This window comes from Ochlerotatus camptorhynchus, unplaced genomic scaffold (genome assembly GCF_037179485.1).
Source record: "Ochlerotatus camptorhynchus isolate MF236.1 unplaced genomic scaffold, CSIRO-AGI_Acam_v1.1 ptg000025l, whole genome shotgun sequence".
In the NCBI taxonomy this organism is placed as follows: Eukaryota; Metazoa; Arthropoda; class Insecta; order Diptera; family Culicidae; genus Ochlerotatus; species Ochlerotatus camptorhynchus.
In genome coordinates this window covers 522,153-666,331 of record NW_027040517.1, presented here as the reverse complement: position 1 = coordinate 666,331, position 144,179 = coordinate 522,153, and the positions used below count along the sequence as shown (strand labels likewise).

Below are 144,179 nucleotides of genomic sequence, written 5' to 3'. Positions count from 1 at the left end.
GAGCGTAAAATAATTGACAGGCGAACCGCTGTTTTACCACATTTTTTCAATTTGCACTTGATAATTGCCCAAAACTTTTCAATGGGACGAAAATCTGGACAATTTGGTGGATTGATACTTTTCTCAATAAAATCGACATTATTCTGCTTATACAATTCTTTGACATCGCGGCTGTAATTGCAGCTGGCTAAGTCAGGCCAGAACTTTACGGGACCTTCATGTGATTGAATGAACGGCAAAATTATGTTCTGGAGACACTTATCCTTGTAAAGTTGCCCATTCGTAGTCGCTCCAATGATGAAAACCTTTGTTTTCTTTCCACAACTGCAGATGCCTTACCAAATCATCAACTTGCGAGCGAATTTATCTGCAAAGACAAATTTGAATTTATCCGGAGCATCCCCCTTACGGTTAGCAAAGTAAAATTTTTGGCCCGGGATTTGTCCAAAGTCCATTTTTTATGTAAGTTTCATCGTCCATCAAAATGTGAGTGTGCAAAATTTTTTCACGTCTGTCACGTTCCATCTTCGATAACTTTTGAACAAGTATATGAATCCTGATGAAATTTTCACTACTAAATAAACTGTCCTTGCGGATCAAAACGCTGTCAATAGTTTCTTGCTACGATAACGAGGCGCTATGTAGAGGCGCTACAGTAATTAAATAGAAGCGGCCAAATACTAACTGGAACAGACTTTATTAGTAGTTTTTCATTTCCTGGAAATTTCAAGAAAATCCGATAATCGGTTTAATTTTGGTGAGAAAATATGTGTGTGCCATTTTTATCGAATACACCCTTTAATACTGGTCTAAGCCGTTTAAAACACTAAACCTAATTTATGACCTTGCTTTCCTTTGGTTGCTGTGGTTTAACTGTCTAGCGCAAAACTAGAAAACGCCCCCACGAAAAACATAGACGAACGACAAAATGTGCAAAGATATAATTGGCTGCCAGCTGCAAGTTGACCAGTTTTATGGAATTGTTGAAAACCGGTGACATTGAGTGCAAATCATGGTGCAAATTGCATTCCGCTATGAAGCCTTCGTTTTATTTAGCTTTGTTTCAACTTAACACATTTAGTTTTGAGGGCTGCAAAACACTTCTCTTAGAAGCTTTTTCTTTATAATCTTATCCTAAACGCTTGCGCGTTGCTAGCAGCATTTTTCCAAGGTTTATGGAGCATTTAATAGTTTTAATGTTACAACGACCAATTTCTTTATTTTAACTCTGAAGGGACCATTTAAATATCGAGTTAGAAAGTGTTGACTGAAATAGAGTTTGCCGTTGCATTACAACGGAAAGTAGGTACACTACGATTGTATTGCCAAAGGCAGTCACATTATTCAAAATATTATCGAAATCGTCAAACCGACATTGTGAATCTGGAATTGCTCACCACCGTTTCAGTGCATTTAAATGGCCCTAACCCATACGAGGCCATGCAAAGATGCTGCAAAGCGATTGAAACCCGTTCGAACAAATGGCAAAAAATAACAAAAGTAGCAACAACAACAATCAACGAACGGAACAGGGTTATGCGAATACAAACACAGCCTATTCCTATAATGGGTAGCCTAGGCCTTGCGCGGCGCGACTCGACTGGCAAGGTGAAAGTGAAAACGCTGCGCGCAATAAGTCGTTGATTTCTTCTCATGGACTTGATTTATTTATCTGGTTTTGGGTGTAGTTGGTGCGGAATGACGAAATCATCCAACCCAAGAGCCGGGAGGTTGACTTGCTGCTGTGTGCCGTTCGTGTTTATGCCGCTGAGATAAAAGTTCAAGTGCCTTGGGCAGGTTTCCATTGGGTTGGGACAAAGTGGAATATTACATATTGAGAAAGTTTTGAAACCTTTCGGTCAGACTGTTGATGATGATGACGAGATGTACCAGGCAAAGTGGCATTAATCACGTTTTTTTTTCTCGCTTCTTTTTCAGGATTATGCCATACGTGATGGATCATTCGGTGATAAATTGAAGGTAAATTGAGAAAAGCTAAATTAGTTAACTGTCAACTGATCATATAGAGGTTTCTATAAAGCAAACAATAAATGCTATGGACACATGTGTAAGTGCATGCTCATACATATAGTATCTAAAAAACTAACAAAAATATCCCGTGCGGTGGGTGGTGCTGTCTATCTACCGTTAAGGTTGCCACTGATTTACAAAAACAAATCAGCTCAATTGGTTGGAGGACAACCGACGAATTGCGGACGGTGGAAGGCACCAGCAACCACAATTTTTAGTGGATTTCTGTATTGTCAAACACCCCCACCAGCCATCATGCACTTTTCCTACACCTACATGGTGTGTAACGCTAAGTCAGGCTACCACATCCCCTTTTATGTTAAGCAATGTTTGAAAGGGCCCTTATGCCTTGTTCAGTTATATGTATATTTTTTTTTACTTAAAAAATGTTATCAAGATAGCCTTATATTCCATATCACAGCATGACGATTCAATGATGAATTAAATTGTTTAAGCTATTCCGCCAGTTGTTTATTTTCATAATATTTAAGATAAAGATACTGATAAAAACTTGAATAATTGAAAGCTTATCAAAAATGCTAAGTTCATTGCAATTTAAAAAAAAACTTAGTTTTTCGAACATAAGTTTAAAAATCATAAAAATTGTGTTTTTTTTTATTATTTAAGTTTTTAACAGTTTCAGTACCTTAAATATTCTGAAAATAAACAACTAAACATCCACTGAATATAAATTCAAAAATCATAAAATGTACTATTTTTGTTTTGTTTTTGCCAAAATTTGTAATTTTTTTCAGCGAGCATATTTTTTGAAAAGGCAATCCAGTTTACCACAACTTTGTCTCAGAAGCAGTGTTGTGAAAATATCAAAAGATCTAATCTCACCAATGTGCATAATCTCATTTGAGTATCGTAGACCAAAAAGTCAACACGCAAACAACAGCAGATGATATTACAAGCTGTGATACGGTTGCTATGATATCATGCTAACAAAACTCCCCGGCTACAATTCTCACCAAACTGTGCTGAGTTTGAGCTTCAAGATTTTTGCTGTACATCCGAACACGAAACGAAACTTCCATCACTGCTGGCAGCAGTAACTTCGTGTCTGCCATCTGTGAAGCGTAAAGAAAGATAGCAAACTATGCTTTCTCTTTCTAAGAAAACGATGTGCAAAGGAATCTTTTTTGTGGTAAGTCGACTCGTGGCTGCAATTTTACATGTTCTGAATAGTCTCGCAATATCAAAGGAGCTTGTAAAAACAATATCATGCTTGATATTTTATTCCAATATCATGTGTGATATTGGGAGCCCTTGAGAGCGAAACAAAATCATTTGAGTGAGAATTATGCCATCACTGCTCAGAAGTCATTTCGATTTGATGAGTTGTTTTCGTGCTATGATTTATTGAAAATATCGGATACGCTATTATGAGAAATTAGATATGAGACGCTTGGTTTATTGCCTCCTAGTAAACAATTATGCGAAGGTGTATGGAATTCCGAGAGGGAATAGTATAATTTATGCTCAACCAACAAATGAAAGGTAGTGTAAAGGTGGGGTAAAAAGTACGACCATAGTTGAAAAATTAAAATATCTCAAAACTCCAATCATTTGGAATCAAACTAATTCCTTACAAATGATCCTTAATTCAAGGTTTTCAACTTCTTCTTACAAAGCTTTGTTACATTTTCAGTTTATTTGTAGCTGGATCGATTTTTCCGGAAGAGAGCAATAAGCTAATATGCGATAAGCAATAAGCTTAAAGTTCGAAGAATAAGAAGAATAAGAAGAAGAATAAGGGCTTCGAAAACCTCAAATCGAACTTTTGCCCCATTTTCTCTACTATGGTCCCATATAACACTATTGAATATTTTTGGAATCGGTCAACTGGTTTCGGAGCTGTGGCCGGAATATGTTCTGGTGAGTTTAGGTTACGATAGTGGAGGTCACACTCATCATGCGACACCACAACTCCCATGAAAAATCAACAACAAGTTCATTGGAGCACATTGGTCACTTCCGAGTACACCCGAGGAAGTGGCCAGTTCCTGGCTAGGACCAAATCCCACCAAGTAACACAGTAAATTTCATGAAAATTCAAAGGCAAGATTCTGACCAAAAAGGGACATATCGAGTCACCAGGACTACATTGGTCACATCTGGATCCTTGAGTGACCAGTTTCAATCTAGAGCTAAAATCCATCATGAGACATATACAATTATATAAGATCTCTAGATTAAGCTCATTGCTGGTCACAACACACTTAGAAATGATTGCCGACTTCGGTTGTTTATTACTGAACTGTTTCGTAATATTAAGTAATTTCAATTTATGGTCATCCATAACAGACGTAGCAGATTTTTGACCAATTTTAGATCGAAAAGGGCGTATTTTGCAATACTTAATACATAGTGGGTCACAACTTCTGAAACCCACCTCTTCCGCTTAAATTTAATTATAAACATTTAAGATAATTGTGTTACCTAAAACTTCTTTTCAGACGTGATTTTTATTAAATGAACCATATTCAAGTTAGGATTTTTGAAATAATAAATCCCTTTATTTACATACGTCTTTATCATAAAACTCAAACTCTTGAAAAATTATGAAAGGGTATGGGCAAAAGCGGCATTATTTTTGCAGTTTTGAGCTGGAAATGCTCTATACCAATCGTCAATCACTTCTCTAAACCTCTTTGACTCGTTTCCACATTATGTATATTGGGTACCCATAGAACCCTATTGAATTTTCTGCAAATCAGACATCTGGGAAGTGTACCTCTAATTGGACACACGGCATAAGCCCTCAAAATTGTAATGTAATTTAAAATTTCTTCCACAGGATGAAAGTCTCAGTCGAACAGCATGCTTGAGTTGAAAGTGAAAGCTTGCTACAAAACAGCGTTTTTTCTTCTGTTAGGGGCATAAATACAGTGAATTACTATTGACCTATTGTAGTATATCCCGTGTCCATAGTTTAGTGCATATCGTATTACCATAAAGGTAACTCTAAGACTAGAAGGTCCCGAAGAAACGTGCTCAAGTTTTTGGCTCAGCTCTGGTACTATCTTCGGTCCCAAGCTAATCGATGCACCCCTCGAAACATAGGAAAATCCACGAACCCCTCAACTTTCATAGCGAATCAAAACAAACATAGTGAAGTACTAGAATTTCGACTAGAATGGAGTACGCTTATAGATGTACTTGGGACCAATAGGCTAGTCAAGTAGTGAGCCAATTTAAAATCGTTAGCTTCCATCGATTGGTATTACTCCCTCACTATTGAGAAGAGATGAAATATTCGGTTTTGATACAGTTGTCTTTCTTGCCTTTATCGCGCAAGGAACTAATTCTAATTGTTAGGTCCCGCTATTTATACCCTTCGAAGAGTGAGAGGAGGGTCGAGGGTGCATAGGTGCATTCTTTTATCAATCGATTCCTGGGAGACAAAATCAACCAAAGATACCGATATTGACCATGCATCAGAACCCTAGTCATAGCCGGCGCCGGTGGTGTAGTGGTAAGCGTGACTGCTTTCTAACACCCCGATGGGTCTGGGTTCAATCCCAGCCGAGGTCGGTGAGATTTTTCTGAGGCATAAAAATCTCTGGTCACGTCTTCCTTCGGAAGGGAAGTAAAGCCGTTGGTCCCGGCCCATGTGTGTTGAATGGGTGCGATATCCTACGCAGGTGTGGAAGCTGCCTTCCTGCACATTCGATTGCCGTCAATAGATGGCAATCGATGTCCGTCGGTGATTGGCACTAGATTGCGGAACAGAGACCGACGTTAAATAAAGGAAAGAAGAAGAACCCTAGTCTTACCCACTACAAAGTACATCATGAAAAATAAAAACTTACTGACTTAGAAACTCACGGGCAATTGAAAATGTTTCTTGAAACTTATTACCCATGTCATAACTAATACTGTTGCGTGCACCCTTCGTGCGACGCCACACCTACTAATATATCTCATGGATGCAGCGGCGCCGCGTTGGAGCTGACAGAGGCATAATGGCCATACGGAGCTGTCAATTCGGCGGTGAAAGAAGAAAGTGCAGATCATTGTGGAAGAAAGCTGACAATAGTGTAACACGCGTCTTTAAAAACTACAATTTACTGTTTAATTTACCTAAAATAGCGCATACAATTACCTTAAAACTACTTAAACTAGTGGCTTAGCGTACGGTAGGCAGTTTACTCACACAATAATGAAATAATGAAAATAACTAACATTGAAACGAAACATTGCTATACGCAGGAGGATTTAATTGTTATACGTACAACTGCACATTGAGTCCGCTCTATAATTCGATAATCATCGAGGAAGTTGAGGTAAAAATAATTGAATTAACCTAGCTTAAACCTAATTTTCCTAATTCACTAAAAATATACAGAAAGATTACGTCTCTGAATACCGTTACGAAGATCCGGCTTACAAATCGGAAACCCTCACAAACGTAAGAAAACATTATATTTCTAAATTATTGTTCCTCACAATTTTGTATACTTATAGGGAAATTTTAACCGTTTCAAATATACGAGTTAAAATTACGGAAAAGTGTTTCCCTTTCGTTGCATACGCAACAAATACACTTAGTTTTTTTCTACCTACACACTTAATCTAGCTCGGTAAAATCTCCAACAGCCGATTACCTCGGCATTTACTTTTAATGATATCTCTGCAAAATATCTGTTTGTTAGCTGATATCTCAGCAAAGTGTTATTTGTTAGCTGAGTCTCGGCAAAACAAATTGCAGAAATAATCGGCTGTTGGCATCTCGGCAAAAAATTTAAGTGTGTAAGCTCGGCTGTGAAAATCTCGGCAAAAATAAGTTTCACTGAAATCTCAGCAAAAGTGACATTTGATTGCTGAGTCTCAGATAATTCTTAGCTGAATCTCAGAAAACAAATGAAATGTTTGCTGAGATCTCAGTAAAAAAATGCCGAGATTTGCACAGCCGAGCTCGGTAGGAAAAAAAAACTAACTTTTGTTATTTATTCAGTGTTGAGCTTGAAAAATTGTTGTTCTATAAGTTTTAACTTTTACCATTGAATTTTTTTCAGTGTTTATTTTGCATACATTTTTTCCTACAACTTTGTCTCAGACGTTATTTTGATTGAAATTGAAGTTTTCGAGCTACGATTTGTTCAAAAATATCGAAAACCTCATTCAATGGCCAAATTTTAGGAGAAAAAAAAAAAAAACAATTACGCAAACTTTCATGCAAATCAGATCGATTCGTAATTTGGCGTGGAACTACTCAGTTGTTAATTGAGAGCATGCTAACCCTGTACCATGTTTGCATTCGTATTATTATGTGGCAAGTACAATCATACTCTACGGGAAGCCGAGAAAAAATTTCCAACCCGAAAAATTCCTAGACCAGAACGGGAATCGAACCCAGCCGCCTCCAGCATGATCTTGCTTTATAGCTTCGTGTTTAACGACTGAGCTAAGGGAGGCCCCAGGGCTCAGTGGTAGGTCTACAACCGTAAGGAATCACGAAGAGGTGATCCATCTGTGTTGCGGTGCATAAAACAGTGTTACTCATTGACTTTTCATGGAAAAAAACTGGGCTTCTCCTTATAATCCCAATTGAATTCTTCTCATTATAACTATGTACATTTACTATTCATGATTAACATGCACTATTACTCAAGCCCTTGAAATTCTATAAAAACAATATTCAAAAAAGGCAAAGCCCTTTGAATCACCTTGAAATTCTTCACGGGCGTATTTAAGAATACTTTCCAGAATTCTCTGCAGAATTCCCTTCAAATTACAATCTAATCAAAATGAATACATTTATTCCTTTAAAATATAATCAATTTTGTCAAGCACAATTCAAGAATTGTGGTGTTCTTATTTCAACCGCGATTTCTAGTATTATTTATATCTATGAAAGTCACTTTCTCATTCAATTCGATCACACAAATATCGAGGCAGCAAACCGTTAAATACTTTAAAAATGAATACCATAGTCAAATATACAATTCTTTGCTTCACCGACAACCATTATAACATAGAGGTAACTCTAAGACTAGTAGGTCCCGAAGAAACGTGCTCTAATTTTTCGCTCAGCTCTGGTACTATCTTCGGTCCCAAGCTAATCGATGCACCCCTCGAAACATAGGAAAATCTACGAACCCCTCATTTTATCTGTCAAACTTTCATAGGAAATCAAAAAAAACATTGTGTAGTACTAGGATTTCGACTAGAATGGGGTACGTTAATCTATTTGCTTGGGACCTTTAGGCTAGTCAAGTAGTGAGCCAATTTTAAAGTGAATCTATTACAACTCGAAATCAAACGAATTATTTTATTCTGCAAGCGCTCTAATGTCGATATTTGTGTTTCATTTGTATAGCTGTATTTTACTGGCAATAGTAAAATCGTTTTTCAGTCGAAATAGAATTCCATACTTCTTGGCAATTTTCTAGATGACATTTTCAATGTGAGAGTTGAACTTATGTTTCTCATCAATAATCACGCCAAGATATTTAATCTCCCGAACGCGATCAATAGTCTCATCATCAATTACAACAGAGACGTTCTCATTGACTCGATTCTGCAAAATTATCATACATTTAGTTTTACTTGTATTCAATTTCAACTGCTTATACTTCAACCATCTACTAAGAGAAAGCAAATCTTCATTCAAGTGTAAAACGTCATCATCTAAATCCTTAGCTGCAAAGAATAGCAAAGTGTCATCTGCAAAAAAAAAATAATGTCGCAAAATAGTAAAACACGTCGCAAGTCATTAATATACATAATAAATAACATGGGCCCTTATACACTTCCCTGGGGCACTCCAAGGTTATTCCCCGCGGGATTGGAAACAGAATCATTACAAACAGACCGTTGAGTTCCGTCAGACAAGCGCTTGATTGATCTTAACAATAAGGGTCTAGAATTTTTTTCAAAAGCGCGTTTTACATAAAAAACAGCAACAATCTTATCTTTATTGATTAATCAATGAAACACTTTCTACGAAATAATAATTAAACTTAGCTGCAATTACTTGTTCTGACTGTTCTAATGTGCCATTAAAAGTTATGGACCGCGGTTTGCAATTACTAGGTTGCAATAGTTGAAGACGCTAATTTCAAATAACAGACTGTAGTGGTAATTTTTATACGATAGATGGAGTAGATGAAAGCATAGAGTTGATAGTTCCGTTAGAGTACGGCAGTGTGAAGATTGTATATAGATATTAGAATAGCGAGCTAGGACAACTTTTAAGGAAGGTACAAATCGGTTTTTTCATCTCTCTTTACCAAACTCCCCCTTTGGAGAGGGATGGTGAGGGGTGTTGTTTTGATGCTGATCAATCTTCCTTTGAACATATTCACAACGAGTTTTCTTTATCGATTGTGAATACTTATTACGCGCGATTCCAATTATTGTTATTATTTGAGCTACAAAATGTTTTGTACCATTTGTCCGTTTTCCTTTCCGTTATCGTTTTTTAGTTATGACTCCACCGTGTAACATCTAGTGGAAAACTTTTATCATATTTTTTATTGATTCCTGAGAAATTACTTACCATTTTTCACAAAAAACAATGTTTTTACGATACTTGGTTCATGGGTTATGAATTTTCAAAGTACGTGATGTCCGTGAGAATCAGAAAACCTTCAACTCAAATTTCCCGAAAAATTAGTGTGGTTGGTTTTCTTTTTATAAATTTCCATAAGTTCTATCTTTGGGCGAAATTTCATAACATTCTGAGACCCTTGGCCTATTTTGCCTAGGTGCTTCAGATAGATTGGATGGGGTGGGGATCGATTGCCGGTCTGGTCTAGAAAATCTGCTTGCTACACAATAAAGGGTGATACGGTCAAAATTTGGTCAAGGGAAAACGCGTGTAAATCGGTGAAATCGTTTATTTAAAAAATCAAATTAAATTTCTTTTTCAAGTTCAATTAGTATAAAATTCAGGAAAAATATTCAGTTAGGCTTCCGCTTTTCCAAATCCGAATTGCCGGGCCTTACGCTTGACCACTGCCATCAGATTTTGTACAGCCACCTTTTCCACCTTCTTCGCCGCAGAAAGCCAGTTTGCCTTGAACTGCTGCTCGCCCTTAGCAGTTTTTTTGGTCTTCTTTAGGTTCCGCTTGACAATAGCCCAGTATTTCTCAATTGGGCGGAGCTCTGGCGTGTTGGGAGGGTTCTTGTCCTTGGGAACCACCTGCACGTTGTTGGCGGCGTACCACTCCATGGCCTTTTTACCGTAATGGCAAGATGTCAAATCCGGCCAAAACAGTACGGAACAACCGTGTTTCTTCAGGAAAGGCAGCAGACGTTTATTCATTGACAGTATTGACAGTATTGGTTGACAGTCCCGGAAGCTATGAAAATGCTGCTTTTCAAGCCACAGGTACAGATGGCTTGCCAAACCAGATATTTCTTTGCGAACTTTGACAGTTTCATGTGCTTGAAAACATCTGCTACCTTTCCCCTTCCTTTTGCCGTATAAAACTCCTGTCCCGGAAGCTGCTTGTAGTCGGCTTTGACGTAGGTTTCGTCGTCCATTACCACGCAGTCAAACCAACAATCAATACGAAACTAACGATTTTAAATTGGCTCACCACTTTAGTAGCCTATTGGTCCCAAGCAAACGATTAACGTACCCTATTCTAGTTGAAATTCTATTACTACACTATGTTTGTTTTGATTCGCTATGAAAGTTTGGCAGATAACATCAGGGGTGTGTGGATTCATGCAAAACATGCAGGGGTGAGTGAAATAGCTTGGGACTGCTTGGGACCGTTGTTCTGGTACTGAGTGAGCCAAAAATAATAATGATTTTCTTCGGGACCCAGTGGTCTTAGAGTTACCTCTATGGTCAAACTTCGTCAGCATCGTCGTGTACAGCCTCCGGGATCGCGCTTTGGCCGTCGTATTTTGTTTATCATCGCGATTTGGAGTCACTACCTTCTTGTAAGTCGATAGTCCGGCTCGTTTTTTGGCTCGATGCACAGTTGTAGACGATACACCCAGCTTATTTGCGGCATCTCGGAGAGAGAGGTTAGGGTTTCGCTTGAAACTACCGGCAACTCTCTTTGTCGTCTCAGCGGCTTCCGGTTTTCGATTTCCCCCCGATCCAGACTTCCTGGCTGTCGACAAACGTTCCCCAAACACTTTAATTACATTTGTAACGGTTGATTTGGCAACTTTTAGCGATTTTGCCAACTTTGCGTGCGAGTAGCTCGGATTTTCGCGATGCGCGAGCAAAATTTTGATACGCTGCTCTTCTTGCTTGGACGGCATTTTGACAACTGAAGAGTGAATTCCAAAATCAAAATAGGAGCAACATCCTACACACACACACCTTCAAAATGAGGGGTGTTCAGGTTTTTTAAATGCAAAATTGAAAGAAATACGTCAAGTTGATATTGACCAAATTTTGACCGTATCACCCTTTATACAAATTCAAGCATTGGTTGGCATAGAAAGCTTTCAATTCATAACTGAGTTGTTTGTCTTTTTGTTAATCAAGATACACTCATACATGAGGACAAAAAAAAAGTAAATCAAGTAAAAACAGGATTGAGTGTACTTAATTTCATGGCATACCCTATTTTGAATATGTTATCAATTACTTCACACATTTCTGCAGTTTTGAGATTAATGTGGTTCAGAAATAAATATTGTTTTTCTTTGTTTTGTTTTCCGTCGATCTTGTTTTCCGTACTAAGTACATCAGAGCTACCGACGCCAGGGTGGCAGCACCAACAAACCGACATGACACTTAATTCTGACTTATGCCCGAAAATCGTAAACGGCCGATTTAAATGTGCAGTGATCCGAACTGACAACACCATAGGATTTTTTTTTATCTAGATAAAAATAATTTGTCCAGAATAGATCAGACACGAACCAATTCATAACTTTTGCATGCGGGTTCATGGATTAGCTAAATATTTCCCGCGAACTCGGAGCCAGATCCAGATGTCAGTAGTGTGCTTTGGTCAGAAATTTTATTGTTTTCACTATGGTCATTCATGTCGGTTTGTCGGTGGTGGCAGCTCCGTGATCAGAGATTTTATACCTCAGAAAATCCCGACGGCGCTGACTGGGATTGAACCCAGACCTTTTGGAGGGAGAGCCAGTCAGCACTACTAGTTCAGAAATAATTAACAATAATGATAATAATAAAATAAGTTCAATAAATTACTCAACTATTATCATATATATCAGAAACAACAATATTTACTGGCTAACTCGCTTTAAAAAATATATCTATAAACTATTTTATAAATTGCAACTATAAGCTTGAAAAAACAAAGCTTGGCATTACTTGCCTACCTCAAGGTCTCTCATAAAAAAGAGTTCATGGATGAACTTGCAGACCCAGTGTGATGATTTGTTTGGTTTTCCTATGTACTTCGTGAGAAATTTCCCGTTCAATTGTAGATACAGCTCATTAAACAATTTTCTTCTCCACATCCCAGTCAGTCTCCCGCTGGCGCGGTACACGTTCGCTTTCGTTTGCTTCCCTACACAGTTGCTGAAAAAAAAATGGAATTCAAGATTTCGACTATCTATCTCACTGGTTAGCAGCGCTGTGCTATTGTTTTCGAGAGCTTCCATCAACTTTTGCTTTTGAAGATGCTTGTTTCAATAATTGCTGCAATTGATGCCCTAACTATAGCTTACCGAAATCAGTTTTGTAAACTTTCAGCGTTATTGTTTTTAGCGTGGTGCCTTCCTCATAACATTATGAAAGGTGTCCGCACGAATCGCCAGCTTAGTTTCACAGACCGAAACACATGTATTTGCTTCGTTTTATATTATGCTTGCGATAGCCAACAATTGCTCGTTATCCATGGTGATACTGGTATAAAAACATACATCTAAACACACAGTGGCAGGGCGTAATGCGTTATAAGCATGGGTGTACAACTCAATAAACTATCAACTAATGGCGAGCTTAACGCAAAATCAGAGCAGAAAATTTGCTTTCTTTCATTTATGTTTACAGTTGAACAGTAAACGATCACTGGTAGGCGACGTGTTATATAACCATAACGTACTCAATGAGTGTGTTTCATGCTTCTTTGGCCGTTATGTCTACCGTCTGAGGCGGCCTTCCACATCTACGCCTCTGAAAACGTTACCATAATGTTCGATTTGTGCTTCGTCTACTCAGTCTAAGGTTTCTTCTAGTTGCGGGAATAATCAAACCATATCACGCACATCAGCACGATGATCATTGATCCGCATGGTTCACCGTGGAGCGATCGATTGATCGTATTGCAAACGAGCATATGTTTTTCTTCGCTAGATTTCCATCAAACACAGTTGGAGCGGGCTATGGGATTTCCCGTATACTATATAGAGTAAGGTGGGGCAAAAGTTCGATCTTAGCTGAAAAAATTTAAAATTCTCAAAACTCAAATTAATTCTATCCTCAGGATCCCTTATTCAAGGTTTACAACTTTCTCTTGCAGAACTTTGATGAGATTTCAGTCCATTCGTAGCAAGAACGATGTTTTCGGGAGGTTGTTCAAAACGAACATTTGCCCCTCCGGTGAATGCGTTTTAGACATTTGTGAATGATTACATGGGTTTGGGACATGACTCGAATTTTTTCCCCGCTGACTGCCCCACTATAGGCAATTCCAGCTTCCTGATGACATATCAAAAGTCTGATACTCCTAAAATCATCTTCAACAAAATTTAAATCATGCCCTGGAATAAAGTTACCCCTTCCCTATTGAATTTGTCTTGTTATATGCCCCACAAAGTTGGTACAAATGTTAAAAATGTATCATCCCGAAACACACTTTTGCCTATAATTCTTTAAAAACATGACCATTTTTTGTGATTTTTTGGGGTAAACCTCTAAACTAACTTTTGCCCCAACTTACTCTAACAACGTCCGGTGCATGCGAAAGAAAGGAAAGGCAGCTGGTTTGGGTTTTGGCAACGAAAATGCAATTACAAGTTGGCGAAGTCGAAATTGGTATAAAATCCGGCTATCGGTTCTGATAGTTTTTTTCTGGCTCTGGTATGCGTGTTATGTATCCGATGAATTATAGGTAGGTACTGGAACAAAAGCAGCATTCGAAACACAGAAGAAGAGTTTATCGAATATCGCGATGTTTACCAACAGAGAGAAAAAAAAACTAGGTGAAAGGAACATTGAAGAGAAATATTTCATAACGGGTAGAGTTTCGCGATTGATGGGCGAAAAAGCCGATCGTTTGTTAATTGAAAAATCAAATTAGTTCTGCATTTTTTTTAGCTTTCTTGTAGACTCACTGTGTGGTAACTGATAAGTGTTTATATTTCACCTTGCGATCAGCACTAGCACACTAAAAATTTCATTTTACATGTGTCAAACCGGATGTCAAGCGCACTGACCTTCCCGATATCTCAATTGTTTTGCTATCTACAAAATATTACAAACTTCCCTGAACTTCAGCAGAACTTTCCTGAACTTCGGAAGAACTTCTCTGAACTTCATAAAAAACTTCCCTGAACTTCGGCAGAAGCTCTCTGAACTTCGGCAGAAGCTTCCTGAACTTTGGCAGAATATTTCTGAACTTCGGCAGGTTTTCCCTGAACTTGAGCAGGACCTTCCTGATTTTCAAGATTTTAAATGACAGGACTTTCCTGAACTTCGGCAAAACTTCCCTGAATTTTGGAAGAACTTCTCTGAACTTCGGCAAAACTTCCCTTTTTTAATCTTTATTTTAGAGATTTTTAGCCTTAGGCTAATGCATCTCTTTAAACAAAACTTCCCTGAATTTCGGCAGGATTTTGCAGAACTTCAGCAGGCCTTCCCTGAACTACGGCAGAACTTCCCTGAACTTCGTCAGGACTTTCCCGAAGTTCGGCAGGCCTTCCCTGAGCATTGGTAAGACTACCCTGAAGGTTGGCAAAACTTCCCTGAACTTCGGCAAAACTTCCCTGAATTTCGGAAGAACTTGTCTGAACTTCGGCAGGATTTTGCAGAACTTCAGCAGACCTTCCCTGAACTACGGTAGAACTTCCCTGAACTTCAGCAGGACTTTCCCGAAGTTTGGCAGGCCTTCTCTGAGCATTGGCAAGACTTCCCTGAAGGTTCGCAAAACTTCCCTGAACTGCGGTAGACCTTCCGAACTTTGGGAGAACTTTTCTGAACTTCCGCAGGACTTCCCTGAACTTCAGCAGGACTTCCCTGAATTTCGGCAGGTCTTCCCTGAACTTTGGAAGGACTTTCTTGAACTTCGGCAGGACTTCCCTGAAATTCGGCAGGGCTTCCCTGAACTTCATCAGGACTTCCCTGAAGTTCGACAGGCCTTCCCTGAACTACGGTACGACTTCCCTGAACTTCAGTAGGACTTCTCTGTCCTTCGGCAGGCCTTCCCTGAATTTGGAATCTTGGAATTGAAGTTGTCATTTTAGTAGTAGAATTATTATAATTATACAATAATATTGTATTTATGGATATGGTTAAAATTTCAATACTTCCCATTTTGCTAACTTTCAATGCTTGTTGGTATTGGTGCATTTTGAATTTGGGTGTGGTTCGAACGGTATCAACAGAAAAGCAATAACTTTCACCTTAAGGGGAAGTTCACCGCTCCGAAATAAAATAAATACATTATGATTTTTATAAAAATATTGAAAAAAGGTATCAACAATCTAAAAAAATCACATTTTTATAATTTTTCAAAGAAAATTCACGTGCAAAAGAATTTTTTATAACTCATTATGGCGTAAAGTTGGACTTAAAAAACCACAAAACATCGACTGTTCGGTTTGCTGAGAGTCCAATTGGTTTTTTTCATGATGAGATAGAAAAAATATTTTTACATGTAGTTTTTGAGAAAAATCTATGGAAGAAACTGATTTTCTTGGATTTTTGATAATTTTTCCCGATATTTTTAGAAAAAAAAACGCACTTAAAATATTTATTTTTTTATTTTCGGGCCGGTAAACTCCAACAGCAATAAGTTTTAAATTTGTTTAGAAACTCTTCGGCCTTTATCGTTCCAGCAACTTTTTTGAATAGGAACAACTAAAGATTCCTTCCAGACCAGTGGCAAGTTAGCAATGATTGATGAATAAGGTCCAGCAAGATTTGACCATGAAAGCAATATAACTCTAGCGTTAACAATCATCTACTCCAGCCGTTTTTCCTAACGAATAGCAAATATTTATAAGTTCATCAGTTCAAGGTGAAAACCTTCAAATCTACAATTGCTATTATCCGGCTGTTTTATTTCGTCAGGTTCATCAATCAACTCAATACAGTATATCAGTGCTAACATTTGAAAACGGCACAAAAGCCATTTGTAAACAAATGGTTTGTGGGCCCTTTACTCACTACTTGAAGTACACCCACGCGACACAACAGCAACATCGGGTAGGGGAAATTTTCCCCTTCCTGACGATGCTGTTGGTTTGCGTGGGCGTTCTTCGAGTAGCGAGTAAAGGGCCCACAAACCATTTGTTTACAAATGGCTTTTGCGCCGTTTTCAAATGTTAGCACTGATATGTTCGCTAGCTGGGCTGGTTTTTAACTGGGTGTTCGTTAGCTAGACAGTTAAAAATAAATTATTCGTCAAAAATAGGCGTCACATTTAGTTTTACATTTCGTTGTCCTAACTACTGAGGGGCATTCGAATGGAATATTAAGTGTTATTAGAAAAAAAAAATATTTTCTCATGTGATTTGAATAATGTTTTTGATTAGAACAAGTTTATAATATTTATTTAAAAAATACAAACAACAAAACGTAACAAAAAATTGCACTGTTCCAATTTTTGTTTAGCTTCGGTCAAACAACGCATTGAAGCAGAGATGCCAGATTTACAGACATGTCTGTGAATTTACAGACTTTTATTTTTTTCACATACATTTTTTTTTTTCGTTACAGGCATTTACAGACTGTTTAGTTTTTTTTCACAAATATTTACAGACTTTTGTAATCAAGGGAAAATTAAAAAAAAAAAAATTGATTACACTGTTTTACACCTTTAATCAAATTACACGTGCGGTGCATTTTGCAACATGCATTAGAAAATCGTGCGTTTTCAAATCCACCACGCGAACGAGCTGTCACTGTTTTAGGCTCTGAACCATTTGGCGAATTTTTTTAACTTTTAGTTAAAATTTGACAGATGAAAAGTTATCGATTAACCCGAGGGGGGCGACACATCTAAATCTCAAGTTTAGATGGTCAACAAATCTCACACTAGCGAATCAATCTTGGAACAATCTTTTTTCATTTGTCGCATCTACTTGCATCGCTCATCAATTTTTTGCAGGAAATCTTCAGAATCATCATCAATCTTCTTTCTATCTACTCAGCGTGCGCGCAGCTAGCCACAGCAAAACACAATCTTTTTTGCATCGTAGATAGAGTCGTCCCCCTCGGATTAACCCTGCTATCCGAGCATGGTTATTTCTGACAGACAAGAAGTTAAATTTTGACGACCATGGCTCGAAAACCGGTCGATCGACAGCACGGGGATTTTCGAACATAAGAAATAACTTTCGAAATGTCACTTTTAACCACGAGTTAAATTTAACTCGGCAAATGGTTCACAGCCTTAGAGCGGTGCCAGATGTACAGAAAGGTCAGTATTTATCGAGAGGGACGACTCTATCTACGATGCAGTAAATATTGTGTTTTGCTGTGGCTAGCTGCACGTACGCTGAGTAGATAGAAAGAAGATTTATCACGATTTTGAAGATTTCCTGCAAAAAGATGATGCGCGATGCAAGTAGATGAATGAAAGAAGATTTTTTGAAGATTTATTCGCTAGTGTGAGATTTTTGGAGCATCTAGAATTGAGATTTAGATGTGTGGGCGACCCTCGGTATTTATACAGATTTTTGAGGTCTCGTACAGACCCAATACGCCTTTTTAATGCACCACCAACGTAGAGTGCGCCACGCGAGTTCGAGAAGAAACGTCAACCAAACCGTTTGTTTACATCAGAATAAGTATTTTCCCCAACGCCAAAAACAGCATTTTTCATTCAAAATCTTAACAATTTCCATCGGTAATTGTCGTATTGTACGATTTTCCACAAATCTAAACTGATTTGCACCTTAACTATTCACACACAAGAAATCCGGAAGATCATAACCACTAAGGCACTTTTCTAATTTTCCATTTTTGTCAACATAAAATATTTCTGAACACCAGCAGGATCTTTTCAAAAACGCTACAAGATTAAATTTTTCAACTGTAGATTAAGTTTTGCAGCATCTCAGATGAATCAATTTATCAGGAAAAGTAAAAAAGTGTTCCGCTTCCTATGTCTCAAGGCAAAACTTTATGCTCACAACACTATTTTTGACGTTCTCCTATTCACCACCAGAGGTTGAATCGATCGTTTAGTTTCTATTAAAAAGGCCTATACAGAATACAGACATTATATATTTGAAACTTAATACAGATTTTGTACAGATTTTTACAAATTGGTTCCTGAAATTTAACACAAAATAAACAAAATTATTTTCGATTGTGTGCATCTTGTTATGATTATGAACATCTTTTTGACTATTTTAAAGCAACATGTATGATAAAACTAAATAATAACATCTGTTCGGTAAGTTCTGATCGTTTATCATTTTTGTTTTTATTTGAAATAATGGACTTTCCCTTTTTCTAGCTTTACCCACTTGTTACTTTTTTACGTTTTTACTTTATTTCGATGGTTCGGTACATGGACCTTGAATGGGATATTTATCGTTTTAAATCTCGTGATATTCAACAGCAAAATGCTTTTTATGTTTTGACTTCGTATTTTTGTATTAGGTATAAAAAAAAAAAACATAAACGCACTTTTTTAAGTATAAGTATTTTTGTACTTATTCAGTTTAGTGTGTGACGAGCAATTTTATAGCCAAAATACATGTTGGAAATATGTAATCAGCAATGCAGCGATTTTTTTCTAGTGTACAGATAAATATAGACATATTTTTTGACACTCATACAGACTTTTGAAAAAATCATCTGGCATCCCTGTATAGACCTGTCAATGTGCTGCCATGTTGTATCCAAAACGAACATTCTGGATCAACAATAGAAAAGCGAGGGGGGTGACACATCTAAATCTCAATTCTAGATGCTCAAAAAATCTCACACTAGCGAATCAATCTTCGAAAAATCATCTCTCATTTCTCGCATCTACTTGCATCGTGCTTCATCTTTTTGCAGGAAATCTTCAAAATCGACATAAATCTTCCTTATATCTACTCAGCGTGCGTGCAGCTAGCCACAGCAAAACAAAATCTTTTCTGCATCGTAGATAGAGTCGTCCCCCTCGTAGAAAAGGGCCCATCAGCATTTGTAAACAAACCGTTCTAAAGCCCTTTCCTCACAAAGCGAAGGCCTCCCACGTAAACCAACACTATCATCGGATAGGGGAAAGTTTCCCCTACACGATGATGGTGTTCGTTTGCGTGGGCGACCTTTGCTTTATGCGGAAAGGGCTTTCGAACGGTTTGTTTACAAATGCTGATGGGCCCTTTTCTATTGTTGATCCAGATTTTCAATACGATTTGACGGTTTGTTTGGATATGTCAACTCACGTTAGCTGCTCTATAACTTGACTATCAATGTCACTGCAAAAGTGAATGAAACGTACAGTGTGTTTCCATAAAATTCCATCTTTTTATTCGAGGTGTGTCACTATTTTGCAAAATACAATGAATATGTAGCTTGATAGGGGAAATTGATGTAATGTCGGCCTAAATGCCCCTCATTTGGGCCCGTACAAAAATTCAGCAATCGACTAAATTTTCAAAAGCGACCAAAAATATCAATTATTACCGTCCCAATGACGCATTCATCTAGATAAAATTGATAAATAGCAGATTTTTAGCGATGGGCCCAATCTTAGATCCATAGGCCAACATTAGAGCCATTTCCCCTTAATCTTATTTTAAAACTGTATTTCTAGATAAAGATTTCAAAAGGTCCTATCTACATTGATCGTTTCTCTTCATCGATTTTCTCTTTCGTCAATAACTCAGCTGCAAAACCTTTCCCTGTTGTATTTGACGTTTTGGACGCTAGATAAGAACCTCCTTCATCAAACTATGTGGTAGAATTAGCGTGAAATCTGTTTGCATAGCCGTGGTTATAAAAAGAGAAAGTCGATGAAGAAAATCGATCAAAGCAGATAGGACAATTTGAAATTTTCACCGAGATTTGTAAAATCGTTGCAACAGTGTTTTAGTATTTAGCACCAATTCATCGTACTTGGCTTCGTTGTACAGTACTCTCCATTTATCGATGATCTTTATTTCGATATTCCTACCTATCTGAATCGTTTCAGCAACCCTGATTCATCAACACTTTTTGAGCACGAAGTGTTAAGAATCTATGAATTATGAAAATTGCTCTTTTGATTGTCGATTTCTCCATATTTAGGTGGTGCAAAGTTGAATCTCTCACTAAGATGTGCTCGTTCCCCCGCTGCTGGCGTGCAAAAGGACCAATACTAAGTAACTAACGGATTTCCATACTACATGACATATAAGATCGACTCAAATTTAAAACGTAGTTTACTTGTAGACTGAGTAAAATTTTCTCGAGCCTCATAAATCGTTTCGAATATGACAAAAGTCGACGAAAAATTTACTTATTCTAGAAGTACATTAATTTAATATGTTCATCGAGATGTTGCTCATATTAGAAAACAAATTCCTGTAAAAGCTCGGAAAGTTTTACTCAGTCTATGAGTTAACTACGTTTTCAAGAATATGAGTGAACTAATCTTAACTTTGAGTCAACCTCATTTGTCGTGTAATCGTAATTAATTGCTTTTAACGTATACGGCGTAAATAGATACATTCCCAACTCCAATTAGGTTCATTTCGTTAAAAGGAAGGTCTTTTTTCCGACATTTCAAATTTTGCATCTTTTCTCGTCGAGCTGAGTCGAATGGTATATGACACTCGGCCCTCCGGGCCTCGGATCGATAGTCGGTTTTTCAAGTGATATCTATACCCTTCTTTGTAAGAAGGGTAAGAACTAGATTGAATTAATAAAGACTGTGTAGCCATAGAGGTAACTCTAAGACTAGTAGGTCCCGAAGAAACGTGCACAACTTTTTGGCTCAGCTCTGGTACTATCTTCGGTCCCAAGTTAATCGATTCACCCCTCGAAACATAGGAAAACTCACTAATCCCTCATTTTATCTGTCAAACTTTCATAGTGAATCAAAACAAACATTGCGTAGTACTAGATTTTCGACTAGAATGGGGTTCGTTTATTGTTGCTTGGGACCAATAGGCTAGTCAAGTAGTGAGCCAATTTAAAATCGTTAGTTTCGTATTGATTGTTGGTAAAACTGCACAGGTCTAAAAATAAACCTAGTTGACTGTAAAAATGCTTCCAAAGTAGGGCTAACATAGATGTACTTCTTTAAGCTAGTACCACAAATTGTACTTTTTGGGGCACTAGATTAAAGGAGTACAACCAACAATCAATACGAAACTAACGATTTTAAATTGGCTCACTACCTGACTAGCCTATTGGTCCCAAGCAAACGATTAACGTACCCCATTCTAGTCGAAATTCTAGTACTACGCACTGTTTGTTTTGATTCGCTATGAAAGTTTGACAGATAAAATGAGGGGTTATTGGTTTTTCCTATGTTTCGAGGGGTGAATCGATTAGCTTGGGACCGAAGAGAGTACCAGAGCTGAGCCAAAAAGATGAGCACGTTATTTCGGGACCTTCTAGTCTTATACCCCGTTCACATTACAGCCTATATCACGTAATATAGGCTGTCTTGCAATGAGCACTCATACATAGGATTTCCAGTGAAAACTAGATGTATGAGTGCTCATTGCAAGACAGCGTATATCACGTGATATACGCTGTAATGTGAACGGGGTATTAGAGTTACCTCTATGGTATTACACGGCGGTGCACCCGCTACCCGAGCAAAGTCCGTTAACAAAATGAAAGCAAATCGATATTAAAGTTTGCAGTTCCTATCATCATGAAAACTCATTTTGATTTCAATTGTCGCGACATAAGTCTGATATCATATTGTGCTTTCATTATGCAGTCAAAACTTTTTAAATGAAAGCAACTTAACTTCAAGTTTTGCTGTTAACGTTTTGTTTAAAATTTAATTTAAGTTCATATGTCGTTTATGTCTAATGATTATTGTTTATTTGTTTTGTTTAACACATTTTAGGTCATTCATGACTTGCCCGCGGTGAGATTTGAGCTCAACTCTTTCAGCGTGAGAAGCATGTATACTAAACATTTACGCCATGTCCGTATTCAGTTAAATATTATGAATGCAAAATCAGTAATCAAATTGATTTCATTGAAAGCAAGATTAGTTTTCCGTTTGATTCAACAGTGTAAAATTTTGCTCTCATTTTTGCTGTGTTAACCGTTAAGTCAACCAAAATGAGATCAACTGGAGTATTCAAAATAAGTTACATCATAACAGCAACTTTTGATTTCAATTTGATCTCCAGCTTTGCTCGGGTAGTGTGCGTGCGTTGATGATGATGATGATGATGGTCCCACCTCTTACCCCTACAAAGGTTTGAGCTGGACGAGTTATCTTTAAGATAATTAAATATAAACATTTTAACCAGGTTTGCAAACAAAATCGAGCTGGTTACAATTACAGATATAAATGTCCTGTTAAATATGCTATAGGCATCAACCAAAAACATTCAAAGGTGTAACTAGTTATCAAAAGTCCAAGTATAGTCCTCGACAATACTTCCATTTACACGTGACCTGGGATTTACACGTTTAAGCTTCCGCAGTGCCAGGACTATATCCAAGGAAACGACTTCCAGCCAACCCTTTACTAATTCAAGGCTTTTGCCACAATTTCCACGTATTAGTCATTTATACCTGTATTCCGCGCGCGAGGCTCAAACCATCGTAGACTACTCAAAGCTATTTTTACTATTACTACTACAAAATCAAAAAACTAAAAATCCATCATCACCATCGAGGCAAACAATGTAGTTTTTTGTATATGCTACACCAATTACTAAAATGTCTATATGACAGTCTCCATACAAAATAATCCGTTAGAGATAACTTTGTCAAGATACATGATTTATCCATTCATAAAAATTTAACTGCTCAATAAACAGCTTTTACATGTGAAATGCAGCGTCTCTTGAATTCTGTAAGTGTAGTTGCATGCTTGATGTGTCTAGCCATCTAATTGAAAACATTTATACCTTTGAAAAATAAACGTCACTAATCTCTATTGGTATTTTTTCTGACGTGAAAAATAAACGTCACTAATCTCTATTGGTATTTTTTCTGACGTGAAAAATGTCCAGCTATCAAATTTAAGTGAAAGTTTTCCATTAAGAGAATGTCCACTAAAATTGACGCTTCGAAAATAAATTACAATGTTTGATAACCCGTCTGTTGATGATCGACTGATTTTTGTATGCAGAAAGTGTTTGTCAAAATTGATTCATTGTCTGTCAGAAATAAGTTTGCTATAATAGCAGGATTTTTTGAAAAATTTTCATCATTCAACTTTAAGTGAAAATTCTCCAAATGGAGCACAGCTCACAGCACTTCCACTCTATGTCAGAGAAAACAAGTATGGGGCTGTTCATAAACTACGTAGACAGTTTTTTGGGATTCTTGACCCCTCCCCGCTCCCATGCGTAGACAATTGTCCATACAAACATTTTAAAATTTGTATGGTCCGTGGATAATTGACACCCCCCCCCCCCTAAACTGTCTACGTAGTTTATGAACAGCCCCTATCATAGTGAGAATTTGTTGTGAAATGTGTTTTCTGTCTTACAGTACCCTTATGGTATGTGATGAGGGCATGAGGGAAAGGGGTACGCAAAAATTAGATTTCGTGACCTAATAAAAAATCCTGAGAACGGATCAGTTCTTTAATTATTGATGCTGTCGAACCTATAAAATCGACTTATTAATTTATGCTGGTGGTATGAATAGAGCCGATCACTTTCACCAATCCATTGACGAATGGGATACTAAGTGGTTAAGCGGATGCAAATGAATGCCCTTAGACAATTCAAATGCGATGGCATCGTGCTTTACCGCATTCACGTTCTGTAATATTTATTGGTGCTCTATTATGTAACGAATAATGTCTTGAATAACAACTACTGCAACGGTGGCCGATGTCGAACAAAAGCAAATGAAGAGAATACAACGTCATAAGTAAGCTAAAAATTATGATAAATATTTACGTCGGCCACGGCCTCAACCGCCAGCGGAGGGACACGAAAAAGACTTGAAAGCCGCGGCAGACAGCACGTTGGAAAATCTGTAGATACACATCAGGTCAAAAGCTGAAAAACTGGAACGAATAGTGAGGTGCCAGCGGAGTGTGGAAACATACATGCTGGATGGAAAACGAAAACAACCATTCAACGGAGCATCGCTTGATATACATGAGAGAAACGCCGAAGAAAAGCGCCACTCATCAACAATACTCTAGCCGTTGGAACACAGAAGAAATTGACGATACCTACTCGATAGATGAAGGCGGTTAATTTCCAACTGATAATGGAATATTATGAAATCTGTACCTGAGAAATGTGGAGCAATCCACGCATTGATAGTGAAATCAGCTGCAGTTCATTGTATTGTATAATTTTAAAAGGATGGCAATCTGAATCAGAATTCGATGTGTGGGTTCGATATCAAAATAATGTTTTACTATTGTAGTTTTAGAATAAAAATTAACGAAATGTCGGCAGGAAGCGTCGGTTGTCGTTTGTTTCTGCCTCGAACAATCGATACATGTTCGTCGTAGAACTGTAACGGAAATACCACTATAATTAACTTTATCTCGTATGATTTTATAGATGTATCGATCTGTGGGAACAGCAAAACGGGAAATCGAATTGAGTCGGAGAATTTGACGACCTTGTCTCACAGCTATAGGACAAGTAATCTCCACTCCACCAGACTACTCTCAGCTTTCGATTTCAAAATTTGTGCTGCAGTTTTTGAGCATAGCTTGCTGAGAAGAATGAGCCATAAAAAAAAAAAAAATATTTATTAGAAGCACAAATCAAATCAAACGCTATTTGTAGCACTGCGGTCGACCTTGCCGGCGATATGGAGTACTCACTGCAAGCGAAAACTGCTCGTGGTAAGGACGTTGATTTTTTTTCTTTTTGTCCATACGCACGTTTTCCGTCCGGTAAACATTGCACGGTACAATTTCCAGCTAGATGTATAGTTTCTCGTGATATGCTCGTTTTCTTTTACTGAGAGGTACAACAACGGCAGCAACAGAACTCCAACGTCCGTTAAGTAGGTTAATGAAATGCAGTTATTTATCATAACTTCCAGTGAACATTTGATGGGTATATATGCTCTGTGTTTACACAGAGCGATGATGGCTCGGCATCAGAAAATAATGCATGGTCAAATAGATAAGCAGTGGAAATTCATGATCAACTAGTTGGCGAATCAGTGGCAAACGTGTTTACAAACTTTTGTTTTGTTTTTTTTCAACGTTAATTTTCTTTTTACCAACAAACCCTGTAATTGTACGCCAATCGACCCTTTTTCCAATATAAGATCAATAAAGGACTTCACTAAGTGCACGCGTGAAAAAAACAAACTATCGAAACATAATTTTTTTTTAAGAATTTCCTTGGATACATCACTAGAAAGCGGAAGATATGACCTTGAAATATAATTAAAACCCGAACCAATTGGATTCGATTACTGAATTACAGAATCATAAATAGGCCATTCGGTTGAATTCAATAAGCAGAAACACTGAACTTTGAAACTGTTCTAGAAATGTTTAACTTGAATTAATGAAGATCTGAAACCATTTCTTGAGATATTGAATTAAGGTACCCCGGAGCAATTTTAAATGCGGTGTAAATGGAAACGGAAGCCGTAACTACGTGCGGAAGTGAGTTATCACTGTGATTATTTTTTACAGTGTAATATTAACTTAAACGCAAACTAGGGGCTGTTCATTAACTACGTAGACAACTTTTTTCGGATTATTGACCCCCCCTCCCACTGCGTAGACACTTGTCCATACTTTTTTTTTTTAAATTTGTATGGGCCGTGGATAATTGTCACCCCCTCCCCGAAACTGTCTACGTAGTTCAATATAAATCCTATGACAGTTAGACAAAGTATGCTCAACATTTCAAGCATTTCAACTTGGGGCAAATCGAAATGAGTACAATGGGGCAAGTTGAAATGGTAGATATGCCATTCTCAGTACAAGAAATCACTTCAATATGTTGAGGCATAGCCAAAATAAGCTTGTTTTTAACAGTATACAGTAATATTTAGCTGTAAAAGCAGTTGAACAGCAAAACAAAATCTTGTTTATAGGCTCTGTTCGATGTAATAAAGTGTTGAAAACTCACAGATGGTATTTGGTAAACCAATTGAGGTAATTGTACGATGATTTGGCCAATTCAATTTATTTATAATTGGGTTAACTGTCAACAATAGAATGTATGATAACTTCATTATCATTGCATGGTTATATTTCTGTATGGACTGAACTACCCACCATCGTAAAACAGATGTAATATGTGTGTTTCAACTTACCCCACTGTTTGGGGAAAGATAAAACAACACACTCCATATTTGTATCCTCATAAAAATATAAGTTTTTTTTTTTAATCTAAACTATAGTTTAAATGGTTGGAAATGCTATCTAACATGAAGCTTTAGTGTGATAATTTATTAGTTAGAGAATGATCGTAGAAGAGGGTAGGTGGATAGTTTCGTTAGAGTACGGTAGTATGAAAATTCAATAGAAGTTGAAAATGAGCGAATGGCCATTAATGCGACAGTACAAAGTCAAACGCACACCTTTTGCCTAACCGGTACGATGTACGCGGAGATTTGAAGTATGTCTTCAAATTTACAGGCAAAAAGTGTGCGCCCGCCTTTGCTCATTACTGTCTGCGGCTATGGAATAGTTCTAGCGACGTTTCATCACTACCTATCAATAAGAAACTAACGATTTTAAATTGGCTCACTACTTGACTATCCTATTGGTCCCAAGCAAACGATTAACGTATCTCATTCTAGTCGAAATTCTAGTACTACACAATGTTTGTTTTGATTCGCTATGAAAATTTGACAGATAAAATGAGGGGTTAGTGGATTTTCCTATGTTTCAAGGGGTGAATCGATTAGCTTGGGACAGAAGAGAGTACCAGTGCTGAGCCAAAAAGTTGAGCATATTTATTCGGGATCTTCTAGTCTTAGACACAGACAAACAGACATAACACTCACAATCACATTCATCGCAAATAATCTTTTAGTTGGGAATGTGCTTGCATTTGTCATGGTGGAGCCACTGAATCATTGAGCAAGCCACCACATTTCGAGCTTATCAGTGATGCCAGTTCTTTTTCACGTCTAGCTAGTAGATGTTAGCTCTTGAAAATGATAAGTGGTCAAGGCATCCCACTGGAGAAACATACCACAACTGGCGAAAACAGAAATAAAGTTGTTTAATACTACATCAAAACTGCTGCACATTAATCAATCCGTTCCTAATATTACGTTGTACGATCCCGACCAACCATTCGTGAAACTTCTTCAAAGTTCTTTACATAAAAATAAAGATTAATGTCGGTAATTCTTTACTTTCAAGTTTCTTTGATTTCGATGAATATATTTAAAAACCTTTATTGATCGATGCTTACGTTTAAGATAATTTCTTTATCGGTCGCATGATAGTAATCTATAAAGATGCCATACTAAATTTCTTCTAATCTCGATGTGTCACAAGGACTATAGTTTTCTTTATAAATATTCATCTAAAAATATTAGAATGCTGATACCATCGTAACGTTGAACTTTGGCAAAGAACAATAGAGATTGCCATCGATGCACATTTATAATCTCCTTGTTATCGATTTGCATCGCTGGGTAAAGAGAGCTTGATACACACTAGATGACAGATGGCAATGTTTATATGTAGCACATGGTGTCGACTACCTGGAAAAACCTGGAAAGTCAGGGAATGTCAGGGAATTATATTTATGATCTGGAAAGTCAGGGAATGTCAGGGAATTTTAGTGTAGGTCAGGGAAAAAAAATTATGTTGATCACATTGCAAAAAATCATGTGTGGAACTCATAAAAACAATCTTTGAAATTTTATCACTGCATGACGTCAATGTTTTTTTCCCGGGCATCAGATCTACTCGCTGCGTTTATAGACGCCCTTGCCGGTTGCTGCAAGTATCCATGGATGGGCCCAATGTGAATTGAAGCTAGAGGTAAAAAAAGGTGGCGAGAAGCTGATAGATCTGGGAAGCTGTGGTCTGTTTATTTTGCATAATGCATTCAAGGATAGTGTTCGCAGTATCAGTTGGGATGTTGTCCAATATTTGCGTGGTATCTACACTATCTTCAAAGATGTACCAGTAAGACGAGCGTTTATCACGATGTAATCTGGATCTACCATATTCCCGTTAAAGTTTTGCGGTCACCGATGGTTGGAAAATAGTGCTGCTGTTCAGAGGCAGGGCTGGTAGCCGAACATCCGGAAAACGTGAGAATATTTTAAGGGTGTTATATCATGGAGATTTCAAGAACTTAAAAAATGTGAAAATTTAGCTTAGTTGGCTAGAGAACATAAACGAAGTTCCATTAATAAAAAAGCGAGAACTTTTAGCAAGCAGTGATATATTCTAGAAATTCCAGAGAACTAAATTTAGATATTTCTAGATAGTTAAATGATATTCAGTGAAGTTCCGAGTACTTCGAGGATGATCAGATAGCTTCAGAATAATCCCATTAACTTCAGCAAATTTGCAGCAACTTACAAGGAGTTCCGTGGAATTATAGGGTATTCCAAGAATTCTATGATTGATCCTAAAACGTCAGAAGCGTCAGGGAATTATGAATATGTATCAGAAAATTTGCTGGATCATTAAACAAATTTAGAGAACTTCAGGTAAGCATAGATAAGTTCAGGGAAAAGCGAGTGTTAATAATGGTTATAATACTTAAGGAACATTGTCGAAACTACAAGGCACGTCAATTAATTTCAGTAAAGTTGCGGATTCTTAAAAAAAATACTGATAAATTCAGGGTAGTCTAGATAACTTTAAAGAAATTCAGTAATCGTTTAGACACCAAGAAAGTCTAGACTATTGAAGAAGTTTTAAATTAGTGCCGATAATTCAAGGGAAGTTTTATGAACTTCAGAAAAATCTTGAGAACTTCAGTGAAAATCATAGATATAAATTAATTATTTCGTTCTTATTCCATGAAAATTTCGGGAGCACAAAAGTTCCATAAATTTAGAAAAATTTCGGAAACGTTACAGAAAGACAGTGGTCTTCAGAATCCAAAAAAAAATATTTATTTTTTTAATTTTATTTCTTATTGAAGATTAATCCACTGTGAATCTTAAAAGTTCAAAGTGTGAATGAAAATATCGAGAAAAAATAAATGGTTGTATTTTAAAATTTATTATTTTCTTTAAATTTTCCTTAGTAAGAAATTTTTTAAATTCTTTGAGACTTGTAGGTATTTTAGGGAAACAAAAAATGCCTTGAAGATTCCTGGTTTTCCAGATTTTTTAAATTAATAGACACCGTGACTAATACTGTGGGTTTGGTTACAAAGTTTCTATTGAATATGTCGCTTTAAAGGTTCATATCGTACATAAGTGTTTATGAAATAATAATTTAATAAGTCTAAAACATCAAACATTTATTTGATGTACCTTCTCTTAAGTCACTTTTTAGTCACTATTTTTACAAATTTAAGTCACTATTTGGTCACTTATTTATTCAACATGGTCACTAAAATCACTATTTCTGACAGCAGTGATCGCTACCAGCCCTGCAGAGGGCAATCAAAATTACTCCACAAATACGAAAATTTATTCAAGGCGTCCAGAAAGACAAAACGTCAGCTCCTACCAAGATGTTAAAAACGGTTTGAATGACTCGCTGCTGATGGCTTATGGTAAGTTCAGATTACAGATTTATAACATGTTATAGCACTATCTTGATGGTGGTTTCTGTGTTGCAATTATTTGACAACCGTTATAACATGTTATAACTCTGTAGTTGTCTGAACGTGGTATTAAGCTAGGTTTCTTCAAATCAGTTGGTGTCGAAGTTGAGCCATTTCAATGCGAATTTCAGACGAACAACCCTATGGTGTCTTTTTTGTGCAACGCGATGTCTCAAATGGTTAGAGGCATTATGGAAACGTTCATTAATATTGATCATCTGAACAATATTGCACAGGTAAATGCACATTTGATCAATAAGATCGCAAAATGGAACGACTGGACGTTTTTTGGCACAGGTTATTGGTCGGCGTATTCAGAACTATTGTTGGTTGTGAAAATGATTTGCTGCTTATCGCATGGCAACGCCAATGCAGAGAGAGGTTTTTCGGTAAATGCAGAATATATTTTTGAAAACATGAGGGAAGAGTCAAGGCCCAAGCGCAATCCTATCCTAAGCCTATTTGTCGGATTGAAAACTAGTTAGAATCAAATCGAATGCGGTTAGGCAACTTGATGTCATTTGTGACAATTGTCAAACTTTCCGTTCCGCTTCCGCCCACATTGCGTTTGGGCCTTCAGTCGTAGCGCGACGTCAGATCTATGATGGTGTTACTCATGCAGGCGGGTTGGAAAACTTACAAATTTTGAATAAACTTATTAAGCGAGTTCGAAAAATCGCATTCGCTTTCCATGTAGACAAGGATCGTCGTATGAAAGAAGCTCTCGATTCCAAAAACTCAAGATGCTCAAAAAAAGCCGAAAATTTGCAGGAGAAAATTGTTCTGCTCAAATGATAAACATTTTTAAAAGTAATCCGAAAATGAAAATCAACACATATTCAACTTGTAATTTCTCGTTGTAATGTGAACTCACTGAGAGAATAAAATGTTAATGATAATTAAACTTAAATTATTTAGCCATGTCTGTGGTTGTCATATGGAGTTCCAGTTCCAGAGAGTACGAAACTGACTAATGCATGATCAGTGCATCCTCAGGTTCGGTTGCCAAAGCAAGAATAATCACTGCTCTGCTATTTTACAATAATTTATAAGTTAAGAGAAAGGATCGTCTACGGGTTGATTTTTATTTGGCTGTGAAATTATGAACACAAATTGAGAGCTTGGTGACATTGATTAAATATTCCTATTTTTAGTTAGTAATGAATAGTGAGCCTAGTTGTGAGCAGTAGTTATTCATTATTATATAAGAATATGTATTTATAGCCCTAGGCCTATTCACATCCTTCGTAGGTAGTCGATCATATGTTCTGTAAAAATTGTATTAGTATCATGTTCTGTAGTACGTGCCATGAGTATGCTATTCTTGATATCTTCGAAAACTTACCCTGCTGCTCATTTTAAACTAACCTTAATTTACACTACGGTATAATAAAGCACATCACGTTGTAGCTTCTTAGGTTAAAATAACGAAGTTTTGATGACTGGAATATTTCTGAAAACCGACTGGAAAGTCAGGGAAAGTCAGTGAATTTTATTTTCGACTTTGAGTCGACACCCTGTAGCATATTTTGGACCAATTTTAGACCACCTTACCCTCGTAGAGTAGTTTTACTATATACCTAATTGGACAGTTTGTTTGAGACAATTTGACTATTTGGTATTATTTTTCAGTTTTCCTGAACAAACCACCTTTCCTGAACAAACCACCTTTCCTGAACAAATCACCTTTTTTTTAATAGCACAGCTAAAAACATGTTACGCCAACGACACCCTCATCGTCACCGCCGGACCTACGCCAGTACGTACAAGGATGAAAGGCCAAGCGGAAGTCTCCGCCGTCGCCAGGTGGACCCACTCAGTAGGCTTTGAATTATCAGCCTCTAAAAGCATCAGCCCTTCTCGACACAGAATTAGCGGACCACCGATCAAAATCGACAACCAGTCCATACCGCTGAAGAAGACAGTCCGAGTTCTGGGAGTTCTCGTTGACCGATTCCTCAACTTTGAACAGCATTTCAGTGCAGTCAAGAAAAATTGCCGCAGCCGAGTGAATCTCATCCGGACCATTTCCCGACAATAAAGATCGAACAACCGCAGCATCCGTTTTCACGTGGCGAGAGCATTATCGACAGTCGCCTTCTATACGGGTTGGAGATGACCTGCATCGCAACAGATAAGGTTTTAGCTACGTTAGCACCAGTGTACAACACCTACGTCCGAATTGTCTCTGGCCTGCTGCCATCCACGCCCGCTTACGCTGCATGCATCGACGCAGGCATCCTGCCTTTCTTCTTCCGTATAACCGCAACTATCGCAACCAAAGCCGCTGCTTTCATCTCGAAGGCATCTGGAAATCAAGGGATCTTCCTCCTCGACGAGGAGAATAGACTCCTCCGCACGGCTGCCAACGAAGATCTCTCCCAAGTGGCCAGAATCCACTGGCATGGAGGCAAATGCTGGCAAACACCATTACCGAAAATCGAATTAAGCCGGAGACAATTCCGTGGCCATGAAAAGGACTGTAGCTGAAATTATAGGAGAAAAATACCCTACGCACACTCACCGATACACGGACGGATTTCGCTTTCGGGCCGGGGTCGGTATCGGTCTAGCAGGAAACATCACACCAACCAGCTGCAGCTTACCACCGCAATGTTCTGTCTTCTCTGCTGAAGCTGCTGCCATCTTCATCGCTGCTACAACATCAACCGACCGATCCTGGTCCTCACGGATTCGCACAGCGTCATACAAGCCCTGACATCCGAGACCCCGACTCATCCCTGGGTACAGGCGACGATGAAGTCCGCGCCACTAAACACGGTATTCTGCTGGGTTCCGGGGCCCTGCGGAATACCAGGCAACTCTGAAGCTGAATTTCTGGCTGGGGCAGGACCATCTGCCCCTCGCTATACCAACGAAGTACCGTTACACGATGTCAAGCGCTGGATCGTGAGCATAATATGGGAAGCTTGGGGCACGGAGTGTATTTTGTATTTTAAAGTTTAGTCTTTTTAAATTCCTTTCAGCTGTTGGGACATCTGTGCCTGGTGGGGGCCCTCCCGGTTCCTCCGGTGTGGAGCTATGTCTTATTCAGATTTTAATGTTGTGTCTTTAATATGGTGTGTAAATGTACGATCGAGCCAGGAACCAATTTTAGGTTGAAGTAAACACTGTAAAAAACTACTCTGTTGGGGGTCCTCCTTCTGAGGCCCCACCTTTCATGGACGAGATCAACTAGCCTACGGCTAAAAATCTCAAAAATAAAGTTTAAAAAAAAGCTAAAAACATAAAATGATTTATAACTGCATAACAATGCTAACTCAAAATTGATAAAAATGCAACTGAGACTGACTTGCGACCACCGAAAAGGTCAATAACAATCATATCTTTATATCATTAATTTGGCGTTTATTGATACATTAAAATTACAAAATCAAACCCAATTATCATTACTATTAATTCCCTAACCATACGCTGATTTATATATTATGTTTCCATCCAAAACAACCACATAAGAAAATTAGGCCAAATTATTCAATTATCACTCACGCTGAAGAAGACGCTTTGTATCGGAAATAATAGCTCCAAACTGCAATTCTGCGATGGTCTATTATTTGTCTCTGTCGAAACGCACATAAAACCCATAATAAACCGTTACTGATTATTGTTTTCTTCCCCTCGGGTTTTTTACAGAAAAACAAAACGCACATACGGTGCCGCGCTCGTAGCCATCCCCACTGATTACATCTTCCTACACCTAACGAGATGAGATGATCGTGTGTGGCAACGGACAGTCTCCGCAGTCATTTCACAGTCCAGGAACGCAACGTAATTAACGGACGGCCATTCGGAACCATGACTTCCTCCTATGAAAGAATCAAGGCGGAATGCAAGCAGAAAAATGTCCTCTGGGAAGACGAAGACTTTCCGGCGACTCAGTCATCGGTATTTTATCATCAAACCCCGCCTTTCACATTCCAATGGAAACGACCTCACGAAATCACCCAGAATCCGGTGTTCGTCAACGACTCCACGGCGCAGTTCGATATTGTGCCGGGCAAAATGGGCGATCGATGGCTCGTTAGTTGTCTAGGTGTGCTCTATCTATCCAAAGGACTGTTCTATCGGGTTGTGCCAGCGGATCAGAACTTTGACAAGCCATACTATGGAATGTTTCGCTTCCGACTGTGGTGGTGTGGTGAGTGGTTGGAAGTTCTAGTCGACGATAGATTACCAACAATCAATGGGAAGCTGGCTTTTCTGCAAGCTCAGAACTCGAACTCGTTCTGGCCGGGTCTGCTGGAAAAAGCCTATGCCAAGTACATACGTTGAAAATCAGCATATGTTGATATCCTTAATTGAAAACGATAATGTATTGCAGATTACACGGGTCCTACGAAGCTTTAAAGTACGGTACACTGCTAGACGGTCTAGCGGATCTCACCGGAGGCATCACCGAATCGATATCGATCAAAACTGAGGGTAACATCTTGATTCGGCCCCCTCTACTTCACTCCCTACTAGATACTACTAGCATTGTGACATGTACGGTTAACAATGGGACTACAACGCAGATTCGGAATCAAACCGAAGCACTTCCCAACGGGATACACGTTGGAATTAACTATCGGTTATGTTCACTGGATAAGGTAGTTCCGATTCATATGTGTAGGTATATCATAGAGATGATAACTTATTTCCATGTTTCTAGGCTGAAACCAGCATGGGCGATACGGTTCAATTGGTACGACTTCGAAATCCCGTGGCTCAAACTCTCAATAAATCCGCCACGTTCAACGGAGATTGGTCGTCCTTTTCGAGCTCGTGGGAACGCGTAACCATGAACGAACGGAACCGTCTCATAGAACAACTGGACGTTGGCGAGTTCTGGATGTCGTTCTTCGATATGACACAAACATTCAGCCACCTGGAATGCGTACATCTGGACTCGGACACAGCGAGAGACGAACCTCAACTGGCGGATAAAAACCGACGCTGGCTGATGCGTCTCTACCAGGGTGCATGGAAGCGAGGCGTCACCGCAGGCGGTTGCCGTAATAATCCTGACTCGTTCCACATAAACCCGCAGCTACAGCTCTTCCTAAGCGAAAAAGAGGATGTGATAATCTCGGTCAACCAGCACAGCGTGTTGGAACCGAAAGTGATCGGATTTACCGTATACAACCTCAACAACGGTAAGGATCCGCTTTGATTATTAAAAAAAAACTTGTCCATAATCAACGTTTTTTTCAGTTCAAAACATCAACGGTTGTCTCTCGAAGAACTTCTTTAAGAAACATAAAAGTTTAGTCAATTCACAGTATACCAATTCACGCCAGATAAGTCACCGATGTTCGATAGATCCCGGACGCTACCTGATTATGGCTACCACGTTCGAACCCGCCGAAGAAGCATCGTTTAGCGTGCGTGTCTTGGGATCTACGATTCGGTTATCACTGCTGGAAACGCAGACCATGCTTCTGTTGGATCCATTTCCGCTTCTCAATTCGAACGCGAAAATATCAATGGACTCGGCTAATAATAATAACGTGGCTGCGGCAACCAGCACTGCTCAGTACGAACCAGTATTTATGCAGTTGGCAGACGATCAGAGGTTTGTTGGTTTCTATCAATTAGTCTTTTTACAAACTCTTCATATCACGTACTTTCAGGACACTGAATTGCTTCGATCTTCAAGAATTGCTAGAAGCTTGTCTTCCCAACGATTACATTCGAAGCTGTGCCAGTTTGGAAGTTTGCCGACAAGTCGTCTGTCTGATGGATGTAAGTTTTACTCTTGGCCAAGAACAGTGCACAAGAGTTACTACACACATCTATCATATTTCAGAAAACTAACCGAGGACGAATCAATTTCAACGATTTCAATAAATTCATGGTCAATTTGAAGACCTGGTGGGGCGTGTTCAAAATGCATACCAAGGAGAAGTCAGGAATTCTTCGAGCGGAACGATTCCGCGATGCTTTGTACGATGTTGGCTTCCAACTGAGTACCGATATTTTGTCCATTCTTATACTAAGGTGAATTGATTAGTATCAAATGTGACACATACGGGAACTGTTATAAAATAGAAAATCTATCTTTCAGATACATGAGGAGAGATGGTACACTGCGACTCTCGGACTTTATATCAGCCATTCTCCACCTTACGATGGCTTTTGAACTGTTCAAAGCTAAAGACACGAACCAAGATGGCGTAATCAGCATGGGCATGACTGAGGTTTGTGAATGTGTTCTATGAATAAAGCGATTAATATTAACATCTTCATCATATCTCTTCCTCTTTTACCATTTTTTTACAGTTTATAAAATCAGTCTTCATGTGTTAAGCAGCTAAACACCGCGTGTAGAAATACTCTATACATTAGAAACGATGAACCTCCAATGAACAGAATGCAGCAGTATTGCAGTTGACAACGCAGCAAACATCGAATACCGTTTTTAGCAGTAAGCCCTTATACATATTTGTGTAAAAAATCAAGTTTAATTTGTTTTAATCGAGACGAAATGAACAATTAGCTCAGTAAGTGTTCCCAGCTTGTGCAAACCGATTTAGAAACAAATTTGCTCATTAACATACGGATAGTTGTTATGTACACAATTGAAATGACAAAATAAAAAATATTTTTTTTTTCAATCACTGCCGTGTTGCGTTTGCAAAAAAATCGTTCAATTCGGTATTTTTTCAAAGATTTTGAACCTGAAAAGGGAAATTTTAATCTTTCGTTTTCGTTTTCAAGCACAGCGTCCTAGGGCCAGGTCTCCAGTGAAAAATCACTGTCCATACTGCACCAGGGTAGAGATATTGATTTGACATCACAGAATAATAACCACAGGGGTCAAATGAATCCTACTTTAAAATGCCGTTAGTAAGGACAGTTGTTGAATATAGGGGATAGTCAAAGTAACAGTGATAATAGTTAAAAGGTTGTAAAATAAAGAGGTAGAGATGGTTTATTTACTATACCTATCGACCCTGTTCCATGACCTACAGAATCTTGATTTAGACGCTATGTTTATTTTATTATTGTCCTTGTTATTCCCATTTTAACGATTGCTGAAAAGAAGAAAATGATGAAAATGCCAAATTGGCTCTCCATCTCTAACATATTACAAGATTTGCATTCAACAAAATAAGCTTGGCATTCACTATAGTGCATTTTATCGAATCGCTGGTTCTATCAATGATCACTGTTACTATCACTTAACAATTCGACAGTAAGCGTTCATAATGGCCTAATTGCAATGATTGATTCTCTTCGTCGATTTTTTTCTTTTGTTAATAACCCGCTTGCATTAACATTTCTTGGTGCGTTTGTTGTTGCTTTTGATAGCCAATACAACCTGTTACAGCACTGTATTGGGCAATTTCAGAAAATTTCTTCCCTTAGCTGCAGCAATTCAAATAGAAAATCGATGGAGAGAATCTATCATCGCAGTTAGGCATACATAAACTCACTGTCGAATTGCTCTGAATGATTGTACTGATATTGCATTTTCTCGTGGTAATGAAGTCATTTTTATCGAGCGTTTTCCCTAGGTGCGGAATGGGTATACCCTACCTGGTACATTACGAGCAGTTTTTTTTTTCTGAACATAACCTCAGCTGATATGGATTCTAGCATTTGGCCAACGGTTTAAAAACGTTGGGTAGGCCTGCCTTAAACGATCAAAAACAATGCGCACGTGAATTATATGCTCTTCTAGTTGATGTCATCGATAAAAACTACTACGAAGTCCAGGTCACCGAAGATTTTATTCGTAGACCATTGGAACGACTGGCTTGCACTGCACAAGCCAAATTACATTCGGGGGAACTAAACAACACGAACGATGTAATCACAGCTGTTTTGGGGATGTCAGTTGTTTCAACAGGGATCTGGTGATAAGCTCTTTCCAAACCTATGGTAGTGTATATGCTCTAGCCTTTAAGTGAATTGAGAAGATCGTGCACGTGACGTATCGAGGACAGTGATCCGGAACGGTGACCTTGTTCAGCAGTGGATAGTCTCCAACGAAGCTCCACTGTCCGTTCTATTATTGGGATGCAGTGGAGCGGGCTAGCCCAGCTGCTGCTAGACGATCTGCAGATACCCAGGTTCGACATCAGCGCGAATTTCTCCTTTGCTGCCTTAAACTAGTCCGGGAGCATTTTCCTCATTTTTTATGCAATCGGTGGGCCCTTTGTGGTGCGTGCCATAATGTTGACTAACCGCATGCATACACAGCAAAAAAAAAATGTAATATCGATCAACGTAATTCAAGCTGATGTATGAAATAATGATGTAATAGCAAAAAGCAGATACAATATTACAACAATGGATGTAATTTTGTTCGCAAAATCGATGTACATCGTACAATGTGATATTACACAACCGATGGATTGACCTGGTTGCATCAGTTTCGATGTAATATTCAACAACTTTTTTTGCTGTGTATGAGCTGAAATAAACTTCGAAGAATGTTTTTTTTTATATCTGAAACATTGGCAGCGTGAAGCACGAACGGAATTGGACCAACAATCAATACGAAACTAACGATTTTAAATTGGCTCACTACTTGACTAGCCTATTGGTCCCAAGCAAACGATTAACGTATCCGTATCCCATTCTAGTCGAAATTCTAGTACTATGCAATGTTTGTTTTGATTCGCTATGAAAGTTTGACAGATAAAATGAGGGGTTATTGGTTTTTACTATGTTTCGAGGGGTGAATCGATTAGCTTGGGACCGAAGAGAGTACCAGAGCTGAGCCAAAAAGTTGAGCACGTTATTTCGGGACCTTCTAGTCTTAGAGTTACCTCTATGATTGGACCGCACTGTTTTTCTTTTCTCGTCGCTGGTACTATCAACAATCAATACGAAACTAACGATTTTAAATTGGCTCACCACTTTAGTAGCCTATTGGTCCCAAGCAAACGATTAACGTACCCTATTCTAGTTGAAATTCTATTACTACACTATGTTTGTTTTGATTCGCTATGAAAGTTTGACAGATAACATCAGGGGTGTGTGGATTCATGCAGAACATGCAGGGGTGAGTGAAATAGCTTGGGACTGCTTGGGACCGTTGTTCTGGTACTGAGTGAGCCAAAAATAATAATGATTTTCTTCGGGACCTACTAGTCTTAGAGTTACCTCTATGGTACTATCATCACGTCGGAACCCGTATCGATTTGAAAGCAAAGCTCACTCGTTTTGCCAAAATTGAAAACTAACGATTTTAAATTGGCTCACTACTTGACTAACCTATTGGTCCCAAGCAAATCGATTAACGTACCCCATTCTAGTCGAAATTCTAGTACTACACTATGTTTGTTTTGATTCGCTATGAAAGTTTGACAGATGAAATGAGGGGTTTGTAGATTATGTTTCGAGGGGTGCATCGATTAGCTTGGGACCGAAGAGAGTACCAAAGCTGAGCCAAAAAGTTGAGCACGTTTCTTCGGGACCTTCTGGTCTTAGAGTTAGTCAAGTAGTGAGCCAATTTAAAATCGTTAGTTTCGTATTGATTGTTAGTTTTATAGTACGTTCAGACTACAGAGTTATAAAATGTTATAGCGCTATCTTGATGGTGGTTTCTGTGTTGCAATTAGTTGACAACCGTTATAACATGTTATAACTCTCCAGTCTGGACAGCGTTTAAGACTAGAAGGTTCTGAAATAACTTGCTCAACATTTTGGCTCAGCTCTGGTACTTTCTTCGGTGCCAAGCTAATCGATTCACCCCTCGAAACATAGGAAAAACCAATAACCCCTCATTTTATCTGTCAAACTTTCATAGCGAATCAATACAAACATTGCATAGTACTAGAATTTCGACTAGAATGGGGTACGTTAATCGTTTGCTTGGGACCAATAGGCTAGTCAAGTAGTGAGCCAATTTAAAATCGTTAGCTTCGTATTGATTGTTGTTATAACTCTCCAGTCTGGACAGCGTTTTACCAACAATCAATACGAAACTAACGATTTTAAATTACTTGACTAGCCTATTGGTCCCAAGCAAACGATTAAAGTAAAACGTGCAACCCCCCATACAACGCCTTATGTCTCTCTTTGAGTTTGAGGGTACTGTTGCTCCGTTGGAGTTAGCGCCTTAGAAGCACAAGCTATTATGCGGGGCTCGTTATCCATGTTATATTGAACAAGAACCGCATCGCCCAGAATTTTTCTATTGGGTGAAGTTCTGGCGAGTTTGGCGGATTTGCCTCCTTCGGCACAAAAACATCGTTGGCTTCGTACCACATCATCACCGGTTTCGCGTAATGGCACGATGCCAGATCCGGCCAAAACAGAGTGTCACTTTCGTGGGAACGGAGGAAGGACAGCAGGCGCTTCTGGAGGCATTCTTCTTTATATATTTGGTCGTTGAGGGTGCCGGTCGTTATGTACGGCTTGCTGAATTTGCGCACCCACAGATCGCCAGCCACACTAAGCACTTCATGGCAAATTTGTCAAACCTTCTTCTTCCGGAACATCCAGGCGGGACTTGCCGATGAAAAAGTCCAGGCCACGGATCTGCTTGGCATCCACTTTAATGTACGTCTCGTAGTCCATTATGATGCATTTCGGCTGCACCAAACTCGTGGTGCAGCTTCCTGGTGCGGGATTTGACCACCGTATTCTGTTTATCAGTTCGGTTAGGCGCCTTCCTTACCTTGAAGGCATGAAGTCCGACCAGCTTCATTGTCTGCTGGATGAACCAGACGGAAGAATTGACCTTCTTGGCCACGTCCCGAATCGAAAGGTTCGCATTGATTGCGCTTGAAGTAATTCCTCACCTTCCTTGCGTTCACGGGGTCGGTCGTCTTCGCTTTTCTTCCGCTGCCAGCTCGCCGCTGAACGGCGCCGGTGGTGTAGTGGTAAGCGTGATTACCTCTCACCCCAGCAGGCCTCGGTTCAATCCCAGTCGGCGCCACCGGGATGTTCCGAGGCATAACGTCTCTGATCACGCCTTCCTTCGGATGGGAAGTAAAGTCGTTGGTCCCCGGTTCATGAGTTGATGGGTCGATAGGTAGGGTCCAGGTGTGGGAGCTGCCTTCCTGGCACGTCGGTAGCATTGGTGCTCAGCACGGAAAACAAGATCGACGGAAAAAAACAAACCAAAGGAAAAAAAAAAGCTCGCCGCTGGGTCATCTGGGTCTTCTTGAACGATTTTACCACAAGGGACACGGTCGAATTGTCGATTCCAAACTTTTCGCGATCCACCCGTGGGACTGGCTTGAATTTTCCGAAGCACTTCTTGCTTGGAAGCCATCTCGATAACCACTTGACAAATTGTGACGAGATTTTGCACATGTAAACATTACACTCTAAACTAGTTTTACTCAAAATTTTATCAATTTTTACCCATACAATAAAAAGTTATACACAAAAGAAAGTGTTGCTTTTTTTTCGAGTACAATCTTTAATCACGAACTTTAAACGCCTTGTCCTGTAGGAAGATAAAGTCATTTTCTTCTCTTTCCGTCCAATAAAAATTTTCAACGTTTCCGAGCGCGAGCGCTGGTAGCTGTTCCGTGAAGTCAGCTCTTCGTTGGATAAACCGGTTTACGAACGTCACCAACCCGTAAAAAAAGACTCTTATACCCCGTACAGACTATGGCTTATATAATGTAATATAGGCTGTCTTGCAATGAGCACTCATACATAGGATTTCCAGTGACAACTAGATGTATGAGTGCTCATTGCAAGACAGCATATATTACATGATATAAACCATAGTATGTACGGGGTATTAGCAACAATCAATACGAAACTAACGACTTTAAATTGGCTCACCACTTTAGAAGCCTATTGGTCCCAAGCAAACGATTAACGTACCCTATTCTAGTTGAAATTCTATTACTACACTATGTTTGTTTTGATTCGCTATGAAAGTTTGACAGATAACATCAGGGGTGTGTGGATTCATGCAGAACATGCAGGGGTGAGTGAAATAGCTTGGGACTGCTTGGGACGGTTGTTCTGGTACTGAGTGAGCCAAAAATAATAATGATTTTCTTCGGGACCCAGCGGTCTTAGAGTTACCTCTATGGTATTAGGCTGTGAACCATTTGCCGAGTTAAGTTCGAAAGTTATTTTCTATGTTCGAAAATCCCCGTGCTGTCGATCGACCAGTTTTCGACCCACGGTTGTCAAAATTTAACTTCTTGTCTGTCAGAAATAACCATGCTTGAATAGCAGGGTCCATCGATAACTTTCCATCTGTCAAATTTTAACCAAAAGTTAAAAAAATTCGCCAAATGGTTCAGAGCCTTAACTTCCGCACAGGATGTTGGTGTATACGAAAGCTCTTGATGGTGCTCATCTTCTCATCAGTTTCACTCTATCCTTGAATTCCAGAATTCTTACAGAGCGGCTACCGAAGACACATTTAAATGTGTTCAATTTCACATTATGCTGCTGGAGTCTGCTGAACACTTCGGATAAGTTGTCATTGGCATCATGGTCTTCTATGCTGCGCCCATGGACGAGGATGTCCCTAATAAAAAAATTACCAAAAACGAACGATAACCCAAATAGTAGAACTACTCTACAAATGGTTTGGATGATACCCCGAACACGTGAATATTGCGTGTTTTAGGAATGAAATCCTGTTTAAGTGGTGAATAAAAAAATCAATTGATTTTCACGTAAATTTTACCCGACCAACAGATGATATTCGAGAAGGCATCACTTAAGTTACGTGTATTTTAATGTAACTTTCACATGATTTTATAGTGCCCCTCATCCCGGGTGGAACTGCTTCTATAGGGCCTCACGTTTTTTAAGGTGAACCGCTGTGGAAGCTTTATTTCTGATAAATCTCATTTTCACCTCGAAATTTCAAGAACACCAATATCAGCTCTCACTTATTTATTTATTTATTTATGACTAAACATCAACAGGCGTCATTGGCGCCAATGATGCAACCTAAACTAAACATGAAAAGTACTAAGGCTCTGAACCATTTGGTGGATTATTTTAACTTTTGGTTAAAATTTGACAGATGAAAAGTTATCGATTAACCCTGCTATCCGAGCATGGTTATTTCTGACAGACAAGAAGTTAAATTTTGACAACCGTGGCTCGAAAACCGGTCGATCGACAGCACGGGGATTTTCGAACATAGAAAATAACTTTCGAAATGTCACTTTTAACCACGAGTTAAATTTAACTCGGCAAATGGTTCACAGCCTAAAGCTAAACATAAGGCTGTGAACCATTTGCCGAGTTAAATTTAACTCGTGGTTAAAAGTGACATTTCCAAAGTTATTTTCTATGTTCGAAAATCCCCGTGCTGTCGATCGACCGGTTTTCAACCCACGGTTGTCAAAATTTAACTTCTTGTCTGTCAGAAATAACCATGCTCGGATAGCAGGGTTAATCGATAACTTTCCATCTGTCAAATTTTAACCAAAAGTTAAAATAATCCACCAAATGGTTCAGAGCCTAAATAAGTCAATAGTCATCTCGTAAAAAAAAGGAACATTGCTACACTGAACCAATAACAAACTTTAATTTTACCTGAAAATTCAGGTGACTTTTTAAAAACAAGATTCTAATAAAATTTACAAGCTACAAATTAAATTCAACGACATGTTAATGAAATATACTGGATTTACTGGTCGTCATGTGTCATGCTGGTGAAGGTTATGTGAAATTCAAGTAAATTTTCCGTGATCTCATGGCGTGAAAATGTTGTTCGGTAAGGATAGCAAAGGAGTTAAAACAAGCTGTCCCGAGCTTTGTTTAATCACGCGAAGGTTTACTTACCACGCCGAACGGTTTAAATGGTACGCCGTTGCCCTGCCGGGACGATTCTATCAAAAAACTGTTCAAGACGCTAAGACAGTTAATCTACTAAATTAAGAGACTGTTACAATAGCGTGGTTCAGATTTTGATAGAAAGAAAAGGAGTGACTTTAGCATCAGGTGTTTGGTCTTTGATTGTAGACTGAGGACTGAACTTCTCACTAAATTAGAGATTCTGGTCTCATCAGTAATCTTAGTTTAAAACCTGATGAAGGTAATGGCTGGAATGAATTCGGATCTTAACAGATCGACAGACGTTTTAAGACTTACGAAAACATTCGATTTATTAAGTACAAAATTTGCCTTATATAGGGGTTTGAGTCTAGAAAGATTTGTCTCCTGCTAAGATCTTCCTAACGTAATGTTGATTATAACGAAAGAGACAGAAAGTATTCCTAATCTAAACTTATCCATCGTTCTTCTTCAAGATCATGTGAGGCATTTCGGGACCAACGCAATCCTTCCAGAATAAATACGTCTAGGGTGCACTTGACTCCTAAACTAAGCAGAAGGGATGATAAACAGAACAGCTGTTTATATTTGACTTTGAACTTTTACTTCTTTGCATCGTCTTGGGTGATTCGAGAACGTTCTTCAATTATTGCTAATTTATCGCATTCACAACAAATGTTCTGTGCGTAACCTCGTAAGTTCAAGATGGTGACAGAAGAAAGTATTGGCATTCCCCATTGTTGGATGATTTAGGATTGCCAGACAGCCCAGTTTTTAACATTCATTGGAATCCAGAAAATAATCTTAAGTTTTATTAATCTAGAAATGAAAAAAAAAAAAAAAAGACGAATGCAGGATCAGATTATTTGGGCAACTCATAATTTCAAATTGCGAGCCACAAGATTTCTCCAGTAAACAGGGGATTTTTTAAAGCTTTCAGATTATCAGTTCCTGGCTAAAATAAATGGTGAGAATCAAATATTTACATTGAAAGAAAAAAATAGAACGAAGATCAATTTTCGCTTCCTATTCTCTTATACAGAAATCAGCGATCTTAAAGAAAATACCGACCTCCCAGAAACTGAAACCCTTTCCTAAAGTAAAAAATGTGAGTCTTTCTAGAAGCAGTTCCACAACAGGATGAGGAAAAAACAGGCATTAGATCTAGTGAAATCATGAAATAGGTGGTGCATCAATTAAAGACAAATTTTATTTTAATAAAACACTTTGAAAATAAATGTGTTACCAAAATAAATGGCTTCATACACTTCATGAAAAAATAAATCGAAATTTACAACAAATTCACTTAAAACTAACTATAAAACCCTGTGAAAATTACTTGAAAATTCGCGTAACTTTAAAGTGTTGCCAATTTGAATACCATCTGTTGATCCGGTAAAATTTACGTGAAAATCACATGATTTTTATGTGCATCATTTGAACGGAATGTCAATCCCAAAACACGTAATATTCACCTGAAAGGTAGGAAAATATCTACGTACCTTTTCAGGTAAATATTACGTGAATGTTATTTGCAGTGTAGACAAACTAAACTGATCTAGAAAAAAAAGTAAACCCCTGGCGAAGCAGCTGGCGAGTCAGGTCAAAGTCAAATAGTGCGGAGACCCTATTGAAGAGTCTCTGTAAACCACCGATTGCGCTGAACATGCTATAATTAGTTCGCTGTATGGGCAAGCGCAGAATTATTCCGTAGGGCTCTGGGTTGAACATTGATGTCAATTTGCTCAAGGAGAACAGGGCAATCGGTGCGTCCTTGTAAAATATCTGCCATTACCAATGCCCCGGCTGTATCTCTTCGGACCTACAGGGGCTCCAGATGGATCTGTTGCAAACGACTTTCGTAGCTAGGCAATCGGAAGGGATCCGTCCACGGCAGTTTACGTAGCGCATATCTCAGGAACCGTCGCTGAACAGACTCAACTCTTTCGACATCGTTGTTGTAATGAGGAGTCCAGACAACCGAGCAGTATTCTAATATGGAGCGAGATAAGGAGCAGTACAACGATTTAAGGCAGTAGATAACACTTAAAAGTAGACTTAACATATAACAAGTAAACTGGAACTTCACGGGGAGTTCCAATTTCTTGAGATATATAATCAAACGGAGGCACTGTTCAATGGTGCTTAGTGCTTCCGTATTGCAGGAAATATTAGGATTTTCTTTTTGATTGACATTCAACTATGGATTTTTAAATGTTAAGCTATAAATTGTTCAAAATGTTTAAATTGCAACCCTTAAAACTATAAGGCACATAGATTTTTTTGGTAGCGTTTCCATTGCTTTTGTAAAATTTGCTTAATTTCAATGTTATGATTTTATCTCAGTTTGCACTCGCCATGTTATAATTAATTAGTTCGATGCATGCCCTGGCAGTTATGACACTCGTCTGATGTGCTTGGACCGATGCTAAAGCTCGTTCCTCCGATTAGTAACGCTCAGTTCATGCTCGTCTCTGGTAATAGTGGAGTCCATTAATGATTTACTGCTCAATTGCTCTTTGTCGCCTTTTTTCTCTGCAGAACTCTCCGAGGTATCGTTGTTGACTTTGCTAAAATTATCAATCCGAGCCGAATCTTCGGTATCCGAAATGTACCCTTCGTCACCCGTATAGTGAGTTGGATAAAGAAGCAACGGCGCTGCACTCCAGGCAACCAAATTCCTATTTTTAAACTGGCTCACCCATGACTCGTTTGGATGATTGTTGAACATGATCGGTATGTATTCGTCTACAGGAACCAGTTTTTCGAGAGGTTTTTCAGCCAAAAGTTTTCGTGCCCCTTGCAACGATATTAGGTAGCCTAAGGTCCAGTAGGAATAGCCAGCCACAACTAGATTATCAGATCCCGATACCCATTTTTCGTCATCCTCTTCCAATCGTTTGCGCCCAAAATAAATCAGGTCCCATCCACCGATACGGCGAGCGTCTTCCAACACTTGATCGACACGTCTCTTGAAATAAGGCTCGAAACGGATGTCGTCTTCCAGGATGAGAACTTCCTGTTGATTCAACGTGACCATCTTTTCCCAAATGTAGTAATGACTAAGAAAGCATCCTATTTCACCCATGGTCATCGGTCTGAAAAATACGTGGTAGGTAAATATGATATTACTGTTACAGTACGTATACAGAATACTACGAAACAAACCTGTTATGGTACGGATCTGCATAACCGGAAAGGAATTTGATTCCTATTTTTTGCAGTTTTTCATCGTTCAACTGCCGACCGTCGACTGCTGGGAAAAAGTCTACATCTAGGCCCAGCTCATTGAAGTTATTGAACATTTTATTCCGACGCTCAGGTCGCCTCTCCAAATTGATCATATAGATATGCGATACGTCCATTTTGTCCCTGAAATACGGTAGAAGTAAGTGAAGCATACTCTTACAGAACCCTTCAGGCAGTGTCTTACTTGGGAATACCCTTGACAAATTGCTTCAGATCTTTTTTGAGATTCACGGAACCATATTCGTTAATAACGTAAACTTTGGTGTTGGTAAGTTGCTCCAAATCCTTCTCCGGTGGTTCGCCTTGCTCTAATGGCACCAAGATATAGCCATAAAGTGCTGAATTGGAAATGTACATCGGAATAGAGCTGTAGTTAGCGGACATGGCAAAAATGATTATGTCATCCTGAGGTCCATTGTAAAGCCCAGCTGGGAACCGTTTCATGTTGAAAGTAAGTTGCAGTGATTGATGAACATTGATGTTGACCATGACCGCACTGTGTACCATTGGGACGCTAAATTGACCGGTTTTATCGTTGTTGAGGATTTCTTTATACTCGTCTGTTCGCTGGTAGTAGTAATCCGCGGTCATTCCACACCAAAAATTGGAATACAAACCATCTGATAGGAGCATGGGTGCAACGATTGGTAGGTTTAAGCTGACCAATTTGGAAAGCGTTTGAGGATTCGTGAGTAGAACATCTGCGTCTAAAAACTGAAAAAAACAAGGGTTTTAAGATTGTTGGAATAATTGAATATCGTTGTTGACTTTGCTAAAATTATCAATCCGAGCCGAATCTTCGGTATCCGAAATGTACCCTTCGTCACCCGTATAGTGAGTTGGATAAAGAAGCAACGGCGCTGCACTCCAGGCAACCAAATTCCTATTTTTAAACTGGCTCACCCATGACTCGTTTGGATGATTGTTGAACATGATCGGTATGTATTCGTCTACAGGAACCAGTTTTTCGAGAGGTTTTTCAGCCAAAAGTTTTCGTGCCCCTTGCAACGATATTAGGTAGCCTAAGGTCCAGTAGGAATAGCCAGCCACAACTAGATTATCAGATCCCGATACCCATTTTTCGTCATCCTCTTCCAATCGTTTGCGCCCAAAATAAATCAGGTCCCATCCACCGATACGGCGAGCGTCTTCCAACACTTGATCGACACGTCTCTTGAAATAAGGCTCGAAACGGATGTCGTCAATTTTCTCTTAATCTATGACAGGATAGCTTTGGTCTTTCGGATAAAAAATGTTATTGCATCAATGACTTGAACAATCTTGGACACACATACATCCATTTTGTACTTATTTTAACTTAAACGATAAGATTTTTAATCAGTTAGTCATTGGTATTTTTATTACGTTTACGTTTATAGGTCAATATGTACATATTTCAGTCGTTTGTTGATTATCTCTAATGGTTTTACTGGTCGTCTTTATGCTGAAAACAACATGAAAAACTTATTAGCAAATTAGATCAAATCCAATGTCAGCAGCGAATATTTACCGCCCTAAAACTATGCCTCTTAACATGCATCGAAAGATGGTCACTCCGCATGAACGCCTGCTGGCAAATGTGGCAAACAAATTTCTTTTCCCCCGTGTGTTGCCTCCTGTGCCGCGACAACTCGAACGATCGGGCAAAGGAACGTCCGCAATCCTCCCAAGGGCATCGAAAAGGAAGAACTTCGCCGTGTAAAATCTCATGGGCCTTCAAATGACTGGCTCTTGTGTAGCTTTTCTTACAGTCAGGGTACGTACAAACGTGATTCCGGGTCGAAGCTGCAGCAGGTGTCGATGGCTTTCGTTTTCGCTTGGGCTTACAAGCTTGTCTGGATGAAATGGCTGAGAGCTTCAGTGATGTAGGCGGTTTCGATTTCTCAGGGCTTTTGATCACTTTTTCAATCACGAAACGATCGATATTGTGTCGTTTCATATGGCCACGTAGGTGATCTTTACGCAAAAATGATGCATTGCAAACAGGACAAACGAAATTGCGCTCTCCTGAGTGCTTCCGAAAGTGTCTGGTGAGAGTTTCCGCTCGAGCAAACCGACCATCACAGCCTTCCCAAGTGCAAACAAATGGCAACTCACCGGTATGAACTCGGAGGTGGGCGGTTACATGCGAAGATTTTGTATACGATTTCCCACATCCCTCCCATGGGCAGTTATACTTGCGAGCCTTGGTTGACGTGGTTCGCATAGGCTGATCTTGATTTGTGTTTATTTGCACGTACTCATCAGGGTCTTCTTCCAGGATTATGAAGTTCTCTTCTAAATTGATATCCGTGTCAAATACATGTATCACGTGTTTTTCTCCTTCATCAGTGCTTTGCTGATATTGGTCGTTAGCATCCGACATTTCGGCTTCATCGTCTGTAGGAATTTCTGGCAGACATTCCATCTCTTCTATTTCATCGTTGGATCCAGAGTACCGATCGGATTCATCCAATTGTTGATCATCGTTTTCTGATTCTGTTTCATCGTGCTCGTATACTAATTCTAGGTTTTCATTTTGCAACAGAAATTTCAGTCCACTTCCTCCGGCAATCTCTTGTTTATGTTCCTCAGGATATTGTTCCCATTTGCACACCAAATCACCCGAATGGATTTTTTCATGTGCCTTGAGATGTTCCAATTGCAAGTAGTGTTTGTCACAACCGGTCTTACGGCATTCATAAACCGTAATGGGTTCTGGATCCGGCTGTTTACTTCCGTTTTCTGTCCGATCCGCCGGAACATTGAGCTCTTTTGCATTCGAACCAACGCCCGTGGTTTTCGCAGTTGTCTCATTTTCCAACAAGTATTGCAAAATTGTTACGTTCGCAGGAAAAGAATCACCATCTCCATTCGATGCCATAATCGATACTAGTTATTTTTGATAAAACTATCCGTGTTATTGAGAAGAACTGTCTTAATAATAAATATAAAATAGAACATTCAAAACTTTACGGAACAGATCCACTGGAATTATAAAAAAAAAACACTTTTTTCACGTACACGAACTGTCAAATTATGCAGCCTATTGTAAACATGATGCCCTGTGGCTGAGCTTGTGCATGTAGAAACAGAAAACAGTGAAAGAGCGATTTCACCACTTCAAATAAATTCAATGAGTGGATAGTCCTAATAATAATACCATAAACGAACGATAACCCAAATAATAGAACTATTCCATAAATGGTTTGGATAATACCCCGAACACGTCGTTAAACAAAATAACCACAACAATTTTATTAGAGAGAAAAGTTGGTGTGACCCTAATAAAAAATTACCATGAACGAACGATAACTCAAATCATTGAACTATTCCACAAATGGTTTGGATGATACCTTGAACACGTCGTTAAGCAAATTAACCATAACATTTTTATAAGGGGAGGTTACACTCAAATTTAAATGAAATCAAAAAGTTTAAAACATATCCCGAAAAAAATAACAACAAAAATACATTAAAAAACAATGTAACAATAAGACGAAAATTATTGGCTTAACAATGATTTATATTGTTACGTCTACAATAAATTTACCTTGATTTATGTCGTACTAAACAGTAAATTTCATGGTAAATTTACAATAAAAACGGGGGTTTGTTAAGTATCTTAATAATGAAATTTTCTAGATTTCCCCATATATTTTTTTTCAATAACATTATATAGGGGAAAAGTTGGCTTCGGCAAAACCTTAACCTATTATCGTCAGGGGGTAAACAAAGTCCTAGCACAAACGAAGTGACAGACGGAGCGGCTCGAAAACTTTGGTGACTAACCTGCTATTTCAATTTTTCAGTGTACCACATGGCAACACCATTACTACTAGATTGTACCACATGGCAACACTACTACTGGATTGTACTAGCATTTTCACCAAATGTATTAGAATGTTTTGCTTCTATCTCTTTCACTCTACTCAAAACTGAAATGCATAAAAAAAATGATACACTCTTTGCACACTGTCAAAGAATCATTGTACACAAAATCAACTTTGTTCAAATCAAAACAAAAAAACTAACCCATCTGGTGGATGATGGCACAAGCTTCCAAGAAAATTCTATTACAGTGAACCACATTATTTTAATGGATTTCTTCGCCAGTTAGTCGTCTGTCACTTCGTTTGTGGTCCTAGAGCACTCAAATTTGGCCAATAGTTGCTCTGAAACACAATGTATCCACATGCCAAAATTGAGATCTCAAGGACGTTGTTTACCCCCTGACGATAATAGGTTAAGGTATTGCCGAAGCCAACTTTTCCCCTATTATTGTTATTTTACTGTTGGTTGGCGAATTTATTGATTAAAAAAAATAACAGTGTGCTTTTAAGTGTATGTGTTGACTTGACAGATCTACTTTACCGACTTCAAAAAGAAATCGAAAAAATAAAACATCGCCCGGGATGGGAAGGGGGTGGATTTATTATTATTGTATGATTATTGATTGCACGGAAAAGGTCTGCATTAAGCGGGATTTAGATGAGGCAGGTGAGTTGAATTCAACTCAAACCGATATGGTCGTAGGCGTTCAATTGACTTGGCAACGAATAGAGCAAGTCCGATATCGGTCAGATTTCTGGACGTTCATTTCGCAGTTCAAGCGTTCAAGTGAGTTGAACGCTGAATTGAACCATCTTAACCCAGCTTTAGAGAGGGTCTAGGATAAGAGTGGAGCAGACGCGGACTGGCTGGTTTTGAGCCAAACGAACTGTCAAAGCCAGAGCCATACGAGCAGCGCCTATCTTGATTACATTGGCAGTGTTGCTGATCCTCTTATAGTCTGCATGCTTCATCAGATTTATTTTTATTGTTCGTGAGGTAACCCACAATGAAAACACACCAATATTTAATGTAACAACAATTTTTATTGTAATAAAGTTGTTCATTAATGTCCATGACCGAATCATGTTAACAATAAAATAAATGAAAAATACGATAAAAATCATTGTAAAAACATTTTATTATGTACAATCATTGTACATCTAGGTAGCAGTTTTGCGTTTTCGGAAGGGTGCAACATCATAACAATCATTTTTATTGTCGACAATAAATATTAATGTTAGAGCATTGTTTCCACTGAAAATTTCACTGTAATTTTTTTTTTCGGGATACAAATTCCCCCTTCACGTTATTGATTTCTGCATGATGCCATGCATGATTGCTTCAGCGGTAGTCATGCATGATTAAATTCGAAATAATCACTTGTGATAAAAATTTATCTTTTCAGTATTAAATTTTATTATTTTAGTATATTAATAAATAATCAAAAAAATATTAAAAATCAAACAAAAAAGATTAAAATTCAATCAAAAATGATTAAAATAGAATCAAAATTGGGTTGCCTCGTTGGATACTTGAAAAGCATTCACGGCTGATTTGCTGGTACATGTGATTCAGCCTTACATAATGAAGTTTCAGAGGAAGCGTGCAATACTTCGTAAATCTTCTCAATTCTGCTCTCATGATTGACTTCAACCAACGTAGCTCTCTCGTCTGCCAGGGAGGGTGAGACACTTTGTGGTGAGTTCTTTTCGGGACGTGTCTGTCAATGAAATCTGGATCAAGGATGTTCTCCCATACCATGCTAGACAATACATCTATGATGCTACGGTGGTCAGCTTTACGGAAGTCATAAGAAACCGTAGCAGGATAATCGTCGAAATCACGCACGAGTTTGTCCTCAACAGTGACAAATAGAGGAGGGTGGCAGAGGTTCAAACCCGGGACGGGACTTGACAATCGAGCTTCTCATTCTTCTTAATGTTTTTGAAGAATACCCTTCGGAAACTTGTGCGTGGTGTTTGACGGAGTTGACCAAGGATGCCAGGAATGTAAAATATTTATTCTATATTAATTTGGATTTTATGCGGAGTTCCTTCCGCAGCTTAGCAACATGTGCATCATTTTTGCTCAACACAATAAAAACAACCATAAACAAACAACAATATCCAACGCTTAAAACACGCAATGCACTCAATTTTTCAACTTTCCTTTCGCAAATATAAAAAAATTAACAATGCCATTCACGTCAACATCGATTCCGGCATCACTGCTAGCCAGATTGATGCGATCCCTCTGTCCTTTTTATTCCACGATTGCTACTGTCAAATCGACCAATCAGAAACTGGCTCGGATTTGACAGCAAATTGGCTCGAAATCGCTACCCGATTGTCAAGTCCCGTCCCAGGTTCAAACTACGATCATTTTCGTTAACTACAAGTTTTTAGCAAAAACTATTTTGTTCGCCACGTTGGTGATGATGGATTTTTGATATTTTATTTAATAGTAGTAGCTTAACAAAAGTAATTTTGAGTAGTCTACAAAGGTTTGACCCTCTCGCGCGCATATTACGGATATAGATGATTGATTTTAACATTTGATTAAATAAAAGCAACTTTGAAGCTTAGCCTGGAGTTAGCAGTTAGTTTTCTAGCTGACGTTGGGGGGTTCGTGTGCATTCCTGACATTGCTGAAAATTATGATAGCGAGGTTGCTAGTGTATTAGGATGCTTTGTTGATTGTTAATGAACTCTTGATCGCTAGCTTATGAATATTTTAGGTGGACAAAATCGCGAACTAAGACGTGGACGCCTAAGCTTTTTCACAACTCTGTTCTTTCTTCAATTGTCGGACAAGCTTTTCACATTTATGTAGCTGTGAAGCAACTGTAAACTGTAGAGGGAATTTATATCTGTAACTGTTTGTTACCAGTTCGTTTTTGTTTGCTCAAATGTTTCAAATGATATATTTAATTATCTTAAAGATAAATCGTTCAGCTCAAACCTTTGTAGTGGTAAGCGGTGGGACCATCATCATCATCATCATGATATTATTTTGGCAAATCATTACAAAAAAGCAGCTCGCAATGCGGATATATATATATATAACCTAACCTCCAAATTAATGATGAAAGTGACCGTCATAGTTCCTAAAATATTTTCTACGTAAAAGGTTTTTGTAGACAGAGGCCTCAATATGTTTTAATATTCCTTGAAAATATACGCTTTTACACAACATATCAAAAAGCAATGTTTTTTTCGTGTTTGAGTTAATTTCAATATCAAATCTTGAGTTTTTAAATTTGATTGAAGTCTCTGGTAGTCTAGGATCAGAAATTGAAATAAGTATAGATAAAGTGCCGCTACAGTCGCTATAAATCATTGGAGACGCATGGTAGTCTAGTCGCATAGGAGTATTGAGCGAAAACCCAAAACTTGATATCTTTTAAAAATATAACTCAAAAACAAAGAAAAAACACCACTGAGTTTTTTGATGTTGTGCAAAAAGCATTAAGGAAAAGTATAATACATATTACAAACCATAAAACCATAAACCATTTGATGTTTTGATCAATGGTTCAAAAGTTATGTTTTTTTTCCGTGCTGAGTACCAATGCTACCGACGCCAGGGAGGCTATACACTATACCGTTTTGCTATCAAATGGCTGATTCTGATAGGGTAAACGCTCTTATAGTTGCGGTACGTTAGAAGCGTTAGGTTTCTATAGTTGTGTATTGAGTCTCCATGAACAACTATAGGAAATTAACTGACCTCACCGTAGTTAACATAAGGAAAATATAATACATTTAATTTTGATATGTGTTGATTACAAACACTTTGGAGACATTACATATACAGGGTGAATTCGAATCGGTGTGACATACCCAAACCATGCCAGAAAATGTTCTACACTATATCTCAATTTTCGCTTATAACGAAGATATTAAGGTTTTAATGTCTGTGACTATTCTTCCTTTGAACCACCCTAGCGGTAATACCATAGAGGTAACTCTAAGACCAGAAGGTCCCGAAGATACGTGCTCAACTTTTTGGCTCAGCTCTGATACTATCTTCGGTCCCAAGCTAATCGATGCACCCCTCGAAACATAGAAAAATCCACGAACCCCTCATTTTACCTGTCAAACTTTCATAGCAAATCAAAACAAATATAGTGTAGTACTAGAATTTTGACTAGAATGGGATACGTTAATCGTTTGCTTGGGACCAATAGGCTAGTCAAGCAGTGAGCCAATTTTTTTTTTTTTATTTACTTTATTTGTACAGGCTCAATCGAATAAACTTTACAGAGCCGAGTTATCCTTTGCGTTATACATTATTACTGTCTTAAATTTAAAGTTAAGTTAAGTTCCTGACCGAGTACTCGCGGTTGTCTCGAGGTTAGTGGAGATTTACAATTTTTTTGATGGGAAAAGGGAAGAAGGAGGTTTGAAATGTGGTTTACGATACAACTATTTACTTAATCCTAAAGCATGAAATTATTTCTATTCATCTTGAAAACAAACATTGAAAAAAAAACACCACACGTACAAAATACAAACTAAACACACGGTTAATCAAACTTACAATCTAAGGTTAATATCCTTAAAGTAAACATATATGAGTTTCATAAACTCCAGATCGCGTCTAGCCAAAATATCCCGAACTGGAACATTAGGTTGTCTACCTCGAGCCCGAAGGGAATCATAAAAATGTGATCTGACTCCACGATACTCCGCACAAGACCAAAGGATGTGATCAGCGTCCTGGTAACCTTGTCCACATTCACAGAGATTGCTGTCTCCCAACCCCACACGGAACAAGTGAGCGTTTAGACAATAGTGATTTGACATGAGACGAGACATCACGCGTATGAAGTCTCGACTCAAGTCCAACCCTTTGAACCATGCAAACTTCGACACCTTAGGGATAATTGAATGTAGCCATCGTCCCAAGCTCCCTTCACTCCATTGATGTTGCCAGCTAACGAGCGACTGCTGACGATAAATAGAGAAAAATTCACTATAGGCGATCTGTCGATCATAAATGTCGCCTTCCATAGCGCCCACCTTCGCAAGTGAATCCGCCTTCTCATTGCCCAAAATTGAGTAATGCGAAGGGACCCACGCGAAGGTGATGATGAAAGAGCGCACGGATAAAGCACTAAGCAGTTCTCGTATTTTCAAGAGAAAATACGAGAAGTGCTTTACCGGCCTAATGGAACGGATAGCCTCGACAGAACTGAGACTATCCGTAAAAATAAAGTAGTGGTGTGGAAGAAGTGAAGCAATAGTTTCCAAAGTGTAGTGAATTGCTGCCAGTTCAGCCACATACACAGAACAAGGAGCTTCAAGTTTTCGAGAGGCGCTATGAAATTCATTAAATACACCAAAACCAGCGGACTCCTCTATTAGAGATCCATCTGTGAAAAACGTTCTTGCAGAATCAACATGGCCAAACTTTGCAGCGTATAATGACGGAGCAATCATAGGACGATGATGCTCTGGAATTCCGTGGATTTCCTGCGTCATAGATAAATCAAAATTCACTGAATTGCCGAAATCGGAGAAGACTACACGATTAGGAATATTTCTTGAAGGGCTGACATCCTGTGTTAAATAAAGGTAGTACAAAGTCATAAAACATGTTTGAGGATTTAGCTCCAGAAGCTTCTCAAAGTTTTCGATCACCAGTGGGTTCATTAAATACTTCGCAACGGGTGAGGAGCCTCAGAGATAACTCTGAAAAACGGACGGATAGTGGCAACATGCCCGCCAGCACTTCGAGACTCATAGTATGAGTCGAGTGCATGCATCCTAACGCGATACGAAGACAACGATACTGGATCCGTTCCAGCTTGATGATGTGGGTTTTAGCTGCTGATTGGAATCAAAAACTACCATATTTTATAACCGATAAAATCGTTGTCCGGTACAACGTCAGAAGATCTTGTGGATGGGCTCCCCACCACGTTCCGGTAATTGATCGAAGGAAATTTATCCTTGGTTGGCATTTTCGTCTCAGATACTCAATGTGGGATTTCCAGGTGCATTTGGAATCGAACCAGACCCCCAGATATTTGAAAGACATGGAATGAGTGATCGGTTTACCCAAAAGTTGAAGCTTCGGTTGTGCTGGGCTATGCTTCCTAGAAAAAACGACCAACTCAGCTTTCTCCGTGGAGAATTCGATACCCAGCTGAATAGCCCAAGTAGACAAATTGTCCAAGGTATCCTGTAAGGGTCCTTGCAGGTCAACCTCTTTTGGCCCTGTGATAGACACTACGCCGTCATCTGCAAGTTGTCTCAACGTGCAATTGTCATTAAGACAATTGTCAATTTCTCTAACGTAGAAATTGTACAAAAGGGGGCTTAAACATGAGCCTTGGGGGAGACCCAAGTAGCTAAATCGAAAAGCTGTAGAGTTTCCATGAGAAAAGCTCATATGTTTTTCTGACAGCAAATTGTACAAAAAATTATTCACTAATGGAGACAATCCACAAGCGTGGAGTTTCTCTGAAAGAACTTCAACGGATACTGAATCAAAAGCCCCCTTGATATCCAAGAACACAGAAGCCATTTGCTCTTTCTTAGCAAAAGCTAACTGAATTTCCGAGGAAAGCAACGCGAGACAGTCGTTCGTTCCCTTACCCCTACGGAAACCAAATTGAGTATCTGAAAGAAGGTGGTTCGTCTCAACCCATTTGTCGAGGCGAAAAAGGATCATTTTCTCCATCAATTTCCGAATACACGACAGCATCGCGATGGGCCGATACGAATTGTGATCCGACGCGGGTTTATCAGGCTTTTTAATGGCTATCACCCTTACTCGTCTCCAATCGTCGGGAACAATATTGAGCTCCAAGAACTGATTGTACAAGTTCAACATGCGCCTCTTAGCGACGTCTGGGAGGTTTTTCAGCAAGTTGAACTTGATTCTATCAGATCCCGGGGCAGAATTGCCACACGAAAGGAGAGCGAGTGAAAGTTCGACCATTGAAAAAGGCTGACTGTTTTCGTCTACCGAATTCGCGGTTTCGCGAGGAGTCAACTGCGACGGCACGGAATCCGGACACACTTTTCGCGCGAATTTAAGAATCCATTGATCCGAGCATTCCTCGCTTTCGTTGTTAGTGGACCGGTTACGCATTCTTCGCGCCGTACTCCAAAGCGTATTCAGACGTTTCGCGCGACAATCCGTCTACAAACTGCCGCCAGTAACCCCGTTTTTTGGCCTTGATGAGGCTCTTGAGTTCGCGTTCAAGAGATGTGTATGCGTCGAAATGCTCGCGTGTTCCGCGTTTCCGAAAAAGTTTAAACGCGTCGGACTTTTTACGGTAAACCTCCGTGCATTGTTGATGGCGTTTTCTTACGGATTGACGATCGCGGCACCGGTCGTGTTTGAGCTTGAAGTGCGCTGTCGACGATGAGATTAGAGAGGAAGTTATATTCCTCCAACGGCGGAAGCTCTTCCACTGACGATACTGTATCGCCTATCGCGGATTGGAACTTAGTCCAATCGATGTTACGGGTTAGATCATACGCGACGTTAACGGATTCTGACGAGTTGAACCCACGGGCAATCGAAATTTTGATCGGCAGATGATCACTACCGTGCGGATCCTGGATTACATGCCAAGTGCAATCCAACGATAGTGAATTGGAGCAAAAGGTGAGGTCTAATCTGCTACCATTAGAGGATGGATCAGCCAAACGTGTTACTTCTCCATTGTTAAGTATTGTCATGTTGAAGTTGTCGCAGAGATCATAAATCAAAGTAGAACGGTTATCATCGTACAGCTCCCCCCAGCCTGTACCGTGGGAGTTAAAATCTCCCATGATCAACCATGGAGCGGGAAGTACCGCACATATGTCGAAAAGTTGTTTGCGATTAACGGAGACTCTAGGAGCAATATATACAGAAGCAATACAAAGGCTCTTACATTTAATGGTAGCCTGACATGCGACAACTTCAATACCGGGGAATTCGGGAAGATTCACTCTATAGAAGGAATGGCACTTTTTGATCCCCAAAAGTACCCCTCCTCCACGTGAATCCTCACAATCCAATCGAATAATGTTAAAATCATAAAAAGGGAGATCAATTTCTGAAGAGAGCCATGTTTCACAGAGGGCAAATGCATCGCAATTATTGTTATGGAATAAATACTTGAACGAATCTAATTTCGGAATAAGACTTCGACAATTCCACTGTAGAACAGTGATCAAATCCCCGACCTCGTTTGGAAAATTATCCATCGAAGGAGATGATAGCTGCAAGAAGGGGCCATTTTGAAGTCAATTGCTTCAAGAAGGATTTCACAGTAGGAAGCAATGTGAGGACAATGCTTTTCAGAGGATCAGAAATGTTGAGGTATTTGAGAATACCGTCCACAATGTCATCAAATGAGAACAGCCCAGATGAAGAAGATGTCCCCGGAAGAGGTGGAAAATCCTGGGTATAGTCAGTTCTGCGGAATCCAGGAGGAGTAGAAGTCTCCTTTTTTCCACCACTCCTTGATTTGGGCAAGCTGATTTGGGGTTCTTTATTTGCAACAATCCGCGAACGGATGCGCTTTCGTTTCCGTGCAGAACCTTCCGGAAAACTGAAAGAAGTTCCCTCCTCAGCCAAGTCAAAGTCAGTCTCGTCATCTGACAAAAGAGAAAAGGGATTTTTGTCATTGGTCGATGGCGTGGCTGTCTTAAGCATTTCTGCAAAAGACCGCCTGGAACGTTCCTTAAGGGAGCGTTTCATTTTGTCCCCGAGCTGTTTGTACGCCGGGCACCACGAGAGAGCATGAGGAGGAGTTCCATTGCAGTACACGCATTTTGGTGCAGTAGCTGCGCAGGCGCCATCCTCATGCTTCTCCCCGCATGTGGAGCAGCGTGCCTTGTTGCCGCAGTGGGAGGCCGTATGTCCCAACCGCTTGCAATTCTGGCAGTTCATGACCCGAGGTACAAACAACCGCACAGGAAGACGAAGTTTTCCCAGCTCGATGTATTGAGGAAGGGCAGATCCAGAAAAGGTCACCCGAAACGAGTCTGTGGGGGTAAAACTCTTTTTACCCTCGCTGAGCGATACTGACTTCATTCTATGAACGGCCAGTATCTTTACCGGAGGAAGCAAGGGATTCTTAAATCGGCCAACCGCTTGCTTCTCCAGTATCTCGGGGTTCAGGCTCGCCTCAGTGACCACGCATTCGATCTCCACATCAGAGGCTGGAATGTACACCCTATATTCCAGTGTGAAAAACTGGGAAACAGCAATTTCATTGGCCTGTTTCAGGTTAGCGACGGTCACGCGAAGTTTGTTGTGCCTAACCTTCGTTATTTCGGTCACGGCAGAGAATCGCTTTGTCAGATCATCAGATATCTGAACAACATTCAAGGGTTTGTTTTTGGGCTGAAAATAGACAACCCATGGGGCAGTCGAGTCATTCGGGTAGGCCCGCAATCTGGAGCTTTTCTCAGCCTGCCCATTGTCAGACTGAGACGACGAACCATTGATGACATCATCATTTTTCTTAGATGAATGGTCATCCATGTCGTCTTCTGACAAAACATCCATTTTGTTCAACTAGTGGGAGCGCAAAATGCTCTCCCACTGAACACACAGACACAATACACAGAAAACACTACAAACACAGAAATACAAAATGAAAATTTAACTAATGGGGGAGGAAAAGAAACAAAAAAAAAACAAAAACTTATCTGATAATCCTATACTACTACCACCGAGCGTTATATGTGTAGGCGTTTACGCAGATGGCTGGAAGAGACGCGCTGCGTGGATGACCTTCGTTGTGGTGCACTTGATCGAGTCTCGGTACTCAGCGCACACAGGCGATGAACGATGTAGATGTAGAAACGGGTGCTCACACTCGATGATGATGATACGTGCGCGGGTATGCGTAAGCGCGTATGCGTGACCACGCAACGATGATGCCCAAATTGGTTCGCGAATTTCCAATAGCACGGATTACTCTTTCCGAAAATGACACTTTCTACCAAAAAAAAACTCACTTTTCAATCAATTTACCGGGAACTATGCCAGGAGTCACTTAGTGAGAAAAAAACTGATAATTTATATCAAACGAATACCGAGAAAACTTCCAAAACAACGGAGCGCGAAACAAGTCGACCGTACTTCTTGCTAGGAGGCAGTGAGGTTCCAGTGAGCCAATTTAAAATCGTTAATTTCGAATTGATTGTTGGTATGTAATACCAAACCACTCAGCAATCTAGAACAAAGTGTCAAGTTCTGCAAGAAGCATACGCTATCCGCAGAGCAGCTCACAATAATCGCCTAAATAGGTAAACACAATTTTTAAACGATGGTTCGAAAAACATTTTTAAGCATCAGATTGAAAAACATAGAATTTTCTGTACAACCATGTAGCCCAGGTATAAGGCTACAACAATATGAGTATGTTGTGCAATAGATATCCCATGTTCAAAAGAAGGGACATACACATTAAACGACAACTTTCCCTTGTTTTGATCACGAGCTGTTCTTTCATATTCCGTTGAAGTACAGCCCATGAAAAAAGAAGACAACAGAACTAGTTATCGGTATCAGTAGCGTTTTTTCGGACTTATACACCAAATGACCATTACGCCGAACGACATTATGCCAAATGGGGTACTCCCGCCCGAAGTATTTGGTTAATTATTATAGAATTCCTCCAAGTGCAAATCCCAATTCGAGAACGATCTTCAATTTCATAAGTTTAATTTCATTTACGGTAATCCAGTTAGATTAGCTGTATCTACGAACTTTGAAGAGCATCCATGTTGACGGTATTATGCATTTGCTTTAGTCAATTCATTCCAATCCATTGGCTCCATCAAATTCCCATGACAACTGTTTATCACTTTCATATCATTTTTTTTTGTCATGAATGAGTTGTTAAGCACAAGAATCCCCATCACAAAAATACTAGATTGTCATTATAGCCATTATTGTAAGCCTTATAAACGCTATCGTCAAAGCATCCTTATGATTCTAGTTGCATTGCGATTCATGAAGTAAATATACCTGTTAGATAGTCTGTTCATAGTGAATCCGAATGAGAGGGATTTATGCATTTTACTGTTTATACAGTCGCATTCCCTAAACAGACGTTGTTACACTAAACATTCAGTTCCCAATGACCGTCTCTTAAAGGACTTGTAGCATAAGCAGGAGCAATAGGTTACTCACCATTACGAAATCAGCCCACATTTTTCTCCCTTTCTCGAGAGCTTCCTGTTTCAACCGAATGACATCGGCGAACCGATCTTCAGACCAGTGCGTGCTGCTTTTTTCATCAAACCGCTTCTCCTCGTCGCTGCGATACCCAAAGTCCACACTATGATAGTACTTTGTGGTTCTCTTTAACCAAGCTTTGGTGATGTCGATGCTGCGATCTTCATTATGATCCGAACGAATCCTATGAGTAGCATAGAAAAGATGACGATTAGACCAAAACCAATGTGCTGTACGAAAAAAAAAACTAGTTGATCAATAATTACCACAACGAGATGCGATCTTTCGGGTATTCTAGGTCTTCGAGATAAGAGAAGAAGTACGGCAGAGTATGTTCCTTATTTCTGATTAATGTGACGATGAGAACTTTCGGCTTCTGAAAGCTTATGTTTCCACTGACTGTACCCAGTACTATTGCCAATGGCACAAGGAGGCAAACACAGGACACAGTTTTCATGATAAATGGATCGTTTTCATTTAAATTTATACTACACTCCTAACTTGCTGACGACGATTTTGCACTTTATTGTCACTTCACATCCTGCCACATGAAATTACACATACCCTACCAGAATCCAGCAGCATGTACACTACGACATGTGGAATTCACATCTGTTCTAGATGCGAGAGAGATTTGTTTATGTTATGGTTCTTCTGCTTACATTATCCAGCGTTCTTTTGCATCAGTATGGAAGAAAATGAATGTTCAATAAGATTGCACATAAGCCCTGCGCATTCAACAACTTCATTCATGAGATTGAAAATCGGACATCATGCTTCAGTCCAAACCACATTAGAATTATTTTAAAAGATTGTGATATGCATAAAATGGAATCCCATGTAATTACATTAATATCACACATTATATTCCCAATTAAGCACTAATTTTAAACAATGTAAAACTAAATCAGATAAAATTATGTTCAATTCCACAAATTAGAAACTGGAGATTACCTATGTTTAGAAAACAATACTGTGCAAGTTGATTTGGTATTGAATCATGTCACTGTGCCTAGAATTGAGGCAAACATACTTTTTCGGCGAACAATTCCGAGATTACTGTTATCCAGAGAGCTAGTACAAACATGATATACGAAATGCCCACTTGATGCGAGTGTGGCAAATGGTACGGTTGACCTCCGATTTCATCGACATGGAACCCAAGCGGGAAGATCACTGCTGCCAAACAGAACAGTACCACTGCAAAGACAAAATATCATTAGATCGTGTGCCAAGGACACTAGAATCTATGGTTCAACTTACTTGCTGTAAAACCAACCCATCTGGCGTAGGGAATAACGTTCCGATCCCAGTTGCTGGAAGCAAGCAGGATGATGGTAGTTGTGATGCAGATGCATCCCACAAAGATACAGATGAGCGCTATGAGCCACTCTGGCTGTAGTTCAGGTGTGAAGCAAACTTGTGGTCGGTTGTACAGTGTCATGCAGGTCCACATCAATCCTAGACGGGTTTCTCCTAAAACAAGCGTAATCCGGTGAACTTTTGTACTACCACAATAACAAATCTCCTACTACATACCACCTACGCTAGTCACAATCCAATCGGGCATCGCGAGGCTCACTATGGCGCAGACATCGGCTGCCATAAACAGTGCTGCACTTATAGTAGTTAGCTTGTCCATTTTCTTATCGGCGAGGGTTTTATTAAAATTTACAAGATTAAGGAAACATTTTTCGCAAGAGATATGTAAACTTGCTTCACACCAGAGAATATCTGCTGACTGATTGTATGTCACTTGTGTTATGGTAGGTATTTATACAGCGCAAACGAAAATAGATGAATGAATGAAGAAACGCCCCCCTTATAGGGAAACGCCCATGTAACCAACTTCAAACTTGCTGTAAGAAAAGTTCATTTAATTTAAAAATTGATTTCTTTAATTCTGATCTTCGGATACTCTAAATTTTTTTTAAGTCGATGATCCCTTTGATTGCAGGTAGTATACTTTATTTTTATTTACCAAATACTAATTATTGGAGTGTTTCTTCTGAGCAATTCCATGCCAAATGACGAATCGGGGACCTTCTCCGATTTGCAAGAATCTTTGCATGATTGTTTGTTATGGGCAATAATTCAGCCATTTTGGATCTTGTTCTACTTTCAAAATGGCGTCGTTGAAATTTTTCAAAAAATTGTGGCACGGAAACGGCATCTCTTTTCGAAATGACGTATGAGACAAAATTGTAGAAAAAAATAATATTTTTCTGGGAAAAAATATGCAAAACAAGTTTAAAGTAAAAATTAAAATCAAAAAACAAATAATGAAAAATGCAAACTTTGGATTGATAAAAATTATGGTCACATAATGACAAAAATCGTAGAACAAGAATTTTTTTTGCAGACCACAGGTTGCATCCGTCTGGGGACTCAGTTGTCTGGGCCTGCTCTGTCCAATAGATCCGCTACTTGAACGCCAGAAGAGACAACCAATGGTGCTTCCGTCTATTTACGTCTCTTTAAACTGTTCCCCTAGTAGAGGAGAATTTAGTTCATTCGAGACGGTGTGGGTTTAATAGGCAATGTTAACACATTTAAATAGGGATCTATTGGGGTAGCATGTTAATATAACGATTGTTTGAACTTACTTATGAAGTGCTGGACTTACTTGTGTTGCTAAATCATCGATTGACTGGGGGGTGCTTTGTGGGTTGTTATTGTCGTTGCCTCTGACCGAATTGATGGGGTCCTCATCACTGAATCCGGAGAAGTTTGAAGGAACTGGGTCTTCTGTTTCACTATCCCAGACAGAGTCGCTGCTAGTCTCAATTTCCGGCTCCACCATGCTACTATACAGATTTTTAGTGCTTTGTTTGAACTTTCTCCTTTCTTCTGTTGTATCCTGCCATATGGGAATTTTGCTCCTTTCCACGTCCTGTCGAAAACAGGTTTTCCAGGTAGTAGGGATGGGGGCAAGAAGACCATACCGTTCGTTTGGGCATATTACTTATTAAACTCAATCTAATTTTTTTTTAACAAACTTGTTGAAAATGCTTCAATCTACTTCATCTCATCATGTTTGCCATGCTGAGCACCAATTCTACCGACGCCAGAGAGGCAGCTCCCACACCTGGACCCTACCACCTATCGACCCATCATCAACTCATGAACCGGGGACTTCCCTTCCGAAGGAAGGCGTGATCAGAATTGTTATGCCTCAGAATATCCCGGCGGCGCCGACTGGGATTGAACTCAGGTCTGCTGGGGTGAGAGGTAATCACGCTTACCACTACACCACCGGCGCCGCTACAACACTGTATATTATCACGCATATTCCAAAGCATGAGTTGATCATAACTACACGCAGAAAAATGGATTTTTGTTTCAGGGCCTAATGTATTTTGTTATTGATTCAAACATATTGTATCACTATTTCAACAATACAAAATAGTTTTTAGAATCAACAAACAGATTATTAACTCTACAACCGGTTATTTTTCTTTGAATTAACCGAATAATATATTTGAATCTGTGTGTGTGTGTGTGTATTCCCTCTAACCCCCACTGGCCGGCAGTGTTATTATGGAAGAACTCTCTCTACAATGTCGCATTTATGGTCATTGTAGACAGCTTTAGTCCGGGAGTTAGAAGGTGATAGCTCTATTGCAGATCCAGTAACCCATTTCAGAATGTCTGGAGAGTCACGCCCATTCCGAGGTTACTTTCACTCACAATAAGCCCCGCATGTATGCATCACCGTTATCAAATGGATATTGGTTATATATACACACTTCCAGGTTCGAAAATATTTTTTTCAAACCTGGCATGTATTTAGTTTAATTTTGATATTTATTTATTTTTTTTAAATAATTGGAAAGCTCTCACCATATTCTGCTCTTCCGCCGTCGTCAATTGCTTATTTTGGAATCCCTTGGACATTTTCTCTAACGCTTCGTATTTCATTCCGTGCTTCCTTCACCAGCAATTTCCTTCCGTAGATCGTCCGGCTTCCGGATCATTATGCACTTGTAACTAAACCCAAATGGACACGATTCAACAGCGCGTACATTAGAAAATTCAGCGGAGATCTGCTTTTTCGCAACATTTCACGGCGGCGGCGAAGGAAGAAGAAAAAACCCGGTTTGTTCACTCGCGGTAATGTTATAAACTCTTTCAATCATTTTTTTTAAAATAACCAAACACAGCACTAATAAACACACGCGAAAATATTGAAAAAGCTTTCTGGTGTCCAAAATGCACCAGCTAAAGGACTTATTGTACTAAATTTTCAATAAACTTCTCAGAAAATAAAGCAGCAGCAAATTCAAAACACGTCAGTTTCAATGCACGGCCTACCTCGATCCCCGAATAATATATTTGAATCTATGCCAAAAATATATTAAGCCCTGAGCCAAAAATATATCCATTTGAATTTAAAAATCATTTCTCTGCGTGTATCATACATTTATGAATGTTTTTTATTTTTTTTTTTCATGTTTTATTTATGTGTTTTTCTATTGTCCCTATCTATCCTATATGCCGGTCTTCCAATTTTCTTGGATACTGGTATTCTGTACACTAATGAAATTCCACACATTTTTATTGACGAAATTCCACATGATTTTCATGTGAACACACATAAACAGAATCCACCCAGAAGCACATATGAAATTTATGAGTCAAATGAATAGTATGTGTGGTTACACATGGCTTTTATGTGTACACATATTAAGTATGTGTCCGACACATAGATATCATTTGTTGATCACATTGCAAAAATTCATGTGTGTGACACATAAAAACAATATTTGAAATTTTGTTAGTGTACTAGTGCCGTTTTCAAAATTCTACCTGGATCACTCCTAAGGATATGCCCATAGAGATCTCCAAGCGCAATCTCACGAACACTAAAATCCAACATCCATACATAAAAACAAAGAAGAAGAAACAAAAAGGTATCGCGATATCACAACTACTTAAAAAGGTAGCGCACGGTCTCACGCACACTTTTGTGCATCTGGAGAACTCTATAGTAGTTGTGCGACAGACAAACAGACGGAACTTTTTGAAAACATAATATCTCAAAACATAGGACCTCAGTAACGACATCTTTCGGGCTTCTCGCGGAAAATAAGCTTGCTCCCTAACTCGCAAACAATATTGCATAAAAGTTCTATTGAATGTATAGAAACGTCAAAGTGATCCGATGCCAGCGCTGCGGCGTGTTGTTCACGGAACTGATAATATTCAATTCAACCGTTAAATGCGTGAACGAAGATACACAATGAAGAGTTACGTCTGTTGGTCTGTGGTTGAGCATTGATATTGTTATCTTGTTGTTTATCGTATATCCACCCAGCCACTCGGGGGCAATGTGGTCACTACTACCATAGAGGTAACTCTAAGACCTTCTCCTGGGGTGTGAAGTTGTTCGCCTCCCCGTGGTGCACCCTGGAAACGATGGACCACCAGTGCTGCGGTACTGATCCAGTCGGCTAATCGAACAACAAACGAGGGGAAGCGCCGGAAGGTGCCTTGTGATCGATGTCAGTAAGATCGCAAGTATGTATACTGACACACTGGCATTATGTAGGACACTGAGTGGAAACTTACCATAAACCACGCTACGGGCTGGCACTCAAGGTATTTCATTCTCTTAGTAGAGTCGGGTGGAACCGGCCGAAACGACGTTTGAGCTAATGCCTTGTTTGTCTCCGTCCCATAAAACCCTGGCAGGCCTTAGAATACGTTCCTCCCGTGCCACCCAGTTGGGGCTGCGGTGGGAATAGGTTCGGTTGAGTTATTCCCGTCTTACGCGATCCGGCTCTGAACATAACGCCCCATGAAGGCCTATGTCAACCCTCGTCATGGACCTCACTGCTCGCATAGGCACCCATGGGGATCAATCAGCGACTATTCCATTTGCACGGTAGGATAGCGGTCTAAGGGGGACCCAACAGTCGGGATGATTTCAAACAATCATCAACAAAACCAAAAACCCCAAACCCCAGTTGAACAAGTCGCCGAGGAGGCGACCGCGAACCCGTTCGCGAAGGGAGGTCTACCCAGATCTCCTGAACACAGAGAGCCGAACAAACGGTCGAAATCTCCGCGCGATGCAGAGACAACGGCCGGGATCGGTGGACAGCCGGAAGAGCAGCCGAAGGACTGGCCCGGGCTAATCAGAACTATGAATAGCTTTGGGCCCCTCCCTAGGCTGCTGGCAATCGCGGGACAACTCGACGCCATAATAGAGTTCACGAGTACGAAGAGCAACATCGCGAAGGACCTAAAGCAGGCCTTGCGACAGCTCCGTGCAACCGTGAACGAGGCCCAGGACGACCACGAGCGGCTCAGGAAGCGACTAGAGGTCGCAGAGAGGGCGGAACAGAAGGAACCGAAGTCTACCCAGACGGACGCCTTCAACTTCGCGGGCAACAATACGATGTCCAGCGAGGCCCTCCACTTTGCCGTTACGCAGGGACAGAAGCGAAATCGGCCCTCACCTTCGCCAGTAAAGGGCGCAGCACGCCCTAAGAGACGGAAAGTCTCTGTGCAGGTGGAGAGTGCGGCGGTTGCCCATCAGTCCAATGCTTCAGTGGACGTACCGAAGAAGAGGGCTGGAATAGCCAATAGAAATACTGAGAAATCTAGCGGCTCCAAGGGCGGGAAGCAGGGCGGTAAGAAGGGTACCCCCCCGAAACCCCCGAAACCCCCGGACAAAACTGCCCCCAAGAGCAGTGCTGCCCGGACCAGGAACAAGGGCGAAGCTCTCATCTTCAAGACGGACGCGTCGAAATACGCGGAAGTCTTGAAGAAAATGAGAACGGACGAGCGCCTTGTGGAGATGGGCAGTAACGTGAGGAGCATCAGGCGCACTCGTACAGGCGAGATGCTCCTGGTGCTCAAACGTGGTGCTAAGGACCAGGGACCAACCTACCAGAAACTGGCAAAGGAGGTTGTTGGTTCTGGGGTACAGGTGAAGTCGCTAGGCTCGACTATCACCATCCAGGTCAAGGACCTGGACGAAGTGACGGAGGCGACCGAGATAGTCACGGCGCTCCGGGAACAGTGCCAAGTCGAGGTACCGCAATCAGCGATTACCTTGAGGAAGGGACTGTTCTCCACCCAAGTGGCTACCATCAGGCTCTCTGCAGCTGAGGCCAGAAAGGCGGTAGCCGCAGGGAGGGTGCGAGTGGGCTGGTCGGTCTGCCCCGTCAGTATTCCCCGACCGGTGACGGCTTGCTTTAGGTGCTTCGGTCAGGGCCATGTGGCCCGTGACTGTAAGAACACCGACAGGAGCAAGCTTTGCAGATGGTGCGGCTTGGAGGGCCATAAGGCGCGAGGTTGCCAAAAGCCGCCGAGGTGCACTATATGCGCGGAGAAGGGGAATACCCCTACCAACCACATGGCAGGTGGCCCCCGCTGCCCGGGGTCCAAGAGCAATGCTGCTAAGGCAAAGAGCAATGCTCAGCCATGTTCGAGGTAGCGCAGTTGAACCTGAACCACTGTTCGGCTGCCCAGCAACTGCTGTGGCAATCGGCAGTGGAATGGGGAGCGGATGACGCAATCATCTCTGACCCGTACCGCGTCCCAACCGGCAACGGGAATTGGGTCACGGACGCGTCGGGGATGGCGGCGATATGCACGATGGGGAGCTTCCCCATTCAGGAGGTAGTCGTGTCCAACTCGAGCGAGGGATTCGTGATCGCCAGGGTTAACGGAGTATATTTAAGTAGCTGCTATGCTCCGCCCAGGTGGTCTATCGAGCAATTCTCGCAGATGGTGGACAGACTGACTGCGGTACTTGTCGGCCTAAGACCGGTGGTCATTGCGGGCGACTTTAACGCATGGGCGGTAGAGTGGGGTAGCCACCACACCAACCAGAGAGGATGCATTCTACTGGAGGCAATGGCCAAGCTGGACGTTGTACTATCCAACACCGGCTCGGTCAGTACCTACAGAAGGAATGGTGCAGAATCCGTCATCGACGTGACATACTGCAGCCCGAGTTTGGAGGGCAACCTACACTGGAGGGTCGATGAGGGTTACACCCATAGTGACCATCAGGCGATTCGGTACAGTGTGGGGCCAGGTGAGAGGCGAGTGGCAGGAGGAAATTCTTCCTGCGCTCGAGGCTGGCGGACGTCGTTCTTCGAGGAGGAGGTCTTCGGCGAAGCACTGAGGCGGGAGCGAATAACCCCGGATCTGACGGGGGAAGAACTGGTAGCAGCACTGACAAGGGCGTGCGATACAACCATGCCTAGGAGAGCCTATCCCAGGCATGGCCACAGACCGGTGTACTGGTGGAGCGAGTCGATTGCTATCCTCAGGGCGTCTTGCCTCCAGGCGAGAAGGAGGATGCAACGAGCTCGTACGACTGAATCTCGCGAGGAACGCCGCGTCGCTCTCCGAGCGGCTAAGGCAGCCCTCAATAAAGAGATCGCCAGACGCAAGCGCGCGTGCTTTGACAGCCTATGCCAAAGCGCCAACACGAACCCATGGGGGGATGCTTACAAAGTGGTCATGGCAAAGACCCGCGGCGTGACGGCACCCCCGGAGAGATCACCAGCGGTACTGACTCCGATCGTTGGGTTCCTGTTCCCGCGTAGGGACGTAGACTCCTGGCCGCGGATCCCAGGCGCGGATCAGGGAGAAGTGTCTAGAGTGACGAACAGTGAACTTGGCGGTATTGCCAGGTCGCTGGTGGTGGGCAAGGCCCCGGGCCCAGATGGGATCCCGGTTGTGGCTCTGAGGGCGGCCGTTGCGGAAAATCCAGACATGTTCCGTTCTGTTTTTCAGACTTGTCTGGACGTAGGCGTCTTCCCAGACGCGTGGAAGCGGCAGAAGCTGATGCTGCTTCCGAAGCCAGGAAAACCCCCTGGGGACCCGTCAGCATACAGACCCATCTGTTTGCTGGACACCACTGGGAAACTGCTTGAGAGGGTCATCCTCAACAGGCTGTCGGCCTACACCGAAGGTGTAGACGGCCTGTCAAGCAGCCAGTACGGGTTCCGAAAGGGCAGATCCACGGTGGACGCCATCCGCGACGTCATCCAGACGGCAGAGGTGGTCCATCGGAAACGAAGGGGCATTCGCTACTGCGCGGTGCTAACCTTAGACGTGAAGAACGCGTTCAACAGCGCGTGCTGGGGGGCGATAGCCCGCTCGCTACACCAGCTCCAAATTCCCGGAGGGCTGTATAAGATTCTGGAAAGCTACTTCCAGAATCGTGTGTTGACGTACGACACAGAAGATGGCGAAAAATGCGTTAGAGTCACCGCAGGTGTGCCACAAGGCTCCATCCTGGGCCCGGTGTTATGGAACGTCATGTACGATGGACTGTTGAGGATAAAATTCCCGGTAGGCGTGAAAATTGTAGGTTTTGCCGACGATGTCACGCTGGTAGTCTGCGGGGAATCCCTCGAGGAGGTAGAGCTGACAGCGGCCCACTGCGTCAGGCTTGTGGAGGAATGGATGAGAACCAGGAAACTGGAGCTCGCCCATCACAAGACGGAAGTGGTCGTAGTCAACAATCGCATGTCAGTACAGCATGCAACGTTGACAGTCGGCGGAAGCACAATTAGGTCTGTGCGCTCTCTAAAACTCTTGGGGGTCATGCTCGACGATAAGCTCAGCTTCGGCTGCCACGTCGAGTACGCCTGCAAGAGAGCGTCTATGGCTGTGGGGGCATTATCCCGTATGATGTCAAACAGCTCGGCAGTGAATGCCAGTAAGCGCAGGCTCCTCGCTGGGGTCGTAGTATCTATCCTCAGATACGGCGGCCCTGCGTGGGCTGCGGTACTGGATATTGACTGCCACAGGCAGAAATTAGAGAGTACACACAGGCTAATGTGCTTAAGGGTGGCCAGTGCATACCGCACTATCTCGAGAGAGGCCGTCTGTGTCATAGCAGGGATGATGCCAATCAGCCTTATCATTAAGGAGGATGTGGCGTGTTATGACGCGAGGACCGTTCGAGGGGTGCGCAACAACGCGCGAGTTGTGTCGACCGCGAGATGGCAATTGGAGTGGGAAAACTCCACAAAGGGGAGGTGGACTTACCGCTTGATACCTTCCGTATCAAGCTGGGTCAACAGGCGCCATGGGGAAGTAAACTTCCACCTGACACAGTTCCTGTCAGGCCATGGCTGCTTTAGGAGCTACCTGCATAGGTTCGGACATGCAAGTACTCCCACCTGCCCCACATGTGCTGGTGTCGAGGAGACCGCCGAACACGTCGTGTTTGCCTGTCCACGTTTCGAGCCAGTATCGAGCGCTATGCTAGCGATATGCGGAGCGGATACCAGTCCGGACAACATCGTTCATAGGATGTGTGGTACCACCGAGAACTGGAGCGCGGTGGTGACTGCGGTCACCCACATAGTTTCGGTATTACAACGACAGTGGCGAGCCGAGCAGCAGTTACCTACTGCCCGACCAGATCGTTAGAGTATTGCTAGAGAGGCGCCATAGCGCTACAGCGGCCCCTCCCACGAAGTAATGCCTTCGGGCGGTTCCGGGGAGGCCAAGGGCCAAGCGCACAGGGTAAGGTTTAGTGGGTCGGGAGTGAAATTCTCCCATCCCCACACCCTGAGTTCCTTCTCAGGTGTCTGTGAGCAGATTCCCCCCTGTATAGAGATCAAGGGGTTTTCCTTTCTTTGAAAATATAAGAAAAGGAAATAATTAATTCTTTGGATAAACGATAAAGAAGGGAATATTCCCTTCTTTTAATATATGAAAGAGAACATAATTAATTCGTTAAATATATATGATAAAGAATGGAATATTCCCTTCTTTGAAAATATAACAAAAGGAATTAATTGATTCTTTGGATATACGATAAAAAAGAAGGGAATATTCCCTTCTTTTAATATATAAAGAAAATATATAATCAATAGTTTTTCGCAAGGGATTCGGGGTAATGCCCATTCGGGATAATAACGTGTGGAATAATGTTATAAATTTGTAATCGGTAGTTCAACGTTAATGCACCGATTTTTTAATCCATCACGAGAAGTTCTTCAACTCAGGTCGAACAATTCTTCGATAAGGTTTAACAATTTCCGACTGGTTGAAATGGATTACATAATAGACCCTTTGACTTTTTAAATGATGAACGAAGTGCTCAAAAACTTGAAGGTTGTCATTTTCTAAAGAGCTATAAAATTATTTGGAATTGATAAATACATAGTTCCATAAAAGTAATAAATAAAATATGTAGGTATATATAAGGTAGGCTATAAATGCACTTTCAACTCGAATTTTCAATTACACAAATCTCGGAAATTAGAGCCCCATTTCACCTGAAATTGCTACTGAATGTATGCTGCACCGCAGCAAACGTGGAGTAACAGTTTCATTGTAGTACGTGTCGTGGAAGCTGATATTTGTGCACTTACAGTTTCGAAGTGGTAGCAAGAATAAGGATCTCACAGCGAATCACCTTAAGCTGTTCTGTAATATAAAACTGAAATTTAATATCAAATAACCAAAAAAAAAGTGATAAATTAATTACTAATCATCATCTTTTCTGGAGAATGGTACATTCTGGGGAATGCTTTTGTGGGGAATGGAATTTTGGGGAATGGTTTTCTGGGGAATGTTATAGAATCATCTAACACTGCTTTTTGATTCCAAATTTGTCCTACGAGTTTCAATTCCGTCCAAACGCATTGAAATGCCATTGGATTTTCTTCGGAAAACGACGATTACGCCGAAGTAGCGCTCTACCTAACCTCCAGATTTCAAGTCTCCAACATTTTACCTTTTTTTGTTTTTTATTTGCAATCTTCAATGTTTTTTTTTTTTTTTCTAAAATACCATAACTGGCGCGCTTACCCTAACGTTCTTGTATTAGTACCAATATGTACTTTCATGCAAACGATTATGTTAGATTTCAAGAACCATCAGCAAAAAAGCAGCTGGGAGGTGGTGCAAATGTAAACTTTTCTCGCAGATAGACTTTTCTTTGCGTAGGACATAAGTTGCAGGCCTCTACACCGCAACTTGGAAGTTCTTAACAGCCAATACTCGCTAGTATGATATTGTGTCCGCGTGAAACAGTAACCTAAGTGCTTGAACGGTGCCGATGCTACTCTGCCGGTGGCGAAAAAATATCCACCATGAGTGACTTGGACGATCCACTGGCTCAGCCGCAGACAACTCCTCGCAGCTCGCTAGGTTCGGGAGTGTTGTCCTACAGTAACTCATCGATATCGCCTTCAACCAGTTCCAGTAGTTCCCAAGGATCCGCAAAATCGGCCGTCAGTGAATGCCTCGGAGCATGGCTGAACTATCTGCAAATCATGAACAATCTCTGTGCGGCGGGATACCGCTTGGCTCAGACGATAGCAGCCTTGGAACCTTGGGCTAGCCTGGAACAATCTTCGCAGACAGGTGGTAGTCAGCAGCAACAGCAATCGCAACAGCAGCAGCCATTCATTCCCTCGCAGATACCATCGCATATGGCCTTTCAGTTTATTACCGCTTGGGATGACCTAGCACGGGCATCGGTAGTAGCAACCAGCACAGTGAAATCTCATATCGTTAGTGTTTTGCAGGATTTTAAAACGCAGCCTTTAAGCTCAGTTGATCAAGAGAGTGAACTGCAACATATCAGAGAATACAATCAGCTCATACTCCAGGATAATGCTCAAACAATGATAAATCTTCAGCATCAGTTCTGTGTCGCATCCTGTGACTCTTTCGCACAACTCATGTGCTGCTATCAATGTCAAACGCAAGTCGGATTCCCTCACGATCCCGAGTGTCCCATGATTCAACACCCGATGTCTGCAGCTGCTACGATTGCCCGTAATGATCAACGATCTCAGACGCCGTCGCCACACTTTGGAATGAAAATGCAAGAAGCTCGATTGTACGACCGAGGGTCAATCTCCACTCAAGGTTCATCCGATCATGGAACTACAGCCTACGAACAAACTCGCGGACCTTCGCCACACGATATTCGTGGACCAAGCCCCATACAAGGCTATCTGGACAACATCCGTGGCCCATTACCAAATCCGGGTCATCTTTCTGGAATGAAAGCACCTTTCTATCGTGGATCAAGAAGTCCTCTGAACTTCCCACTGTTCACACTGAACGGTCAACGTCGCTGGTCGGAAGCTGCTGCTGGGGAAGTGAATTCGGAATCGGCACTGGATGTCGAAAGTCAAATGCGCCGATGGTCAATGCCTTGGGAAGCCAAAGCGGATAAATCCACCGTTCATTGGAATCAAACTAGAATTATGCCCATATCAAAACTTGCCGTGCCACAACAATCCGGTGGTCAGAAATCATCAACCGGAGACCGAAGTCAAAGCACAACACCCGATTCAACGTGGCACTCATCGGTCACTAGCCAGGATGGTTTAGTCGAGGCAATACAACTGTTGTCCTGCCGGCCAATTTACCGCCTTCCACCGATGCCGCCGCCCAGTATCGGACCACCATTCGTCGAAGAGCCCAGCAGTGGTGGGGTATGTTGAACTTAATGAGCCACTTTTGCCACATTCTAAACTCTTTACATTGCAGGCGCCCCAAGCACAGCCGCTGCAGCAGAACTTTTCCGCAAATCCTGGCCTCTACGGAATATGGACTCAGCAAAATCCACCGAGTGCAATGCTTCGTCAGCAGTCGATGCAAGAACGGGCCGTACCACCATTTATGCAGTACATTCGCGAACAGGACAGCTCTCTCGATGAAAACCCACCACTGTAAAGTCGTCAGATGAACCAACAGTTACAGGAAAATTTCGAATTGCTCACGATTTGAGCGCAGGTAACTCGAGACGCGCTCATTTAGGTGTATTCTCTGGTGCATAATTTGAAGGGGATTCTTGCAGCTCGAGCTGTTGAACGAAACTATCTTGTTTTACGAATGATCCTCGAAACATGAGCAATTCTGAATTCGAAAATCGTGAGGGAAACTGGAGGGACTTTATTTAGATTATCGATATTTTTTTCCTTATTATGTCCATAAAGGTATCGGTGCTGAAATTGGAAAAGAGTTAATGTTTACGGCTGTACTTGCACGAGGTTGGTAGGGACGATTGTGCTACACTCACAAGACGCGCACTAGTGATGCAAAATGTTTGCTCCATAGCACTCAAACGGTTGCAAATCGGGTCCTGGTCATCTTCCAAAAATCTGAACTTACATTTACTGATTTGGAATTATTTGAGCACTGTTGAGTAAATTAATTTCAAATCTATTGCGCACTTATGCATTTTTCATTGTGGTGGGACAAGAGTAACACCTTAACAGTTGTACATTCTATTTTTGACTAATAGTGAATTTGTATAGGAGTTTGTACACCGTATTGCAAGTTCATAACATTGTCTTCATAAATCAGCAATGTAATGCAAATTAAATCTCGTCAAAAGTTGCTTACGATATTTTCAAAATGTTCTCTCAATTCTGTTTTTGAAACTGAAAGAGTGCCAATCCCTACGGGGCAAAAGCGACATGCGTCTTATGGATTGAAATCGATTAAGGTGAATCGCTGTGACATCCTTATGCTCAGAACCACTTCGAAAATTGCACAAATATCAGTTTCTACGACACGTCCAACAGTCAAATTGTTACTCCACGTTTGCTGCACTGCAGCATACATGAAGTGAAATAAGGCACCGATTTTCGGGATTTGTGTACAGGTATTATACCTCGATATAACGTAACTGTCATTTTAGATTTCCATCGTCAATATCTTCCTAATAACAATTGAATCATACAAATTAATATTACCAATCGATGGGGGATTATCTCATCTGTCCAATGGTGCTATTACTTTGCTTGTTTAAATGATCGTTTGCGGGAAATCGTCGATAGAAGCCAAAAGTAACAGGTACGTTATATAGAGGTATAAATACCTAAGACTTAAATGTACAATGAAGCAATTTCTTCAATTTTTTGAATAATTTTAGTTATAGGGATAGACTCTCTTGCCCCGTGTGAGCTTCATTTTTATGAAGATGATTGTTGACCAATTACCTATTCATTGTTATTACTGTTCCAATTAATCACTAATAGTGATGCCTCAATGCAGGTATTGAAGGAAAAGAATGTTTGTAAATTTGAAAATCCTTATTTTCGACTCATCAGCACAAAATGATTTTTTACTATTTTTGTAAGACTTCATTTTGGACATAACATAAACATCTATAATGCTGCCTAGGAACACTCTTCATAGTTTTATGGGTGAGCTAGCATTGGAAATGTGTTTATTTCCAAAATGATTGGGCCCCACCCAGGACAGTGACAAGGCCTATACCAACAGCACGGTTTGACAGTAGGCAGCATGTCCCGTGCTCAAATAGTTTATTTTCTGTGCTGGGCCCGCTGTCACGGTATAAACTGTTGCCTACGAGCCTGCCACTGAACTGGCCCCACCTAACCCTATCTCGATTTTGAAGATCTACTTTCGACAAGTTTTTAAGTGTCTTATAGTTCTTACGTTACAAAAAACAACATACAAGTGACGATTATGCTACAAACAGGGCTATTCTGCACGGCGTATGAGGTGAAGTGACAATTGTCACCTCGGGTGAGGTGACTCTCCATTTGATTTGCACGGAGAGTCACCTCACCCGAGGTGACAATTGTCACTTCACAAGTGAGAGCGTGTCACCTCACCTCACACGCCGCGCAGAATAGGCCTGAAAGCCTCGAATGTCACTTCCCCGAACGCCATCACCCCGAATGTGACCATCAATAGACGTGCTCATTTCAACAAATCAAACATCCCCTTCCTTTGCGTAGACAATTGTCCATACATTGCTTTAAATTTTGTATGGGTCGAAGATAATTCTACTACTACTACCCCTACTACTGTCTATGTAGTTTATTGACAGCCACTAACTACAAATAATTTTGTAGTAACTGCAAGTTTTCGACCCCAAACTCTTTAAAAGTCAAAGTTCAGAGTCGAAGGATCTAAGACCGAACAATTCACAGCCTAATGTAATCATACTTTTCAATTTTTCGAATTTAGCCACATGAGTTTTCAATTTGGCGTATGTTAATCTCACTTCAAGGGGCCTCATAGCCTAGTCAGTAAAGGCACGGTATTACCAAGCCGGAGGCGGCGGGTTCGATTCCCGGTCCGGTCGAGGGAATCTTTCGGGTTGGAAATTTTCTCGACTTCCCTGGGCATAGAGTATCATTGTGCTTGCCACAAAATATACAAATTCATGCATTGGTATTGGCATCGAAAGCTCTCAATTAATAACTATGGAAGTGCATTTAGAAAACTAAGTTGAGAGCACGCAATAAGCTAATATGCACTAAGCAATAAGCTTGAAATGCGAACAAGAAGAAGAAAGTAGTCTCACTTCAACTTCCATTTATTTCTAAAGCTTATAATCTTCTCATCATCATTTGAGACTGTGTAATTGAGATTTGGTTATTTTTGTGCCGCAAAGAACTGCTTGCTTAATTTTGCATAATGCGGTCCTAGCAAAAAGCTGATAAAGTCTTAGTTAGGAAAAGTACTTACAAATCCTTCGGACAAGTTTTAATGTTGGTAAAAAGTCAAACGATTTAATACACACACCCATATATTGGTATTTGGTTGAAAGTCAAGTCTCTCTAGTTTCCCCTAGTTCTACGTACTAATACATCGTTTAACGTTCATATAATGATATTGCTAAACAATTTCTACTATTTACTTCCCATTTGGAACTTTGTGTAATCCCATAAGACCGCATCCTCTTCGAAAATATTTATTACATTAACTGTCGCGAATGTAACATTTCTATCATTACCAAAAACAAAAATCTCTTATCATCGGTATCGGTCATGTGAAGTCAAATGTGTCCTTTGTTTGATAAAAATTGGAATGTTTGTGATGATTTATTTATATTGTAACCAACCAAAGCACAATAGGCTACAGTAGTAGGGAAATCTCAAATATGGATAATATGGCCATGTTAGTCGAAAAGAAATGATCAAATCTGCCAAAGTGGATAATTTTGATTGATATTTAATCTAATTGTATATGGGAATCAATAATAATTATGTTAATCTCGAAGCAAAATCTGGTGTTAAACTTCATTCCCCGTAAGCTAACGATATGATCATACAAAATTGTTAAGTGTTGTTGCATGTGTGTAGCCTAAGAATAAGGAATTTCGGTAGTTTAAGATTTTTTGTATGAAGTCGATGTATTCGAAATAAAAATTGGATTGAAAAACTCAAATCAGTTCAACTGGTCAATGTATTGAACTCAATTCATTAAAAATAAAAGCTATAGTTATCGATTTCAAAGCAGCAGTGTACGTCTAGTATTAACGTAGGTACGCTCCTGCAAGTTCGAAGTTTAAGATAAACTCTAAATTCTTACCAACTAGGTCGCGCAACTTCTTAAGACGGGATCGGTAGTGCCGATAATTCCACCTTTAACTTATCGTACAAGTCCTGATATTCGGGATGTTCGCGGATCAGCATCGCTACTGTACCACGCTTAACTCCCATGGCCGCTCCGAGATCCTTTCGGCTGGGAGTGTAGCAGTAAGGAATATTACGTTCCTCACAAACGGCCGGCAAGTGACACATGATTTCAACCGGGGTCACATCACCAGCGAAGACCACCAATCTACAGAGTAAACACAACGTTAATCCAAATTGGAACGGTCGGAACCGAATGGAATCTTACCCGGATTCACCCTTTCGGAGGCGGACCTGGACATCTTTCAATCCATTGCGGAGGAAGGTTTTGTGTTTGGCCGCTAAAAGAAAACAGCAGGATGAAAAGTTAGGTTCTACAAAACCTTAGATGGAAATGCTTACCTTTCTCGATTAGCTTGTGGATTTTTTTCGTCAGCTTCTTGGACGCCATCGGCTGGGAGATAGCGTTCACATTTCGTAATTTTTCGTCGTAAGTGTCCTCTTCCTTGACGACTGAGGTGTCCGCATCAGTGTCGGGTTTCTCTACCTTTATTTTACCCATTTTATGTAAAGAAACGATCCGAAAATCACGGAAATACTTCAATTCAAGCAGGAATAATGCGTACAGCACGTGTTTACCACACTACCGAAATCGAGTCTCAATAAAACAAACTAACCCAACAGACAATTAAAGAAGGATCTTGATTTGATAGTGCACCGAAGTCAGGTCGACATTAATCATTATCTGATTAACATCGGGCTGACGTAGAATCGTCTTTGGAATCAAAAAATGCTTTATACATTATTGTGTGATATCAGTCACAGGGAATCATGATGTCAAAACAAAATTTCGGTTGAACTGTTGGCAGCTCTGAAAAAATATTTACCTCGCGAGTTGCTACTGAGGGGTGAATGATAGTTTTTATTTTTTGTTCGTTTAGTGTAACTGATAATAATTAATGATTTATTATAACAAAATTAACAATGAAACGATTTATTTTGTTTTGTTTTATTTCTAAAATCCATTTAAAAAAGGAATTATTATTTGCCAAATTCGGTAGTGCGACAGCCCGCATAAACAATAACCATAAGAAGCGCCTAACCACCAATTCGGGATAACATCCCAACTTTATGTGGTATGGTCGTACCATCTATGATATCGTTAGTGTATGGTATCCGTTTATTAGGGAGTGTTTATACTAAAGACGATTTGTTTAAAACGGCATTATAAAGGATTTCCAAACCGAGATAATGTTCTAGCATCAGTGCACCCCTGGCATAATTTGACAGCGATGATTGCCTGTGTGTGAGTGATGGTGCGTGGGATAATAATAATAATGAATAAAAAAATCAACGAGAACGACTATGCTGCTTTGCAATTTTATCAAGTTCCGCAATCAACTCCGAGAAAAGATATTATTGTGCCAATTAAAACCATCGCGACCAGTTAAATTCAACTCCTTGCGGTGTGGAGCAAGTGATGTAAGCGTTCTTCGAGTCTAAAAATGCCGCTTATTTCGAAAATAGAAGTTTTTCTTCCTGCGAGGAGAAAGTCGACGTAGTTCAGAGATTCGAACGGGTGAAAATGGCGAAGAAAGACTGCGATTCTTGTTGCCGGAATGAAAGTGGAAAATAATGTAAAAATGCCGCCGTTAACCAGGCGTAAATCAAACTCAATACGTGACTCTTGAACTGGTTGATTTGGACGTGTGTTTCGTAATCAGAAGAAAATTGTTTATTTGGTGACTCCGTTTGAAGCAACACCGTGTGAATCTAGGAAAGGATTTGCGCGCGGCAAGGAGTGGGTCGGGGTGGGACGGTGCTTGTGTAATTAGGCGGATGTTACATACATATAAGATGAGAGTTCCAGCCATAGGAAATCTGCTTACCAGATGTATCCTTATCTTACTCCTACTGCTGTTCAGTGATTGTACAAATTTAAACGATAGCTTTAGCAATGTTAGTAGCAACAACAGCAGCAATGTTGGCCTAGGATCGAATCAAAATGTTAGCGTAAGCAAGTTAAGTAACATAACTACGACCGCTGGTCATAATGCTAGCGGGAATTGCTGTGATAATAATGGAACCCACATAAAAAATGGTAGTGATAGCAATGGCGATCCGGGCCATAAGCGAACCAGTGCGCATCGGATTGTGGTGGAATTCGTGACAAATGTTGTCCAGAACGAGTATATCGTCCAGTTCGATGGATACTATAAGCAGGCGGCCAGAGAAAAGTACATCCAAACGGCGCTTAATGGATCCAAGGTAAGCATGAAATACGAGTTTTGTTTTGCAAAACTGTCAATAATTTAACTTCTACAAGCATTGTATATCGGAGCTATGGGAGAGATGGGACAGTGGAATGATGTAACAGTTTTAAGAGATCTTGTTTGGACTTTAAAATTCTGATGTTGTTTTCTAAATTTTGAAGAAGTTAGTTTTTAAGTAGCCCGATTGAATCAGAGCACTCTATCTAAGTACCAAGTTTGATAATAATTGATGATTTTTTTTTTTAATTTTTGGCAAGCGACTGCATACCTTTGTTTCCCATACATTTTCCCATAATATTTTTTTCATATCAAAGGTATTTGTTCACAAACCAGATTCACATTATTTTGCACATAGTATTGGGGCAACAGCATCTGTCTTACTCATCGTAAAAGCTTAAGCTTTCTGATGATGTTTTAAAATTTTCACGGAGTCCAGAACCATTAAATAATTTTTATAATTAGGTATATTAACATTTTAAGAGGGACATAGTGTATGAGTTCTTCTTACTATTCCTTGGAGGCGACTTGAGTTTAGCTTCCACTTTTATCCGTGCCCTCAACTCCCTTGCTTCTACCAATTGTTTTTCCTTCAGTAGCACCCGCCACTTGGCCTCCTCTTCGGCCTTTATCTGCTCCTTCTCGGTATAGTCCACTATTCCAAATTTGTAGTAGTAATCGCATAATTTTTTAACTGGAAAACAGGCGGCTACTGTTTCTCAGCAGCGCTTGCTTTCCTCTCCACTGCTCTTCTCGGCGTCTAGGACGTCACATCCATCACCACTATCTCTTCTTCCAGGACCTCAACCGCTTCCTTGTTTGGCGAAGCACCTCCAGTCACTACACTAGCGTACGTACTTCATCCGAAGTCCCTCCGTCTTACAAAAGATACACATTTTTTGTTTTTATGTTCCTCTTTCGATTGAGGGAAGTGGGTTGGAGATCACCTGACCAACGCACAGAAAACCAAATTGATCACGCTTAAATTGACGGGAAATTCTTCTCCGACATTATCAAGGTTCGTACGTACCGCAGTGTGAACATAGATTCGGACCACTACCACTACCTAGTTGCACTGGGTAATTGCCAAGATTTGGGCGGAGGTGATATTACCGGAGAAGTGGATGGAAGGTGTCGTATGCCCAATCTATAAAAAGGGCGACAAGTTGGATTGCTGCAACTACCGCGCGCTCACACTGCTGAGCGCCGGCTACAAGGTACTCTCCCAAATTCTATGCCGGTGCCTGTCACCATTTGCAAGAGTTCGTGGGATTCATGGCTGTTCAAATTTTCGCGATTCGGCAGATTCTGCAGAAATGCCGCGAATACAACGTGCCCACACATCATTTGTTCATCGATTTCAAATTCGCATACGACACAATCGATCGAGGTCAGCTATGGCACATTATGCACAAGTACGGATTTCCGGATAAACTGACGCGATTGGTCAAGGCGACGATAAATCGAGTGATGTGCGTTGTTCGAGTATCGGGAACACTCTCGAGTCTCTTTGAATCTCGAAGGGGGTTACGGCAAGGTGATGGACTTTCGTGTCTGCTATTCAACATCGCGCTAGAAGGTGTGATCAGAAGAGCGGAGATAGACACGAGTGGCACGATCTTCAGGAAGTCCATCCAGCTTCTTGGCTTCACCGATGACATCGACATCATGGCACGGAACTTTGAGACGATGGTGGAAACGTACTGAGGGCTGAAGCTAGGCGGATTGGACTTGCCATCAACGACAAGAAGACAAAATACATGAAAGGAAGAGGTTCTAGCGAAGACAATGTTAGCCTCCCACCCCGAGTTCAGATTGACGGTGACGAAATCGAGGTGGTCGATGAGTTCGTGTATTTGGGCTCACTGGTGACCGCCGAAAATGATACCAGCAGAGAAATTCAAAGACGCATTATGGCAGGGAATCGTGCCTACTTTGGACTCCGGAAGAATGAAATTGACGAAGTTGACTATCTACAAGACGCTTATTAGACCGGTGGTCCTCTACGGCCACGAGACCTGGATCAGTCAAGTCGAGCCCGTCATCGCAGAGTTGATCGGGAACAAAAAAAAGGAAACAGGTAGCAATATCCATCAGATGTACGTTGAATGGACAGCTACTCACCGTCTTGCAACAAATTTCTGATTGAAAGCAGTTGCATGTGTCGTCACCAATCCAGCGGACTACGTTGAATCCGGTGACGAAAGGTTTTCGCTGTACAGCTGAAGTCTAAAGCATATAATTCATTGAAACGTGCAGTCATGAATCGAATTGGATCATGTAATCCGTAATTAGCTGCTCGGGGTTCGAGATGCAGGAAATCCTCGATCGTAAAACTAGTTCAAGTGCATAGATTTCGAATTCAGCCAAAATCCCGGGAGAGCACTTTTGCTGCAAAAACTGCCTGGTTAATCTTCCGTCTACATTCGTGGAAAATCCGACTGCGTTCCACAGATGGATCGGAAAACATTCGACGATTTCCCGAGTGGTAAAGTCATTCAAGGAGATCCAGACCACCCAGCGGCAGAAAACCGAAGACAGCTGAACCGGTGTTGAGTCTGTTCAAGCATCGGCCAAAGAATGCGGATTTTTCCATCTGGTTTGTCCAAAAAACGATTAAACGTGCCGGCAACCACGTACGGAAGGTACCGAACTGGAACGGTACGGAAGGCACCGAACTGGAACGATAAACAAAAGACGGTGGCCACAACCCGTGCCAGGAAGCTGTACCGGGAGTGGCTGACGGAACCGAGGTGCGTCGTGATGGATGATGAGACTTACATCAAGGCGGACACAAAGCAGTTGCTGGGACAGGAGTTTTACGTTACCACACCATGGTTGGCCGTTCCTTAAGAGGTAAGGAAGACACCTGGGTAGGTGGACAAATTCGCCAAAATGTTCTTGGTTTGGCAGGCCATCTGTGAGTGCGTCAAGATGAGCCACCAGTACATCATGACGGGTACCATCAACAGGCAAATCTACCGGGACGAGTGCCTTCGGAAGCGCCTCCTACCCTACCTTCGGTCTCACGGAGGCGAGACGCCGGATTTGGCATCGTGCCTACGAGCGGCCGCTGTGGGACTTGTTCAGAGAAAACAATGTTGTTTTTGTACCAAAAGACGAACTCACTGCAACTTTGCCCGAACGAGAAGTTTTGGGCCATCATGAAGGTCAGATTTTTTTTAAATCCCTTAGGTTTTGGAGAACGAGCTGGCTTTGAAGAAACAGCGGGTAAAAGTATCAAAAGAAGTCGGTCCCAGCATTGCCCAAAATCTTATTGGTGGTGTCAAAGGCAAGGTACGGGCATTCAGTTATGGAGCGAAGATACAACAAAGCAATGAAGTAGAAACCTAACCATAATGTTATAGTTTATTCCCTGAAAATCCGACTTAAAATGACCATTTTTGTGTGTCTCACTTTTTTCGAGCAAAGGGTGTATTCGATAAAAATGGCACACACGTAAAGGGCGAACACGAAATTATTGCGACACATTCAACAGGGCATAACTCTTTTACCATTGGGTAAAAATCAACCAAATTTTGCACACTTTCTCATTGATGTGTATTGTGTACATGCTGTCAAACTCGAAGTTGTGTTTTTCGATTCAACGAAAATGGAGGTGAACCAACGTGAGTTGAGAGAACAAATTCTTTCCAAACACCTGGAATTTCCTGACCTGTCGCACCGGCAGTTGGGAAAAATGTTGAACATTCACTATTCAACCGTCTCCAGAGTGTTGAAGCGGTTCCAGGAGCGGTTGACGTTGGACCACGGCAAAGGAGCTGGAAGAAAACCGGGACCGGAGAACAAAAAGACGGAGGGAAAGGTGAAGCGGATGATTAAAGCGAATCCCAACGTCAACGCCGTGATTTGGCTAAAAAGATCGGTATGTCGTAGAGCTACGTCCAGAATGCAAAGAAGAGAGCTGGACTACATACATACAAGGTACAGAACTTCCCAAACCGCGATGAGCGGCAACAATCGACGGCTAAAACTCGGGCACGGAAGCTCTACGAGAAGATGCTGACAAAATATGACTGCTGTGTGATGGACGACGAAACATATATAAAAGCCGATTTTAAGCAAATTCCGGGGTTGGAGTTTTTCACCGGCAAGAGCAAGTTCGATGTGGACGACAAATTTAAGAAGAAGAAAATGTCGAAGTTCGCCTCCAAATATCTCATTTGGCAGTCCATCTGCTCTTGCGGACTGAGGAGTGAGCCTTTCGTGACAAAGGGCACAGTAAATGGCGAGATCTACAAATCTGAGTGCCTGGAGAAGCGCCTTTTGCCGTTCTTGCAGCAGCACGACGAAGCTCCGCTATTTTGGCCAGATTTGGCATCATGCCACTATTCTAAAAGTGTCCTGGAGTGGTATGAGGCCAATTCTGTCCATTTTGTTCCAAAGGACATGAATCCGCCAAACTGTCCGGAGCTGCGCCCGGTGGAGCAGTACTGTGCAATAATGAAGCGGGAACTTCGGAAGAGCAAGAAGACAGTCAAAGACGAGAAGGACATATTAAGAAAATGGAGAAAAAAAACTGAGAAACTGGTACCGGATGACACTGTAAAGACTTTGATGGAAGGCATCAAGCGAAAATGCGTTCAATTTTACACTCAAGGCTCCATCGATTAACTTTTCTTTTGATTTTTATTGTTTATTGTTTATTGTTTGTTGAAAAATTCAACTGACAAATACTGTCTAAATGAATAAAACTTAAACTAAATAGTTACGGTCAACGGTACGGAAAAGGCCAAGTAGCCAATGACGAAACACGTCAGTTGATACATTGAAGTCGAACATATAAAAAAAGTTGTTGAATTGCCGGCTGATTGCTCGAATTGGCTCGTGTTGTGTATAATTCCGGCTCCGTGGTTCCAAAAACAGAAAGTCGCGTTGACGAAGAGACCTCTCAGGGGCATACATATTTAGTTGTGACAGCAGTGTTGGGCAGTCAATGTCACCTGTAAGCAGCTTTCCAGCGAACATAGCTTGAGCGACCGTCCGTCTCACCTCTAATGGCTCGATTCCCAGGAGACAGCAACGCTCCTCGTACGGTGGCAAGTTCGTTGGGTCACGCCAGTTGAGGAAACGAAGAGCATATCTCACAAACTTGCGTTGAACGGATTCAATTCTAGTGATCCAGCTAGCATGGAAAGGGCACCAAACAACTGAACTTGACTCCAATAAGGATCGCACAAGCAAGCAGTAAAGTGACCTGAGACATAGCGGGTCACGAAACTCGTCGGCAATTTTGAAAATGAAGCCCAATTGTCGATTAGCTCTGGAGATGATGTCATTGTAGTGGATTCTGAAAGTGAGTCTGCAGTCCAAGGTAACGCCGAGATCCTTTATGTGCTCTACACGAGCAAGACAGCGTCCGTAGAGAACATAGTCAAACATGATTGGTTCAATTTTTCGGTGATATGAAATAATGTTACATTTTTCTATGCTTAGACTCATCAAATTTCTTGAGCACCAGTCAGCAAAAACACCTAACATATTCTGGAGATCCCAGCAGTCCGAGAGGCTTTTAATAATTTTGTAGATTTTCGTATCGTCTGCATAGAAAACGCGGCATCCAAATGGTATCAGCAAGGCGACATCGTTTAAAAAGATCGAAAATAGTAGCGGTCCTAGGTTACTGCCTTGCGGGACTCCCGAGTTGTTTGAGAAAACATCCGATTCCGACGCGCCAATCTTGACATGTACATAGCGATTCACCAAGTAAGATCTGAACCAATTCACAGCAGTTGACGAGATGCCAAGTATCTCCAGCTTGGCCAGCAGGATATTATGGTCCACCGTGTCAAATGCAGCTTTTAGATCCATATACGCAGTATCGACTTGCCATCCTGAATCCATGCATCGCAGACAGTTAGAAGTGAACTGCACCAGGTTCGTGAACACGGAGCGCTTCGGGTAGAAACCGTGTTGTTCTGTATCGATATAATGTTTGCAGCGTGCGAACAGAGCATCATTTATGATAATCTCGAACAGTTTTGAGCAGGCACACAGGGAGGTGATTCCACGATAATTTATGACATTCCGTTTATCTCCTTTTTTGTGCACTGGGAACAGATAAGAAAGTTTCCAGCGGCAGGGGAACTCACATTGCTGTGCCGAGAGATTGAATAGCCTCGCTAGTGGAAGGCAGAGATTGGCTACACAACGTTTTAGAACTGATGACGGAATGCCGTCAGGTCCGGAGGCGAACGATAGCTTCAGTCTGCGTGTTGCGGCTATCACCATGTCTTCTGAAATGCGCGGAATAACGAAACTAAACACATCACGTGGCATCCCAACAGCAGCATCCAGCACTTGTGTTGGCGAAGCGGAGATTTTTGAAGTAAATATATGTATAAAACTACCCTAAAATTTTGGTTTGATTCTAAACATTATAAGAAAATTGACATGACATTTTCGGTGTCGCAATAATTTCGTGTTCGCCCTTTATTTACTCACCGAAATTAAACCGATTATCGGATTTTCTTGAAATTTTCATGGAATGAAAAACTACTAATGAGTTATGATTTACAAAATTTGTTTTATTCTATTTCGTCTCCCATCCCGAATGCCCGCACCTTCCTGTTCACTCCACCCATCAAATTTTGTACAACCGATTTACCCAGTGTTTTGTTGTTTTTACCCAAATTATCTTCAACTCCAGCTCTGTTTTAATAGTTTTGGGATGTTTGCGAAGTCCCGTTTTCAAAATTGCCCAGAATTTTACAATTGGGCGAAGTTCCGGTGAATTTGGTGAGTGCATATCTTTTGGCACAACATTAATCATATTGTCGAGCAGTTTTGAGACGACCTTCTACCAGCGATTTTACGGAAATGAAACAATAAATTCCAGATTTTTCAAGCATATCACAAATAAGACCCTATTTTCTCGAGGTTTTAAAAGAAAAACTATCAAAATATTGTTCCACGTTAAAGTTCGAGTGGTAGGAAACGTCATTTTAAACTGCTCGAATGATATGATCCATTGACTCGGTACCACTCCAACACGTTTCGAGCGTAGTGGCAGGATGCTAGATCAGGCCAAAACAGAGTTGATCCTTTGTGCTCCCTTATGAATGGCAAGAGACGCTTCTTAAGACACTCTTCTGTGTAAATGTTCCGGAAGTGATGAAGGGAGCGCTTATTTCATCACATCCGCAAATTGCCTGCCAGATCAGGAACTTCTTTGCAAATTTCGATAATTTCGTCTTTCGAACATCCTCCGGAACATCCGAAATATTCTTGCCCAGGCGCTTGACGTAAGTTTCGTCATCCATCACGATGAACACGATTTGGTGAGCAACTTCGTGTAAAGTTTCCGGGCGCGGGTGTTCGCAGCGATGTTTTGCACTTTGTAATCATGTAACCAAGTACGCTTCATGGTTGTCTGCACAAAACCGACAGACACCTTGGACTTTTTAGCAACATCTCGAATTGACATGTTTGGACGGTTCTTGAACTGAGTCACGGTTATATTTGCAATTCCAAGCTTTTTAGCGATCCATCAGTGCGACGCCTCTGGATTTTTTCACGAACAATTTCTTGTTTCGACGACATGACTGGAACTACTGTATGAATAACTATGAAACTTGGCAGATGTAAAAAAATACACTTTGAATAAGATTTACTAAAACTTTCAAGTTTTTTACTCGTACGGTTCAAAAGTTAAAGAAGATTTTCGGTGTGCCATTTTTTTATCGAATACACCCTTTACAGTCTTTATAGGGTATAAACGCACCTATTGTGAAGGTAAAGGGCGAATACGAAATTATTGCGACACCGAAAATGTCATGCCAATTTTCTTATACTGTTTAGAATCAAACCAAAATTTTAGGGTAGTTTTATACATACACACTAAAAAAATCTGAATTTTACTGGTGATGTAAACATCCATGCATGCAAACATTCATGCATGTAAACTTCCTTTTCACGTAAACTAGCAGCTTGCAAGAAATGTTGCAAACAAAGGTGGAAAGTTGCATACAATATATGGAATTTTGCATGACATGTTTCATAATCCCATCATTTCTTCCATCAAAGTCTTTACAGTGTCATCCGGTACCAGTTTCTCAGTTTTTTTTTCCATTTTCTTAATATGTCCTTCTCGTCTTTGACTGTCTTCTTGCTCTTCCGAAGTTCCCGCTTCATTATTGCTCAGTACTGTTCCACCGGGCGCAGCTCCGGACAGTTTGGCGGATTCATGTCCTTTGGAACAAAATGGACAGAATTGGCCTCATACCACTCCAGGACACTTTTAGAATAGTGGCATGATGCCAAATCTGGCCAAAATAGCGGAGCTTCGTCGTGCTGCTGCAAGAACGGCAAAAGGCGCTTTTCGAGGCACTCAGATTTGTAGATCTCGCCATTTACTGTGCCCTTTGTCACGAAAGGCTCACTCCTCAGTCCGCAAGAGCAGATGGCCTGCCAAATGAGATATTTGGAGGTGAACTTCGACATTTTCTTCTTCTTAAATTTGTCGTCCACATCGAACTTGCTCTTGCCGGTGAAAAACTCCAACCCCGGAATTTGCTTAAAATCGGCATTTATATACGTTTCGTCGTCCATCACACAGCAGTCATATTTTGTCAGCATCTTCTCGTAGAGCTTCCGTGCCCGAGTTTTAGCCGTCGATTGTTGCCGCTCATCGCGGTTTGGGAAGTTCTGTACCTTGTATGTATGTAGTCCAGCTCTCTTCTTTGCATTCTGGACGTAGCTCTGCGACATGCCGATCTTTGTAACCAAATCACGGCTTGAGACGTTGGGATTTGCTTTAATCATCCGCTTCACCTTTCCCTCCGTCTTTTTGTTCTCCGGTCCCGGTTTTCTTCCAGCTCCTTTGTCGTGGTCCAACGTCAACCGCTCCTGGAACCGCTTCAACACTCTGGAGACGGTTGAATGGTGAATGTTCAACATTTTTCCCAACTGTCGGTACGACAGGTCAGGAAATTCCAGGTGTTTGGAAAGAATTTGTTCTCTCAACTCGCGTTGGTTCACCTCCATTTTCGTTGAATCGAAAAACACGACTTCGAGTTTGACAGCATGTACACAATACACATCAATGAGAAAGTGTGCAAAATTTGGTTGATTTTTACCCAATGGTAAAAGAGTTATGCCCTGTTGAATGTGTCGCAATAATTTCGTGTTCGCCCTTTACGTTAGTACAATGAGTTCCTATAGTGGCTTATGGTGTCTCCATAAGCTACTATAGGATTACATTGAACTAACGTTCCTCCACTCTTTTATGTATGATAACGAAGATTCTAAAACGGTCTAATAAGGTATTGTTGATTTGGTTTCCAGGATGAATACGATATACAGAAACACTTGTTGTTTGTCCTGCAGTCTATAACGCTGTCCAGACTGGAGAGTTATAACATGTTATAACGGTTGTCAAATAATTGCAACACAGAAACCACCATCAAGATAGCGCTATAACATGTTATAACTCTGTAGTCTGAACGTACTATATGCAGTAAGATTTTAAGAGAAATGCTTCTCTGTTAAGAGGGGCATACACTATACACTATAGGTGTATTTTCCCTATTATTCTCTCCTTATATACACTCAAGATTAATTTTTCAACCGTCAGCCCGAAATTTTCACAAGATAATTTGATCTCCCATGTAACATATACTTTTTCGCAACTGTTAATTTGTTAAAATTTATTGCTCAAAACTTTGCAATAGCATATCATATGGATACATTCCTATTTTTTTTTTCAGGTGAAAAATTGGCGCATCTTGCCGCGATCGAATCCGGTGAGTGACTTCCCGAGTGACTTCGATGTCCTCACCCTGGAGGAGGATGCTGAATCGCAAACCGATGGTATAGATTTGCTAAGGTCGCACCCCTCGATCAAGTCAATTTCGCCACAACGGATGGTTCACCGAACATTGAAGTATGTTCCGATTGAAGTGACTAGCAGTGATCGGGAGAAGAATGACGAATTCGTCGTCGAAGATGATGATGAAATGGAAAATGCTTTGGAAGAAGACGAGGATGAGGAACTAGTGGAGTTTATCGAAAAGTTCAAAAATTTCAAAAGGAAACTATCAACTGACGTGAACGAATTGAACGATAGTAGAGCGGAGTCACACCAGCAGATCGTTCCGCCAGTTGGTTCCGTCAATAGGCACACGAATCGTCGCTTGCTCAGGGCCATACCGAGGCAGATAACTTCGCTGCTAAAAGGGGACGTTCTGTGGGGAATGGGAATCACTGGAAAAGGCGTAAAGGTAGCAGTTTTTGATACCGGCCTGTCGAAGAACCATCCGCATTTTAAATCGGTGAAGGAGAGGACTAATTGGACCAACGAGAAAACTCTTGATGACGGAGTCAGTCATGGCACATTTGTTGCTGGTATTATTGCTTCGTCAAAAGAATGCCTTGGTTTCGCTCCAGATTCAGAGTTGCACATTTTCCGAGTGTTTACCAATAATCAGGTTTCCTATACGTCGTGGTTCTTGGATGCATTTAATTATGCGATTTTGAAGAAGATCAACGTGCTCAATCTTAGCATTGGAGGGCCGGATTTCTTGGACCAGCCATTTGTGGATAAAGTGTTAGAATTGTCTGCTAACAAAGTGATTATGGTATCAGCAATTGGAAATGATGGTCCACTTTATGGAACGTTGAACAACCCTGGCGATCAGATGGACGTGATCGGTGTTGGTGGAATGGATTACAATGATAATATTGCAAAGTTTAGTTCGCGTGGGATGACAACTTGGGAACTTCCTAATGGCTATGGTCGCTTGAAGCCAGATATTGTAACCTATGGAAGTCAGGTAAAAGGGAGTAATCTTAATGGAGGATGTAAATCGCTTTCGGGAACTTCTGTAGCCTCGCCAGTTGTGGCCGGAGCTGTTACCCTGCTGGCAAGTGGGGTTATCAACCGATTTGATATTGTAAATCCCGCCTCGATGAAGCAGGCATTAATCGAAGGTGCTCAACGACTTACGGAGAACAATATGTTTGAGCAGGGTCATGGTAAATTGAACATCCTCAAGAGCATGAAGATTCTTTCGACGTATAAACCGAAAGTCACACTGTCTCCTGCTTATCTGGATTTTACTGAAGATTACATGTGGCCTTATACGACGCAAAGTTTGTTCTACACTAGCGCACCGGTTATAGCGAATGTTACGATTCTCAATGGGATGGGAGTTATCGGTAAAGTAATCAACAATCCAACATGGCATCCTTACACCAATGAAAACGGACAGATGTTGAACATTTCAATATCACATTCGGAACAGCTTTGGCCTTGGTCTGGCTGGATGGCGATTCACATCGGTGTTAACGAGTTGGGTCGTAGCTTCGAAGGACTGGCCCAAGGTCATATCACGTTGACCGTTCAAAGTCCCGCTGGTCCAGGGGAGAATGAACCTCGGAACGGAACGGTCAGTTTTCCGATCAAAGTGAAAATCATTCCGCAACCACCGAGGCACAAACGGATCCTGTGGGACCAGTATCACAGTTTACGATATCCGCCGGGGTATTTACCAAGGGACAATCTTAAAATCAAATCTGATCCTCTCGACTGGCGAGCCGATCACATCCACACGAACTTCAAAGATATGTATACTCATCTAAGAAATGCTGGCTATTACGTGGAAGTTCTCGGAGGTCCTTACACCTGCTTCAATGCCAGTTACTATGGAACTCTGCTGCTAGTCGATCCAGAAGAGGAATATTTCCACGAAGAGATCATTAAGCTGAAGAATGATATTTTGGAACGAGATTTAAGCGTGATTGTGTTTGCTGACTGGTACAACACAACCGTTATGAGAAAGATCAAATTCTACGACGAGAACACCCGGCAGTGGTGGATGCCTGACACGGGAGGGGCAAATATTCCCGCCTTGAACGAATTGCTTCGAGATTTCGACATTGTATTGGGAGACAAAGTATCTGAAGGATATTTTGATATGCGAGATCACCGCATGTATTATGCTTCAGGAAGTAACATCCTTAAATTTCCAACCGGAAACAATACAATTTTGATCGAAAGAGACTTGTTCGATCAAGGTCTGGACATCCTTTCGCCGGATGAAAAAAGACAGAAAACTAGAGCCAAAACGGCTGTGCTTGGACTGCTACAAACTGACCATAGTTATTCTAAAGTTCAACCTGCCACACCGAATCCAGACCCGATTAATAGCTTTCATTTAGAAATGGATGCTGATCGTAGCGAAGAACGCCAAATCGATCGGGATTCAATTATCAATAAACGAATTCTACTTAACGCTAAATCATTCGCAGACGACGATGATGTACCTAACGAAGGAGGGGAACAACGTCAAGACATAGAATCGAACGCGATTGGAAATCCGGATTTCGATGCTTTGAAAAATCAAGAAGACGAAGAACAAGACGACATCAAGAAAATTCAGCACCCCGAAGAGATCAGTCAGTTGCTACTGGAAAAGAAGCATAACTTTACTGGTGAAAAAATAATAATGGTAGAAGTGCCTCAAACGCTACTCAAGCTACAGCCAGAACAGACAAAGTTGGCCAAGACCAACGACAGCGCGGCAAGTGGGAAGGACAGTAGGAAAGTGGGCGGTCGAATTGCCGTGTACGGTGATTCGAACTGTCTCGATTCAACGCATCTGGATAAGCCGTGCTTTTGGTTGTTAGATTCACTGCTGGAGTACACGATGACGTCGCATGTCAGCAACCTGCTGCGAGATCTGAACAGCACCCGAAACAGTGAGATGCTTAGTGGTACGTGCGATTATATTCATTAAAAGTTATGGACAATCATATTAAATTTATTCGTTTTTGGTTGCAGATTCCAAACCACCCGCTCGGTTAGCAAACAACAATCTGCATCTGTACTCCAAGGTCTTGGGACCTGGTAATGAAAAGCGCCCACTACCACGCTGCCAGCTACTAAAGTGGGAACAACCGATTTCGTTGAATATGTCCTCTCTGAGTGGATACGGGTTGAACGAGCGACTGCTATTACAGCAACAGCAAGAATTACAGCTACAGCAACAGCAAGCCCAACAGGGACAACTGTTTGGTAACGAAATCGACAACAGTGTTAATCTGTTTCGAAAGCTTGAAAGCCAAAAAGGTGAGGTATGTAGTTTTTGTTTGGATTTGGTTGGTTCGATTTGAATTGCATGCGATGCGCTAGTCTAACACTTGACCATCATTATTATGGGAATTTCCGAATGTGTAGCAAAATTTTAATACAACAAAAAACGAACACTACTGTCAAAGGCCCGTGCCAATTCGCCTATTTCTACGAAACCTCGTCTATGGAATTTAGGTACTTTTCGTTAAAATATTTTACCTAGTCATGATTTTTCACGATGTAAAATACGAGCATCCTTATAACGGATAAATCGCACTCAAATTTGACATCCGTTTACTAAAATTCGCTAATAGGGGAAGTACAGGTAATGTCGGCCTAAGTGTCCCTAATTTGGGCCCATACAAAAATTCAGCAGTCGAATAAATTTCCAATAGCAACCAAAAATATCCATTAGTAACGACCCAATAACGCGTTCATCTAGATAAAATTGATAATTGAGCAGATTTTTAGCGATGGGCCTAATCTTAGATCCATAGGTCAACATTAGAGACATTTCCCCTACATAGGTCACTCATATTCTAGGTAGAATTTTCTTTGATTTTTCTTAAATATCTGCCTGGTTAAGAGAAAGAGGAAACATTAGGTACTCAGTCTACGAGTATATCCATAGATTGATTAAAATTTTGTTCAATTTTATATATTTTTTTGAGATCGAGGAAAATTTACTCAGTCTATAAGTGACCTGCGTTTTTTTGTCAAAAATAAGTCGGATTTAACGGTCGTGCATATATGGCTAACCATGCGGCTCCATAGTATTGTGAAAAACTTGCTTAAATGCTGGCCAGACTGGAGAGTTATACACTGAGGTAAATAGACTTAATAATTACATAAGGCTCAACTTATGAACAACACATATGAATTTCATAAGCGTGACTTATGAATGATTTTCGGGTAACATGAGGTAGCTCTTATGCGCCTTTAACTATTTCATTTTCCTAAGCGTTGAAAGACGATTGGTAAACACACGGGCCCTTAACCTCAACGTCCATTTTCCGGTTCCAGTCTGCTCCGTTTTATTATTTTTTTGTCAGCATTATTTTTTATAAGGCAAATCAATGAAATTCATACTCATTTCTTATGGTTAAATTTCTTAAGTGTTTCTTATGGAATTCTTACGTTCTTTTGTCTGCGTGTAACATAACATTGTTATAACGGTTGTCAAATAATTGCAACACAGAATCCACCATCAAGATAGCGCTAAAACATGTTATAACTCTGTAGTCTGAACGTACCATTACCCAGACAACCAGAAGTCGTATAACAATGTACAGAAAGAAAGATGATGATGATGGTCCCACCTCTTACCCCTATAAAGGTTTGAGCTGGACGATTTATCTTTAAGATAATTAAATGTAAACATTTTACCAGGTTAGCAAAAAAACGAGCTGGTTACATTTACAGATATAAATTCCCTCTAGAGTTTACAGTTGCTTCACAGCGATATAAATGTGAAAAAGCTTAGGCGTCCACGTCTTAGTTCGCCTTTTTGTCCACCTAAAATATTCATAAGTATTACAAGCGATCAAGAGTTAATGAACAATCAACAAAGCATCCTATTACACTAGCAACCCCGCAATCTGATGCTATCATAATTTTCAACAATGTCAGGAATGCTCACGAACCCCCAATATTTGCCAGAAAAGTTACTACTGACTCAAGGTATCTTCCAAATAAGCTTCAAAATTGCATTTGTTTTTTCAAATGTTAAATTTAGTCTTCTATATCCGTAATACGCGCGCTAGGCTCAAACCTTTGTAGACTACTATTTTGTTTTATTATTTTTTTTATATTTTTTTTCGGTATCGGACGGTATTGTGAATTGCTATTGCATAAGTCAACATCGCATATAAGAATGACATGCAATTCCAATTTCCGACTTATGCCGACGGTTGTCAAATAATTGCAACACAGAAACCACCATCAAGATAGCGCTATAACATGTTATAACTTTGTAGTCTGAACGTACTATTATATGCGAAGAATCATTTTTTCATCGTACTGTATCACAAATGAAATCGGAATATATTGAGACTGCAAGACTTTTCGAATTGAATTTGTTATCAAGCATGGGAAAATTCATTTACTCGCGCGAGCACAACAGAATCAAAATAGCTATCCTCACCTACAAAAAGATTGCCGAACGAGTGTCTTCCAACCAAGTGACTCTGCAGGCCGACTCAGAACTGACAGCAGTAGAAGGAAAGAAGGATAAACTGAAAGACACCCGAACAATTTTCTCTACCGAGGGAGAACCAGATAGAATGCGAAAAATTCGAATGCTGACGATTTAAATAGCCGAGTCAGATAGTTTTTGGTTCACCGATTTAAATCAGTTGAATTGGCCACAGCAGCAGGGTTACCAAAACTACAGATAATTCTGTATTTCTACAGATTTTTCAGACTTTTTAAAACAAAGAATCTGTATTCACAGATTACAGATTTTTAGGATTTAAACAGTTTACACAGAATTTTAAAATTTGATCCAACATAAAAAAAAACTTGAGATGTTCAAAAACAAAACATTATTTTCACTTATTTTACCATCACCAACTTATACATCTAAGCAGTTTTTTTATTGTGGAATTAAAAAGGAGAATGAGAACTGTCAGAGAAATTGCTTATTAAACCATAAACAATATAAGATACATATATTGTTATCTATTTTTTTGTCTCTATCAGAAAAAGGCTCAATCACTTTGCAATTGAAATTTTTAAATTATTATCACAGATATCATCACAGATTTTCTGGACAAAAACTAAGATGAAAAGATTTTTTTGAGCAAAAACACAGATTTATTTTTGACAGCCCTGCACAGCAGTTTTACGGTATTTGCGTGACGTTTATGTGTTACAGTTTAACAGTTTTCTCTATATTAATAGCAATTTAAATGTGTCAATGTATGGTTAAAGGTAGAAAATAAAAAGTGTTTCTTTCTGATAAATTCTCATTCAGCTCACTCAGCAGAATGCAATCGTAAAAGACTCAGCATGGGAAAAATAATAAAAGAGGAATCTTCCACACTACTACACTCAGAATCATTCATGTTACGCTCAGTCTGTTTTGCTCAATAATTCTGCTTCATCGAAGAAAATAGAAGCACAAGCTGCTGTTAGTTTCTGATGTTGTATGCGTGTGAGTGAGTAGTAAATACAAAATGAAACGATTTTCCCATGCTTATAAGTCGTATATCTAGACCAACAATTGAAATAGGCGGAACAACCAAACGTAAACAATGGCTTTAAACACAAAATTCTCAAGAATCAAAAGACTCCCACGCAAATTAACAACGCCATTCGATAAAGGAAGTCTGCTCTATCAGATGACGTTGTTAGATTGCTTGGATGTGCTTTGATTATCAAGGAATTTGCATTTAAACCCATTGTTTACGTTTGGTTGTTCCGCCTATTTCAATTGGGTTCTTTAATTTTGAAAAATACATCGGTTTTTATGTACGATCTGAAAGAGCTTCGTTTTCTGAGCAGAGCGATATTTTTTTCGAACCCACACACTTTCATCTCGATTTTAAAAATCAAGATTTAAAGCAAAATAATAACTTCACTGTTTGACACTAAACTGACAAACTGACAGCTCGCTCCCATACAAAGTAACACCGAGGGGTGCTAATAAGGTGATTTTTGCAAAATTGATGATATTTTGGGTTTGGGTTCCATTTTTAATGAAGATTACGAATATGCATTTACCTCGATACCCTTAAAGAACCCAATTGTTGGTTTAAATCAGCTCGGGGGCAACTTGACAACTGCAGTATATTTCCTGCAGCTGGGTGACATGCCGCCATGTTATTGAAACCAACATCTGAAACGTCACAATTCCAGTGTGAACTGCAAAAATGGCGTGACTCATGTAAAATTATCAAATAAAATTATTTTCCCTTTTATGCCATATAAATGATTGACTTCGTGGTAGAAAATCAGAAAATAATATTTTATGAGTCCTAAGTTTATTTTTCACAAAATGTAAGCAAAAATATTGAGAATATTCATAATATCAGTCACGCCTTTTTTGAAATTCTGGCTTGAATCTTCTATTTGTTTACAAATTATGAGCTGTCAGTGGGGCCCACAATTCGCGGGCCCGCAGCGATGTTAGCTCTTTTCAAGGCAAGGCAAGGTACCCCGAAAATTTGGTGCTGGTGGTTCTGTCAAACTCACGAATTTCAGAAGTGTTATCTGAATAGGGCGAATGTGGAAATGATGTACAGTAAATAAAATTTTAGTCTAAAATTCATCTTATTGTCGCGTGTCTAACAAAACGGGACTCGCGTGTGGGACACGTAACGTCCGACGTCAAAATTAACATTAGTGACATAGGAAAGCCAGTGATGCCAGCGAAAAATTTCGTTTTTATGTTCAGTCATATGCACATAATCATAATTCATAATCGTTTATGAAACTTTTTTTGTGTAACCTCGCATGTTTTTGAGCAGTACAGAAACAAATGCAACATGTGGTTTGTAAAACAAAAAATATAATTGTCATCGAATTAATCGAAACAAATGAGAATTGAGCGAGAATACTTTCAGTATTTTCTATATTATAAGGGGTTGTTCATAAACTACGGTTGGCAATTATCCACGGCCTATACAATTTTTTTTTGTATGGAGAATTGTCTACGCTGGGAGAGGGGGAGGTCAAGGATCCAATAAAAAGTGTCTACGTAGTTAATGAACAGCCCCTTACTATAATCGTCGATGATGAACAGATAAATAATGCTTTTGCAGCGAGTACGAGCGTTCTAATTATAAGCTGCTAGTACTGCAAAATGTACTATTTGAGGTACTAGCATAAATTAGTACAATGTTAGTACAACCATAAAGGTAACTCTTAAACCAGAAGGTCCCGAAGAAACGTCCTAAACTTTTTGGTTAAGCTCTGGTACTATCTTCGGTCCCAAGCTAATCGATGCACCTCTCGAAACATAGGAAAATCCACTAACCCCTCATTTTATCTGTCAAACTTTCATAGCGAATCAAAACAAACATAGTGTAGTAATAGAATTTCGGCTATAATTTGTTAATCGATTTGCTTGGAACCAGTAAGCTAGTCAAGTAGTGAGACAATTTAAAATCGTTAGTTTGCACCGGTTGACAACGGTGTTCTTTGTGCATCTGTCGAAGGTCTTAAATTGTAGTGGCATTCTATTATGAAAGAAAACGAACCACCATCAATCGGATCAATTCATTTGGATTTATTTCATTTAACCTCGAAAATCGTTTCGCTCTTTTCATATGGCGTTCTTGCATGTTGTTTGACATCCACACATGCGGTGAAACAAAATTATGTCGTTTTCGTTTTTGCGGTGTAGCTACACTGCCGTACACCGAAATATTTTAGGGTGTAGATATAGGATGCACCTTTGTTTACAAAAAAATGATGATGAGCTGTCAAAGACTCGCGCTTATTCCTGCCTACACTACACCAGTGCTACACCGCAAAAACGAAAACGACAATAGAGGAATACCGTTGTGGCAGAGAAGGACAATGTCACTGGCGGATATGAGGCACCGATCCTCGAGCCATCAAACAACAAAATCCAACAACAACAACAACAACAACAATAGAGAAGGACAATCCCAATCAATAGTTTCAGTTTGAAATAACTTCGGAGTTTCTTATTTTATCGATTTCGTATGTTCAGGATGAATTATTCAAAAACATTTGCTCAATTTCATAAGCGTTCTTGGACAGCGGGGTGGGGAAGGGGTTTGTTTGTTAGTGAGGAGATGTTGTTTTGAACTATTATTTTTTTTTCCTTTGGTTTGTTTTTTCCGTCGATCTTGTTTTCCGTGCTGAGCACCAATGCTACCGACGTGCCAGGAAGGCAGCTCCCACACCTGGACCCTACCTATCGACCCATCAACTCATGAACCGGGGACCAACGGCTTTACTTCCCATCCGAAGGAAGGCGTGATCAGAGATGTTATGCCTCAGAGCATCCCGGCGCGCCGACTGGGATTGAACCCAGGCCTGCTGGGGTGAGAGGTAATCACGCTTACCACTACACCACCGGCGCCGTTGTTTGAATTATTAGCAGCTGGAAAATTTTACATTTCTATACAAAGCTTTTATTTGAAATACTAAACTGCCATTCGAGCCACCCGCATATAGACAACACAGAATTAGTCGTACGTCAAGAACCAAAAACAAGAGAAAACGAAAACTGTCTTCACCAGTTTCGTCTCAGACACAAGTACAGTCGGATTTCGCTTGTTCGGCTAACTTTAAAGTGGGCTATGTTTCAGTTGGGCTCCCAAGCCAAACGCCACTTCTAACAGTGCTGATTCCTTTTCGAAATTTCGATTGGCTTCATGCAAAAACCGGCAAACCAAAAAAACATTGTTCTGAAAAAATGATCATGATGACCCATCCTAACGTATATATGAGTCAGGTAACACATTAGTTCTGTTACTGGAATTTAGTCAAGTGTTACATTTGAGCTAGTGCTATTATACTGCCCATAAAAGCATAAATGTCCCATATGAATAAGAAATCAAGCAAAGATGGGACAATTATCCGAGTATCGGCAGTATAAAGTCCTTTCAGATATAGTTTCTTAAAGTAGATTTAACCAATTATGTCAGTGTTTTCTATGCAAATCGATACATTTTATTTCCGAGTAGATTCTAAGCCCGTCGCATGTAAAATTGACGCTGTAAATATATTACATTTACTAAATATGAATCCATTGATCAAATTCATAACATAACTACCGAACATATTTATAAGATTATCGTTACTTTTTCTAACCTTGCCCTTTATTTTATTCTTACAGCAACCATAATCAGCGCCAACGATGAACCAGACGTACCGGGCTGGCGAAACAAGAAAACTGACAAAATCCCACCGAACGCTCCGAAAAGCTTCATTAATCCACCGGTTGGCCATCCATCGGTAGCTTCGATTGGCGTAAATGTGCCTGTCATTGATGCTCGAAAGGCTGGCCAAAGCCAACCACAAGAACAGCAACAGCAACAACAACAACATCTTAAGAAACAACAACAGCAACCGCCGAATATCGATGCCGATCAGAGTGATTTGTATGGGGGAGGCGATTATGCTCTGAGACGCGGTGGCGACTCGAGTTTTATGCCGTCCTCTAATTGGTTCCTTACGGTGTCCGGAGTGCTGCTGTTGTTACTGTTGCTCAATTGGATACGCAAAACCAAAGGCCTCACTATTAAGCGACGATTCAACTTTTTATTCAAAAAGATTGGATTTTGAGCAGAGACCAAATAAAATGATGAACCATAGAGGATTGTCAGTTAGCTAGGTTGCTTATTATAATTTGTTGGTGATGAAGTTGTTTGAATTGTGGTTGACGAGTAGCGGGATAAACCCAAAGATTTTATTTGTGCATAATTTGGTTTTCTTGATGCCTTGAGGAGAGAAAAAAAAAACTAGTTGATAGGTAGCAGTTTATTGTGGCGCGTTATGTGATGCTTAATTTAAGTGCAAACATATGTTCACTATCCGTGTCGGGGTAGTTGTGAAGATAAGCTGTTAAGGTGAATGAGATATTTTACATACATTATGTAGAAGTGTCTCACTAGATGATGCTGGATTGTTCTAATAAACATAAACTATTGTCTATTTTTATATAAAAAAAACAAGTTTGAATCAATGCCGAAACTACTGGTTCACTTTTTCTAATCGGGTCGAAAATTTCTGCAAGGCTACCATCGGTTGCACTAACTTCACCTGATTGTCCTTCACCTGCATTTCCAACCTTTGCTTGATCCTGTAGATCCGAAAAAATATGTAGAACAGGACTTCGAAAAGTGATATTATGCTCACTCCCAGGCACAAGCTGAACACTCCTCCCAGGTTCGCTGCAAAAAAAATAGCCGTCAGAAGTCCGTTTTTATGTAATAATCAATATTTTTACACACCCAAAAGTGAAATCCATGAGACTACAACTATCCTCCTATTCGCAGAAACCACCTGATTGCTCAGATAAATATGAACAATGAATTCGGAACTGCTCAAGTTGGTTTCGGAGCTGCAAAAATAGAAGCTAGAATGAATCTTAAAACCAATACAATCAGGCCTCTTGTACAGCGTTTTACATCAAAATTTGGTCGACTTAAACTTTTTTTTCTAGATTTGTTTTCCGTCGATCTTGTTTTCCGTGCTGAGCACCAATAATGGCAGCTCCCACACCTGGACCCTACCTATCGACCCATCAAATAATGAACCGGGGACCAACGGCTTTACTTCCCTAGGCGTGATCAGAGATGTTCACCCCTATTCTGTATTTCGTTTCGAACGAAATTCTCATACAAAAAAAATATTTTTTTGTATGAGTATTTCGTTCGAAACGAAATACAGAATAGGGGTGGTTATGCCTCAGAACATCCCGGCGGCGCCGACTGGGATTGAACCCAGGCCTGCTGGGGTGAGAGGTAATCACGCTTACCACTGCACCACCGGCACCACTAGGTCGACTTAAACTTGACGCATTTCTTTTAATCAAGCATTTAAAAAACCTGAACCACCCTAATTTTGTAGGTGTGTGCGAGGGTGTGTGCGTGCAGAATGATGCCTCTATTTTGATTTTGACATTAATTTGCTCTTCAGTCACTCAAAAAAATTATCACATGTCTAATGGATGAAATCCATGTGAATTTCACATAGCTTTCCTGTGATCACATAGCTGCAAATCCCACCACAAAATCACATGAATAATATTAGGCCGATGGAATTCATATGTAAAATCATATAAAATTAACGTAATCGCATAAATATTATGTGAAATTCATGTGCGTTTACAATGGAAGCTACATAAAAACTATTTTCGGTGGTTATCAAAATGGTCAGGGTGGCCAGACCTACCGATTTATCGGTAGTCCTACCGATTTCCGAGATGACTACCGATTCACAGGCGAAAGGTTAAAAACTACCGATTTTTCACTTTTTCTACCGAGAATCACAGGTTTTTAGTAATCTTGAAAAATGTTCAATACCTACCGTGCAGTCAGAATTACCATTAGAATTAGAAATATTGATTTCGGCACGTTTAAAGCAGAAGAACTGAAAGACAGTGTATTGTTCTGAAGCAGAGCCCCCCCCCTCCGCTCACAAAGGTTTCAAGTATTTATTATGTCACGCTAAATTGAGGAACAATTAACCCCCTTCCCCCCTTTCGTGACGTTTTTCCTAATCCTAATGCATTGCTTGTCACAAAATCATAACCCCCCCCCCCCCCTCAACAGGCATATAATATAGAAAAAAAAAAACTACTAGGGACAGCCCTATGGGGTTGTACGCAATGGCGACGTAGGACTACGTGGTGTTTATACTCTTTAGTATGACTATGATTGCCCTGAAAAGAACCTTTTGATAAGAATTTAAGTTGGGACATGTTCAGAAATTTAACTCTTTTGGAAAATCTTGGTGGCCCTAAAAAGGGCAGATGGTATTACTAACCGGTGGCAACTAACGATTTTAAATTGGCTCACTACTTGACTAGCCTATTGGTCCCACGCAAATCGATTAACGTACCCCATTCTAGTCGAAATTCTAGTACTACACTATGTTTGTTTTGATTCGCTATGAAAGTTTGACAGATAAAATAAGGGGTTCGTGGATTTTTCTATGTTTCGAGGGGTGTATCGATTAGCTTGGGACCGAAGAGAGTACCAGAGCAGAGCCAAAAAGTTGAGCACGTTTCTTCGGGACCTTCTGGTCTTAGAGTTACCTCTATGGTATTACAGGCTTAAAGCCTTTAGAAGGTGATGATGACGTGTAGGCAGCTGGATCAGCAAATCGGACCGGACAATCCTATATTGTTTGCCGTCGAGTTATTAACGAAACAGAAAGTCGAAGAAGAGAATCGATCAAAATCACTTGCACCCTTGCTTCCAAGTTTGGTTACATGATTACAACTCTGGAGAGCATCTTGTGTGGTTGTTGGGGGGCGTGTGGTTCTGAATATGGCGATGAGTGTGCAAAATGTTACGCAATTGCATCCTCCCTATTCGCACACGCCCGAAGATCGGAGGCGAATGTCACTTCGACTTGTTTCGTCTACTAACGACTCTCTGATGACAGTGTTGGGGAAGCAGCAATGCTACATCGACATGTTTCGTCTAGAAACGATTGTCTGATGACTGTGTTGGAGAAGCAGCATATACATGTGCGTAATTGGTGGATTTGTTAGTTATTTCAACGCTTTTGGCCAATGCTGGACATTTATCACTTTTTCAATAGTTTATTGATGAAAATCAACAGTCTCGTCGATGCGTAGAAATATCTCTGATCGATTGGTGATAAAGTTATTAAAATTGGTTCAGGGGCAGCTGAGTTATTAACAGTCCAAATCTTTCATAATTTTGTTACATGTTCCATTTTTGGTTTTCACAAAGTGTACCCCCATATAGAAATCACAGACGTAGTAATCTTTTCAGAATTTTAGGTGTATACATAGATTTCAGCTTTTCTACCACTGTAGCAGCAACGAGATTTAAATAAAAGGATGGATCCGTTTGCATTTTAAGATTGCATTCGTATACTTCACTGTGGAAAATTTTGATACCATCATCACTTTCATAGTTCTTTTATCACTAGCGTGCACAGGAATCTTGTTAAGGAGGGGCATTTTTTTCTATGGTGCATTTAATCTGAGGATGGGGAGTACTCCAAAGTGCTTGGTGGATGGTGCTGTCCATCCACCACTGTTTCCCTACTGTTCCATTTAGCTAATTTTATTTATTTTTTGCTCCGGTGGTGGTTCATCTTCTGCAATACAAACTGCTTTCAGACAGCCAATGGAATTGGCAATTTAATCTCATCGACGATGTCGACGATGATCGGTTCGTCAAATGGTTGCAATAATAACCGAAATGATACATTTGCTGCAATGTTGTTGCCTTGGTGGTTAGATTCAGCTGAAGTCACGTCACATGGTGGTGATGGCACCGACAAACCGACATGAATGACCAATAATAATCGCATTCTCCTTTCGAATGCACACTGCGTCCACAAGTACAAGGTTCAAACAGTGCGCATAGCAGTGAACAAACAGTATATTGCTCTTGATCAATCCAATCTTGATCAGTGGTGTTGAGTACTTGGCACTGATGAAGTCTGCAAGTAGTAGACGAAATACTCGTATCTGTCAAAATATATGCAATTTTAACGGAATTAAAAGGAAATAAACCAACACACTCAAAGCTCTTCATAAAAGTATATTGCTGTTTTTGTCCTTGCACTTGGGTCGAACTCCAGCAGTGCTGCTAGCCATTGTGCTAGCACTGTCAAACCATCGACTGCTCCCAACAAATCTGCATCGCTGTCAGGACCTCAGAAATGCTATCGAAGATGGTCGTCGCGTCTGTTTTCAACACCCGTCTCACACCCACGAATGTTACCGTCGGCCGATCATTATCAATATACCTGATAACAATCGCCAACTGCTCGTGGTGGCCACAAACGCTAGTCTCATCTGTAATGATTGCCATTGGTTTTCTCGCATGGTTTCCGCGATGTTCCGCAACATTACATTGTGCAACGACGTAATTGTGTCATTTTGAATACGGTTACTTGTGTACTGGCAATTTTTGACACCTTCCGCCAAGTGTTTTTCCAGCACAGGATCGTAGCCACCAACTAGGAGGCACACTTTCCCAGAATTTTCACGAAGTGGTTGGCCACCTTTGCTAAGTATGCGCACAATATCGATGAAACGTTCCATTATATAGCGATTTTGTAGCCGCTTTGCCTTATGCCCCGTATAGACTATGGCCTATATTATGTAATATAGGCTGTCTTGCAATGAGCACTCATACATCTAGTTTTCAATGGAAATTCTGTATGTGAGTGCTCATTGCAAGACAGTCTATTTTACATGATATAGGCCATAGTCTGTACGAGGTATTATATGCTGTTGTAGTTACACTTTACGGTTACCGTTGCGAGGCCGTTGAACTTGGTCATTTTCAGCGAAAATTGTAGTTCTATTTTTTTCCAAATTTTAAACTAAATGCCAAAGCTAATAGGATAAAAAATATGTAACGATTGGAACAAAAGCGCACAAAACTATTTTGACAAGCGAGTACAGGATTGTTAACGGAATGACGACTTGTGCGAAGGATTGAGCATGTCAACTCTGCCGCAAAGTACCAGTCGGGGTGACAGGAAATGATGTCGAACATTCAACATAAAGATGATATCATGGACAAACCCGAGCTTATTGCAACGCACAGAAACTGCTGTAACTTCTTGTTAACGACGGTAACAAATGACTTGAAATTTTCAGAGAAGATTCTTAGACGAATTCTTAGCAAGGCAACAATAGGCCAAGGTTCAATGGCAAACTAATATCTACTTTTAAATTAGGGAATCCAAAAGCTGTCTTTAAACATTGTACAGTTGCGAAAAATTCCATTCTCAGAATTCCTTGAGGTTCTCTTCGAATTTTTTAGAACTCTATGAGAGAACTCTTTTGAAATACTTCTCAATCTGAAATTATTTTTAGAACTTCTTGACTTTTACTCACAACACCTTGGAACTGAAATTCTCTTTGAATTTCAGAAGAATTTCTTCAGTATTATCCAAAAATTATTCCCGGAATGAGCTAGAAATTATCGGTACTCCCTTGAAATTTTCCCCAAAATCTCTTTGGAATTTCACTCAAAATTTAATTTTCTCGGTATTCTTTTCGGAATTATCTTGGAACTATCTACAGGATTCACTTGAAATTATTCGCAGAATTTTCATGAAATCATCCCAGAAATCTTTTCTTTTGGAACTGTCCTCAGAATTCAATACCCTTGAGGTTCTTCTCAGAAATGTTAAATAAAGCTTCCCCTCCATTCACAAGAACTGTGCAATTTCTACACAAGGAATTTTCAATTCAACTTGCCCCTCCATGCAGCAGATTTTTGCAAATCTTACACCAAAAATTTTCAATACAAACTTGCCCCCAGGTAATTTTAGACCAGAAAATTTCAATTGACCATAACGATGCAAATTTTCCACCGTTAATGTTCAATAAAAACAGCTTTTCCAATCTTCTGCTTGGTGCAGATTTCCTTTTTCCATTTTCACCAGACATTTTTAATATAACTTGCATCTCCTATCATCAGAATGTTGCAGGTTTTCCAACAAATATTTTCAGATTTTTCATCATACATTTTAAGAAAAGCAGTTCCCCTCCAATCATCAGAATGGTGCAAATTTTAAACCAGAAATTATTATTAAAGTTTGTTTCTCTATTCAACAGAAGGATGCAAATTTAATAACAAAATTTTTCCTAAAAGCTTGCCCATCCGTTCACCAGAACGGTGCAGATTTTGCACCATAAATTTTCAATATAGCTTAATTTTACATAAAGCTTGTGCCTTCATTTACCATACCAGTGCAAGTTTTCCACCAGAAATATTCTGTTCATTTCATTTATCAGAGCGATGCAAATTTTGCACCAGAAATTTTTAATAAAGCATGCTCCTCCATTCACCAGAACGGTGCACCAAAAATGGTCAGTGAAGGTTGTTTCACCATTCACCTTTGTGGTGCAATTTTCAGGCTTTGCCTCTTCATGCACCAAAATGGTGCAAATTTTCCACCATATATTTTCAATGAAGCGACTTATGCACCAGAAAAATGAATAAACCTTGCTTCTACCCACAGTGTTGCGAACTTTCCATCAAAAATTTTCAGTTAAATGTGTACCTCCAAATTTTAAGCGTGATTCAATTTTTCCACCAGAGTTATTGATTTTGATTAGTCCCTCCATGCACCACCTTGATGATATTTTTACACCAGAAATATTCAATTGAAAGCTTTTTCTTCGATTTACCACCACGAGGGTGAATTTTTTAAACCTTAAATTTTCCCTCTTCTTTTAACCCTCCATGAACCTTGAAAACAAAAAAATACACCAGAATTTTTTGAATGCGCTACTGTGGTGCAATTTGCTAACCAAAAAATTTCATCGAAGTTTGTCCCTTCATGCACCTTTGTGGTGCAATTTTCAGGCACCATCTCAAAGGAATTGACGCAATAAAAGGTTTCCAGTGCCCTTATATTATGCAATGAAATTATTTTACCTTAAAATCAAGTTATCAAGAAAGTTATTTTATATCATAATTTTGTAAACGTGCAAGTAAAAATCTTATTTATAAAAGGTGGGGCAATTGCCCCCACCTTGCCCCAATCTGTGCACGCCAGTGTCTTTTATTCTCCACGAGTGCCAACTTTGATTTGCCAATACTTTGGATCATTGGTGACAGCGGTCATGAAACACGTTGTGAGAATATCGTCTCAAATCCGGCCAATACAAGACGCATAGGAGCTCCGGTCGGGATTGTTAGATCAAATAAAGCAGGATCTAGGAAGATCTAGGAAATTGAAACAAATTACCACGAATCTAGATAGTTGGCGTAAAATTGCGCAGAAGGTCGAATCTCTTCGAAGGACGTAGGTCCATAAAATTTATAGAAAGCTATTGCTTCCATGTTATTATCTAATCATGTATAGCCCAACTCTGAGGTTGTCCCCGTCAAGTTCAGAAAAAAATCGTTAATTATTATTGATTAAATGCAGAATCAAACTTACTAAAAATTACTCATGGAAAATTTATGGGCCTTGAAATCCGTGACTACCGAGGATGTTTTATAAGTTACATCACTACACGCAGGTAGACACTGGCATTGCAGTCGTTTGAACATATCTGAAAGAAGAACAAACTAAGTCACACTAAATTCAACTCCAATCGATGTCTCAATATCTCACAGAAGTTATCAATCATGCACAGGGAATCATACACCGTACAATCCCGGATAGGTCTAGTGTTCCCTGGTATCTGTGATTGTCGGGGTAAATGATAGGGATGGCAACCGCACTTTCTGTGCACATCATCTCGAAGACATTCCAGTGTACAAGCAGGTTGACGGTAGTTTTCTATTGGAACTGGAAAGTCGCGACCAGTGATGCAAGATCGTTGCGATTGAGGTAGCACTAGAACCTGCGACGAACACCGTGAATCTGTAGGCGATACACTGATGAATGTCTCCGTCCCTAGTTTCAACAGGGTCAATGGAGCTGCTTCCACGGCGAAATCATGGGGATGGTGTATCATCAGCTGAAAAGGACGTTAGTTTAAAAGAAGCCATTTTCATTTTACCAAAGCCAGACCCACCATGAATCCTTCCGAGTAAAGTGCACCAGATTTGCCATCGGATGCTTGAGGATATCCGGTTCCGACTACACTCAAACCTCCATGGATGCCGTATGTATTAACAGAGAATGGAGCCATCGTTTCCTGCACGCTTGGGTGGTAGTTGAACGAACAGCAAGCACCGTAATGACTAGTGGAACCTATCCAGCTCAAAAAAGGATGCTTTTGAAAGCAAGGAAACTTTTTCCCTGCCCAATAGCAAACTACAATGAAGTCCTCACAAATTGATCCCAGCACGTCGATGGCATCAACAATGCTGAGGTTGTTCATGGCGAGAAGTGTGTCGATCATCTTGACGTTTTGTGGTCGTGGAAATGTCCACTGATGTTCGTTGAAGTATCCCAAGGCCGGAAGATTATCGAGAACACTCTCTCTTGTGGCTCCAAGAGGAAATTTTCTGTAATAAGATATATCGTTCTGTTAGCTTGTTTACATATAGTTTATAATATTGTATGAAAATAAAAGCCTTTTGTATCTGCTTATATGATAAAGGAAATGCAACTAATAAGTTTATGATGCCAATAGGTTCTCTACAGGGTGCGTGACGAATTTTTGCAGTAAATGACATATTTGAGAAAAATTACACCAGTTAGCTATTCTAGCAATGAATGTTATGTGATTTATTTTCTTTCGCAAAATATGGAAGTTGTAACTAATTTTATTAAAAAAAAATCGCCTTCCCTTTCGACGACTGTAGCTAGACGCTTCCGGAAACTGATTTTAGCTTTTAGGGACTTAAGTGTGGTGTTAGGGGTTACTCCGGCGCGCAACAAAGCGACAGCGGCTGACCGATTGCTCTTTTGTTTCGACATCTTTACGTTTACTCAACACTGTTTGTTTACATCTTACACCTAACAGTATGAGCAATTCAGTGCTACCAAATATATCTAAATCATGATCCGCAAGCATGAGAAATTACTATTTGAAATTTACTGCAAAAATTCGTCACGCACCCTGTACACAGTAAGGCTAGTCCAAGACACTTAAACTCATTTGCAAAATTCACAAGTTTTTGACTCATTATTACTGAGCTCAGTGTTCAAACGGTTTCAAATCGGGTCCTGATTAGCCTCCGAAAGTTTGAATTCATTTGATAAGAAACTGACTTGGCACAAACCATTTGAAGTTTATATGGAAATTAGTATGGGAAAACAAAACTTTTTGTTCATTGTCTTTTAGCCTTTGTACTGTTGTACATATTGTACTGTTAACAAATTCTATTGCTATTCTTATGGGAATTTTTATCAGCTAAAACTTTGCAGAAAATTGTTTTTCAGCCAAACGTCAAATTAAATAGTTATTAATTGTTTAAGAGATTGATAATCTTATCGCAAGATTAAGCAACTGTTTACACCAAAAATCTGAATCGAGTTCCAGCAAAATTAATTGCTGTACTGCTTCCAGCAAAAACATTTCTTGCTGAACAACCAGCAATCCATAAAAAAGCTGGATTTTACAGTAATCTGTTTGAAACGTCAAAGTCGACCGGCCATCGTTTCTTCGCTGCAGGTTATTTTTTTATTTTTCGAGTCAAGAACTTTGGAATCATCCCATTAATTACATAAATGGTATTTTAATCATGGAGTAAGTATTTTTAACTTTGAGTTGACTAAGTTTAAAATGTTATTTTCTTTTTATTTATAGCCTTTTCATTTGAACAAAAATTTAGATTGGCCTATGGAATGTGCTCAAAATAAGCCCAGTTTTTTTTTATCGTTTGTTAAAAAATTGTCTTCATATGAGAAAATAAAGTTTTGTACGATTATAATACAGCACGCCAGTGTACTTAAGTGTTTTTCAGTAAAAATTCTATCAACAATTTTATAAAAAAAAAATAAACAATTGAGGATTACTGTTCTTCCAGCAAAACGATTAGCATTACGCTATGCTGGATAATCAGCATACATTTCTGGTTTTACAGCAAACTGCTGTCAGTTTGACTTTGGGCCTAATTGCTGATCGTCCAGCAAACAGTATTTTGCTGGATGGATTGCTGAACTTCCAGTTCGGCAAAATCCAGCAAAATATTGCTGGATTTCAGCAATAAAAAATGGGTGTGTATTGTGGGCAACACTGTATTCTGCAATGTGACATAGTAGCCATGATTTTTGTTCTCTATTCTACGCGCCATAAACACCAATGTTGCCTGCTGAACAGATGATTGAGCATAATCATAAGACATCAGTGGTTATGGTTTCTCCATAGTAATTTCCATATAAATTTCAAATGGTTTGTGCCAAGTCAGTTTCTCACTAAATGAGTTCAAATTTTAGGAGGCTAATAAGGGCCCAATTTGGAACCGTTTGAGCACTGTGGAGCGTGAAAATTTCAAATTTTGCATCAGTCTAATGGACATCGATTGCCATCCATTGACGGCAATCGAATGTGCAGGAAGGCAGCTTCCACACCTGCGTAGGATATCGCACCCATTCACAACACACATGGGCCGGGACCAACGGCTTTACTTCCCTTCCGAAGGAAGACGTGACCAGAGATTATTATGCCTCAGAAAAATCTCACCGACCTCAGCTGGGATTGAACCCAGACCCATTGGGGTGAGAAAGCAGTCACGCTTACCACTATACCACCGGTGCCGGCCAGCTTTTATGTAAAATATTGCTGGGTTGAGGGTCAATTTGAAGCACAATTTTATCACCACAAATGTCGATAATAGGTTGTAGCTGCTAAGATCAAATGCAAATGCGTTTCATGCGCATCAGGGAACCAACAGATGATTAAGAACATGCTAATATCAACGATTCACTTTACCTTTGTAGCTTATTTTGGGATCTCGGAAATAGAGAAGATAACCACGAATACTTTTTAAAACTTATATTGTCCGGTTATCATAGTCGAACCGACTAAAACGAATAAAACTATATATACTATATTTTGGTTTTAGATTTGATAACTGAACGGCAGTGCCAGAAAGTATTTTGATCGAGCTTCATGTCCTATGCCTCGTTCAGTCTAGTCTAGTTTTGGTCATGAAAAAGCCCACTTTCAAGTTCCATAACATTCAAATAAAGTTCAGAAGGAACATTCTTGTAGTTAAGGGGGAAGTACGCTTTGATTTTTCAAAAAAATGCATTTTTTTTGGCTTAAAATGTTCCTGGGGATGTATACTTTAATTTAGAAAAGACTCCAAGTCCGCCAGAATATTCCTTACCGCTTTACGAAGCGATTTCCTAAAACATGTACCGGCGCGCGGAGAGAGCAATTTTATCTCTAAACGCGTTTTTCTCGAAACGGGGTTTTTCAAACTGGCGTGGGAAATAACTCTAACCAGTTATCATCAAATTTGGATATCGCCTAGGTTTTCTTGCTTAGAAATACGTATCCAAATTTTCGATTTTGTCAAAAATGGATTTTTAATCCACGATTTTGTAAGCATTTTAGGGTGATAAAAAGGACTTTTTTTTCCCTAAGGCCACAACTTTTGAAAAAATTAATTTAAAAAAAAATCGGAATACGTATTTCTAACCCAAATTTCATTACTAATCAGGATTTTTGTTCGATTTATATTCCAGGATCACATGGAAAGGAGTATTTTCCCACGCCGTTTTCCGACTTCCGCGCGTGGACGCCAGCGCGACCTGGTACACCGGCCACGGGGAGACGCCAATCGAGTTAAAAAAAATACAAATTGAAGTTCGAAGGATGACTAATAAATGGGTTATAACATATTTGCCCTCCCTGAGTGTTTTATTGCTTAAAAAAATTATCGAAAATACCTTACTTTTTGGACGTTCAAAGTGTACTACCCCCTTAAGCAAACTAAATGAGGCACACGGACCACTTCAGTCTCCAAAATGTACCCATGCGTACTCTTAACAACTTGAAGTTTAAGATAACTTCCTGCCGTGGCCTGACCTACCCCTGTTACTAGTGCTTTCGTTCGCAACGAACTTGGTAAAATGATTTTGTCACCATTAAAAATTAACTTACACCCTACATCGACTCGATGTAAAATTTGCAAATTAGCATAGCCTAGCATCCAGCTTTCATGTTCGGTAATGGCGGCCTGTTTTTACGAATAAATGTATCCGTCACTATGCTTTTTGACACTATCTGGAGGTTCGGATTTTGACCTCTCCCTTTCCCTCTCCCAGGAACAGAAGAAAGTGTCAAAAAGCACAGTGAAGGATACATTTATTCATACAAACATGCTGCTATTACCGAGCATGGAAAGCTGGATAGCATAGCATATGCGATTGTACAAATCGTGAGTGGCTATATAATGGTCAACTAATACGTTTTACAGAAAATATCGTGTGTTGACGCCGAAAAAAAAACTCCACACAAAAATAAAATCAACAAAACAAGCATCACATTATACACCGAAGTCTTTTTTTACACGGTTTTTTTTACGCGGTTTTTTTTACACGGTTTTCCACGATTTACACGGTACGTTTTTAACGATTTCTCGACAACGATACAACGTATCGACTTGATTCCAATCACATTATCCGTTTCAAGCTATTTGTAATCGAATGGCATACTTAAAAAAAATCACAATTTTTGGTGTAAATACAGAAATTTTTAAAATATGTCTATATGAACCATATCATGCTTTAATTACAAATAGCATCAAAATCCGATTTTTTAAAAACATTTAAGCATGCGAAAAATCAAAATCTCGTAGGTTTTTTTTAACACGGTTTTTTTTACACTGACCGTATCCCCCGTGTAAAAAAAGACCTGAGTGTACACCTGACCACATCCACGCAGGGGAAGGGAGGGAAAGTTAATCCAACATCTACTTAAGAAGATGCAGGGAACCCATACTACCTTCATAGATGTCTCAGGAGTTTTGTTAGTGGGAGGGTGAATGATTAGGAAACTCTATTCGTCAATATAGAGCAGGCCTGCCCAACCTTTCAAAACTCGCTTTTTTAAATGCCTGTATCTATTTTCGATGAACATGTATCAAGCTGCATTTTGTTTCTTTCTCATTCATGCTGAGCTAAAATTCATAATGATGAAAAAAAATGGACTAGAATGATGTCATTTCTGAGATCCAGAGACCATGTCCGGCCCACGCGTAGCACTGATGTAAAGCATTTGATAAATCATAAATAAAAATGGAATATAAAAAGATAAAATAAAAAGTAAGAGGTTGTATGCAAGACACGACCGTAGATTTGACGTAGGATTACGAAAGGTAGGTTTAATGTCACAGCAAAAGTAAAGTAAATATTTCCTAACTCTTTATCAGTGAAAAAGTTCGATAAGTTGAAATTTGGAAGCAATTTGAGAGATCTGTTTTTGAGGTGCTCTGTCGGTATCCTGGACGATATGCTTGGATACAAACTCTTACTTGAACTCTTTAGTAACCTCTTTTATCAGTCATTTGTGGTCATCAGTTTAGAACAATGCTGTGGATTTTTTTCCTTGGTGTTCTTGGAGATGATAGCGGTGCGGAAATGAAATATTTAAATGGAAAAAATACATCAATCACAGAAACTGAGCATACTGGACGGTAGGGGTTTTGATCTAATTTCCGTCCTACTAAGCACAACCCACGCTTTACCTCTCTTTCTTGAACGGGTTTTAACAATAAATGAAATGTTTCTATCAAAGATTATTTCTTAATTTATTCCCCTTTCCATAAGTACCGTTGAATTTGATAAAGATCCACACATTGTTAAGATATTGTTAACAATCTAACATTGCTCCTTGATTCCAAATTCGTCCTACGAGTTTCAATTCCGTCCAAACGCATTGAAACGCAATTGGATTTTCTTCGTCTCACGGATGAAGTTATAAAAAGCGAGTTCCCTAGGAGCGCTGCTTTTGTTTTGAAAACAATGAGTGTAAATATTCACCTAATACGCTCTAATAGGCTTTACTGATATATGCGTATTACTGATTTGTGCACGGTGAAATCATTGATTGTACTGATGTTTTCTGCGCGATAGAACGGAAATGGACGATTACGACAAAGTAGCACTCAAATAAAAGAACTGAAAAACTCACTGCCATATGCACCACAACTACTGCACTGGTTGAGTTGCTACTCGTTCACCCTTTTAGAGGACAATGTTTTAAGTTTAATATACCTGGTACGAGCAATGCACGTTTTGTCACTAGGAGGACACATATTTTTGTCTTTCTTCTTTAATTTAACTTCACACTTACAGTTTTTCCACAAGTTTTGCTGTTTTGTAGTCCATGACACTCTGTGGATGACAGAGGGTAATCCCCGGATATGGAACTTGCAGTATCTTCATTTCCGAAGCGATGGTCATTCGGGTAGGGGAGTCTACGTACTTCTTCCATAGAAGAAACACTAGCACTACGCCCAAGCAGGACAGAGTGCCAATTATTGTGATCCACAAGACCCGTGGGAACCCGGAGGTAACATTCTTCCGCAAATAATACATTCCGTTCACTTTGGACATTTCGGCATACTCGTAGAATGTTTCCTTGAGGAGACGCCATACAGTAACCTTGATTAAGTTGGAGTTATCCTTGCTACCATGGTTTTGAAAGCGCTTCATCTGCGAAACTCGTATCGGTTGAGGAGTAAAGTTTGCACCGTTTTGATCCATGATGTCAGGAGTAGGAATGTCGACTAACTGTTTGCATGTTCTGTAAAAGGCATGGTTTTATAGATTTGTACAGAATGGAACTACAATGATTATCTATGGTGTTAATAGGTTGAAATTAGTGATACATACTTTTGGTACCGTGATTAGGGGGAAAATCGATGACAGTGAAACAAGTATTAATTAGGGCTCTATGGTTGTTTGTAAGAAAACTTCTTCTGTTGGTTGGTAATTCATGTTCATGTCATTATTATTCTAATTTACATAAACTTTACGTTTGCACTGTACCTCCTCGAATTTGAAAATTTGTGTTTATATGTGATCGATTTGAACCAGTTTCAAACTCATTGATTGAAATTTAACGAAATAAGACCAACATTAAAATACTAAAAGATTTTTCAGTTAGACTGACAAATTGAATAATGGCTAAACACTCAAAAAATTATGTTGCTAGCTTCTGCTTGTAGTTGTATCTGCAGTTTTTTCTAGCTACTTTACAGCACAATGCTGGAAAAGGTGGCTCATAAAGCTGAAAATGATAGTTGGTATTCTTGTTTGATTCAAGATTCGATTGAAAGCCATTATTTTTCACGGCCACAAGTAACTATTCACCCGTTTGTAATGTACTACTCTTTAAAAGTTTGAGATTTCATTGCAATAGCAGATATGAAATAAACATAACACAATATCGATTTACACGTTTTAATGTAAATTACTTACAAAATTAAAAGCTAGGCGCCGGTGGTGTAGTGGTAATCGTGATTGCTTCTCACCTCAAAAGGCCTGGGTTCTCAATCCCAGTCGGCGCTGTCTGGATTTTCTGAGGTATAAAATCTCTAATCACGCCATTCTTCGGACAGCCGTTGGTCCCCGATCCATGAGTTGATGGGTCGATGGTAGGGTCCAGGTATGGGAGCTCTGGCGTCGGTAGCATTGGTACTCAGTACAGTAAAAAGATCGACGGAAAACAAATCAAGGAAAAAAAAAATAGAGAATAAATTTCCAGATCTTGAAAAAAAACCTATCTAATGTTTGCGCAGAGAGCAGTACACAAACAAATTTTATTTTAAAAACTGGTGTAGCCATGACAAGGATTTTAACATAAAAGCAGAATGGCATTTTTTTCCAACTTCACGTGGAAAAAGGTCCTTGTGGTGGTATTGGCGGCAACATCAAGACGATGACAAGGGATGTTACTGCTAGGAAAAGTGCTGAATTAACAACGCTAAACAATTTTTTGAGCGGGAAAACTTTAAAAAAGTGAAATATCAGTTAAAACAGATTGGAAATTTATTTTTGCAGTTGACGAAAACTATAGGATGTCCCAGAAAGTATAAGCACAGATTTTTATTGGAATAAAACAACGTTACACACTTATAAAATAATGTAAATTTAGGTACTCTGAGACTGACATTTACGAGCGTCAATTTTGACATAAAATTGAGTCATAAGAGACGCCAAATTCAGCTCAATCAAACATAATTTCAAACTTTTCAATCTCGGAGCACTTAATTTTACATGACATGTTTGTTTACGTCTCATCTAGAGATAGATTCCGTCACGTGTGAGATTAGGTATTTACAAGTAGGTTTGTTGGTTGTCTTTATTAAGGAGATTTTCAGCCAGACGGTGGTTCATCTCCGGCTATTTATAAGTATGTATGTTAATGAACTAAAATTGTTATTTCATATATATATTTTCTCTATAGTATTCTCTTTCAATTGGATGAACATAATCCGAAGTTCCTTTAATCGTATGCCAAGGAGTGAACATTTGATGGGACGCTGCCCATGAGCTTCAGCACAGATTCCTTGACGATAATTTTGGCCACTTTTGTCCAGTATTTTTCAAATTCTTCGATTGAATTCGCTGCCTTAAAGTGTTTCCGTAGATATCCCTTGGAAAAAGCACAAAAAGTTTCGATTGACCGGACAATTCGGAGGATTCATCTCTTTTGGCAAGTATTGTACATTGTTTGCTTTGTACCAAACTACCGTGTCTTTCGAGTAGTTGTTGTTGTTCATTATTATTGACACTTTACATCCAGCGGATGAATTCAAGTCAGTTCAATTGGTTTTAGTGTAACAGTGTGTGGGTGTTTTTAGAGTGATGTGAGTGTGAGTGTTAGTGTTTTATAAATCAACTCAATTCGCTTAGCTTTCTAATCATTTGCCCGTTTCCTCGTTCTGGTTCATTATCTGCATGTTTATCTCTTGTTTTCGCTTCATTTTCATAACTTTCATCGTCTTCTTTCTTCACGATATTCCAAATATCTTCTTTACATTACTTTTCATTTTCTCCGTAGCCTTCGTCCGTTCTTTGCTGTTCCGCTTCGCTTCGTGAGCATCCTCTTCATCATATTCTAGTCACATCTTTCACATTTTTCTTCGTTAGCTTGCTCTTCTCTAAGTCCTTCTTTTATCTTCCCACCTCTTTTTCATATTTCTTTCTTTTCTTCGTCTTATATGAATCCGTGTTTCTTCGCTTGCTTCCAAAATTCATCGGCAACTTTCATCCGCTGCATCTTCTTCGATTTCCTTCCTCCGCTTCTTTTTCTTCCTAAATCCTGCACTTTCCTTTCCTTTCTATCCTCGCCCTTCAGAGTTTCTGATACACGTTGGTTTCATGCATGAACTTCAGCAATCGCTTCTCAGTATCCTCGTCATTGCTTAACGCGTGACGAACGTCAACAACGGTTCCACAGCATTCTCATGGTGGCGGAGATGTTTACTTCAGCAAAAACTCATGCGTAAATCTAGTATGACAGATGCGCGGACGAGTGAGTACGCGTTGATCAGTAGAACTGTACTGATTGATCCACTTCTTCGTTTCTCTTTTGTACTCCTGCAGCTTGACATCTGTCAATTGTGCCCAACGTGCTTCCCATTGGTTGAAAAAGTTGGTTCATGTTTTTGATGGCATCATTTCTTGGTACAACGACGTTGCTTGGTGGACTGTTTCGTGCTTCACTGGCCAGTCTGTCTGTTTCTTCGTTATCACGGATTCCGGCATGCACAGGGATCCAACAAAGGTGGATCGACACTGCTACTGCCGCCCGACCGAAAACACGCTACAATGTGACGGAAGACCTATTACTTGCTGAATACTGTTGCTGAATATACTTGCTCTAACTATGTTCTGGCGCTTAGAGCCATCCGTATACATGGCCAAAGCACGATTAAACCGGTTTGCCATCAACTCATGTACAATGGGACAGACTGTATTCGGGGGATCCCCAGCCTTCACCCGCCGTTTCTCATCCCAAACAATATGCGGCTTGGGTTCATACCATTCTCGGTTGGCGAGACGTGTCCGTACAGCGATGCTTGGAAGCTATACATCAACCGCCACCAGGCGATCGGACGCTCGTTCCACAACTGCAATACAGATATTCCTGGACTCCTTCTCCATCAAACGAATTGCAACACGAATTATAGCTTGCAGCATTAGATCGAACGGCAATGTACCTGCTTCAGCCATGATCGCTGGAATCAGACTGGTGACGAACGTCCCTGAGGCCTTGTAGATGGGTGCAAGAGTCTGCACCACCGAATCTTTCGCTCTACTGACGAGCCAGATACCGTACAAAAGTCGCGACGTGACGATTGCCGATCCGATACACAACAGAGAATCGCGTTGCCCTCGCGGAAGTTTATCCCCAATCATCTTCAAGATCCGCAGCCTAGAGTCACACGTGGTTTTGACTATCTTGTAATGGTTGTTTGAAGGACAGCGACCGGTCGAGGTTGATGCCGACAACTTTCAGTTTATTCGTCATTGGTACAGCAGCGCGGTCGATGACGATATCGTTGCTGGATTCCTGACGGGCGTTGGGACTGCCATAGGAAATGCTTGATATTGTCGAGGAAATTCTGAAGCCGACTCCTTTTACCCACTTGTATGCTTTCACTGCAGCCTGTAGATCTCGATACAGAGGACGCTCCTTATTCCTCCGTACCTCAAGCAAAATATCGTTCGTATAGAGAAGCACGGTGATGCGGCACCAATTTGAGAATCGGCTGCATCGCAATAAGGAATAACGTGACGAATAGTGCATTGCCTAAGCAACAATTTTTGTATAATGAGAGAGATAAGGACTAGTAATTTCCATTTAATTCCACTACCTTATTTGCTTATCCTTGACAGATACGCGTATTTCGTCTACAATGTGCAGACTTCTTCAGTGTATTGTACTAATACTTGACTGAAGAAAAACATCGCATTTACCGAACATATATTAACACAGGTACATTTTCACTTAGAAACTAGATAAACTTAAATTTAATTTCCTGTAAGAATAGGTACTCCCCTGCTTACTCGTTTATGTGTCCTAGCTAGTAACTTGAAAAGCCATGTGTGTTCGTTTCCTTGATCCCTGTTGAGTAAAGTTTAATTACGTTGTTTGTTGATCTCGAGGCTTTCTGCAACATCCAATTTCCATGGTGTAGATACGGTTCGTAAAATCGTGATGTCCTCCGTCGATAGTTGATGGTCCTCTGTGAAGATGTGTTCTGCAACCTTTGATTTGAAATCATATGTTAGGCCTTTTTCCTCTTGCTTTTTGGCCTTATTAACCTCCGCTATATGTTCTTTAAATCTTTAGCAGAACTTCAGCAACTAGATTTAAAGAACATATAGACCAGATTTAGTGAAACTGTCTGCGTTGTTTTAAGAAGGGTTCGTGGATCTGTCGGAAGTATATCGGAAAGCCACTTGTTCAATATTTTTAAGAGTACGCTGAAGGACTGTGCCGTATGTTATATGAAGGAGCCCATAACTGTAGATCCTTCATGAGTTTCATATTGGCGATCGTCTCATCTTCATCGTGTTCAAAAGCACTGAAGGGGTTTTCATTTCATGTATCTGAATCAAATTGTTTTTTTTTTTTTTCTTTATATTGGTAACAATTTTCAGGGTTTTTTTTGTTGTTGTTGTAGTATATTTCATATCTGTGAATCGTAGGCCTCTGATAAAGATGATAGTTGCAATGAGGCTTTAATGAAGGTATAAGAGTGCTTTAAGTTTTATTTTGGTTTTATTCTTCCGTTATAAGTAATGATACACAACCACTCATTGTTGATGGATCATGGGCCGCAGACGCCGATTCAAACACTCCCGAACGTACATTTCAGTGTTCATCGTCTCCTTCGTCACAAATAGTAATTTGACAATTTGCCACATTCACATATCGCTTGCCAAACAACGGCATCGTCAACTTCCTGACCATCACGGACTCTGTAGTGTTGGTCTCCCGGAAGCGTCTTATAGCGAAGTCAACAAATCAAGAAGACTGGCAACTCTTCCATTTTCTCATACGAGAGCTATGAGATAGGTACAATTGCGTCATCTGCCGCTCAATGATGATGAGCATTGAGCAACTTTCACTCGTTTGAGATGTTATTTGTTGGTGTTCAATCTTGAAAGTATTTTTAACAAAAAGCCCAATTAATTTCCTTATACTTTGCGGTTCACAGTTTTTCAATCATACGCATTAGTTAAGATATAATTAATTATGAGTAAGACAAGGTATGGGAAAAGTGTATTTTGGCCCCATATACGGCTAGCTAGTTTAGCTAATTAATTATATCTTTACTCATGCATATGCTTAAAAAACTGTGAACAGCAAAGTTTAAGGAAATTAATTGGGCTTTTTGTTAAACACTCACGAATAACATCTCAAAAGAGTAAAAATTGCTCAAATTATGTGATAAGTGAATTTTAACCTACGAGTATCTCGAAAATAACAACTTTGGGCAATTTAGGCATAATGAGCTTTTTTGTTGTAAATTTAATGTGTTTTAATATTGACACTATTTCAAAGATATTCGATAACTGTAGTTGGTATTTTGGAAAATACTAATTTTTTCAATAATTCATAACTTTTTTGTTTATGATTTGCCTAGCAAATGCACAGTGTCAGTAGGTATTACTTCATCTAAACTACAAAATAAATTTTAAAAATATATGCAATTTGAAAATTTTTAATTTTTGTTGATAAATTTGTTTTTTTTTGTAAAAAAATTATAATTTTTTACAGTGTATATTTTTTCTTAGAAGGCACAATACTTGTCCACAACTTCTTCTAAGACACCATCTCGATCAAACAAATCGTTCACGAGATATATATTTTTCTATTGATGCGTATAATTTTTGCATAAGCCCTTTTCAAGTGTGAGTCGTGTACAAAACTAGGGAACCATATATGTAAAATGCCATGTTGGGCAATAATAAATAACTGTGCAAGGTTTCATCATAATCGTAAAAGGTCGATCCGAAACGATTTGCGAATCTGTGTGGAACTGCTCTAATGTCTTCGCTTATAGTCAAATTTGACGCATGTTTCATCGCCAATTTGACGCACAGCAGACTATGATTTACCTTCCGAGCGGAAATTATTCTAAGAAAAATAACACTGAACAAATTACGCAAAAATAAGCCCCAGCAATCGAATTATGCGACAGTATAATCTACACTGCTAAGTCAGTATGTCAAATGAACAAATTAAAAACCGACTAAAACATAATAAAAATAATGCATAGCATGTAAGTAAAACATTGTAACAATGTAGTCTATTTTGCTTGACGAAATAAATAAATCAATAAATAAGTTGTTATTCACTCACTGAGCAGGGCATGAATTTTTGTCATACCAAGTAAATTGAAATAAAATTTGCAAACCAATCGTCAGTGCAATAAACGTGCTTTTGTATCCAAACTAAACATATGAATAAACACCAATGCATGTTGTACATTATTTAAAGAATAAAAAAGCTCTTAGTCTAAATTTATCGTTTCCATATGTATGCAATTTGCTTAGGTTGAAAGCTAATGGTTAGCTCTGCATTGCCACACTATGTGGTCGAGGTCGAGAATCAAGCTAGCTTGTCACATGGGAAATAAGCCAGATGGATGCATTTCTTGGATCTATGACTTCATACATGCATACCTTCATAGGGGTTAATAGTACTAGTACGCCCCTCTAAGATAAAACGACCTTGCTAGTGTACTAGCTGACTCATAACGCATATACTTTGTATCCATGGTTGCTAATTTAAGATAGTATTTGCAATGAAAAATTAGACGAGCCCTTGCTCCCGCGATACAATGCATATTCTTCTTATTATTATTTTCACCCTTAGTGGAAAGTCCACTAATAACGGACTACACTGCCAAACAACGTATATACGTTCAATCTGATTACATTTTTACGACTACGCAAGTAAACAAAATGCGACTGATTTCGAGTCGTCGAGTTACGAAGTTCAAATGCAAAGGTTGCCAAAGAAAAAGGGGCTGAAAATAGTCACACTCACCTGAATAGTTTGGAGCGTTGTAAAAACGCTTTCAGTCAGTTTTGAACAATTCTGTCAACTGGAATGGATAGAGAAGCAAACAGCAGATAAATGTAAACAAACAAATACGTCATATGTGTGCGTGACACTGAGAAAATGTTAATAGAAGTGCGGACGCAGCTTTGATTGATGAGAATACCTGAATTCCCCTATATAAAAATGTCGTTGCTTGTTTTTTGGCAAAATAAAAGAAAAAAATGCTCATGCAAAATTCAAACTTTTAAATGTTTAAAATATGGACACAACGTTTGATAATTTTTAACTTTTTGTTAAAACTTTTTTTCATGTAATTTATACTCAGAAAACAATGTTTGATTAATTTTGAATTGTTTTCTGTGGGTCTCCCTTAGCGCAGTCAGTAAAGGCGCAGCTACAAAGCAAGACCATACTGGAGATGGCTGGGTTAGATTCCCGGTCCGGTCTAGGAGTTTTTAGGGTTTGCAAATTTCTCGACTTCCCTGGGCATAGGGTATGATTATGCTTGCCACACAATTATACTAATTATACAAAAATGGTACAGGCTCGAAAGCTCTCAATTAAAAGCTGTGGAAGTGCATCTAGAACACTAAGTTATGCGATAAGCAATAAGCTTGAAATGAGAAAAAGAAGAAGAATAAGAAGAAGTGTACTTACTACCAAAAGCTATTGTTCAACGATTTTTGTCAGTTTTCAAGTGTCCATGATAACGGCCCCGGTGGTGTAGTGGTAAGCATGATTACCTCTCACCCCAGAAGGCCTGGGTTCAATCCCAGTCGGCGCCGCCGGGATGTTCTGAGGCATAACATCTCTGATCACGCCTTCCTTCGGATGGGAAGTAAAGCCGTTGGTCCCCGGTTCATGAGTTGATGGGTCGATAGGTAGGGTCCAGGTGTGGGAGCTGCCTTCCTGGCACGTCGGTAGCATTGGTGCTCAGCACGGAAAACAAGATCGACGGAAAAAACAAACCAAAGGGAAAAAAAGTGTCCATGATTTTGAACACTCCAAAATGTAGGATTTTTTGGGGATATTTTCATGAAAGTTTCCCCAATAGTTTTGCAAATTTTCGCAAAAAGACATTATTTCGCTCAAAAGTGCCACATGTTGTGTTTAATTTGACCCATACTACTATTAAACCAACGCGATTAGAGGTAATGAACTTCTTGAATTATTGAAAAGAGATGGAATTTAGAAAGGTTTTCGTCAATATTCATTTGTCAATTTCTTCTCGTTGTTTTTAGTAGGAGCGTTATGCCCCACTCACCTCTAAATGCTACACATGCTAGTTTCAGCATAGAATAGAACGATAAACCGATGCTAATCTCGTTCTCTAAACTGATTTCTCACATTGGCAAATGCAATTGTACAAACTTTGAGAAGCTGCCATCCGGAATCACATTCATACACACCAAGCAGCTCTTCTTCCGGTGTCTGGTTTTATGTGTACTTACACTCGAGGGGTCGTTCCGAGCTATTGGAGAAGTTGGCAGCACAAAGCATACCAAAAGCCAGTTGACTTAATGCTTCGGTGTCTATCAGTCAGCATGACTGCTTTTCATTGAGGCCCAGACAAGAACTTCAGGGTGTCATTTTCACTCTGTGGGCAGTGTGGTTTGCAGTATGTATGAGCTGATGGTGTGTTGTCAGGGGAAGCGTCTTTTCAAGAGAGGATTGGTTTTATATTTGAGTTAGTTTACGAAGCGATTGGTATTTGCTTTTGGATTGATAATTTCACACATCATGGAACGGATGGTTGTCACTTTTATCGATAGCAACTTTTATCAATAGTAACCACTTTGAACTATTTAGAATTAAGAATTTTTAAATTTTAAACTGAGTTTTTGAACTACTGTAAAAGTTGGCAATGAGGAAAAGAAGTTTTCCATAAACTATGTTGCACTTTGAACTGCTTTTTTTTATATTTGACCAGAGTCTTCTCCCAACGGTCTTTTAACTTAAGGACTGTTCATTTTATAAAGTGGACACTGTTTGTAGCTTTAAATTTCACATTTTATCCGTATTGCTTACTTTGGATATATAATGATCATGAGTCAAACAATTTATTCTTAAATTGAAGATTTTCAAGCACATTACTTTTGAATGACTACTCGTCAACAAGACTCCTAGTTTTAAAAGTAAAATGTTCCATATATGCTGAAATATTGCTCAATGTTTGTTGAAAATTCGGTCTTTGATGCGTTTTAATGCGATTTTCCCCACAATTTACAAAGCAAAAAAAAATACGCTTCTGCTATTCATTTTGCGGACAATTGAACCTCATCAACACTAACCTTATCGATAACCACTGAGTTAACGTTCAACCGTAACCACAATAACCAAAACAGTCTGGGAACAATGCACTCCAGCATTCCTTTTGATTTTATGTATTCAATATCAAAGGCTAACTCAGCTCATTGTGCTATACAAACGACTCGTAAAACTTTTATCATGCTCGGTTTCATCTCACTGTGGCTCCGGTTTCTGGGTGAACAGGAAAGTCTCTTCGCTTACAATAACAAAGGCAATCTCTTTCTAATCGTGCTATCGAAAGACTGAAAGTTGTTTAAGATTGGATGATGGCATTGATACTAGCTAGGAACTTTATATGACAACATCCATTCTTTTTTTTGCCTTGATTTGTTTTCCGTCGATCTTGCTTTCCGTACTGAGTACCAATGCTACCAACAAACAACACCAGAGAGGCAGGTCCCACATCTGGACCATACCCATCGACCCATCAACTCATGGATCGGGTACCAACAGTTTTACTTCCCTTCCGAAGGAATGCGTGATCAGAGATTTTATGCCTCAGAAAATCCCGACAGCGCCGACTGGGATTGAACCCAGTCTCTTTGAAATGAAAGGCAGTCACGCTTACTACTACACCACCGGTGCCGCTATGTGTGTTCATTCTTGTTGAATGTTGAAGGTTTTCTTTTTATTTTAATTTCTTCCAAGCCAGCCGGAACGGCGAACACCGAGTAATTGTCGGCTCATAAAATTACATCGACTTTCATAAGTAGGGAGATTAACATGATAATTCCAGGGTAGCCAACATAGAGCAAAGCGAACAAATCTTTGATGTATGCCCTCAATTCGATTTACCCCATTATTGGTGTAGAATGGAGTTTATACTACCGAAATGAATTCCAATGTCGTGCACTAGCGGCCAATAGAGGGTTTTCAAGCAGGAAATGTCTCTGAAATCTTTGACGAAAAGAAATGTTAAGCCAACTTGAGTAGAAGCTTTAGCGGAAACATTAGCCACATGGTCCTTGAAGGTAAGTTGTAAACCAATCAATGTTGTTTGTCAAATCTTGGCTTTGTGACGTAGACTACATGTTACGGGAACGTACAGGGGGTAAATCGAAAATCTAGAATTGCAACCGACACGAAAAGGTGATAGATTTTGAACGCTTATAGCATTGGCATTTATAGATGAAATTAAAATCCAAATACACCAATCGATGGAATATAACTCTACAAATCTGCTGAAATGAATACTATCCTATTTCCATAAACAACTGTTGCAAAATGTACACATAAAAAGTGATAATTTTGATCCCTGTTTCATGAAAAAAAAAAAAAAATCTAAGCCAGTCGTCACAATCGAGTACATCATTCTGCTTGAACCTGTAAAGTTTTAAAACAGCGCTGCTGTCGCACCAACGCCCGTTTTCTCATCGAACGGCGTCTTGAATGGATTACTCAAGGTACCAGCAGTAACCAGTAGCAACAGCAAACAGTGGAATTTCCCCCACTCTCTGGCGTCGTGGAGAAAAACTTCCTCGCAGGGGACGGACGTGATGAGTGGACCACCTTGACAACCAGCGGTGAGGTGGAAGGAGACTCACCTATGCAATAAGCTGTTAAAAAAAAGTTTTCACTTAGTTTCTATTAGGAACGCACATAGTATTTTTCCAAAAACAAAAACAGTGATTTTTACCTGAATATCACATAGCATTAGAAATTCTATATAAGAAATCATATAGATTTCATTGGACACATAACGTTCATGTGATTTAGTGGTGCAATTTCCAATTATGGGATCACATGAGAGTTATGTGAAATTCACATGGATATTTTCCACTGGTTATGTGATTTATTTCATGAGTGTACCCGATCATCCGATTTTCTATATATCATCGGTTTCATGCAACACTGTCACAAGTCGAAATTTTTCTGGCAAATGACGGCAACGTATGTGAAGTTTCATACCACTATTCCAAAAACCGATTTGGAATTCTTGAAAAATCAGCAACTATTGGTAGATAAGCCTTTACTAATTTTTCAAAAATTCAAGTGTTCACCTTTCTGTTGTAGGGGAAACGCTCCAATAGTTGCGATACGTTAGAAGCGTTACCCTAGCAGCACACTTGTCATTGAACAATTGTGGCTACTTGTGTGCAACTTATTCTAGTCACAATAAAGTTGCAGCAACTTATTTTGATGTAAGTGTGCAGCTTGGGTAGTTTCCTATAGTTGTGCATGGAGACTCAATACACAACTATAGGAACCTAACGCTTCTAACGTACCGCAACTTTAGGAGCGTTTCCCCTAGCGTTGTACATTCATTCCGCAGCAACCAATTGCGTACCCAAGCGCGATTCTTCTCCCCGTTGGACGGAATTTCCCGGCAATTGCCAACCGGCTGGAAGCGGACAGATCCGTAAACACATCGATCCGAGGAGGCTCGAAGGACCCTCGGGTGGACAAGATCCACACGCCGGTTCTTCATCAAAATCGGCACGGCATAGTAACCGCCATAGCATCGGCGTGTGAAACGCCGAACCACCATTTCCCACCGTCATTAAAGGGGTGACGCTTTCTACGCGGTCATCCAGCGCAACACCGAGTGCGTCGAACCCGCCGACAGGTCATCTACTGTGACCGTTGTCAAGACCCACGTAAGCTACTACAAGCCATCATCTGGTGAGTCCAGCAACTTTTATGTTTTGTGGAGTGTGGCGTCCGGTCTTAATTTTCTGCTGATATTATCCAATTTATTTATGTATCCGGCTCTTATTGCTGATGTTATTCCTCCAGCATATGTGCTCTCACCTCTCCTTCCATCATTCTCTGGGGGAGCGGAAGATCCGCACAAAAGCAAATAACCGAAAAGCGAAATGCAGCTCTCCAGCTTATTAGCTCAGCAGCGGATCCGAATCATCGACTCGAATGATTCACTGGGAGCTGTTTAGGATGACAACAGCTCTTCGGGTCTTTTTTTCTCTCTTCATTCTTCACGATCAAGATCCGGATCCGTATCTGAGCTGATGATCTGGAGCTGATGCCGAGAATAGTGAGAGAAATTCTGCTGGAGAATTAACATCACAAATAAAATCTGTATGTAGACTGGATTGCATAGCTTGAGAAAAGGCGTAACATCGTGTGCCACGGTTTCAATCATATCATCGCGTGTGACATTGGTGTAGCTCTCTCGCATACATTTTTTGTTTTACTGCAATGTTGTTGGCACATTTTGCGCGCATTTTGGTTTACGCGGTGGTTGATCAGTTGTTGCGTTAGTAGCGATTTCCATTCAAAAGTAAAGCCATGTTGTAAGGTACGGATTTATTGGCTTAGACTACTTTTACGATTTCATGCAGTTTTAAGCACTAAAGCCACTAATTAATTTTCCGATTTTGAATTTGTGTCATAATTTCTATAATTTCAATGTGAGCTGAAGAGCTGTTCAAAAGAATCGACTCCCTTTAGTGAGCTGGATGAGTTTTATCCACTCAGCCAGATGAGCTGTTTTTCCCACCTCTAGACGACACCCAACAACACATAACACCGAGCACATAAGTACATGAGAAAAAAAATCGGGGGCGACCCCGGCGTAGTGGTTAGCAACCATACCTCTCAAGCCAAAGTCACGAGTTCAAATCTCACCCCCGAACAAGTTACGAATGATCCAAGAGCGTTAAAATGACTATAATTAAAAAAAAAGAACCCAATTGAGAATGAGAGTATGATAGGGAGAGAGGAAAACCACACACATTAGGAGATAGTATAGGAAAGAACACACAGAAATAGAAATAAAACGAAATTTGTACCAATGTAAAGAAACAGTAAGATTCACTCAATACATCGTCGTTCATGTTCTAAATAAATGTTGTTTTCCCGTACCATATCTCCCTAGCTTTAATTATTTGAATGTGTTTAATATCACTTCGCGTTTGTTGCCCCTCCTCTTATTGAGTTTTAATGTTGGGAAGTACATTCTACTACCAGATTAGGGAGACATCTAGCGGCAGGTGACGGGAATGGTTATCTCTTGTAGAGTTTTAGGGTATGTGTGAGCTCTACCGTTTCTCTGAGTGACTTTCTTGAGTGTGAATTCATGGGGATAATAGGGAATTCCCGTTTGGTCGTTAAGTTGGAAGCTGTCTGGAACGATCCGTAAATCCTTTCTAGGACTTAATGGACTCGCCCTTAGGAGAGTCTCATTCGGGAAACATTAACATTGGACGTGTGATCTCCCTTGTGGCGTGGCGCTTAAGCCACGCTTATTTAAGCCGGATTGTCCGGGCTATCTACAGTACGTACGCTGGTGTAGTGACTGGAGGTGCATCGTCAAACGAGGAAGCGGTTGAGGTCCTGGAAAAAGAGGTGATGGTGATGGATGTGACGTCCCCGGACGCCTAGAAGAACAGTGGAGAGTACCCGAGCAAAGGATTATACCAAATTGATAACAAGTTCATACCCGGTTATCAAGATTTGATAATTGAACATGTTATCTTTGTGGTTGAATAAACAGCCAACATAACAAAAATTGTAACAAAAGAATACTTCTGGAATATCACAAAAATAACTGATTTAGTTATACTTGAAAACATCTTGATAACAATTCCTGTGATCCATGCTAATTTTATCAACAAAATTCCAAATTATTTTATCGATTTGGTATTAAAGCCTTAGGCTAATAACTGAAATATAATTGGCAGTGTTTTTTTCTCACCATGTGGATAATATTTGAAGTTTTGAACTAACCTTGCATCATTTCATATTCTTTCATGATACCAACTGATAACAAAATTAGTCGAGGTTGATAACTAAATTAGTTATGCAATAACAACTGAAAACAAGACTTGTTTTCAATATGATATCAGGTTGTTATTTTAAAACAGCAAAAAAGCGTTATCTTCCGTTTAATTCCTCTTAATTAATTTTGGTATCCATGACAGATACGTATTTCGACTACAATGTGCAGTCTTCATCAGTGTCATTCCCGCTAAAGAACTTATCAAAATCTAACCCCCTTAAGTACTCATCCCCTAGGTAAAAAAGTCAAGATCATAGGTATAAAAATGAAACTACAATGTGTTGAATCGGAACCTACCTTACTAATAAAAACCAAAGATTTAAGTAAGCTAAAGGAGAAAAATCTATACAACTATCTAATAAGGAAAATCCCCAAAGGCTTGGTAGCCATCATAATCCAAGTGTGTACTACAAATTTGGGATAGTGGACTATAAGCTGAAGGAAAAACAATTTGAAAAAGGACGAGAGTTGAGGGCACGGATGAAAGCGGATGCTAAACTCAAGTCGCCAAGAAAGAGTAAAAAAAAAACTCATAAACAATGTCCCTCATTACTATACCTTCGCTCATTTTCAACTTCTATTCAATTTTCATACTGCCGTAATCTATCGACCTACCGTATTCTAAGACCATTCTCTAGCTAATAAATTATCAGACTAAAGCTTCATGTTAGATAGCATTTTTCTTTTAATTATTGGTTCGGGATAGTGGACTAATTAGTGGACTATATTTTACAGCAAATCTGTTGCTGGCTTAACGCTTAATACTTAATGCTAACCTTGAACTATCAATTTCACGTTAGCCTAAAAAAATACTTTTCTCTAGTACGTATTAGTGAATATTAGAAAAAAATATTAGGCTAGCTCAAAATGTCAACGATGTTATAAGATTTCTGAATCCGGAAATAGTGTCTAACAGTAGTTTCTTTTAACTTTTCGTAAATATTCCTTCGGCAGCTAAGTCCATTCGAGGCAATATGAGCACCACTGATAGATCAAACATTTTCTAATTAAATTCTTCAATTTTGCATTACTCCATTTATAAATATGACTGCATCATATGAAATCACTTTTAGAAGCAGCTGCTTTCATAAAAGATCATAAATTAATAATAGTGGAAAAATATAACCATAAATTGGCAGTGCTTCTTAAATTTAAATTATTCTACAGAAAATAATTGTTTCTTTTAAATCTTGTTATGCTAAGTCTGTTCATGTTTGTCCCTTCATAGGTCACAAGAAAACAGAATATTCTTACCGGTTGTTTATAAGGGCGCTCATATCACCCCGATAGGGTGCTCGTTTAACTCCAATGGTTTTTTTCGGTTACTAAACGAACATTTTTTAAATCTTCTTTCATAATTTGTATTCAGGATGTAAATAGGGCTTGAAACTATTCATTTGGTTAAAAATCATTCGATGTGATGATTTTATTATGGCGGTAAAATTGCCCCACTTTCCCCTACCCTTCAAATAGCTACACAGTGCATTTATAGTATATGCGTTTAATGAATTTGATTCCTTGAATCTGAATTAGACATTAGAATTTTTGTGTCTGTTTTTCCTTGATTTGTTTTCCGACGATCTTGTTTTCTGTGCTGAGCACCAACGCTCTCAACGCCAGAGAGGCAGCTCCCACACCCGGACCCTACCTATCGACGCATCAACTCATGAATCGGGGACCAACGGCTTTACTTCCCTTCCAAAGGAAGGCGTGATCAGAGATTTTATGCCTCAGAACATCCTGGCGGCGCCGACTGGGATTGAATTCTTGTGTCAAAACAGTTTTCGTAAATTGTACAGTTAAGCCGATTGAAATAAAAAAAACGCTAATTTATTGACATGGGAAATTTTTGTTTTCGTAATATTTGAAATACTTCACTCCACTTTCAAGCGATTGGAGATAAACTAGTCTTTGGCTAAAAAACTCGTTAATAAGGTAAAAAAAAACTTCCAAGCTTTAAAAAAATATTTTTTGGGGGTTTTTAGCCACGGACTAGTTCATCTCCAAACTTTCAAGCTAAAGACACCAATCGTTGCTGTCGTTTGTTTGAATAATAACATTGTTAGCTATTCGAATTTTTTGCATTAAAATTTTCGTTTTTTTTTGAGAAAAACTCGTCAAATCTCTCGATATCAATTACCTGCAAATTTCTACGGGATAGCTGGATAGCTGAAACCAAGGCATTTTTATTGTTTATTTGATCACCATCTTCGACTACGTCGTACAGACTCATTACTTAAAACCTAATTTAATCTAAACGCCTTATTCTAGCACTAAACACATGTTTGGTCAAAATAAAATCAAACTCGCTACAAACATCATTAAAGGAACGCAAACAAGAATTAAAACAATTATTGAATCCAAAGTTCGTTCTGTGAAATGGAATTGCAAGTAATGGGGAATTACGGAATCGTCGAGGAGGAGTATTCCATGGAATCAGCTCCAGAAGTTCAGGACAGTCCACGTTTCCTGTTATGAGGTCAAAGATAAACAGTCGTTGCAATTTGAGACGCCTGGCAGAGAGGGATTCCAAATCAATCAGCTTTCATCGGTCGGGATAACTTGGAAGATTGACTGGATCATTCCAGGGGAGCTGACGCAATGCAAACCTTATAAAACTTTTCTGAATCCTTTCAACCGCAAGGATATGCGTAACGTAAAATGGAGACCAAACCGGGGAAGCATATTCTAAAATGCTGCGAACCAGCGAGCAGAATAGCGACAATAAGCATCGGTGAAACCAGAAGCATGACGACGAATAAAACCAAGCACAGTATATGCTTTAGCAGTTACGATGTTTATGTGTTCGTTAAACCTTAGCTTCGAATCGATCGTAATACCTAGATCACAGATTGAAATTGCACGTTCTAGAGAATCCGGCCCCATGTAATATTGATGGTGAATAACGTTGTTGCAGCGAGTGAAGGATATTATTTTGCACTTTTTGCTGTTTACGCGCATGCCGTTGTCACCGCACCAGACTATCACACGATGTATATCTTCTTGCAACGCGACACAGTCAGTGGGAGAAACAATCACACGGAAAAATTTTAGATCATCGGCAAAAGAAAGTTTGGATGATGAGAGCATGTCACACAGGTCATTAACATAAATGATAAAAATAAGAGGACCGAGAACACTGCCTTGCGGCACGCCAGATGGTATGTTGAAAGTCCTGGAGCGTGCGGAATTCACCATCACGAAAGCATTGCGATTAGACAGGTATGAAAAGAGCCATTCAGTGATCCATGTCGGAAATCCAATGTGGTTCATTTTGGCAGCGATGAGATTGTGCGGTACTGTATCAAACGCTTTCGCAAAATCAACATAAACCGAATCCACTTGTTGCTTCGATTCTAAGCTACGGGATATCGCTGATACATAACACATTAAGTTCGATGTTGTTGAACGATGCTTCATAAAGCCGTGCTGACTGTTGGAGATGATCGGTGCAGCAGCTCTGTACATAACGGTGTGGATCAGTTTCTCAAATACCTTACTGAGACTACAAAGTATGGATACACCTCGATAATTGCTGACACACTTGTAGCTTCCGGATTTATGGATCGGTACTATGGACGCCATTTTCCATGCATTTGGGAGCGTTCTGTCTTGGAGCGAACGGTTGAAAACAGCAGCGATGGGCGTCGCCAGCGTAGCGGCGCAGTTCTTCAAAAACACAGGAGGCAAGCTGTCTGTTCCGGGTCCTTTCTTTGAATCAAGCTCATCGAGAACTTTCTGTACTTCGTCTGGAGAAAACTGTATACACGGTAGATTAATGTTATGGGACGGTATCTGTTCAAAACAGTTTTGACGTTGCACGGGTGATGCTTTACTAAACACGCTCTCGAAGAAAGTAGCAAAAAGATTGGCTGCTTCTGAGCTTGACCGAGAAGTAGTTCCATCGAAGTTGACTGAGCCAGGGATTCCATTTCCAGCTTTCCGTTTCTTGATGAAGTCCCAGAAGCGTGAAGGATTTTGCTTGACAGTTGACTGAATACTGAGCAAATAGTTTTCATGTGTTGCAGAAAGAATGACTTTGTACTCCAACTCAAGCTCACGGAGTCTAGCTTTGTCAGACCCAGTTTTTGTAAGGAAATATCGGTTGCGCATCTTACGTACATTGTTACGAAGGTTACGTAGCTCAGGAGTCCACCACGGTTGGTTGAAAACAGATATCGATTTTTGTCTTTTTCGAGGTACATGACGGTTGATAACTTCTGAGAGAGAATCGTAAAAAGCTGATAGCATCTGATCTACCGTACCATTATTCGTTAATCGTTCCCACTCAATATCCATAAAAGTAGAGTTCAACAAGTCAAAGTCGCATGCCGAATAGTCAAATTTGAAACAATGATCATGATCGTCAAGTAGTGTTGGTGCGTCACTCTCGTCAAGTAGTGTTGGTGCGTCACTCTCGTCAAGTAGTAAAATAACTGGTGTGTGATGGTTATCTATAGGCAACAGCGGAGAAGATGGTGCAATCAGGTCAAGATATTCCGGTAGATTGGTAAAAACAAGGTCCAGCAGTCTGCCATTTGTGTTGAGGAAACTTTTAATCTGTCTCAACCCGTTGGCAAACATTGCTTCTGTAAAGTTCAACTCAGTATCAGTAGATACATTCGAAGGAATGAATCCATTAATGTCCTCGTCAAGATGCCATCGCAAATTAGGAAGGTTGAAATCGCCAACCGACAAGATTATGTCAGACTCCGATAGACGATCTGCAACAAGTTGCACTGCATTAGCATGAGCAGTATATAACTCGGTACTCGAATTAGGTGGGAGATAGATAGCAACTACGTAAAGCGAACGAAGTTGTGACTTTATGCAAACTGCGATTTGTTCTACTTCATTACAGTTAGCCATCGAAACAGATTCACGCTCCAGTGTGTTCTTAACCGCAATCAGCACTCCACCACCCCGCAAATGGCAACTGGTCAATTCATTGCGATCACAACGGAAAAAACGTAATCAGACGAGATTTTACAGCTATCAATATCTGCACGGAGCCATGTTTCCGTAAAGACAAGTACGTCATAATCACAACTGGACAACAGCAAACGCAGCTGACCAATTTTTGTGCGCAAACCCCTGACATTCTGGTAGTACACAGAAAACATGCAATCTGAAACACGCTTCGTTGCGATGGGCACTTCGAGATGCGACGCTAGATGGTATGTTGGCATGCTGGGTGAAACGACGGTTGTTGCAACAGCTTCGGTCAGAGAAGTTTCAACAATTTCAATAGCTTCGGTTGGAGTGTGGCAGCTAGAAGCGATGGACATTACTGGAGGAGAAGTATTCCAAATGTGTGTATACTTGCCTGCGATGACGGTTTGGAAGACCCCTTCTCCATTCTCATACACAGGACCGGGATGACTGCTGAACGCTGGCAGAAGTGGCTCGACTGTAATGAGGGGATTAGGGGCTTCCATGAGGATTGCAGGCGTGCATCCCGGAGCCGGAACAATTGATACAGATGGTGAAAAACGATCGTGAAGTGGTTGACTGGAAACGTCGGAAGTATCAGGTATATCATTTTCGATATTGAATACATACTTGCCTGTAGTAGTGGCTTGGAAGACCCCTGCTCCATTCTCATACACAGGACCGGGATGTCTGCTGAACGCTGGCAGGAGTGGCTCGACTGTGATGAGGGGATCAGGGGCTTCCATGAGGCTTACAGGCGTGCATCCCGGAGCCGGAACGGTTGGTCCAGATGATGAGAGACGAGCGGGAAGTGATTGACTGGAAGCGTCGAACGTATCAGATACAACATTTTCATTAATGAATGCGTACTTGCCTGTAGTAGCGGATTGGAAGACCCCTTCTCCACACCCAAATACAGGACCAGAACGACTGCTGAACGCTGGCAGGAATGGCTCGACTGTGATGGGGGGATCAGGGGCTTCCGAAATGCTCAAGCTAGTGCGTCCCGGGACGAAGCAAATTAACTCAAGTCCATTACAGGAGTGGCTGGAGAAGATGTTTGAACTGGCAGCAACGGTGTTATTGGTTTCCGGTACTTCAAAGGAACCCGAAATTTTTGGGATCCGTAATCTTCAAACTCCCGGAATAACACACCCTCAGGCCAAGTTTCTGGATCCAAAGCCTTAGATTTCAACGATGGATCAAGACCAACTTTGAAGGACACAAATGAAAGAGTTGTGATATCCTTGTCTTTTGGAATCAGTTTTATCACAGCAGGATCACTGTCGACATTGAGATTGGCTTTGACCATAGCCGATACAGCTTCAACTCCAACATCTGGTCTAATTCTGGAGAGATACAACCAGAATTTCTGATCCTCGTTCTTAAAGACAGGTACCGACACGACATTATCTAACGGCTGCTTACTACCTACACGACAGTTTTCCGTGGGTCGTGCTCCTGCGCTAATCTCGAGTGATCTTTTGTTGGGCCTTCGTTGTGTTACTGTGGGCCAATTGACAGCTGGAGAAAAACCAACATTAGGCTTCGAGTGTATCTGCTTGATCTCAGCACGCAGCTCCGTAATTGCAATGGTGAGTGAGTTTAGTGGTGATGTCTGGTCAGCTTTAGCCGAAATAGAACGGAAGTGTGAATTTTCAAACAGCTCAGCACACTTGTCGCACATCCAAAATTTGATCAATTTCATCCCGGTGATAAGTTTGACGCCGAATTACGATACGAAAAAATGAATTTTATATTTGTAAGAAGGGTTAGATCTCTCCATAGATGGATACATTAATGTTTTTGCAGAATTTTGCAGTCAATCTATTTTATTGTCATCACTCCTTACAATGAGCAGTACATATGTACCTACATAATACAATGGGTTGCAGGTCACAGGGAAGTGGAATAAAGTTTTCTCTCTATAAATTAATGGCGCAAAGTTTCTTCCATTACGTTCTATTATTGTTCCCTTTTACATAAAACAAGCGAGAAGCACCTTACCTCCGCCGGATGTAAACGACGATTGGGGTGCTGAAAAGTAATTATGCTACTGAAAGTTTAAATTGCATTTAATTGGCTTCAAATATTTACAGCTCAATCGTTCTTGAAGAGTTACAACTGGTTATACTGACAATGAGGAAATTCACAGTACCCGGTAGAACAGTAGAAAGCCTCCGGCTAGTTGCCTTTAATGGTGAGCATTGAAACTGCTTGTCACACATTTTTATTGGCCCATTAATTAACAAAGTTTTTCCAATGTTATAATCTCTTTACGTCACCACAAGACGGACAAACCCAGCTATTGTCTTGGGTGATTGCGAACGATAATCTTTAATTAGAGCTCACCGGAAAGAGCCTTTCAGCATGATTATCAATTTAATTAAAGTTCTGATTACGATCCTCAGGTGGGCTCTCGATGGTCGTCATGCCGAACAAGCCTTGGCAAGATTTTTCTCCCTCCTAATCTCTTTCGCGCTCTGCACCAGGTCGGATCTATTCATTAAGCGCCAAAAGTCATTAACAACTTTTGGCTCGTTAGTTCGCGCAAAGTGAAGATTGTCTCTTGTATTTAAATTTCCATTTCTACCCTCCTTCTGTTTCCGAGCTGCAGTGCACCGGCAGAGATTGGATAAGAAAGTGGCAAACTTGTGTCTAGGCGAAAAGTACTGGATCACAAATCAACGCAAAGGTACAAGGGAAGTTTTCCGAATTTTATCAAATTAGCATTAAATTTAAATTTTCATCTCGTGCCGAATGAAGGAGCCTCTAGGATGGCATGGTCTAGGCGAGATACCTCAAATTGTCCAGGCAAATGCTGCTAAACGCACAAGGCAAGCGAGACGGAGGGATATATTTTTTCGTGAGGGAAATGGTAGCTTAAGGTGGGGTAAGCATTCGAATGGGGTAAAAGTTCGTTTTGATATTACCGAAGCCAGCGAAAAATATAATAGTTGATATGTATAACTTTCACCAAAATTATCATTAAGATTGGTGATGTTTCTCAGTTGTATTAAGTGTGCAAGCAAAAACAAGAGAAAATCAATAGTGGATACAAAATTTCATTTCAACACTAAGAAAATAAATAGACAGGATTTAATATGATTAGCCTATGGATTTTGATCGCAAGATATTATTTGTATTAAATTGAATCTTAATTTTAGGATTTATGCAATAACCACCCAATTAAAAAAAAGTTCATTTTGGAGTTAAGTTTCTAAACCATTTTTTTTTGTTATTAATATATTAGTGAATGGAACAGCAAAAATAATATCATAGTTCTACGTCAACCAACCACATTCGTGCTTTGGGCACAACCCTTAACTTTTTTTTAACATTTTTGATTTAAAGAATAATACAAGCTGGTGAACTTTCAAAACTTTACACCATAAAAATAAAGTCTGCCAACACTCTAATCAATATGAACCGACTTATCAACTTCTATGAACCTACTTTATAAAAAAACCCTGAATGATGGCACAATTCCCTGATAATACCAGGATTTTGCAGGTCTTTTGAAATTCCTGGATAACTCCAGGTTTTCCTGTTTTTTTCCAGGTTGCATGCAGGCAGAGCAAGTAATACTCATTTTGCCATAAGCTCGTTGATACAATTTTGTCAGTATTAGTTGAAAAAACTTCACCTCCAGTCGATGTTTCCTACCACCCATGAGAAACAAAATAAACTTATGTACTCTGTATCCTAGTCTAGCTTGGGTTCCAAAAGCCCGCAAACAAAAAGAGCATAAATTGCACGGAGCTTTCCCTTAAGCTACTATCATGTGATAAATTTACAACACGATGGAATTTACCAAACGTGAATAGATATGTATGTGTGAGAGTTCGTGGTTGGTTATGTGCATGCCACAGCCACATACGTTGCTGTTTGGAGGAAATCCTACTACATACTTTCATTGGTGCTTCTGTGCACAGTCGGTAAACACACGCTAAGATCGTTCATCACGTAGGGCTTTGCGGCCTTGAAGGGATTCAACTAAACTTTTCGTGAGTCTTAAAATGTGGTGAAATTGAACAACGAATCTGGCTGCAACGGAAATGGTTACAGCTTTGCAATGCCTCGACTAATATGCCATAGGCGTTATGGTGAAAATAAATAACATAGGACTGGAAATTTCAGAAGAATTATATGGGCCTTAGTACTTACTGGCCGAAAATCAAATAATATTGAATCACACAAAAATAACTGTCATATCCTTCCCCTATCAACATTGAGGGCTTATCATTCTAAAAAAAATCTTCCGCCATGCATCATTTCATTTAGACTGTGAAGCCTTACAATAGCTTTACACCCAGATGAGCAAAAGTTTTCTTTGAAGCTGATTATCTAATAACTGCCATCCTGCATCCTTTCATTACCCTGCACTAGCCGGCTTAAACTGTTGCTTGTCCGAGGAAACTTTGTCATCATTATGCATGTTGGAAGCGTCTGCCTAAACTGTTGCTCCGACTAGTTTTCTTTCTCCCACTCTACCCCTCTGTGCTCCATATGGTTGAACTAGTGTGTCTTTCGGCTTAATGATAATGAAGTACGCTTGAATATTTTACGAACCATTTCTCGGTACGATAACAAAAAAGTGTGCACGTTCTGAAACTAAATTGCTGGCATTAATCGGTTGTTGGGTTGTTGATATCGTACATTTTTTGTTGTGGAGAACCGGTTTTTTGTTATTGAGAAAATGAAGACATCTACAGCTAATACATATTTATAAATGGTGCATTTCTTAGCTCAATCGGTAAAGGCACAGCTATAAAGCAAGGCTATGCTGGAGGTGGTTGCGTCCGAATCTAGGGTTCGGTCTAGGGATTTTTCGAATTGAAAGATTTCTCGACTTCCCTGGGCATAATAGAGTATGATTGTGCTTTTCACTCAATAATACTAATGCAAAAATGGGTACAGGCTAAGAATGCTCTCAATTAATAACAGTGGAAGTTCAATGAGCTGCCGTAAATTCCCAGTGGGTACGTAATAAATCCAAAAGATGCTACTATTCCTCGCTACAACTTAATCTTCTCTTTCTTTTTTCATCCTCTTTGAACTGGAACTTTACGGCTGCACTCAACTTAGAACTCTTGCTCCAATTGTTCGGATTTTGACCCTTCTGAACTAATAAGTTTCGGCAAAAATGATGAGCCAAGCTCCCGCCCTATTTCTCTGAAGATTCTAATGCCATCAATCTAATCTATATGAATCTTAAAACATTTATAGAGGAAGCCAAGATCATTTTGGAGGGGGGCAGGAAACCTAGGCACCCCTATTAGCTTCGTCAATGCTCGTGTTGCTGATTCAATGGTTCTTGGTGTGCTCTCGCATTTCCCTATGTTACCCGGTTTGAACTCACCGCGCTGATCTATTTTTCTGTTGCTGCGATGAGCAACTTTTACACCACATCCGTGAACAAAGACGTTGCTCATCGCAGCAACTGAGAAGCTCTTTGGGAAGTTTCTTTTGATACAATGGAAAAATGGCCGATTACTGTGTTGCTACTTATCAGAAGAGCGGAGCCAAGGGCGAGCGCCTAGAGTAAGCTTTCTAAAGTAAGCTTATAAAAGAAGCTTCCAAAAGAGCTTCTTAAGAAGATTCTAAAACATGCTACCTTTGATAGGAAGCTTCTTAAGGGGTAACACATTGTTGTTACCTTGATAGAATATGTTCCATTTCGATTGATGAAATGTAGATAATTTAAATTTTAGTTTATTTACGCGGTGATGATGTTGGCTCACTCGCAACTTTTTTTGAAAAAAATTTCGAACGAAAGTGTACCATAAGTGCTTCTGAACGTGTTTCGCAGTTGGGTGTGGTGAAATTCGTGCATTCCCATTTGATTTTGGAAATCCGTATCACAAAATTGCCCACCGATTCCTTTTTTTGCCGTTCGACGACGACGGGTGTGCTTTCGCAAGAGTGACGTTTATTGGATCCGTTTCTTTGCACGGGTGTTTTTTTTGTAACTAACGTAAGTGTGCCTGCGATTTGCATTGAGTGTCGGAGATTGTGAGTTAGCTGAAGGATGTCTCGCTGGATATGCCCAAGACTGGACGGGCGGTAGCTGGTGACCGTGAACGGTTCCTGGGGAAAGCACTAGATGCGAACCTCCTCCCAGATCACCATGGGAATACAGGAAGTATCACAACAAAGGTAATTGCTATTAGATATTTTGCAAACAGTGACAGATAGCGGACATGAAGAACCAGTGGAGGTGCCGGGCAATGGTGTTTATCCTAGACAAATGGTAAGTTATAAATTCTCTGTTGTCGTTGTCGTAGGCGCCGTCGTAGTCGCTGTCGTAATCGCCGTCGTAGTCGTAGGCAGTACCGTTAGTATATTTAAAATTAAACATCAACCGCTGAAAATATGAATTATCGCGTATTTCTGTTGTTCATTACATTCCAAGTGAAATTCGAGAACGTAATTTAATTTGAATAGCTTGTTTAACCAGATCTTAACAATCGTCACGTCGGTCAAAACTTGTTATGATTGTCTGAACCATGCGTAAAGAGAAAATCGAAACATTGAACGTCGCGTAAAGTGGATCTTTATGAAGGCCTAAGTACTCTTTCGTAGATTTTAGTTTTAGGATTTCAAAGATCATCGGTTTCAGTGGCTTGCTTACTGAGGAGAAAAACGCGGTCCCAGATCCTTTCATATGAAAAATATTAAAATATCGCTTGTTTATCGTGTATTTTGTAAAACTTTTCGTTGTCGTCGGTGCCGGGTTTGAATAGTTATAAAAACTTGAGTAACGCTATAATGTGATATGAGAGGCTCGGTGGCCTTAGAGCAACCGTTTCTGCTTACTGAGCAGAACATCATGAGCCTAATCTCAAGCCTATCCGCATTCAAGATTCGTCAATGATAAAAAGGAGCTCGTCTGCCTAGTGGCAAACGTTTTTGCTTACTGAGCAGACGACCGTGGGTTCAATCCCAAGCTCCTTCGCGTTAAACGATCGTTAGGACATCAATTCAGCTTATCGTTTACCAAAACGAACCCTGCTGCTAACCCAACCCTCTTACCCAACATCCCTGTGATTCCTCGTGGAAGTGCTTCCATCAAAGCGAGTGTCACGTCAACACATTCCTACCCATTCCTTTCTTGACCTGCGTTCAGGTGCGGCTGGCGCTGGTATTGCCTAATTTGAGATCACCAGTTTTTACACATTGAGGATGATTGCTAGTCCCAAGCATCGTCTATTGGTTCTCTGTGTAATTACAGCTGGTCTGGCAATAACAGAGTAGCAACCGTGGGCGGTCAATCATGCTCATGCTCATGCTCATTTCGATTGATGAAATGTAGCGAGTTGGGAATCTAATTTTTAACGTCCTTATATAAACCCCGCACACCTGTAAGCATATCGAGGACCAGAGTGGCCGGAAATTTTTATAAAATTACAAGCTTCATATCACCGTATTTTCCTAGCACCAATGCTAGATCGTTATCCGGGAATTATGGTGGGAGGTCGTACACTCTCACGTATTGAACGGTGTCCCCAGCAGGCGACATGCCTACCTCGACTGATTTACTCCAATCGTCATAATGGAAAATTAATTGTTTACGGTTGTGTAGCAAACAATGAAGCATCGATTCCTCGGATTTGATCTGGATAACAATAGATTTTTCCTCTGCAATGCGGTTAGTATTGATCACAAAATCTGCAATTTCATATATCTCGATGAACATTTCAAATGGTCCTATCTGCTTTGATCGATTCTCTTCATCGACTTTCTCTTTCGTTAATAACTCAGCTGCAAAACATTTCCCTGTTGTATTTGACGTTTTGGACGCTAGATAAGAACCTCCTTTATCAAACTATGTGGTAGAATTAGCGCGAAATCTGTTTGCATAGCAGTGGTTATGAAAAGAGAAATTCGATGAAGAGAATCGATCAAAGCAGATAGGACCATTTGAAATGTTCATCGAGATGTGGTTTTCCCCAGCCATGTGGGAAGCTGAATCTGACCATCTGCTTTATTTCCACCGATATCTCCACTAGTTGTAATGAGGCAATGGCAAAAGCAAACGAACTTTAAACAATGAGCAAGCACCGCAACAATGACTTGCTATAGAAATACAGACTATCGCGTGACTCGCACCGAAAAAAAGAAAACACACAGCTATTTGTGTCGACGACACCTAAGAGCAAACTGACGACCACGTTATTCCAAATAACGTGGCACTCTCCTTCCTCGAACTCCTCCCGAACAATTATTATTTGGTGAATGTCTGACGTCAGCATACCCTTGTCGGACTGAAAGTTTTATTCAAACAGGAATTATTTTCACTCAAACAAAAAACAGAACAATCTTGATCCATTGGATAGTTCCGTTAGAGTACGGCAGTGTGAAAATTTAACAGAAGTTGAAATTGAATGAAGGGCCATTGATGCGACAATACTAA

The 144,179-nt window shown here is 40.1% G+C and overlaps 8 protein-coding genes across 9 annotated transcripts; 3 read left to right on the top strand and 5 right to left on the bottom strand.

Annotated features, from left to right (window-relative positions):
• The first annotated feature begins 33,644 nt into the window (after nucleotides 1–33,644).
• Nucleotides 33,645–36,599, top strand: CalpC (calpain-C). The gene is made up of 8 exons (XM_065229459.1): nucleotides 33,645–34,262; nucleotides 34,325–34,592; nucleotides 34,655–35,138; nucleotides 35,197–35,557; nucleotides 35,616–35,727; nucleotides 35,792–35,982; nucleotides 36,050–36,182; nucleotides 36,265–36,599. The coding sequence occupies exons 1-8, from the start codon at nucleotides 33,799–33,801 to the stop codon at nucleotides 36,289–36,291; spliced, it is 2,040 nt and encodes a 679-aa protein (XP_065085531.1). The 5' UTR covers nucleotides 33,645–33,798; the 3' UTR covers nucleotides 36,292–36,599.
• Nucleotides 36,600–45,915: 9,316 nt separating this feature from the next.
• LOC135707948 (glycosyltransferase 25 family member) lies at nucleotides 45,916–62,582 on the bottom strand. Its single transcript, XM_065229867.1, has 5 exons — nucleotides 62,241–62,582; nucleotides 61,930–62,158; nucleotides 47,144–47,673; nucleotides 46,879–47,082; nucleotides 45,916–46,808 (listed from the first exon to the last, which is right to left on the bottom strand). The coding sequence occupies exons 1-5, from the start codon at nucleotides 62,429–62,431 to the stop codon at nucleotides 46,139–46,141; spliced, it is 1,824 nt and encodes a 607-aa protein (XP_065085939.1). The 5' UTR covers nucleotides 62,432–62,582; the 3' UTR covers nucleotides 45,916–46,138.
• Nucleotides 48,309–49,949, bottom strand: LOC135707573 (zinc finger protein 675-like). The gene is made up of 2 exons (XM_065229449.1): nucleotides 48,470–49,949; nucleotides 48,309–48,403 (listed from the first exon to the last, which is right to left on the bottom strand). The coding sequence occupies exons 1-2, from the start codon at nucleotides 49,820–49,822 to the stop codon at nucleotides 48,386–48,388; spliced, it is 1,371 nt and encodes a 456-aa protein (XP_065085521.1). The 5' UTR covers nucleotides 49,823–49,949; the 3' UTR covers nucleotides 48,309–48,385.
• A 236-nt stretch (nucleotides 62,583–62,818) lies between the features above and the next one.
• LOC135707566 (uncharacterized protein C16orf52 homolog A) lies at nucleotides 62,819–63,715 on the bottom strand. Its single transcript, XM_065229436.1, has 3 exons — nucleotides 63,514–63,715; nucleotides 63,238–63,450; nucleotides 62,819–63,174 (listed from the first exon to the last, which is right to left on the bottom strand). Exons 1-3 carry the CDS (start codon nucleotides 63,614–63,616, stop codon nucleotides 62,987–62,989), a joined length of 504 nt encoding a protein of 167 aa, XP_065085508.1. The 5' UTR covers nucleotides 63,617–63,715; the 3' UTR covers nucleotides 62,819–62,986.
• Nucleotides 63,716–73,875: 10,160 nt separating this feature from the next.
• LOC135707799 (uncharacterized) lies at nucleotides 73,876–77,449 on the top strand. Its single transcript, XM_065229694.1, has 2 exons — nucleotides 73,876–75,416; nucleotides 75,472–77,449. The coding sequence occupies exons 1-2, from the start codon at nucleotides 74,058–74,060 to the stop codon at nucleotides 75,655–75,657; spliced, it is 1,545 nt and encodes a 514-aa protein (XP_065085766.1). The 5' UTR covers nucleotides 73,876–74,057; the 3' UTR covers nucleotides 75,658–77,449.
• Nucleotides 77,450–79,120: 1,671 nt separating this feature from the next.
• Nucleotides 79,121–79,985, bottom strand: NHP2 (NHP2 ribonucleoprotein). Its single transcript, XM_065229706.1, has 3 exons — nucleotides 79,725–79,985; nucleotides 79,591–79,663; nucleotides 79,121–79,530 (listed from the first exon to the last, which is right to left on the bottom strand). The coding sequence occupies exons 1-3, from the start codon at nucleotides 79,882–79,884 to the stop codon at nucleotides 79,299–79,301; spliced, it is 465 nt and encodes a 154-aa protein (XP_065085778.1). The 5' UTR covers nucleotides 79,885–79,985; the 3' UTR covers nucleotides 79,121–79,298.
• Nucleotides 79,986–80,673: 688 nt separating this feature from the next.
• Nucleotides 80,674–102,109, top strand: S1P (membrane-bound transcription factor site-1 protease). 2 transcript variants are annotated; one of them, XM_065229787.1, is made up of 4 exons: nucleotides 80,674–81,590; nucleotides 91,321–94,327; nucleotides 94,395–94,682; nucleotides 101,500–102,109. In XM_065229787.1, the coding sequence occupies exons 1-4, from the start codon at nucleotides 81,162–81,164 to the stop codon at nucleotides 101,946–101,948; spliced, it is 4,173 nt and encodes a 1,390-aa protein (XP_065085859.1). In that variant the 5' UTR covers nucleotides 80,674–81,161; the 3' UTR covers nucleotides 101,949–102,109. The 2 variants fall into 2 exon arrangements, with proteins under 2 accessions (XP_065085859.1, XP_065085864.1); XM_065229792.1 differs by having other exon boundaries at nucleotides 94,395–94,687; nucleotides 101,500–101,634.
• Nucleotides 102,110–102,356: 247 nt separating this feature from the next.
• Nucleotides 102,357–110,196, bottom strand: ppk6 (pickpocket 6). Its single transcript, XM_065229668.1, has 5 exons — nucleotides 109,867–110,196; nucleotides 109,461–109,809; nucleotides 109,284–109,398; nucleotides 102,617–102,726; nucleotides 102,357–102,556 (listed from the first exon to the last, which is right to left on the bottom strand). The coding sequence occupies exons 1-5, from the start codon at nucleotides 110,194–110,196 to the stop codon at nucleotides 102,357–102,359; spliced, it is 1,104 nt and encodes a 367-aa protein (XP_065085740.1).
• Nucleotides 110,197–144,179: the final 33,983 nt, after the last annotated feature.

Bases quoted from the DNA above. Each gene is read 5' to 3' on its own strand.
- LOC135707573 (XM_065229449.1), bottom strand. From the start codon at position 49,822: ATGGCATCGAATGGAGATGGTGATTCTTTTCCTGCGAACGTAACAATT.
- NHP2 (XM_065229706.1), bottom strand. From the start codon at position 79,884: ATGGGTAAAATAAAGGTAGAGAAACCCGACACTGATGCGGACACCTCA. The intron at 79,664-79,724 runs GTAAGCATTTCC...GTTTTCTTTTAG, and splicing joins CCACAAGCTAATCGAGAAAG to CGGCCAAACACAAAACCTTC. The intron at 79,531-79,590 runs GTAAGATTCCAT...TTTACTCTGTAG, and splicing joins CTCCGAAAGGGTGAATCCGG to ATTGGTGGTCTTCGCTGGTG.
- ppk6 (XM_065229668.1), bottom strand. From the start codon at position 110,196: ATGATCGACACACTTCTCGCCATGAACAACCTCAGCATTGTTGATGCC. The intron at 109,399-109,460 runs GTGAGATATTGA...TTCTTCTTTCAG, and splicing joins GTGCATGATTGATAACTTCT to ATATGTTCAAACGACTGCAA. The intron at 102,727-109,283 runs GTAAGTTTGATT...CTATTTTTGCAG, and splicing joins TTTTCCATGAGTAATTTTTA to CTCCGAAACCAACTTGAGCA.
- S1P (XM_065229787.1), top strand. From the start codon at position 81,162: ATGTTACATACATATAAGATGAGAGTTCCAGCCATAGGAAATCTGCTT. The intron at 81,591-91,320 runs GTAAGCATGAAA...TTTTTTTTTCAG, and splicing joins CGGCGCTTAATGGATCCAAG to GTGAAAAATTGGCGCATCTT. The intron at 94,328-94,394 runs GTACGTGCGATT...TTTTGGTTGCAG, and splicing joins AAACAGTGAGATGCTTAGTG to ATTCCAAACCACCCGCTCGG.
- LOC135707566 (XM_065229436.1), bottom strand. From the start codon at position 63,616: ATGGACAAGCTAACTACTATAAGTGCAGCACTGTTTATGGCAGCCGAT. The intron at 63,451-63,513 runs GTATGTAGTAGG...CGCTTGTTTTAG, and splicing joins GATTGTGACTAGCGTAGGTG to GAGAAACCCGTCTAGGATTG. The intron at 63,175-63,237 runs GTAAGTTGAACC...TTGTCTTTGCAG, and splicing joins ATGGGTTGGTTTTACAGCAA to TGGTACTGTTCTGTTTGGCA.
- CalpC (XM_065229459.1), top strand. From the start codon at position 33,799: ATGACTTCCTCCTATGAAAGAATCAAGGCGGAATGCAAGCAGAAAAAT. The intron at 34,593-34,654 runs GTAGTTCCGATT...CCATGTTTCTAG, and splicing joins GGTTATGTTCACTGGATAAG to GCTGAAACCAGCATGGGCGA. The intron at 35,983-36,049 runs GTGAATTGATTA...TCTATCTTTCAG, and splicing joins TTGTCCATTCTTATACTAAG to ATACATGAGGAGAGATGGTA.
- LOC135707799 (XM_065229694.1), top strand. From the start codon at position 74,058: ATGAGTGACTTGGACGATCCACTGGCTCAGCCGCAGACAACTCCTCGC. The intron at 75,417-75,471 runs GTATGTTGAACT...TTTACATTGCAG, and splicing joins AAGAGCCCAGCAGTGGTGGG to GCGCCCCAAGCACAGCCGCT.
- LOC135707948 (XM_065229867.1), bottom strand. From the start codon at position 62,431: ATGAAAACTGTGTCCTGTGTTTGCCTCCTTGTGCCATTGGCAATAGTA. The intron at 62,159-62,240 runs GTAATTATTGAT...TGCTACTCATAG, and splicing joins AAAGATCGCATCTCGTTGTG to GATTCGTTCGGATCATAATG. The intron at 47,674-61,929 runs GTGAGTAACCTA...TGTTTTTTTCAG, and splicing joins TGTGGGCTGATTTCGTAATG to TTTTTAGACGCAGATGTTCT.